Raw genomic sequence first — 118,513 nt, 5'->3', positions numbered from 1 at the left:
GCAGAGGCAACACTTTAAGGGGCAGATTGAGGCCAAGATCTATATGTTCCATTAAAAGGAGCCGTGATACAGATGTCACAAAACATGGCGGTGTCAGTCAGCAGCAGCTCGGCGTTTCTGAGGCATCACAACAGGCTGCTCTGGAGATGAATGGATTGGAGTTGGGATCCATTTGCATAACTGTGAGAGAGAAATGTTGCTGACTGCAGCTGAAATACTGAAAGATGGCTTTAATTCCATTATGTGAGCTACTGTGTATGGATGCAGTGGCAGCTGACCTGCAGCAGAGTGAGGGGCTCCTGACTGTAAAATGCAGGAGAGCTGAGGATAAAGATGACGGACACATAACCAATCGAAGCAAAGAAGTGTCACGGGTCAAGAGGTCAGCGCCGGTAGATTACATCCCTCAAGGCCGATGACCACACATTGAAATTGAGCTGAGTGGTTTGTCAGTTATATGGCTGCTATAGTCATTACATGAAGCAATTTAGCTTCAGCGTCAAGGACAGCTGGGTGTAAGCAAGGCTGAAAGGGTCATGTGTGGTACATACAGCAGAATATATTCACAGGGAGGTTGATGAGAAGAAGCTTCTCTTTTCTCTCCACAAATTTGTTTTACCTTTGACGGAAGATGTTATTGCTGTCTGGATTAGGTTCAATGCCAATCATTTTTGAGTCAGCAAGTTTTTGTGCTGCATTAAAGAATGCTATGGAGGAAGTTAGGATGAAGGTCTAAATGTCAGGGAGTATTTTGCAGCAAGACATTTCACCAAGATAAATATAATCAACCTTTGACAAAAGGTAATCCAGGCTGCAATAGGTTTAGCTTAATGTGGTCTATAATATTAGTGTTATATAAATGAACATTTTAAAGGACAGGGTTCCAAAGTTGTTAGAATTTTCTCCTCTGAATTTTGCATTCTGAGTAAATGTTCTACAAACTAAAGATCCACAACAAATGAATATGCAGAATGGGATTGGGACACACCTCAGTTCTTCGTGTGGTGTAATATGTTCATGGAGATTGTGTATGTTTTTGTTTAATTGTTGCCTCTTGTTGAACAAGGCTGGTGATGTGTCAGCCTCTGCTACATCTACAGACAAGCTGATCCGACAGACTTTTCTTACATTAAAGTAATTTAAAAACTAACACAGACACAAACACTGCCAGTTCTTCAAATCTCCAATTCATCCTGTCAAATTTCTTTGCCAGATCTAGATAAACAGAGGGATGTCTAGTTCATCTCTTTTCTAAATGTTGAATAAATATATAATCCATGTAAATATTGGGATTATTTTAACAATGTTTTGGCGGCCAAAAATTAAGCAAAATCACACGGGAGGGAAAGATTTTGTTCTAAATTATTATTATCTTCGGCATGAGGCCGCAGCTGATATTCAGTATAACATCACCACCTTGAGCGTGATACTGCTTTAATACAACAGTTACACAAGTGGCAAATAGTTGTAAGAAGTAATAATCAACAACAGATTATTTTGTGCTCCACCAACGCAACTAGTTCCACAACTTAATGAAACTGGACTTATGTTGCCAAGCAACACAAACATTCTCCTGCACTCTGTGTCTACAGGTCACCACAGACCAGCTGTTTTGAGTCTGTTATGTGATTCAGAGGTACCAGCTTGATAAATGTAGACATACACGGTTTGCTGTAATGTTAATTAAAGTGATCATCTCGAAGTTCTCAGTTTTGCTCTTTTTGGCGGAATTGCGGGCGCAAACGTCCCATTTTAACCAGACGTCTATGGTTGGCTCCGGTTGTCACTCTTGATTTTCCTCGCTGACGGTCGCTTTCCTTTTTAGACTGTTTGCCTTCATCTGAGCATCAAATTTGTTTCTTTTTCTTTGGATTTTCACTTATTTTTGAAGTTTGTATCTGTAGTCATCAATCTCTTCTTTGTTTGTTCAGCCATAGTAGATTGCTGTTTACTCGCAACACTTGCAGAGAACGGAAAAGCAGCCGCTTAGCTCCGCCTACCCTCTCTGGCAGACCAACCACTGCTGGGTGATGGAAAACGCGCCACTAACTGGGCGCTGCTTGTGATTTTCATGGACACCCAGTCCATAATAATACAACATAGGCTACTGCAAATGCAAAGGCTTTCATCAGTGGGCCACAGGCACAATCACCATTGTGTTACCTCATTCAGCGACAGATAGAGACTTAACAGACGTTTATTTACATGAAAATCTTCCAGATTATAACTTTAACAGTATTCAGAACACCTGGCTGAGGCGGAGTGATACACACAGTGAAAAGTCCAAGTGCTGTTGTACTCTATATTAGCACTCATGGAATGCCTCTTGTCCAATCAGATTACTTGGTTGGAATTAACTTTGTATAATCCAAATTCAATATTATTAATATTTTTAACCCTCCCAATGAAGAAAGAGCTGTGCTTGTTGATCAAGATGTGTCACATGTGCAGCCACTTCATGAGCTTCCATATATCGGTCTTATTTCTTCTGTGTACTTACTGCAAGAATGACATTGACCTGCAGCCTCACAGGTCATGCTCAGAAAATAATCAAAGTTTAACAGCTGAGTAGCTGAACATAAACCAAGCTAATGTACATTTGTGCTTTACATCAGATCTAACCTCGGCCCTGCTGGAGGAGAACCATCGATCCTCTCATCCGTCTTCCAGACATTTAGTGACATTGATCCAGCGTTTTGCCCTCATCTCCATTGCTCCACACCGGTCTGCCTCATAATGTCTTCATCGTCTCCCCTATCCCTAACCTGTTTTATTGTGTCCATGTAGCTGGGTTTCTAATGGGGCCTTATTAGCAGACTCGCTGCTCAGGGAGGACATTTGATCCTCGCTGAAAACCTCTAACGCTTCGTCACAGGCTAAAAGGACCCTCTGAGGACAGTGAACACACCACACTGTCAGTTTCACTCGATCCCTGATATGGACAACATGTCGATAATGAGACATTCTTTTAAGAGATCGGACACGTTAAAAGGTTTTATAAGCCAAGGTATCATTTTCCTTTTTGCCAATCAACTGATGAAATCGATCACATGGAATTCATATATTTTTAGGTTGAAGTTCCTTTTAAAAAGTTGCCCACAGAAAGTCCATCTCATCCTCCAAAATCATGTAAAAGCCTAAGATTAAAACATACAGTGTCCTTTCTGCATCTACGTATTTCTGATAATCTAATACTAAGATATCTCACCAAATGTTTCATGGATTTCCATTAAATTTTGCACGGATGTTCTTATTCCCCAGAGGATGAATCCCATTGATTTCAGTAATCCTATGGCTTTTCCTCTGGCGACACCATAACGTTGAAATTTGTGATTTTGAGTGAAATATTTCAACAAACATTGGACACATTACCATGGGATTTTGTACAGACATCAGTGTTTTCTTCAGGATGAGTTTTACAGCCTCAGCTGTGCTTTATGTCTAGAGCTAATTAGTAAAAATTAGCATGCTAACATGCCAAACTAGGAATGGTAAGCAGCGTAAACATTCATGAATATGTTGTAGCATGGTTAGCATGCTGAGGTTAGCATTTATAAGGAGTCATAGTGTAAGAGGGGGCTGAAGATTGTTCCTCTTGTTGTATTTTTTAAAGCTACTAAGGATTTAACTATGAGTATAAGTCTCTGTTTGTTTCTAATCACACTTAAACCCACATGGTTATAATAACTAGGTGTCCACTTAGTATCATGAAACCTTGGATCAAACTGAGCAGGGAAGTCTGTGGATTTTCCTCTTGCTCACAATCAGTCATGTGGAAGGTAGGAGCAGGAAGGTAAATGAGAGCTGTCACAGTCCGACCTGTCAGGGACGAGTGGGAGCCAGAAACAGGACCGTGTTGATCTCAGGGGAAAATGCCTCGCATCCCATCTCCTGAGGGCGACAGGCTACACTGCCTCTTGCTGAGGATGCTCTTTAAATGGCTGAATTATGTCACCGATCAATGCCAAATTTCACCACACCCCCGAGACCCAAGATAAGTTGGCTCTCAAGCCAATAATTTGAAAATAATAGGCCTGCAGATGCGTGTAGCAAACTGAATCAGAGAGTGTTTTAGGTTTCTATTTATCGTGGTGTTCTTTCTCGATTAGCAGATTTAGATGTTGGTGTAACAGGATAGATGATAGAGTGTTATATCGAGCATGCAACATATTAAAGTCAAGATTTAAGGAGAAGCCTGGTATCATGGCTAATTGCTGCACAAACACATTTCAGCAAAGTGTGTCCTAATAGAAACAGAAAACAAGATTTCTATTTATCTACACACAAAAATGTGTGTGAAGGAAATATCCAGCAACATCCTGAACCTCTGCCTCCACCTGCTGGATCCACACTGTCTCACACACACACTCACAATAACGACACACTCCTCCGAACAGTAGAGATTTAATAAACTTTTCAATTCACAAGTCATATTGCAGCTGACGTGATTAGTTTTTATATTACCTAAATCATTGCAAAACGCAGTATCATAAATATATGGCAATCTCATATATACTTTTTTGTACATACTCATTCAAAAAGGTCCCTTAGTTGTAAAAAATAAGTGTATAACCAACCTAAAAATCTGATGGAAATCTGCAAAGTTCAGCACAGTATTTTCCGAAGAAAAGGACTTTAAATACAAGTTCTTACTCTAAACTTACTTAAAAGGGCCGCCACTATAAAGTGAAAGATTGCTTTGATCTTAATGTCTTTTTAATTCCTGATTCTCTTATGAAACATCGCATAAACATTGAGTCCACGCAATGAAATGTATAATATTTTGACGTATATTCAATTAAATAAAGGATATAAAAAGGCAATATTGGCAGAAGCAGAAGCAAACAGTTTAAGTGCATTTACAAAAAAATAAACTTCCTCTGAGTATTTAAAAGATACAAACGTGAAGGAGTGTGAAGGTTAACAGGAAGACTTTGCTGTCTTTATTCTGCTCTCTGCCGGTCCATCTTCTCTTTGATATTTGTCTCTCAGTGCCAGTCTTCATCGTCGTCATCCTGTCCCTCAGATGAGTCCTCGTGGCTGCTGGCCTCCGCCTGCTCTGACACCCCGTTCCCGTTCCCTCTCTGCTGAGCCGCTGCTGCTGCTGCTGCGGTCGCTGCAGCCTTCCTGGCCCGAGCTTCAGCTGCCGCCTGCTCCTCCTCTTCCTTCAGACGCAGCGCTGCAGCCTTCTTCTCCTGCTCCGCATGGCTCTTCATGTGAGCGCTTCGACTCTTTACTTTGTAAAACACCCTATAAGAAGAAGAAAGCGACCTAATGTTACATACAGTAGCAGCTTTTAATAACGGGTGAATTGTAGTATTACTGCATAAAGACCCAGAACATTAAACATAAAATAAACAACTCAGGCATAAATTCAAAACATAATCATGATATTATGTTTTATACAAGCATACTTTATCTGTTATATATCCGTAAAATAGTGAAATCACCAAATAACTCAAAACAATAAACTAATGAGAACAATCATCATCATATTTCACACTGCTCCTTTCAAAATAAAAGCTTTGAAAAACATGAACCTGACAAGTTAATAAACCTCCAAATCGAGTCGTCATGATACAGCTAAAGCTGTAAATGTAAATAAGCTTAATCTCTGTGCTGACCCTAACCCTACCTGCCACATTTCTTGCATGGAAATATAGCGTCAGGATCCGGTGGGGGCTTCGCAGGCGCTCGGCTCTTCTTCGCCGCAGGCTCGGCTCGAGGCCTGTGAGGCGCTGCAGGGTGGTGAAGCTCCTGCTTCACGATGTCCTGCTCTTTGATCACCACCATAGTTCCTGCCTGGAAGACCAAAAATCTAGTTATTTTTTTATTCATGAATCAGTGGAAATAAAGATTAAAATGACAACAAAACACTTTCACACTTTTTACATTAAACAGTTCCATCTTTAAGTACAATTTTGACATATACTTTGATATCTCATATTTTTGCTATTTCATTCTTCTACTCCAAATAGTTTCCGTGAAAAATATTATGCCGTACTTAATATTATGCAGGGCATAAATTATTATATGTAATACAAGGAAATAAATCCAATTAAAGATAATCAGCTACACATTTACCATCTGCAGTATTGAAAATGTGCACCTTAAAGACCTGTGTCCACTAAGGGCATTATTTGTGCTGGCAGCACCTACAACCTCAATTAAAGAGCGCTTCTCACTGGCGCTTACTGTTGCTAGGTTACAAAAATTTAGCCACTTCCACTGCCGGTAGTTATCCCTAAGTCTGTTTTAAATTGCTGTGCATGCTTAATATTTGCTTTTATTCAAGGAAATGTGACAAAGACACATTAAAACAATGGAAATGAATCATGTCCTGGCGTTAGCAGCAGGAAATTGTTTCCTTAAAAAACCCCCCAAAAGGATTAGCTTCTCCTCTGCCATTGTTGTTGACAAAGTTGATATCTGAAGTCTCGCCCCTACTTGATTTTGATTGGTCAGTGAGAGAGAAATGATATTGACGAGAGCGGCAGTGTTCCAAAAGTTGAACTATTTTCAACTGAGAGCGCTTTTAGCGCTAAGGACGCCAAGCACTGAAAACGCTGGGGTCTGCCAGCGCAAAAAACCCTGTTAGTGGACACAGGCCCTTACCCATCGATAACCATAATTCAACAATATATAAACACATGAAATGAGCTTTTCTGCAAAACAAAATGTTCTTGCACTTTTGGTATTTATGGTGGATTTTGATGCAACTACTTTTACACTTTTACCTTTTTATGTCTCACAACACAGTATTTCTGGACAGTGGTATTGCTTCTTAAACCTTGTGAGTACTTCTTCCAGCACTGTGTACTAATATATATTATATGTAACAGTACTTACATAGTCATGAGCCTGTAGCGACTGAGCAACCCTGGCCTTATGGCTGCTCTCGTGGTCGTAAGAAACAGTTCTGGTGTCATCTCGATCGGCCTCCCCCTGAGTTAGCAGCTTAGACTGCTGTGAACTCTGCAGTCAATCACACCAGGAGAATACAAGATTAAAAAAACATTAACTCAGTGTCCCTCGTACACATGACTCATAACATGGCTCCGTAGATCAAATTACTGCTCAGCATATATTCCATAACATTACCTGTGTGATTCTAATGCTTTAACACATGGGTGTGTTACATTTGAGCAAAGTAAACTCCACTCTACCTTAACGTCCACCACGGCCTCTGTGTGCTTCTCCACTGGAGAATCTGGAGGGCCGAAGGTCAGAATCCCGTTACGTCCGATCTTCACCTGTTTCTTGTACGTGTAGTAAAACTCGACACACTGAGCCACAGTCTTGGTACGCACCTTTAAATAGATCCAAAAACAAACACAAGCAGAATTTTACTTCTTTAAAGGGGACAGTTCTAGCTCTGCAATCAATGTTCTGTTATTTTAGTGTGTTTTTGAATCACGTTGGTAAAGTTTGTTTGGTTTTAAAAATTGTATACATATTTTTATTAATTATTTTTCAGAGCCTCTCCTTCCTCCTGAAACGAACGAGCCGTTTTGCCATTCAAATGTCAGACCTTAGCCCCCACGTGGGGGAGCGGCCGCACTGCACTGTCACTCCAAAGTTGTAGAAAACATGGCCGCTCTAGGATCGGTTATTCGGCCATATATGTACGAGCCAGAATCACCAGGAGGTATCAGAATGGTAAGCTGAAATCTTGACGACTTGACTACAAGCTCGTGCAAGAAGAGATTGGTCGATTTCAGCGAAAGCAAGGTTCTACGTAGAAACCTGCAGCTGTTCTGAACCTTTTTAAACATATCATTCTGGAAAAACACAGAATTATGCAGTTTTCACTGTGAACAATAAATACCTAAACATGTGAAACCCATGCACAATATGAGAATATCTATTAAAAAGATATGGCCCCTTTAATCAAACTTCTGCTGAATGGGTTGCATCTTAAAGTACGCAATTTTAGCATCCAGTCATCTATGTACACATTATAACACCTCAGTCGTACAGAAGTGGCGCATAAGCTGTGCTGTTACTGTTTCTATAAAAGCAAGACCACATTTCCCATAAATCACTTCCTGTCACAAAGAGGATGTTTACAATGAAAGCAGAGCTGCTTTGTCCTGTTGCCAAAGGACATTTTCCATCACATCTGTTTCAGGCTTCACAGGCTTAAAATATGTCTTTTCATGTTCGTGTTTGTTAAAGCACATTGATCAATGCCTTAAAATGAATATGTTAATGATTTATTGGTGTTAAAATGCAACACAGAGCACTTTTAATCAAATTAAAATGTTCTTTTTAAAAGATTTATTGACATTGATTTGAAATGCTGCAGGGTAAAACAATCGAGCGTACCAGTTTCTGCACCATAAAGAAGTCCTTCCTGTAGGCAGAGATCCCCTTATTGAAGTAGCGCTTCTCTTCTGCAGTCCAGCAGTCGGAGCCTGTGAGTAAATCAGCACAATTTACAGTGTGTTTACACAAGAGTCTGAGGGAACATTTAAAAAGAGGTAAGAAATCAGAGAAGACGACAGGCGGAGGAAGATGAAGAGGCAACCCTCACCTGAGTAGTGATAACCTGCCAGGTGATGTCCTCTGGGGAAAAGCGGGTCCTGAAGCATCAAACGTCCCAGGGTTTCCTGTAAATCAACATGATCGATCATATTTTTTAACATGCTTATTGTTCCTACTAACAATTCTGACAATAATATATACCATGTTGCAAAAAAGATAAGTCAGAATTTGGTGGAATAATAAAATAATGTTGCTAAAAATCCGTCTAACCGAATGGCAGATAGTTGAGCTAGTCTTTACACTCACCAGGATATCACCTCCACCTTCATGTAAACAGTGTAAAACCATCTCCTGGTTGGTTCCTCCACCTTTGAGCACGCTGGAGCATGCCATGTTCATCAAATCCACCACTACAAAAAAAATAAACATGAAAATGATTATTGGAAAGATTTAGAGACAAAGAAAACAAAAACAAGAGTCAGTGTGTGGTGGATGACTTACCCCTCTCTTGATCACCAGGTTTGGGGTGTGACTCGTCCACCGGGAGCCAAACCAAGTCGGCCTTGTGCTGGTCTGACTGGGAGGAAGGTTGATCTTGCAACTCAGGAATTTCTGCCTGGTACTTTAGCCCGATGTTGATGCGCCTGAACAAGAAAAAACAGGACATAGATACAATAAATTTCTCTATAATGCGGGCTGATATGGAAGATTTAAGAGGCATGTTCAGGTGTCTGTACTCACGGTTCAAGGCTAACAGGCGTAGCATCAGTGATCAACGGCAGAACAGGAGGTGTGATTTCTGAACTTGCTGTAAATACAACAGAAACATAATTTTAGATCATCTGAGCATGCCAAATTGGTAGAAGTAGTAGTACAACACCTAAGACTTACTTGAGCGCAGCAGACTGCGTGATGCGGACTTGGGCGTAGCCGGCGGGGGCAGGATCTGGTTGCTTGCGATGTTAGTCAGGAAGGTGGAGAAATAAAGTCCCGATCCCTCGCGCACGGGAGACAGGATGGGTGGAGGCGTGTACGGGGGCAGGGTGAGCGGGTTGTCCGGCAGGCGAACTGGAGAGCGCAGGTTGCTCTGGTAGGAGGTGATGCTGGGGTAGAGGGATGGAGGGATGAAGGTGGCAGGTTTGTGCGGAGGGATGATGAGAGGCTCGGGACGAGGTCGGCGCTTAAATTTCGATTTGCCATCCTCGTCCAGCCCTTGATCGTCCCCGTCCTGGAGAGAAAGATTGAAGTGCATTTTAGGATTCTTCTTTCGCTTGATCAACCAGGCGCTAATCTTTGCTTCTAAATTACTTTGACAACCATGACACATATTGGCACCGACTAAATAAGGCTCCATTGTGAACCTACACACCCAGTTTATAAAAGCTGTTCATGTAGTCCTCCATTTTGAAGAGGTAGTGACTCACATAATCTTAAAGTCTGGCTAATAAGAAGCTACTTGAACTCAAGAAACCAGGCACACCTGCATTTCAAGGGGGTCTTGAAGTAGCTGTTCCTAATTTGTCCTGAAAAAACATCTACAACTATGATATTTGTACACGTTTTTTGATTAATGTGCAAAGTTAAATGTAGCTAAATAGAAGTACACATGTACTGTCCTAAAGTATGATTTAGGGATACTTTTGCTTTACTTAAATACTAGCGTTTTATGCTACATATACTTCTATTTCTGTAAAGGTAGCAGTGTAAGTAGCAAATATGAAGCTAGAGCTGTCAGACGGTTAGCATAGCCTAGCATAAAAACTGGAAGGAAACAGCTAGCTAGGCTGTGTCCAAAAATAAAAGCTATGCTAGCTTGGAAAGAAATAGCACACCAAATAAGCATATGAATAAAATAAACTAGGCATGAATGTGTTAATTATTGAGCTTTAGATGTGCTGACAGGCAGCTTTTGTTACCTTTGGACAGAGCCACTTGAAGAGAGAGCGCTATATGCTAGCTAAGCTAACAGGCTGCTGACTTTAGCAATTAGCTACGAGACAGATTATGTGAGTGTTATCAAACTCCTCTTCTAACTCTAACCAAGAACACAAGAAGAGGATATTTAAAAAATGTCCTTTAAAATTTAGCTTTTAAACATTCAAATCAGTTTATTATTACGACTTTAAATTCTGTCTCACATGTTAATGAAGCAGTTAAAAAGGCCTCATTAAGGCCCATTCTACTGCATACTAAGTGCTTTTGATCTGAGTATCTGTCATTCTTTCAATTAAGTGAAGTTTTAAATGCAGGACTGTTGTATTGCATGTATTGGATATATTTCTAAACCTACATCATCAAGATAACAATCAAAGCGACGCTCACAACACTTACCTGACCAAAGCTCTCGTTCATGGAGTTTCTGAGCGATCTCCGTCGAGCCACGATGACAGAAGGTTTGGGATCAGACTGTCCCGCAGGCCGCTCGAGTCGCCCCTGAACCCAACCACCCTGAGGGTCCGTTGGACTCCTGTGCACCGGCACGGACACAGGGATGACCAGAGGAACCATAGAGGCCTGTCTGCCTGAGGGAGCGTCCTCCTAGTGAGCCGGAAAAGATGAGGGGAGATGGAAAAGAGGAGGAAACGGGGAGTTTGGGGAAGGAGCAGAGGACAAAAGAGAGAAAAAGAAATGTTGAGTCTATGAGAAGCTGAAATAAAACCAGCAAATCATTATATTTTAAAGGCTTTAAAATCTGAAATCCGGCATTTGTAGATGATTAAACTATCAGTTGTTGATTATTACTGCTTAAATTGTCTGTTGATTTATTAATCAACTAATTGTTTAATTTCTTAATAACAAAATTAGAACAAATAGCTGCTAAGGAGACACAATTATTTAACCAATTATTACTTGAGAAGTGATTTGCACTCTGACAATCTTGATGCCTTTATCGACTGTAACATAACATTCTTTAAAGTAAATGCACACAGTGTTTTATTACTACATAATTCAGCAGTGTTAAGACGACTGCACACGCCTCCCTGGTATTTCTGGTCAAGCTGATAAAAGTTCCACGACTCCTCTCATAGCAGCGAAACAAATAAATCTGTTTTATGACTCCTACTTCAGGCAAAAGGTTTACAATCAGAGTAAAGACATTTGAATCTGCTCACCCAGAGATGTGCTGCTTGTTAACCACGATACAGCAGCTCTGAGCAGTGATATTAAACCTGTTTGGTGTGTGTGCTGGTAAGTTAAGGAGTGTGAGTGTGCAGGCTGACAGCTTGGCCCCTCCCTGGCTCTGCTGAATGACTGAGAAAGAGCCTGAGGAATGTGGAGGTGTGCAGACATGCAACTGCTCCAACGGTACGATCCAGCGTGCACACTACGCACAAAAACACACAACAAGCCCCATAACCCCCCGAGGGTGGAACGCAAAATATCCCTGTGCTGGAAAAAACGGAGTTTAACAAGTTTTTGTGTTTATTGTGTGTTTAACGGAGCTGCTTAAGAGTAAATAAAGAAGCTGCCTTGGAGGGTGTGACCCAAAGAATGCAAACATTTTAAATCCTGAATAGCAAGGCTCAACTTTGCTACAGTTATTAACATAAGAGGAATATTTCAAATCCAATTTGAAGGGTATTTAATAATAACAGCTGTTTGTCAGGTTGCACCAGTATCGTATGGACACTGTTCTGGGCAGACTCAGAAACTTCCTGTAGCTGAGGCTCAACAACTTCAGGAACGAAGTAAACAGACCGAGGAAAAGAGCTTTAATGAGACTCGTCTTCAATTTCACATCATTTATCTGTCTCAATCACTGCATTCTAAGTAGTGTATGATAAAATTACAAAATTTCAATATGGCAATATATCGTCGTCCTGACTCGTGCAATACAATTATTGATAGGCTGGCGCCAAATGCCGATGTTTTAATTTCCCTGCGATTTTGACTCACCGCCTCACTACTTCATGACTCCTCGCTGTGGCACTTATGCCTAGAATGAGGGTAACATGAACGGAAATTAAGTTATTGATATCGTGAAGAATCATTATATGATTCTCTTGTAATATATCAATGATCGCAGGATCACTGTATCGAGATATTAGGGCCACGTATCATATTGTGAGTTACCCTGCGATTCCCACCCCTAATTCTGACCTAACCTCCTGTATCTTTGTATTCAAGCTGAATATCTTTTTTAATTTAAAGATGAGATTTTTGATTAATGGGACTAAGAGCAGATTCTTTACTACTACAACAGCCTTTAATCGCATACTTGGTTAATCGACCTTCAATGTGACTTTGTAACTGCAACATGTCCTTTTTTTTTGAGTCTATCTTCTCACCTTTGTTTGTAATGTCATGTGTGATTTAGTGTTCCTTTGTTCGTCTAATTTCATTAGAATTTTGGCAAATAAGTGAGAGTTGATTACTATTTCACAATTTTTGTATTTGAAAAACAAAGCATTTTGTCAACCAAAGGGAAGTTCTGCAGAGAAACAGGCTTCTTCCTCTTTGTGTAGCTACTTGCCGACTCTGCCAGATGAGAAATTCTGCTGTTACGTGCACAAATTAGCTGCCATTTTTCTTACAGTAAACTGGTCCTAAAGCTGTTGTTGCTGTGAAAGTGAACTGAAATTCACTACAGTGGTAGTGTTAAGAGCTTTTTTTTTTTTTTTTTTTACCTTGGCCATCTTAGCAGGCTCCATTTCTGACGCCTTCTGGGCCAGAGTCTCCAGGTTGATCTCCTTGGAGGCCCTCCTCCTCCTGCTGGTGATCTGGATGACTCCTCCTGTTGTCACTTGGCTTTCTCCTCCTCTCACGCCGTTCTGAGACAGCTGAGCCTCTTTGGATCCTTGCATCCAGAGGTTTGTGGATGGGGGACCGAGTGGGGACTGTCCATCTCTGGAAAGGCGGCGCGAGCGGCGAGGTGCAGCCGGCGGTGCGTCTGAAGGCTCCGCAGGACTTGTGGCGAGCTTCTCGGCGCATGGATCAGACGTTGCATCATCGGTTTTAGTTTCTGGTTCCTGTGTCTCCACTGACTTCACTTCTTCCTTTTTAGGAGCAGAATCAGGAGGACGAGGCTCAGGAGGCTGAAAATTTGCAAAGTTTTGGGTTTGTTGCTGCTTTGGTTGCACCTGAAGTTGAGCCGTTTCCTGCTGTGGCACATTTTGTTGCATTTGCTGCTGCTGCATTTGCTGCATTTGTTGCTGCCGCTCCTGAATCTGCTGCTGGTGATACTGTTGCTGCATATGCTGCATTTGCTGCTGTTGCATTTGCTGCTGCTGCTGGAGTTGGTGCTGCTGCTGCATTTGTTGCTGCTGTTGCAACTGAAGTTGATGCTGTTGATGCATCTGCTGCTGTTGCTGTTGTTGCTGCTGCTGGTGATGGTGATGCATTTGTTGTTGCCGCATCTGTTGCAGCAGACGTTGCTGGGTTTTAGGCTGCTCGCCGTATGGCAGGTTTGGCGCCTTGCTGCCTGGGAACACGGGGTAGTAAGTACCTGATGGAAACTGTTGCTTGCTGGGCCTAAATGTTGCCTGAAAAGGTTGCAGCATGGACCCCTGCAGAGTGTGAGGAGCCACATGGGGCTGACTTTGCAGCTCCACACCTTTTTGGGCTTGTTGATATGCCTGCAGCTGAGCCTGGTGCATTGCAGCCGCGGCATGCTGCTCCCATTCAATCCCCCTCCCCTGAGCTGGAGCCTGGGTTGCATCCCTGTATGCTTCCACCGGCCCTGGGAGCTGATTTTCTCCCCCCATCGGCAGAGCTACACCCTCGTGGCCCCCTTTGTGGAACGCCATCTGACCCCTGGCGTTCACTCCACTCATGTATGGGCCAAAGTTATGCCCCCAGGTCGACACGGGAGCATCCTGGGACCAGCCGGGGGCCTGCACAGAGTCCTGGGGCATCCACTTTAAAGGAGCAGCCTGCTGATAGTGGGGCAGATTTTGGGGCCCTTTCTCTGGGTTATAAACACCAGAGCTGCTGGCAGTGTTACTAGACTCTAGAGCTGGAGGTCCCATGCCATAATAAACCTCCCCTGAGTGCTGCACGGGCTCTTTCATGGCTGCACCCCGATGCTTGCCGCTCTTGTCAGGATTAACTTGAGGAGGAAGACTCATAGTAATGTTATAAATGTACAAAAAACGTTGGAGTCAGAGCTCTCAATCTTGATCTCCGAGCTCAGTTATTGCTCTGTAGTGTGCCTGTAGCTGAGGAATTCTTTGTTTAGCTGTGTATACAGAGGTATTTGGGAGGAAATATAAATCCCAGAGGAAAGTGCAGGGTGGGGAGCATGCAACCCTCCTTCCAGAATCAAACATGAGCTTTTCTGTCCATTCTCCTCTTCCTCTCTTTTACAGAGCCGGACCTTGTGAGAGAATGGAGGGGTTAGACACTTTCTTTTTACTCTGAACACGAGCATACAAAGTTTCCAGTCGACTTTCACTCGTCTGCAGCAATGAGGAAACTGAGGCCTACACAGGCAAATAGCCCAGTGAGAACAGTGGAAATCAGTCAGTGACAGATTAGCGCTGGAGAAGCAAAAACTATGTTTCTATGATTACGTCCAGGTGCGTGCAGAAAGGACGTGTTTAGAAAAGAGAAGAAGTTTAGAAGCTACAGCAACAAGGAGGCGCTTACAGTGCAGCTGCCATTTGGCATAACAAGAAATACAGGAAACGGAGGGACTCGTGCAATCACCCGACCGATAGCCACTGATGTTGTGTTAAAAATCAGCAACAAGGAAGCGTTTGACGTGCAGACTACTGTTAGGCTACACGCCAGATTAGTGAGCATGACTTAAACACAGTGCATACCTGATCAATGGTGCACAGAGCTCTCCATGTCCAGCTCCATGGAGTCACTTTGGCTTCGATCAAAGTCGACTGCATGCAGCTCCATGAAGGGATTGTGCGCAGCAAATGTCATAACTCTGACAACTTTCCCTCGAGTTTCACAGCGCGCAATATGGCGAACGGGCGGGTGTACAGTCCAAAGAAAACATAATCCAGAGTCCGGACAGGCTGGAGAGGCTCATTAACACTGTGATTACAATGTTGCACGGTGGATCAGAAACACCGTGCACTTCGGGAAAACATGTCCACAACTTTCTCCCCGCATCAGCGACTAAACCACACATGAGACGGTGACTGTGTGGGAACTGCGCCGTGCAGCGGCCTGCTCTGCTGTTTTCGTAGATCTCCACACTGCGTTGCAGATTCACTCGAGTCTAATCTACTGTTTGTCGGTTTATCCAGTATACGTGAAGAGCTGCGTAACTGCGCAAACACGTAGAAAGTTGTGCGCCCCTGAACGCACCGCCTCACCCCAAAACAGCTCAACTCACATCCTGTTATCCAATCCGATCGGCTGGCCACTCCCATAGCTGTATCCGTATACGTTCGTTTTGTTTGTCACGGCTGCCCGGAGGGCGGAGTCTTAATCATCACACGGAAACTGTTTTTTGAAGTGAAAGCCAGGACCCTAGAGAGGATTTTATATGCACTGAGAATCAAGACAGCCCCTCCATCCAAGATAATTTACAAGTGACAGTAAAAGTCTTTATAAATCTTGATATCTTATTTTGTTCATTTTAGTTTGAATTGTCCATTATATCAGGGTAATAAAATATATATTTTTTCCTTTGTATTAACATCTTAAAAAAAGAGAATATAAGTTTTTATTGAAATGTCTGGGAAAGTTTTGCATTAAAAGTTTTGTTATGTTGATTAATGAAGGGCTGCACAATGGTGCAGTGGTTAGCACTGTTGCCTCACAGCTAGAAGGTTCCTACTTTGAATCCCAGTTTGGACGAAATGGGCCTTTCTGTTTGCATGTTCTCCCCGTTCATGCGTGTGTCCCCACTGGGTACTCCGGCTTCCTCCCACAGTCCAAAGACATGCTCTTTAGGTTTATTGGTGACTCTAATTGGCCCTAGGTGTGGGTGTGAGCGTGAAATGCTGTCTGCCTCTATGTGTCATTGACGGACGATCAATCCAGGGTGTACCCCACCTCTTGCCCAATGACAGCTGGGATAGGGCACTGAACAGGATAAGCGTTGTAGCTAATGGATGGATGGATGTAGCATTTACACCCCTATCTGTCGCACAACTTCACAACGCTGTTAGTCCCACCTGTGGTGCTGATTGACTGATCAATATTCCTTGCGAGGCATTTATTACATCAGTTGTTTCATTGGAGAAACTTTCACGTTATTATGCCAGATAATCCATCTTGTCAGTAGAGTTGACAGATTAAAAGGTCTAGACCCAGGCAACCTTTAAGTAAAACAACTGTCTACTTCTTCCACCAGTGTTAGGCGTTGTGTCACCTGAGGGATGAAGGGTTATCAATATTGCAATATCCTTGCTACGCCCCTGCTGATCTGATGTTTTTGCTTCAGTCAGTGTTCTGATTGAATGGTTATTGAAATTGCTGCAGTGTTCCTTACCTTTTACACTGCGCTATTTGGGCCACAGGTGGCTCTCTGTCTGTACCTGTCGCTCTGTCTTTCATATTATGTTAAATGTGGTGCTGCTTCACCCTGGCAGCAGTGATCTCTCTCTGGGATGCAGGAGTTTGCGGCGCAATCAGGAGAGACTAGCGCTGTGACGTCACCACTCCCACTGTGAGAGGGAGCGCGCGGGGCATCATCATTCCCCATCCATTAGCAGCAGGCTAGCTGGCTAACTGTAGCTAACGAAAGCTATGGTCCACTACGATTATCTCTTTCTTATATTAACAACGCCTTGGAATGACCTGGCTAACTAAGACCACTCACTGGGACTATGGGGACTGTTTGGATTTTAAACACTAACCTGGATTGCATTAGTGCAACGAAGCGAGGTAAGAGGTCAGCGGTTTGCTACCTAACGGTTATCTTAATAAACATGCTAGTTAGCTTGTTTACAGGACCACCGGAGCCGCCGCAGTGAACGCCGTCACCTAGCCAGTTTAGCCCTTTAAATGCTAATCGTCTCAGAGGGCGGTTTATGGAGATTTATGACCAGAGACTGGAGCTGCGCTAGTCATAGTAGTGTTTTGGCAACGAGTCAAACAATCCAGGCGATGCTAGCTGCTATCTTTCTGTGACCATCGAGCACTGATCAGCGTCTTTTATGAACCTTGGAGACGTGAGGTGTAGCTAACCTTTGTAGCCCTGAAACCTAAAGGCATTTTCCACATGTGTCTGTCACGCACAATCAGATTAAATCAGTCAGCCCGTTTTCATCTTGTGCAAGCTCATTAGCATGCAGTGTACAGTGTTTGCCAAAGTGGATATGGATTTTAAAATGTGCTCCCTGTTTTCAGTGAGGGGCTTGCGTCACTGATGCCAGGTGCAGGCTTGTAGCTGAGAGCACTCAGGATGAGTGGGGCTGGAGAGCACACGGACATCCTGTCAGTGGCAGACGTGGTCAGAGACAGATGGAAAGTGGTAAGTGTCAAAGAAGAAGGAGAAATCACAAAATCATATCAGAAAAAATGGCTCTATGAAGGGCAATCAGTTCACTACTATGATACTTCAGTTTGACAGTGACATTTCCCTTTCTTTTTAGGCGAGGAAGATAGGTGGAGGCGGGTTTGGGGAGATCTATGAGGTTTTGGATCAGTTGAGCCAGGCTACTGTCGCCTTAAAGGTGGAGTCTGCTCAACAACCCAAACAGGTGCTGAAGATGGAGGTGGCTGTGCTGAAGAAGCTTCAGGGTGAGTGATGCAATGCTACCACTTTTGTGACTAAAAATCTTCAGAGACTGGCCCTCAAGAAGTTTTTTAGGCAAGGACTAAACAACAAACTCCCCCAGATTATGATGCATTCATTCCCTTTAGTAAGAAGTAGCTATATATATATCTATATATATACATTTGTGATCAATAGGTATACATTTAGAGTAATTTAATCATTTGAAAAATGCAGATTTTGTCTTTTATAGGCAGCACTGCCAATAGTGCTCACTCATCTACCAACTGAAATACATTCTGACTTTCTTTTACAGGCAAAGACCACGTGTGTCGCTTTGTGGGCTGTGGCAGAAATGACCGTTTCAACTATGTTGTTATGGAACTCCAGGTAGGATATTTACTGCTAATGCCAATTAAGTAGTTTATTTGCTCTCTTCATTATAAAAGTGACAGGAAAGACTGATTTTCATCCTGTCTGAAGGGGAGGAATCTGGCAGATTTGCGCAGAACCATGGCCCGCGCCACGTTCTCCGTCTCCACAACTTTAAGACTTGGCAAACAGATTTTGGAGTCCATAGAAAGCATCCACTCTGTAGGCTTTCTGCACCGTGACATTAAACCTGTAAGTTGTAGTAAAACCCTTCATGGCATTGTATGTATGCAAACTGTGCTAAAGTGAGATGACTTAAGCACCTGTTTAACTTGCTTCTCGTGTTGTCAAAATTGTAGTCTAACTTTGCGATGGGGAGACTGGCCAGTACCTGCAGATGCTGCTACATGCTTGATTTTGGCTTGGCCCGTCAGTTTACCAACTCCAGCCAGGAAGTCCGTCCAGTAAGTACTCTCTGTTCACTTCCTTAAAGCATTGTTTAGGCTTCTTTTTTAAATTAGAGGTCCTGCAAGTTTCTTATTCACTAAGATGCTGTATAAAAGCATAGTCTGTCAACAGAGACTTTGCAGGCTAACAAAAAATAACAAAAAATGATCTGAAAGACATTAAAGTCAGATAAAAGATAAAGTAATAAATTAAGTTGAAGACCCACAAATGTTCACATTTCAGACCAAATGAATAGTTAATTCACAGACTCTGACAACTCTCGTCTGACCACTGTGTGATCTTAATGACCCTCATGTGACATTAAAGAGGGGGTGTTATGCTGTTTCACATTTTAGGACATATATATATATATACATATATATGTATATAATGTTACAATGTTGGATGTCCAGACTAAAAGTGGGTGTTTCAAATCTGTAGGTAAAAGTATGTTGGCTTCTCAGCTCAGTCTGCAGGCTGCTGCGAACGCCGGGTTTCACACATTTTTTTTTTTTTTACACGCCTCAGCGGGCTTTGGAGAGCTGGCCAATCAGAAGAAAGTGGGCATGTATGGGCGGGGTTTCTTAAAGGGACAGAGCTGACTTAGTCGTTTCAGGCAGAGGCTGTATGAGGGCCCGCACAGAGCACCAGTGTGAGAAATATAAGTTATTGTAACTGTAAATTATGCTAAGCTACTGAAGTGTAAAATTAGCCTAATACCCCCCCTTTAATGTATGACTGTCTCAAAAGGGTTTAAATGCCCAGGAATGTGATGTGCATTTAAGACTAAAACAGTAGTCCTAAAGCCTTAAACATAGTGTTTATAGTTGCATCAAAACAGGATTATAACTTCATTCACAAAGTCATTTGTTCATACCTCTGTTAAGCGTTTTTTACATGACCATTATTATATTGTATCTTTACACTCTTTCAGCCTCGTCCTGTGGCAGGTTTCAGAGGAACTGTGCGGTATGCTTCAATCAATGCTCATAAGAATAAGGTGAGCATGGCCCAAAAACATATTCTGCTGTAAAGTCTTGTTTTATTATTCCTCTTTATGTGAAATCAATAACACTTGTGTATGTTATTCTGTAGGAAATGGGCCGTCATGACGACCTGTGGTCCCTCTTCTACATGCTGGTTGAATTCACGGTTGGTCAGCTGCCCTGGAGGAAGATTAAAGACAAAGTATGTGCTTCCATTTTCTAGTCAGTATACACCCAAGCACACAGCATGTGTAGTCATTTAACTTTGATTTCCCCCCTCTCTTCTCAGGAACAAGTAGGAAATCTAAAAGAGACGTATGACCACCACCTGATGCTCAAACACCTTCCCTCAGAGTTCAGCACGTTCCTGGATCACATCCTGACCTTGGACTACTTCACTAAGCCTGACTATCAGGTTGGACGTCTCTTCTTTAGCATATTTTTGCACGCACTGTTTTTTCCGCGCTAAATGCTGATGCCTGTGTTTTCTCTGTGACAGCTCCTCATGTCGGTGTTTGAAAATGCCATGAAGAGCCACAACGTGCTGGAGAACGACCCTTACGACTGGGAGAAATGTGATTCGGAAGACATGCTGACCATCACTGCCGCAACAACCACTGCTCAGCAGCTCACCCGCCTCACACCGGCCTACTTGGGGTATAGAGAAAGCTCCCTCCTTCTTGATATACAGCCGTATATTCTTTTAACTGCTGTTAGCTTGTTGTTGCAGGTTCCTATTCAAACGTCTTCCTTCACAGTCTGTTGGACACATGCTGAAATATATAGCTGCAGCTTTATTTAGACCAGAAATCTGCACAGTCAGGCATCCCTGAGAAGTCGCTGCTTTAAATTGTGCTGTGGAAACGAGCTGCAGGGTGACCTTGCCTCTCCTCTCCTCCACAGCATGGCCAACGCTTCAGTGCTGCCGGGTGAGCTGCAGAGGGAGAACACTGAGGATGTCCTGCAAGGGGAGCGCCTCAGTGATGCTGACAACTGCCCCCCGATCCCCACGCCGACCACGCCGGGCGGAGACGTATGGGAAGAGATGGATCGCAACCGGAATCATAAACACGCCCAGCCGATGATCAGGAAGGTCGGGGGAATGTCGTTTACGCTTAACACTAATCCTATATCACTACTGCTGTGGTGTTATTCTTATGTAACTGACTCTCTCTCCTGTGCAGTGAGATGAGTAGTTGAGCTCAAAAGTCTCCCCAAGACTACACTTCACCTAACATAACAGCTAAGACCCAAACAGCCTCTATTACTTAAACCACTCCTCCTGGACTTGAGAAACCCACAAGGAGCCCACATAGTTTTTTCTGAGTGGTTTTAAGTTTCTTCTTGTCGTTCCCTCTCCTCAGGTTGTGAGTGAGGATGAACACAGTCAGAACCAGGGGAACCAGAGCCCAAACACCGGCTCCATGCAGAGTTCTCCCAGACGGGTGCGATCAGAGACCATGTTCCTGGAGCGGGCTGCACCACTCCTCCGAAGAATGAGACACAGTCAAAGCTTGGCCTTTGAAAAGAGACTAGCGCCCGAACCCAAGCCCACCATCGAACGCTTCCTTGAGGCCTAGTTAGTACACATTCAATTACTGTATATACCCTTTTAACAGCTTACATTTTCAGACACTCACTATAATGCCTAAAATGTCTTGTTTCAGTTTGGGCAAGCAGCGTCCAGTCCTCTCTCAAGTCGGCGAGAAGTCCATCCCTGAGCGGTTGCAGTCGCCGTCCTGCAACGAGGAACACTCCGGCACAGCGACCCCCGACCAAGAGGAGGGCGCAGCGAGCAGTGGCTTTGTGGCCGTGAACCTCAGTCCTGTCCCCCAGGAGGGAGACTCTCAGGAGTGGGTGATGCTGGAGCTCGAGCAAGGCAGCGGCTCCGGAGCCTCCAAGCCTCCAGTAGAGGACAAACCTGGGACGCAGATGCCGGCTGAGACTGAGAACCAGTCGTCAGAGCCGCAGGAAGGCCAGTCCTCAGCGGTGCCGAGCAGTCCCGTCCTGTCGCAGATGGCCATGCACGGCACGTGGTTGCTGGGCCACAGGAGGCTGCCGGGGATGCTGGGACAAATGCCCTCAGTCATGATGGGAAGATCTCAGATGGACCAGGTAAGGCTGACTGAACATTTTCTTGTGTATGAACTTAAAGCTGCATTGTTCACCGAAACTAATGAACTCGGTTTCATACCTCATACCTCTCTTCTCAGTCCTCCAGTTATGGCCCTCAGTCCCCCGTACAGGAGAAGAGTGATGTGATACCACTCGAGGCACCTTCTGGTAAATCAGATAGACTCTCAGAAGAAACCTCAAAAGTTGGAGAACGGTTGGAGTTAGCTCCAGTGCCAAGCCCAGCCAAAGGCCCCACTGCTCACCTGACTAACGACAGAGACCCGGAGAGTGATTCTGGTCTGCCCGATCGCTCCTCCGAGCCCAATCAGCAGCCTCAAGCCGACACAGCGGGAGGCGCCATGGAGAGCACAGTCACCGTCTCCTCCTCTCCACCGCCCGCTCTACTCAGGCATAGAGACTCCCCCATGTCCCCAAAACTGAGCCGAATCCCGGTACGAGACCCCACCGCCCCCCTTGACTCTCCGAGCAGGGACCTCAACATGGAGAGGCGTCACCGCTGGAGCAGTCCGGTCCCCGGCTCCCCCACCCACTCGCCTTCCCCGTCTCTGTCCTGTGACAACCTGCCCTGTGCTTTACCCAGAGACAGGCTGACCTCAGAACGAGGCTCCAGGTCTGAAGGTGTAGGAGAGGACCCTCTGTCTCTGTCCTCCTCGTCAGGGAGTAGAAGTAAGATCCCACGTCCTGTGAGCGCCACCTTTGTGCCCGAGCAACTCACAAGCAGGTTTCTGCCTCGACCGCCTCCTGGGAAGCCGCCCATCCGCCCGTGTGTGGACAACAGGTATGATGAATGTTTTTTAAAGGATTCAAATTCCTCAGATGATCAAGACAATTTCTCATTGTCGGATAGACAAGCAGTTTTTACTTCCTGCTATGTGCACGAATAGTGCAGTGAGTGTGTTTTTGGGAGTATTTTACAACCTGCAAATACTCCACACAGACCGAGGGTTTGTAGTAAAGTACAATCGTTAGCTGGAATAAATTAACAGATCAGATTTACAGAACTTAACATATAGTCCAGGTTTCACTCACGCAATTCATGTCCTTTTCTACTGTTATGTAAAGATATTGAAATGTAGACCTGAGACAGTATGTTTGTCCATTTCCAATCTCGGGACTCATCGGCTATCGGCTGAGACGATATCGCCTCCGGGGACAACGGTGAACATGTCGGGCGTGTGGTTTAGCCAGCGGTTAGCGATAATGACTTCCTTTTCCACCTGCTGCATTGTTAACTGTCCAGTTAGCAACTTGAGAAGCGACCGTGTGTTCAGATCAAAAGTGAAGTGAATTTCGCTCCTCTAGATATGTCAGCAAAATAAACGCTGTCATTTCTTAGTTCATTAAATCCCCCAGGAGGAGCGCCCGTTCATCTGTTTCTGTTGAGACTCACAGAGGCTGTGCTCTTGCTAACTACTGCGATATGAACCCTAAAAAGAAATAGATTTTCTTGTGATTGACTTTAATTAATGGGTCTTAAGTATTTATTTATTTTTTAAAATAATTTTCTTGCGGCTTTTGTCTGTATGCGATAGGGCAGCTGAAGAGAGACAGGAAATGTGGGGAGTAGAGAGTGGGATGACATGCACCAAAAGATCGACAGATCTGGAGTTGAACCTGCGATCACTGCATTGAGGACTGTAGCCTCTGTACATGGGGCGCCTGCTCTACCAACTGAGCCAAACCAACGCCCTAACGGGTCTTAAGTTTGCCGAAATAATATCATGATGCAGATTTGTAAAAAGTAAAAATGAAGCTTTGTCAGGTCTGTCCTCAAGAGGACAAATTGCTTGTTTGCTGAACGGAGGTTGGATCGATCATTTCTGATGCACGACACAGCTTCAAGGGAATTTATCTCAAGTTAAATTTTAGATCTAGAACAGATTGTTAGCTGTTAGCATGCAGATGTCTGTTTATAGAGATTAATAAGAAGCTAAATCCTCCTCCGATGACACTGATGGGAGCCTGGATGTCATTACGGCGCATTACGTTCCGCCTGCTTTTGCTCTCCACACGGACTGTTTTTGCTGCATATGCTGCAGCCTGCTGATACGTGATTGGTCAATATTTCTGACTACAAGCGTAGTACAAACGGAAACCAGAACACTTGCCAGCCCTAAAATCCACGTCCCTGCCTGCAGATTCTACATTTCTATGTAGAATCTGTAAATAGAGATTAGTCCATTTCTGATCCTTGATGACATCAGCAGAATTATTGATGGGCTTTCACGACACATTGCACATGAATCTTTAGCTCAAGTTGAAACTGTATGATTTTAGTTATTGTTCAAATGGTGACACCCCTGGTATTTTGTATAGGTATTGTAGGAATTTCGCTATTAACAATTAAACTACAACAGGACTTATTATAACAAAATGATTATTGATATCATAAAAAGAAAGATTTGTAGAGGAATAAAAAGTGTGCTGATGATATTTTCTTGCGTTATTCTCTACAGACGGCGGCGGCTGAGAGTGCGTGCCAGCAGCACCAGCGACGCAGACTTCCTGGCCAGTCTGACTCAGCTGATGCAGGACCGCAGCGGGATGCTCTTCAGCCCTCCTCCTCGGCCCCGCAGCTCCTCCTCCTCCCTGCAGCGCTCGCTAAGCTCCTCCCCCTCCCGCCAGGAGATGCGCGAGGGCGGGGCACTGCAGGGACGCAGCCGCTCTCCGTCCAGCTTCTCCGGCTCCCCTCCCGCCCGCTACGCTCACTCACAAGACAGAGCCGGAGTGCTGGGTCAGTGGGGTCACAGCTCCAGGGGGCGGGGCCTGATCCTCGAGGGGAAAGGCTCAGGCAAAGTGAACCGATGACTCTATTTGACACAAGTGACTGATCCGGATGGTGCAACTGTAGCCAGAGGCTGTCTCAAATCCAGCCCCTGATAGCATGTGTAAATACAGTATTTACTCAAGGGAATGTACTGTATGTAATGTAAAATGTATGATAAATTGTATGTATTTATTTATTTATTTGATGGATGTGTCTCTCAAAACTTGACAATGAGGCTTGATACGTGCAGATGAAAGAAAAAGGTTGAGACAACCTGAAGATTGCCAACTCTTTACCTCTCATTTCACTCCTCTCTTAACGCTCCATGTAGGCCTAATATGAGACCAAAAAGATCATGTTAAACATGAGGGATGTAAAAATGATGCTAATTGTAGATATGTACCATTCATGAAAATGGTATACACTAATGGAAACCATATACTCACATTAAGGACACTAAATAGTAGATGACACAAGCAGTATACCAACATCAGCATTCATGTACAGAACCAGGGCATGCAGCCCCACATGACCTCACTCCTGTAAAACAGATGAAATACTGTATGTAACAATGAACTGCTCATTTGGCATATCACAGTGTAGTAGTGTGCTTTTACTTTGCTTGAAGATATTTGTCATGCAGAAGGCGCCAGCATATTAGAATGTACATGTAAGTGCACTCATACTTAAGTATTGTAAAAGTGCATGAGATTCATCGCAATTTTTTTTTTTTTATCATTTGTACAATCCGCTAAGACATCTGTATTTTTATTGAGCTGCTTCTGAACAAAATGCATCATAATGTAGACCAGCGACGATGTGCGTTTTTGCATCAAGTAGACGGTAAGGGAGAAAAAAAGGGAGAAAAATGGAAGCTTTTCATCATGTCTGATCATTGTTGCATTTTTATTCTAATTGCAATTCAAATATAAATTGAAATAATTAAGTTGAATAAACGCCAGATCGCAAACAAATGCGGCTACAAACGCTTTAGTTATTATGATTAAAGGCTCAGTTCAACCCTTAGTTTTGTTGTGAGGTTTTGATGTTTTGGGTCCCTGACATTTCTGCCAACACCTCGCTACAACTGATTTTATTAGAACTACTTCTGCCTTAAAGTGGTAATCTTGAAGAGCTCAGTTTCATTCTCTTTGGCGACACCTATAGCGATAAACGGTAATTGGGGGAGCACACTTCCCAGATATCCAGACAGTGTTTCATGTGTGACGTCCACGGTTGGCTCCGGTTGTAACTCTTGACTTCCTTTTCAGAGTGTTTGCTTCATCTGAGCGTCGAGTTTGTTTCTTTTTCTTTGGGTTTTCACTTATGTTTGAAGTTGTATCTGTAGTCATCCATCTTTTCTTTGTTCGTTCAGCCATAGTAGATTACTGTTTACTCGCAACACTTGCAGAGAGCGGAAAAGCAGCCGCTTAGCTCCGCCTACCCTCTCTGGCAGACCAACCACTGCTGGCTGATGGAAAACACGTCACTAACTGGGCGCTGCTTGTGATTTTTTCCACCAAAGTCACTACAAACACCCAGTCTGTAATACTGCAAATGCAAAGGCTTTCATCAGTGGGCCATAGGCTCAGTCACCATTGTGCGATAGATAGGGACTTAACAGACATTTATTAAAATGAAAATCTTCGAGATTATCACTTTAAGAAATACAGTTAAAAGCACTGTCATTGATCAGATAAATGGGAAAAGTCACTTAAACCTTCACTTTATATTGCTCAAACCATAACAGATGCTCTATGATCTAATACTCTAGTTCTATTGAAGTCACACCAGCTCAAAGACCGTGTCATCCCCCTGGGAACACTGGCTTGTCAAGTTCTGTTGAAGCAGCTGTTTTCTGAGACAGACGTCACTGTAAGCACAAAGAGAGACTGCTGACGAGCCGGTGACTGAGTGGGGAGCTCCCAAATGACAGCTACCATGACATAAAGGCTCCTCCATCCGTGGAGCTAAATGTGGCCACAAGTTAAACAGCAAAAGTTGAATCAACACAGATAAGCTCTAAAAGGGCCACATTAATCATCCTTTGGGCTTTTATGCTTCACTGACAACTAAAATGTTTTATTATTTAATTATCTGTGTTTTGGTGTATTAGGGATACGTTTTGGCCATCTGCTGTTTCCAAGTACAAAACTACTTTGGGGCAAACTATTTGGCAAAAATAAAAATCTTTGAACTGTATAAGCAGATAAATACTGTATACATTTGTTTTTAAAAATCTAAACTTCAGCTGCATGATAGGGCACCTTATTTTGCCACTCGGACTTTGTGGCATCAGATATGTTGTTAAGCGGTAAAATGATGCAGACAATAAAACACTTAGTATTAAAAAAGGTTTATTGAAAGTACATTGCCAATTGATAGGCATTATATTTATTGTTTATACAGAGGAGATAAAAAGTGATGTATCTTTAACATCCAGTAGTTTAGCCAAGGACTTAAAATATGTTGCATTTAATTGAAGATGTGTATAACATTTTGAATGGATGATTAAAATCGTTTGAACCCGAAGCAAGCAGCCGATCTAAAAATGTAATCATGATCTGCTGGTCTGGTGTTGTTCGAGGTCTAGAAGAGAGGTGCAGACTGTCTGGGGTCATCTGGCAACACACTGATGGAGTCCTCTGCCTTTCCACACAGCATGCAGAGCATTGTGTACTCCTGCACAACACAGAACAGACTTAACAAACACACTAAAAGACTAGACAGCTAAATGTATCCACAAGTTTGACCCTTTTTAAAAGGCTACAGCGTAAAGATGCCTTACCTGATATTCATCGACAACGCTGAAAGTGTATTCGTGCCTGGCGATGACATGGTCACAGTTTTTACACACATCTGGAAGGACAAATGGACATTGGCGGATTAGTTTTTAAACTTACTGTGGCTGACTCTGGTAAAAATTCCTTCTTCGACAGACCCTTTGCCAAGAAGCAAGATACACAATATTGCCAAAAGAAACATACACCTTACAGGATGATTAATATCTTCATTATAAAAGGCTTCCCCTAGATTTTAGAACCTGACTACTACTACTAATTTGGTCTCATTCAACCACAAAAGCATTAGTAAAGCTGCCCACTAATGTTAGGCAACAAGGCCTGGCTTAAAGTGGACACTTAATCACAGTTAATCCTAAAAGATTTATCCTTATTATTTTCAAAGTAGTTGTTTAGTCTATTAGCAATAAAAACAAAACAATGCCCATCACAATTTCCCAAAGCCCAAATTGACATCCTCAAATTGCTTATTTTGAGTCCAATCAGTCCAAAACCAGAAGACCCTTTATTAATAACATTAATCATAAAGAAAAATTACTGTATTACTGAAACAATTCTTACGTTATCTAAATTGTTGAAAATAAATTTTCCTTCCACCGATTATTTAGACAAAATGACTGGAAGCAAATAAGAGTGACTAACGGTCATATGTGACTATCTCCTCTCCATCTTCATCCTCTGTGGCTTTATTGCTGATCAGCACAAAGTCCCTCTGATGGCAGTGGACACAGCCCAGGTAATTCATCAGGTAAGAGCCATTCTCCAGACAAGTGTTCCCCTGAGCACGAAGAAAGCACAGGAATACTTATTTCGACACCATCACATTGTTGAACTGCTCTAAGTGTACTATTAAGCATTGCACAGGCGGTTGGTAACCGCACTAAAGTTCAATACGCTTTACTTATAGCTAGCTAACAACAACTTTAGTACATGCTGGTTAACTTATAGACGTTTGTGCGTCGAAAAAAGTAATGCTAACGTTAGAGGGGTCTCCCAGATGACTCAACTTACCCGGTCCGGGTATTCTTTTTGCACACAGCCGTTGCACATTTTAACTTGAAATGTATATATTTGAGTACGTCAGTTCTTAAGAACAGACTGTAAACAGAACAAGGAAGGATTTATTTTTTTGTTAAAACTCCTCTTCCGCACAGAATGGTGGTCCCTGCATCTCATTAGAACTGTAAACACCCTCAAAACCGGAAATCAGTAGAAACATCCTCGACTCACACTTATCCGTACTTTTGTAGATCGAGGGAAACCGCCCACTCTCTAACTTCCGTTGGCGTCTTTAGCGAACGATTGGTTGACGAAGACTCAGCGTAAATGACGTAGGCAAAACATGGCGGTTCAGCAGTAGTTGAGTCTTGTACCCATGTGAAATTTTTCTGGTAAATATTATATATTTACACTTAGAACGTAATATTTTATTCGTTATGATTCGCTAGGAAAGTACCATTATTCCGTTAACTGTGACTAACGGCTTAGTTAGTTAGTTGTAACGACAAAGACCGTCAATGTGCAGCTGTTCAATACTCCTCAAACGTGTTTAGTTAACATTTCAGTGGACGCTGGCTGGTTCTGTCTTTGCATTCACGTTTTGCTGCTGTTTTAAGCAGTGTAGTATCGGTTATTACTTGTGTCAAGCATTCACCCATATGTTTATATAACGTAAGTGCCAGCAACACTCTCTATAGTCCATAATATATGGATTTAGTTTAGTGATGTTATTATGGTATTGAGACTTTGGCGTTGGGCTTTCTTTATAGTTAATGCAAGTGCAAATCTTTATTTTCTAATAGTTATCATATTTATTGTTTCACTAGAAATGGAGAAGACTCAAAAGCGCCATATAAAGGCGGGTAAACCCCCTGTGACAAAGAAGAAAAAAAACAAAGGAAAATTTCCCCGGGGGGCCAAAAATATCTACTGTGTTCTGTGTCGCAGCTCGTACGCGAAACATGTAAGTGGTTTTAACTGTATCAAAACAATCAAATTAGTAGCATGTCTTTCTAACATTCCGTTCCTAAACATGTAGCCCTTAAAAATGTTCAATATTCTTTACTATATGACTCTTAACTACAGGAAGCTCATGAGCATATGCACAGCATGCTGCATCACAGAGAGCTGGAGACAGTGCTGGGCACGTGAGTATAATTTTGTCAAGTATTTATTAAGATAACTTTTTGTGCCACCTGAATGTGTTTTAATTCAAACTATGTGTTTTTTTTCTTAAATCACAACATGCATTTACCCCAAACTCATTGCACCATTTTTTTCTCTTCAGATCTCGAGCTGAGTTGCTCGAGCTTAACGCAGATACTGACAAAAAATGTGTTTGTTTTTATGATCTTCCACAGGGGTTCATATCATGACTGTCATGTGTGCAAGGCAGTCTCACTGAGTTTAAACGAGTATGCTCAGCACATCTCTACCTCTCAACACAATGCCAAGTTGAAGAGCTTGATGTTTAAAAATGTAAAGCCCCTCCCTCTGTTAAATATTTTGGGTAAAGAGACCCTGGACCGGATCCTGGACAGGAACAAGAAACTGAAGACTCAGGAGTAAGAATATTCAGTTACTGACTCCAAATGGTGATATTAGATCCTGCATTTTATTCTCTGTAATATTAAATGGACTGTATTGTGTTGTTCTGAATCTCTGGCGTGTAAATGTCTTTTTCCAACACAGGAGGAAAGCAATGAAAAAGCACAGAAAGAGACTGAAACAGCAAGCTGGTCAGAAGCGTGTAGAGAAGCTTCAGGGAGGAAGTGGAATAAACACAGTTGTGTCCAAAACGGTACAGGAACAACGACCAAAACAAGTGAACATGAGGATACTCAAGCAGATGCAGGGAACCCACCAGCAAGGAAGCAACACCGCTGTTTTTCAAAATAAAGAGAATAAAATGTCAAGTCTGCAGAGACCTACATTTCAAAGAGAATTAACTCAGCAGAATCAAAGTGGAAGATTATCTTTTTCGCCAGAAGAGCCTGCGGGTCAAACTTGGACTCAACCAACTGTCCGGGACCAGTACACCCAATCAGTTCAGCAGATGAGGTTAAATGGCAACTTTTCTGTCGGCAATCATGGCAGCAGAGCCAAAATTGAGAGCCCCCAAACAGATAGAAGACCACACAGCACCCAAGGAGGGGCGAGTAACCAGCCAGAACAAAAAGCATACCCTGTTCACAGCCAGACTGACTATTACAATGAGCACTACACTAGTGGAACAGACAGCGACTTCACCAGCGATCATCTCCCTCAGAGTGGAGCCTTCATCTTTGATCAGAATGAGAGTCTGACATCTTCTCAGCCAGGACAAGGAGGATCACAAACAGCTAAATCTGCTTCAGCGAACAGATCTGAAAGCTCATCTCCCATACGTGACGTCGACGTTAATTCGATGCTACGGCAAATCAGAAGAGCGCTGGGCGTGAGGGAGCCGTGCAGAGCGGATCGTGAAGCCCGGAGGCAGAACAGTGAGGCGGGCAACCGGGCAGCTGATCAAGGTGGAGCTGAGAAGGAGCAGCCAACAGGTGGAACCCACATTCCCTCTGCTGCAGCTACCTCTGTACAATCCTCACATGTCAACTCCCCTTCTCCTGCATCCCGTTCTTTTCCTTCAAGTATTCCCCCTGCTAAGCCGAAGCAGATAACCGTCACAGTGACACAAGGAATGACTCAGCAATATGAGAGGAGCTCAATGGTTGCAGGTAGCTCTAATGGACCTTCAAACAGCAAGGAGAGCGACTCTCAGGTGGCCCACGACAGTCAGACTTCACTCTCATGTTCCAGCTGGGCTGCATCCTCAAAGCCAAACATGAACATCACCCGGAAGGTTCGAATTGCGCGAAAAGCAGCGGGAAATTTGCTCGGCTTATCGGGTCCTCAGAGTAAGCCGAGCTGGAGGCAGATGTACGAGGAGATGAAAAGGAAGAAGCTGGAGAGGGTGAAGGGAATGCCAAGGTAAGTGTCTTCTCTCCATAACCTTAATTTAAGCTTTTGTTTGGCACAAAGAAATTATACTTTTTCGCTTTTTTAATTCTATTCGGTAACAGGTTTGGAATTCACTTGACGAACAGGGCAGAAAAAGAGCAGTCAACACGAGCCGAGGAGAAGGACATGCCTCTTTCAGAAGGCTTCCACTGGGAGTCCTTCCCAGACAGCCCCTCAGCTGCACACTGGGCTGGACTACCTGCTCCGCTACGGGACACAACAGTCAATGACTCTCACACAGAAACACAGTCAGATTCACAAGTGCAGGAGCCTTCGAAGCAGCCCGGTGCAGCTCAGGAAAGCTGCAGCGATCAGACGGTGGAAGCTGCCCCTGTGAAGGTGGAACCAGACTTAGAGGACGACAGCAGAGATTTGGGAAGCACCAGTAGTGCCAACAAGAGGAAACCCAACATGGTAGCAGTGAGTAGTGTGCGGTGTAGGACAAAAATAAAGCATCCAGCTTGTTGATACATTTAGTGTTGGAATTTAATTATTGTTTATTCTTACAGTATGGGGGTGTTTGTGATGAGCAGCAGAGTGGAAAGAAGAAGAGAACAAAGTCACAAAAGGGTAATTCTGATATTTTGTGTGCTGTTTTTTAATAGAATTATTTATACGGCTACCAGATCCATATTGTGTATTTATTACATATGTAGTACATAGACATATACGTCCATGGTATATAGTTACACAGCTGTTTGAAAACAGCATCATTAAAAAAAGTAGCGTCACCGCACTCCCAGGGAACCAACGATTCATTGATACGAGTGTTTGTCTCAGATCAGAGCGATTGCATGTGATATAAGACTGGGGTCAAACTCTTGTCCCTCTTACATTATTCTTTCTGAGGCAGTGTGCAGGATCAGGGTGTTAATACCACTGCTGCAAAATACTTCTGCTAATGTGATTTGAAAGTCTAATGTATTGCCTCAAATGATGTCACTTGAGTCGGCATGAGTTGGGGCTGAGGAGTACAAATTTGCTGCTGCCTGCTTCTCGTTTCTGCTTAAAGCTAACGGTTAAAAGTTACTTTACAACACAACTAAATCTCAAATCCAAACTATCAACAGTCAAGCAGATTTGTGGGTAATGTAGGCGTCAAGGGGGAAAAATGCATTAGAGGAAAAAGACAATTGCATCTTCAGCATGGACTTTAAAACATAAAAAGACCTGGCTATCTTGAGTCCAACAATATAGCAGTGTTATAACATAATTGATTATGCACTTTTAAGGCATTATCTGCTCAATAGTGTTTGTAAATGGTTTCAACAAAGCATCCAATAATGTATTTTTCCATCTGCTCTGTAGACCAGGACCAGATGGACCAGCTGCTGACCGTCTCTCTGAGGGAGGAGGAGCTCAGCCACTCGTTACAGGACCTGGACAAGTCTCTGGACCGGGCTCGCATTGCCCTGCAGGCTGCGTACACAGAAGTCCAAAGACTGCTGCTGATGAGACAGCAGGTACCACCACCAGTTAAGAAAGTATCACATACGTTATTGTTTAACATTACTACAGGACCCTAACATGATCATTATTCTTTGCTGCTGTTCTAGTGTACTTCTGAGGTCAACAGTCTGAGGGCCAAGCGCATTGAGATCCTGCAGGGGATGCAAGGTACAGTAGAGTTATTCTTTGCACCTAATGACTTCATGTGCAGCAAATAATTAAGCTCTTCCTTTCTGTTTTTCAGGAGGATACTCAGGAGGGTCTAATGCAGCAGAGAAAGCTAACAGCTTCTCTGCAGGGGCTGCAGCTGCTGTGGTGCAACCACAACTCTCTCCCCTTCCTTCCCCTGGTGCTTTCCCCACCGCCTCCTTCCAGCAACCACCACCAACAAACTCAGCGTCTTCCATCATCCAACCTCATACAAGCCCCCTTAACCTGCCGGCCGTTCCATTAAAGCAAGAAATGAGCCAGCTGCCTACAGTCTCCAACCCTGATGCACCTCAGGTTCCTGTTACCCCTCCTGGGGCCCTGTTTCCCTCTAATCTGCTCCCTTCGCTGCTGCTCACATCGCCACACTTAGCTGCTCCTACATCGTCTGTTTCATCTTTCACACAGCTCAGGACAGAGTCCTCCACATCAGCGATTACCTCTCCTAAATCATCCGCCGGGCTACAGGAGCAAGTAGCAAGGGAGGGGTTAAAGGACTGCGTACAGACGGTGAGGTTAGTGAGTGAAGACGAACAGGAAGTCGATTCTGAGGAAGAAATTCTGACAGCAGTAGAAAGTGTACCAGCTGTCACGCTGGTGGAAGATGGAGGGGACGAGAGTGACGACTCTGTCGAGATGATGAAGCCCTCCAACATGGTGGTCATTGATATCGACGAGTCCGACAACGAGGAGGTCGTCTCAAAGGCTCCCGTCCACAAAGAGCCTCCTCAGAAGTCTGTCAGTGTGGAGTTCAGCTCTGCAGGCACAAAGACGAGTCAGCAGATTCATGCTGAAAGGTGAGGTCACTTCTGAAGATACTGTGGTACAGAATCCTAATCTTTAAGATGATGCTTAAATTTAACCAACTTTTCTCTCTCTCACCCACTCAGAAAAGTTCAGCCTCCAGTTAAAGAGGAGGCTCCTCTCGGTGAGTGTTATCTCTTGCGTTACTTAAATGCCTCCAGGACATTTGTAGATGCAAAGATAAGAGAGATTTAAAAATGTTAATCACTTTTTGTTTTCCAGAGTCTATTGAGGTGTTGGATGAAGAGGATCTGTACTTAGGGCCTTTCATGAATCACACCGGCGCTGTTCTCGGCCTCCAAGTTCACGAGGGACGCTTATACACGTGTTCAGGGGACAACACAGCACGGGCCTACAGTCTGATGGTAGGATGACAATGGTACACATTTTGTGCCTGCTGTCTACTGTGTCCTACCTGGGACAAAAGGCAGATATAATTTAAAAAAAATATCCCTCTGTATTAAAGGGCCGGTTTGCTGATTTTCAACCTCAGTCCTATCATGCTCTTATGGGGAGCTAATGCCATTATGGTGGGGGAAAAAATGCAATTTGGAGGATGCTATCCACTTCTCCACTGGGCCCTGGAAAACCTCCGCCAGACTACGTAAAACGTGTCACCTGGCGGAGGCCAGGGAGCTCACTAAACTACACTTCCTCAATCTAGGACGCCCGCCTTCGATGTCATGTCTCGTTCAAAATCGTCAGGTTTGAAATGTAGACTGCAGACCTGAAGATTTTTTAGACGATCCACCGGTATATTCTCATTCTATTTGGGATTCTGTACCGCTCTGAGTTATTGCCTGCAGCGATCAATGTCCTTGACTGGAAAACAGTAGTATTTCACTCCATCGTCTCACTGGGCCGTTCCTTTCAGAGGGAGGGGCGCAATGCATGCTGGGTGTTGTAGGAATGTAGAATGGGCGAAACCACGAGCTGTTTGTACAACTTTCTACACAGCTATGGTGGCAATTTCAAATATTATAGCTATTGATTACAGAGAACACCAGCTTTGACTGACAGTGGCTTTTTCCAGAGGAGAATTGCTGCTCCATGAAAAAATAAGTAAATGAAAAGTACTGATAAATACTGATCATCAAAGGAAATTGATTAATTGATGAATTAATACATACATACAATACCTCAAAATATATTCAGAAACTAAAAGTAAAAATTGCATTTGAAGGCATTAAAATTACAATGTTTTATTTAATGGGATCAGTTTGTGTCACATACAATATACAGCATGTCTCTTTATATAATAAGCTATACATACATATTTTTCTCTCTGTTTTCAGAGCAACGAGTGTCAAGCTGTGTTTGAGGGTCACACGAACAAAGTCAACTGTCTGCTGGTGGCGTCCCCGCCGAACACGCTGGCGCGCCTCTACACCGGATCCAGTGACCAGACGATCCGCTGTTACAGCATAAAGGTAAGAAAAACATGCTGAACAAAACAATCTGTCCGTGCAATTTGAATTAAAAATTGTAATCATGTAACACTTTTTGTCCCTGAAGAGATTTGCTGAACACACACTTCACTTCTGTGTCTTCTGCTAGCATACAGTGTGTTGTCCTTTTGGCTGCTGAGATTATTTACCTTCATGAATGTTTTGTTTCAGTGTGATTCCTTGTTGTTATCATTAACATGTCATTTTTATTTTTCTAACTTTAGTACTGCTCCCTACTATTGTTTTCTATTTTTTGTTTTAATTAGTTGATGTATTTTTCCTCCTGCAGACTAATAAATGTCTGGAGCAGATCTCTCTGTCAGACCGAGTGCTGTGTCTGCACGTTGCCTGGAACACTCTGTTTGCTGGACTCGCCAATGGATCAGTGGCCAGCTATGACTTAAAGGTGAGTGAAATGATAACTTGACTTCTCTGTGTTTGTTATGCTCTGACATATGATGTAACTTGAGCCAATCCTCATAACTGGCTTTATTTCAGTCAGATTATTTAAAGTGCTCTGTAGGCTTTAAAGATTGCTCTCAGTATCTGTATATGCAGCCACTCATTTTGCTGTGTCTGCCCGTAGTTATCAGCTCTCCCTCTCTCATATTCTTCCTCCACTTTGTCCTGCTTCCTGTCCTCAGACTCTAAAGCAGTTGGATGTGTTTGAGTGCCACGGCCCGCGCGGTGTGAGCTGCCTGGGCACAGCTCAGGAGGGCGCCCGCCGAGTGCTTCTGGTCGGCTCCTACGACAGCACCATCAGCGTGCGAGACGCCAAGAGCGGCCTGCTGCTGCGCTCGCTACAGGGTCACACCAAAACTGTGCTCTGCATGAAGGTGAGGATACGCATCCATCTTTAAATACTACATCTGTTTATCTTTAAAAATGTGTTTGTTCTGATAAGAAAGAGTAAACATTTGGAGATTTTATCTGTGTTTGATTTGTAAATACCAAATTCAGGCTTTAAATAGTTGTAATAAATAAAAATTCTTATATCTTTATTTAGATTTACTCCTGCAGATGCTTCTCAAACATGCTCAAGTGACTAATTACGACTTTTACATATTCCTGTGCTGTTAATTAGTTGGTTAGTTTTACAGACTTTCTCCTGAATTGCTGTATTTTGACTGAAATTTAGCTCTTCAATTAATAGATTATCGGTTATATATCAGGTGTACTGATTTGTGCCTCCTCTCTTGTCCTCAGGTGGTGAATGACCTGGTCTTCAGCGGCTCCAGTGACACATCTGTTCATGCCTACAACATCCACGTAAGTGTGAAAGCTTCCCACGAGTTTAAGTTATCCCAAAAATCATTGGACGCGTACTTACAGGCTCTTCTTATATGGTCTCTGTTTGCTCTCGCTGAAGTGGCCGATAAAGATATTATGATAATAATTAGAAGGTTACGATAATATAGATTCATTATTTTGCAAAGTATATAACATTTTATTCATGTGGAGTGCTTTTTGATTCTGATTTTTTTCCTCCCATGTTTATTCACAGACGGGGGAGCTGATTCGTATCTACAAAGGTCACGGTCACGCCGTCACAGCAATCGTCATCTTGGGGAAGGTGATGGTGACAGCCTCTCTGGATCAACTGATCCGAGTCTACGAGCTACAGGTACATTATAACTCAGTTTTTATATTTAATGTTTCGTTCCAAAAGTGGACACAACCTGTTTTAATGGCTCTATTCATTATAGAGTCTTTGCAGTGTTAGAGCTGAGGTACAATCTTGCATTAAATTTAATTGAAGCCACCATTTAAAAAGATCTTAAACTTGACTTTTTTAAACCTGCAGATATCTAGTGTAATATTTTTTAAACTTGTATTTCTTGTATATTATGAATTCTCAACCTATTAATCACTTTAACCCTGTTTCTCTTTAGTCACATGACCGCCTGCAGGTGTACGGGGGTCACAGTGACATGGTGATGTGCATGGCCGTGCACAAGAGTGTGGTACGTCGAGTGATCTAAACTTGCATGAAAGAGGATCGTCTTTTGAAAACTTCATGTTTTTAAAATTACCTTTGTTTGTCGCACTCAGATCTATACAGGCTGTTATGACGGCAGCGTTCAAGCTGTGAAGCTCAACTTGATGAAGAACTACCGCTGCTGGGTAAGAATCTAATACACACAGAGTCAATCTAACGAGATTTAGATATTTTAGAAGACAAAATTTAGATCTGTTTGATGCACTTGAAGGAAAAAAATCCAACTGTCTTCTTCTTGAATATATTTAAAGATTTTTGTTTATACCTTCTGACTGACTTCACGTCTTTGTGACCTTTGACCTCCGTCCAGTGGCAGAATTGCTCTCTGATCTTCGGCATGGCGGAGCATCTCGTTCAGCACCTGGTTAGAGATCACAGCAACCCAAATCTGCAGACGGTGAAATGTCGCTGGAGAAGCTGCAGCACGTTTTTCTCCAAACAGCAGATGGTCAGACAGGTAATGAACCAAAACTCTCTAAACAGTCTAAAAAGGAAAGCGACCGTCAGCGAGGAAAATCAAGAGTTACAGCCGGAGCCAACCGTAGACGTCTGCATATGAGGGAAGTGTACCCCCGCAATCACCATTTATGGCCATAAGGTGCCACTAGAGAGATCGAAACTGAGATCTTCCAAATTATAACTTTAAAATATATTCCAAATAACAGCTTCCTGCTTTCCTGACACCCAGCACATAACATAACAACATGAATGCAGGTTGAACATCAGCATGTGATCAGTTCATCAGTGTGGTTTGTGTTGTCCTGCAGGAGCTGCCTGAACACATGAAGAGCCACGTGGAGAAGGACAGTGAAGTGCAGCCCTGACGGCAGCGATGCAACAGATGAGGCTTTGTCCATTACAACACATCAGCTGATGTTTTTCTGGGGTTTTGAAGTTCTTTCCAGGATTCTTAGTTTCATTCTCCATTCATCTTGTTCACACTGTGTGACCTCTGTGACAGTGAGGCCACTCGTTGATCCCTGACGCTGTCATACGACAGGACTGTGACATTCAGTCTCTTTACACTTCATTTCATTGGTTTTTCATCAATTATTAGCAGTTAAATGATCCATTTCTCTATGTTCGGATCCATTGGTCAACATTTTTCTTCTTACTGTGAATACATGACATAGCTTTAGACAATATATTATACAGTAAGCCTTCATGTCATGAGCACATGTGCAGCTAAAACTACGCTGCACGTCAGAGTAGCTTTTGCACAGAAGCTCACTTCAAAACTTACTCGAGTAACATCATTGGAGGCAATTTATCAGACTTTGTGCAACTCTTTGCAGGAGCTGCAAATTGTTAGTTCGACCTTTTTCACATAAAAAACTGATGTCAAACATTTGAGAGGTTACTCTGTAAAGATGATGCCTGAAACCGCCTGAAAGCTCCTCCATTCCCACATCCTAAGACATTGAAGAACATTACTAATTGTGGTATTGATCAGGGCTTTTTCTTCTGGAGATCAGAGTCTTTAAGGATTGTCAGGAGGATCAAGTCGTTTATAAGAATTTTACATCTGAGATTGTCCTCAAAACTGTGTCAAAGGGAGATGGAATGACAGCTCATGACCCAAGTTTTTAAAATCTACAAGCTTATATTTAACAACCTGTACTTTCTGTTTAAATACAACCTGTACCTCTGCCTACCCACTGGCTTGTCATCGTACACTTACATCCTGTTTTTTGACCTGATCTCACATTATAGTAATAATTGATCCTTAATTACTTCCCGACTCAGACTGTTGTCTCCTGTCACATTTAAGAACTTAATTCCTCATGTGATGACAGTTTGATTGCAAAAATCTGTTTCCCATCATCATATGAGCCAGTCATTAATTTAACACTTTTTCACATTAACCAGAGAAACCTTCCAGCTCTTATCCCCTTCATCACTCTGAAAACATATTTTGAAACTCATCTGTCTTTCCCTGCAGTGTAAGAAAGTAGTCCAAAGTCTGTCAGGAGAGTAACTTGAAGATTGATGCCTTAAATTTTGTATGTAATATTGCACAGTGTGTATTTGATCGTGTTTAATACGTACTGTATGTGTACAGCAATAAAAACACAAGTATACTTCAGTGTTCACCTGCACTTTATTTGAAGAACATAGAGTACTTTTCTTATGTCTAACTTTGCATTACTCACCACATATGGTTCACAACGTTACAGATATGATAAAAACACAGTCACTAAAAAACAAGCTAAAATAAAGCGGACATTAAATCTAAACCAACGAAGCCTGAGCGAGGACAGACATGTAAATATCACATAAAGCAGCAGAAATCATCAAACCTTCAATTCTGACTTCAAGACTTAATTTTGTCATAAAATCTGTGCAAAAATACTCTTTAAAAAAAATAAAAGGGGCCGTCCAGAGGTTGAATCACGAATGTGAGCATCAACTGTCTGCAGCTGTGTCAGTGGAAGACTTAAGAGTACATGGTCAGCTGGAGCCACTGGAGGGAGATGTAGCAAACAAACATATTAGACACACTGTAAAGAGATAAAACACAGCAGTGTAAGTACCTCTACCTTAATTCAACTTTTTTTATTAGTTGGTGTCAGAGTCTGTTGAACATTAGGGTCATTTTTTAAGCTTTAGTTTGTGATGTTGATTTACAGCAGGAGTTCTGATCATTTTGGTCCTCTATTCATTAAAAACAAAATGTCGACGCACCAGTAAAAAGTAATCCAGCACAGCAGAAACTCACAATTGCAATCTCGGTTTTTCTTTTTCTGATTACTCAGACTGTTCTCGTGTTTTAGCCAGTTTGACGACTGTGTGCTGTGGTTAAAACTCTGGAAAAACTAGAGTATGTTGCCTTTAAGTTGGCAACCTACTACTTTCATATTTATACTGCATTACAAGCATGTCTTCATCAGAGCTGCAAAGCCTCAGTGACAAGTACGTTAAATAAAACTATTTCGATAATTTAAGTTCATTTTTTAGGAACGAAAACGTAGAAATACTCTGATTCCTTCCCCTAAACCTGAATATTTTCTGACAGTAAACTGAACCTCTCTATTAGGGACATCATGATCCACTGTTTTCAACATTTTCTGACATTAATAGACCAAACAAATAATTGAGACAATCATCAACGGTGAGGATAATCGTTAGTTCCTGCATTTGTCTCAATAGGTGTGTTACAAAAAAAGAGCAATGACATACAGACATTGATAAAAACATAGTCTAAGACACAGAATGTCATGTGAAGAATCCCCACAACTGTCTCACCTCCAGGACGTTGAGTTTGATTATTCCATCTCCGTCTTTGTCAAAGGCGTTGAAAGCCCCTGAAAGAGACACAACAGATCAGACGCAACTCAGCGATTTATGCACACCAGAATTAGTGGGATTTGGCAGTTAAATTAAGATGCATAAAAGGTGCTTAAATATTGTATATTTTCACCATCCGGTGTTTCTTTAAGAAAAAGATAACAAGCTAAAAGCATGGGGTAAAAATTGAATTGTAAATTGAATCCGTTTTTTAAGTGCAGTAGTAGTGTGACGCCATCAACAATATAGTTTACATGCATACACGTAGGTGTGATCTGTACTTACTGAACATGCCCTCTAGCCTCACAAAACAGCAGATGTAGCTGTCAAAGTCTATGTTGAGGTGTTCGTCTGCGTAGCGCATCGCTATGATGTCATATAGCTGGCTGTTGAGGTGAAAGCCTTCATGTGAAGGAGAAACAGACATCAGGTTCATGGTGGAAATTATTCTTACAAGACGGAATTTAACCATTTTATCATAATATAACGTTCTTTTTTAACTTCACTGAATGATGCTGCATCTAACATTTGGCTGTTATAAATAAATATACAGAATGAGTGGAATGCAAACAGAATCATCCATAAAGGTATTTTCTGTCACATGCTGCTCACCTGCTTCATTAACAGCGTTCCTCATCTCAAAGCTACTGATGGACCAGGATTTATCTTTGTCGTAACGTTTGAAGATCAGCTGCAAACACACGAGGAGACCGACAGATGAACGCTTGTTAAACATGATCAGGAGAAGCTTGGGAGGGTTACTGCTGTCTGTCCTACCTGCCACGCTTTGATCTTTTTCCACAGGTGTTTGAACTCCTGCAGGTTCAGTTTTCCCGTCCCGTCGGTCTGAGAGAAGGGTAGTTATGGAGACACCAACACAGCAGAAAAGCAAAGTTTAACGTGATTTTTGTTGTACTTTTTATTACCAGCTATTGGATGTGGGAGGTTTTGAATGGGTAACCAAGCGTCTGAAAGGATACATCCATGAGGGCGATCATACTCCGACACGTCTCAAGGCTGAAACCTTCTGTCTTAATTTCACTATCTGTAGAAAAGGACAGCTCTGTGTGACTGATCTGCACCTGAAAGTGACTGTAATAGTCTTAATTTAGCAGTGTCCTCACGTTTGGAGAGTACGTTCTTCATGACCGTCTTGAGTTCATTGGCACAGATCTGCATGTCCTGAAATAAAGAGGAATAATTTGTTGTATATTAACTCAAATATTACACTCAGACATCCACATGATCCTGTGTTGTTCTCTCTCTCCTCCTCTCTGTTCACTCACCTCACCAGCGATCTTTTGGTAAATGGCTCTAAACTGTTTTTCCTCCTCAGTCTCCTCCTCAGGTTCAAGTAGTTTTCGCTGAGGGACAGAAGAGCATTAATTCTTGAATAGACAGACAGCAAAAATAAAAAGTAACCACTTCGGCGACGCACGAGCCAGCTGTAACCGTCGTCGTCATCTTTCCAAACTCACTACTGACTACTAACGTTAGCAATGCTCCTACTAATTACTACATTTCAAGCTAGCTAAGTTTCAACAAGTTGCCACTAAACGATGGCAGAGACGTGTTTTGTTTTCGGCTGTAATCTTACGAAAGGAGAAATGTAAGCACATAGTGGGCGGGGACTATGTAGATTAAGGAAACTTTATGTTTATTGGGCAAAGTTAAACAAACACACATTGCAGTTAGTACAACATGTTTCTTTAAATCATACTAATTATTAAAACTTGTAGTCTGTAGCCCAGCACGAGATGTAGGAATTTTTAATGAGGGAAAAGGAGGAGATGCCTTGGGAGGATTTTTACAAGGTAATTAAACATATTTTGCATATCAGACACAATTTATTATTTCAAGCAGAGCATTTCATGTTTTAAAACATGACTGGAGCTGCTCTTTAAAGTCTTAATAGTGCGTGTTTTTGGAAGATTATCTCATGTTTGGCCTATTTATGATTGGCCTTTAGACAACATAAAGGCTATGTAATCTTGCTAGTTAGCTTAAGCTTTTGTCGTTTAGCATGACTTGTTTTTCTATTGTTTCCCCTTTTTTTGCTTCATTATGGTTCCATTTTGTTACTGCCTTATTAAAGATAAAGTGATAGAACAAACTTAATATCTGAAAACATTCAACCATAAATAGGTTTTTGAAAACAAGTTTGAAAAAGGTGCTACATTAGCTTTAGCTATGGCTAGCCTGATTGCAATCAAACAGATTTGAAGTTTGGGGGCTTCTTAAAGTTCTTGACTGTTATACGAGTTGTAAAAACTTTAATGTATGTAATTTGTAAATGTTAGCTATGACTGCGCTCCAGTTTATTGTTTATTGTATATTGTTTAAAGCAGCACAAAGGCAGACATTTGATTTATTTTAAATGAATATTGTGCAGCTACTTCTCTTTTATTATAATTTAATCATCCAACATGTTATTATATCAGGAATATTAAAACATTTTCCCCCTTCATCAACTTGTTCCTGCTGCTCTATTAATATCTCTCCTGTCAGTGATTGATTGGCTCTGGATGCATTTCCTTATAGAACCAGAGGAGAGCAGCACATTAGTGAAAGACATAAACAAGCAGGCCTGTATACGCTTATGGGAAGACAGGTGCAGCTGAGCCACTTGAGATCAGTTGGCTTCAAACTCGGTCCTTTTATGCCCGGCGATGTTATTTCACTGGCTCAGGACTGCACTTCAGAGCCGTCAGTGTACCAGTAATTAAGCCAGGGGCAAGTCACCATGAGCTCTTTTTCAAAGTGGAGTCTGTTTGTATTTTGCTCTGTCTATGACACTCCCTGTGTTCCTGCAATAAGAAGACATTACCTTTGGTTTCTTCTTCTCTCCCAGAATGCCGTCGTGCTCGATTTCTTTGTTGGCCCTCGCTCTGTCTGACACAAATACAATAGGCTGGTAGGTGGGTGATGGCAGAGGTCGGTAAGAGGAGAGATGGTTTGTAAAAGACAAAGAAAACAGAAAAGGGAGAGTTAATTTAAAGTCATGTCACAGTTTATAATCTAAATATTTAAAAATGGCACAAACTCAAACTACAAACATTGCTATCAGCTGACATATGAGGGAGAGGAGCAGAGGGGGAAGCAGGGTTTAAAAGAAAAGTCGTATTGCCACATGCATGCATTACCTTTTCTTTCCTTTTCTTGTCTTGCTGATGATCAATAAGACAAGAAGGACAGAAGGATGGAATGAGATGAAAAAGGAGGGGAAAACTTTCCTTATCAAGTTAGTTACTCTTGTGGGAAAAACAGTATGAGCTGGGAAAAGACAGACAGGTTTAAAGAACAAGGTGGATGAAACATGTTATGTTGCAAACCTGAATTTGGTCAGATCCGATCGTGTTCTCCGCCTCCCTGTGAGGAAAAACACGTTAGGATTCATGCTGGTCCCTACAGCAATCACTATATTCCCCTATTTCATTGTAAACCCCCCCCAGTCCCTCAGCTGCACCACCAAACATGGCCGCTGTCCCCTATCAGTGATCCTTACTCAGACGTGCTCTGCTTCTCAGAGAACACCCTCAGGATGAACTCTCCCTCCTGATGGGGTTCAAAGGTCGTGGGGATGATGGCATACTCTCCTGGGGGCAGACGGATGCGCTCCGTCACCTCCCGCAGGTTAATGTAGGTTTTACATTTCGCCTTGGAGGCCGTGTACAGGAAGAAGTCCTTCTGCAGATGTGCATTCTTTCCACACATCTGTGGATAGAGTTGAAATTAGAGAAAGAGTTGATGATGGAAGTTAATGTAAAAGTGAAAAGCTAAAGGAGTTGTTTCGAAGCTTTGGGCCATAAGATTATTTCCTTCGTTATTCCCGAAGTTATTGCAAGCATCTGTTTAGCCTAGCTTAGCCAGAAACAGCTAGCCTAATTTGGTCCAAAGCTAACAACATCCAGCAACCAGCTTCTTTAAAACTAAATTTACACTGACTTAATGCAGATACACAAGGACTAGAAATACATGTCAAGGCTGTGAAAGTGCTGACTTATTCAAACAACGTCCTGCTCCCAGACGGGCATACCTCCTTCGGCACCTGCAAAGACAAAGAAGTAGTTCAGTGAATGGACATGAGCTCATCACATGCTGTAGAAAATCGGAGTGATTTCGGGTCATCTTACTTCGTAGATGGAAAATCCGATGGTGAGGAATTTGGCCCCTTGATGGCGCTGCATCCTGCGACCTTTCTGCATCAAGGCCACGACGACAGTGCAGACCACTTGCCCTTCCTCGGGGTCGTCATCCTCCTCATACAGCTGCAGCCGATACTGAGGGTTGGTCCAGAAAGTGTCTGTAAAGAATAAAAAGTTAATCTTATGAGCTTGAATATAGATCTATGAGCCATGCAAAACTTAAAGACAATGAATTTGCTTTAAAAGAAGAAAAAGCAAACCTGGGAAGTTCCTGCAGCCGCCAGCAGAGCTCCCTCTCACCCAGCGACCCTCGTTGACCGACACGGTCCAGCTGTGTCTCTCGTCCCTCTGCAGCGTGTCGGGGGTCAGGTTGCACATCTCCAGCTTTGTGAAGTTCTTCTTGAAATCATCAAAAGACATCCTGGAGGGGAACATGTAGAAGAAAGACTTTCTGGGAGAATGATCCCTCCTCTGTTGCTCTTTTGGGCTCAGCTGTCATTTGAGCTGCTAATTCAGTCGGTAAGTAGGCGACTGCTATGATGCTAACATTTTAGCATGCACTCTAACGTTGAAGCTTTTGCCATTTTGCACAAGCATATGCTCTAATTTTGCTTAAAGATTACAAAATATCAAGAAACAAATAGAATGGTAACATTGTGTATAATTTTCGTTGTTTTGTTTATGATGAGAAAAAAAAAAACTAACGTAAGGATTCACGTTTAGCATGTTAGCATGCTACTGTAGCACTAAAGCTGAGGCCGAAAGTCGTGGGTTTGAGGATTCCCAGTAAACACGGTTGTTCTAACGGACATTTTGGCTTGTTAGTGGCTAACTGAATATCATGATGCAGTAGTTGTGAGGGAGGGTCATGCTGGACTAAAGTACAGAACAAGCTCAAATTACAGATGTGACATCAAAGTGGTTGAACTCACCAGAACTCACTCGCCTCTACTGTCTGTTTTTTTAGATTGTCCCTGTCTGCGATGGAAAGAGTCGACCATTCGTCTGAGCTACAGAAAGACACAATCATAATAAAACACATTAAGGGAAGTTCTACCTCAGTATTTTTGCAAACATGATAGATTTTTAAAACAGTATAAAAAGCTAAATTGAAGTCTTACTTCGGACTCCAGGGTCCCTTCCACAGCACAAAACCCCAGGGATTACGGAGGCGGATCAGACGAATTTTGGAGTTCTTTCCAACCTCGTCACACTAAACACAACAACCAACATTTGTTATTTTTATAATATTTTAAAAAGAATTCTCATAAAAAATCTGCATTTAAAGTAAGGGCTGTTTAACTGTACCTCAGCCAGGCCGATGATGGAGTAGGCATGACCCCTGACCAGCCCCTGATCAGTCCGACTCTCCAGTTCACTGGCTGAAAAAATCTGACACACACAACACGAAAAATCAATGACTGGATTCTGGTGCCAAATGTCTTTCTAAAAATATCTGAATTTATTCATTTATTTTGAATTAATTTGGTAAAATCTACTTTTCCTAGAACCAAGAAAAATGGAAGGCAGGAAGTGTGGCAGCATGGCTCATAATAAAACCATGTTTTTTTGTTGCTTCTTTGTTTGTTTGAGTTCCGTCATGTTTTCTGCACATTGACTTTTCTCTGCTTTTTTATTTCACTACTTTCATCAGCACTCACGTCTATGGAGCAGCCCATCAGAGAGCCTCTCTCCAGCGCCTTCCTCATGATGTTGTAGAGCTCTTTGGGCGCCTCGGACAGCTCGAAGAACTCGGTAACTCCTCCTGTGAAATCCTCCATGGCTTCCAAAGTGTTCCCACCTTTCAGTGCTTCATAGGAGCCGTGCAACCTGAGACAGAAGTCAATACAGGTCAATTCACCAGCTGGAATTTTTTTTAAATGCCACTAGGCTGCAAATAATTATAACACATTGATAGTAAATTTAGTTTTAAATTGGATCTAAAAACAGATTTCAATTGAAGTGCAATAAATGTTATAGAAGCAAGATAAGAGGTCAGTGGTTTAAGGTGTCAAACATCTTGTTTAACATTGTTTCCAGTAGAAGGGCGGGAAATCTGAACATACGCTGAGTGAATTGAAATCTTCAAGATCCCAATGTGGCGAGTGAATATACTGTGCTTACTTTGCGTAAGCTTTTTCCAGAAGAGCGCTCCAGAACTCATTTTTCCTGAAAGATTTGGTGAAAACCAGCTGGTTCTTGCAGGTGGGGATACGATCATCCACAACCACATCGATCCATGCGCCATAACGCCAGAACTAATTATGAGGAGATATAACAGGTTTAAAACAGGAAAGTCAGAGATGAGACAGAGGAGAAGCATTTATTACTATAGAGACAAGCACCTGTAATGTTTAGATTGTAAATTAGATTATAAATGAAATCACATTTGGTCTTAGTTTAATGTTTTAATCAATACTTTTTGTCCAAATCTGATTACACTATTGTGGCTGAAATTAAAGGAATAGTTTGACATTTGTCAAATTTGAAGTACAGCGTCATATCTGTCAAAGATGCATTTAAAAACCTGGAAGTGGAAGATGCCGGCGTAGTTCTCAGTGAAGCTCTGATCCGGGGGGATCACTCTGTACAGCAGCTTCTCGTTCACCGTCAGACAGGCGATGGCCGCCAGCAGCCAGCAGTCACCTGTCAGCAGCAGATTCATGAGCTATGAAACACTTGATCCAAGATTACCGCTTCATAGAGAAACAGAGATGTCACCGATTAAAGCAACATTATTGCACATGTCAGTCGTCAACATCACTAGGTAGCTAGGTTAAGACTAATTCTTATGGTCAGTGCAGCTGTTAAATTGATTACCCAGCTCTGGTTTCCAACCCTCATATCTTGGCTGTACTCTATGTTGTTATACATATTTTATTTTCTTAACATATCCACCAAACATGCAGCACATACAGAAGAATAAAAGTGTAACATATGACTTTTTGCACCATTATAAAGTCTCTTTCTACATTGTACATGGTCAGCAATCAATCAGCAATCCAGGCTTTAGTAGGCTAAAAAACTGTAATGTATTGTCTAAGTCTGAGGCCTACAAAAACTTGGAAAGACCAGTTATCTCATGTTAAAAACCCCAAACCATAGTACGTCAGTCAGGTCAACATTTGCATGCATTGCTGTACTTAAGTGCTTTCCAGCCACTTCGTCGAAAGCAGAAACAGTTAAAAAGTTACCCAATTCTCCCTGACAGATGTCTGTCCTGTTGGCTCCGTCTATGATGAACTGGGGGTTTTCACATATTTCCTGTCATAGGAAAAAAAAAGAGTGTTAGAAAAGTGTTATTGTTCTGAGCTTGTTGTGAAATCAGAGTTCAAATCCTCTTTCTCATTATGAATTACCTCATAAGATGAAACCCCTATTTTAAAATAAACAGGCGTTACTACAACAAGGAAAATTTAAATTCCAAGTATCTTACCATACATGCTACATAGTCAAAGCTAGCCTTGGAACCAGACCAATCTGTGTGTAGTTTGTTTTTTATTTGCTCTGGCAGATGTGTCTGGTCTCCCTCCCATCCAGACAGATTTCCATCCGACCTGATTCAAGTCCGGCCTGTCAAAAATGTTTAAAGTGCTAATCTCAAAGATCTCAGTTTCGTTCTCTTTGGCGGCACCTGTGGTGATAAACAGTAATTGCGGGAGAACACTTCCCAGATATCCAGACAGTGCTGCATGTGTGACGTCCACGGTTGGCGCCGGTTGTAACTCTTGATTTTCCTCGCTGGCGGTGGCTTTTCTTTTCAGACTGTTTGCCTTCATCTGAGCGTCCAATTTGTTTCTTGTTCTTTGGATTTTCACTTATTTTTGAGGTTGTATCTGTAGTCATCCATCTTTTCTTTGTCTGTTCAGCCATGTTTACTCGCAACACTTGCAGTGACTGGAAAAGCAGCCGCTTAGCTCCGCCTACCCTCTCTGGCAGACCAACCACTGCTGGCTGATGGAAAACACGTCACTAACTGGGCGCCACTTGAGATTTTTTCTGTGAATGTCGCCACAGACAGCCAGTCTGTAATACTGCAATACAAAGGCTTTCATCAGTGGGCCATAGCCTCAATCACCATTGTGTTACCTCACTCAGTGACAGAGAGTGACATAACAGACATTTATTTACATGAAAGTTTATTACTTTAAATAATATGGGACTTGCTAAAAAGCTGCTATGGCATTTTTTGTAAACAAACAAGCTGGCTGCACCGGATTGCGAACACATCAGCACTGACAAACTAGACGGTAGTCCATATGACTTAAAAGTGGTCAGTGTGGCTACTTTAACATATCATGTCAAACGTCTGCGATTTTGTTGAACTAGAAGCTTGAGAAATTCGATGTTAGAACTAGCTACCTAGCCTAGCTACCGACCGCTTCATCACACGTTTTGTTGTTCTCAATTTCTATATCAAATTTTAGACGTAAGTTCTATTTAGGAAAGTTTTTGTTCGACTTTTTGTATTTGGATACGATTTGAGAGCTTTGGCTTCTTTTGTTAAGTGAAATATTTTTGTTAAAGAACGAGTCATGGAGTGCAAGTTTAGCTCAGTTGGTAGAGCAGGCACAACCATGTACAGAGGCTACAGTCCTCAACGCACTGACCACAGGCTCGACTCCCGGCCTGCCAATCATTTGGTCATCCCCCACTTTCTCTTTCCAACATTTCCTGTCTCTCTTCAGCTGTCCTATAAATAAAGGCAAAGCCAAAAAATTATCTTTAAAAATATATATATATATGTAAAAGTATGTATGTAAAAGTGTAATATATGTCAAAGTAAGGTATCATCTTTGTATTGGTCAACATTTGACTCCCACAACAACATTTACAAATCTACAACTGACTTGACTGACAAGGAGAGGGCTCGACCCTGAAACTGAAAGCGAGTGGGAGAAATTTCTCTGGCTGAGTTGGACCTGCTGGGACTGTGAAACCCGCTCTGCATTGACTGCATATTTATGAGGAAGCAGCTGTTTGAGGTCCCCTGGTCATGACCTTTTAGTCCCCTCAACAAGTGATAATGTTGTGCTGAATGCAGAGGAGCACTCACCTCATACCTATGCACTGCATCGCTGACATGGCAGAGTGATTGACTGTGTGGTCCTGCTGGAAATGACCAACTTATCATCCATCATATTAATATATTAACACGGTTATTAAAGGCATTTTAACACTTAGACTGTCATCAGTGGGTGTTTGGGGATGTTTAAGCTGATACTGTGAAAATGTATTTTGGAGATAATACTGCTTCTTGTTGTGAGAGAGATTTTATATAGAAGTATTTAATGGTCTTCTAAAAGTCTTCCCCACATTGTGACTTTAAATGCTCCCAAAGGGTCACAAGATGAATCTGAGGGGGTCACAAGGAGATTAAAAGAATAGGAAGGAAATAGTGAAATATCTCTGTAAAAAAAAAAGAAATCCAGTGAAATACTGGATACTTTCACTTTATTAGGCTTCTGCAAATCCAAAAGAGAAGTAGATAGATAGAACAGAGGGTAACATCAGATAAAGGTGTCAGATATCATGTTTTAGTCCAGGGGATGCCCAGCATTGATTCTGTTCCCCTCATCATCTGATTGACTTAACGCCGTAAAAAGGCAGAGTCATGATCCCAATTTAGCTCATGCTGCACTGCTGACCCCTGGACGGGATTCATGTATCACTAATCCCAGCTGAATGTCTAAAGTTACATTTACCATCAGCAATCAAGCACAAATCAAACTTCAAACTACACTACATTTTGTCCATAAAATCCTTTACCTTACAAGTTAAAAAAGTAGCTACAGTTGGCAGCCAGTTAGCTTAGCCTAACATGAAGACTGTAAACAGCGGAAAATAGTTATTCAAGCTCTGTATATCATAATCCACCTGTCAACACTTCTAAAGCTCGGATATTACCACATATTATCTTGTTTCCCTAACTGCTAACTGTTTTCACATGCAAGGGTTTTTTGTGCTTGGCTAACCAGCTGCTAGCATCAGCTTAATATTTTGTGAAGAGATAGCCTTCTACATTTATCGGCTACTTAACTCCTCTTTTATCTGACATCTGTTTTACTGTAGATACAATTTTGATAATATGTACACAAATATTTTTAGAAAAATATGATTAACTTCCAAGTTTGTTTTGTTTAAAACTTAAACTTTACCTAAAACAATTGGGGGTCATACTTATTATCTACAGCCAGCCGCTAGTTAGCTTAGCTAGCACAAAGACTATAAACAGAGGGGAAAAGTTATCCCTGCTCTGTCCAGATTACAAACTGTACCTACCAGTGATACTTAAGATCACTAATTAACACACATTATCTTGTTTGTTTAACCCATAGGCTAGCTGCTTCCCCCTGCTACTACTCTTTGTGTTAAGCTAACCAGCTGCTAGCATTAGCTTAATATTTTGAGAGATACAAGATTTACTCCTCTACTTGTATTCGCCATTAGACATAGGCTACAGTATGTTACACTGTAGATAAATCTTATGAAAAAATCTACGAAAAATATTTGAAAAAATATGATTAACTTGCGAGAGTATACAAATTATATCTAGTTAAATAGTTAAACATTGACCTAAGCATTATCTGCAACACTTCTACCTACATCATAGGCTAATATTACTCACCATGGTCTTTCTAAAATAGAGAACTCTCATTTTGGATACCTTAATGCATTTTGCTCATAAAACTGTTATAGCTTTATTAAAGTAAAAGTTTGAATGTAGGAATTGAGTGTTGAATTGAGAATTGAAATTAGTATTTATATCTGTGTCAGGTACTTGGCAGGTACTTTGGATCTAGGAAGTTTCTCTTCATGCCAAACAAAGCTAAACTTTTCTTCACAAAAGTCCTCCTGTTAGAGCTACAAGTCAGCACAATATTGTGTTAAAGTTGGAGTGCTGGAAGGCTCTCAAACCCTCTTGAAAGTGTTTCAAATATAAAACTCTGCAACCAAAGCTGAGTAGCTACTATGCTCTGGCAGAGTGTGTCCTCCTGTGTGAGAGTCAGCTGTCTGTGATTGTAGAAGGTGACAACCCAAAGCTATGCATCCACAAACAATCTGACACTCCATCCATATGTAATGGTAGAAGTGATGAGGGATTGTAGAGTAGACATTTTATTTATTAAGTGTGAATGTAAGCCTTAAGAATATGGCACTCACCGAGGGACGTTTCCACTCAAACTTCATAGAGGGTTTGTGACTGTAGAAGAGTGAGGAGTCATTTGCAGGGAACAGAGGGTCTTCAAAGACCACTTTCTTCTTCACGTATTTGTCTCGCAGTTCCAAAAAAGTCTTAAGACGCTTGGCATCTTTGACGGCCTCATTTCTGCTCAGAATCGCAGAGTAGATGGAGTTAGTCCCAGCCAGAGGGTAATCAGCTTTGTCATCAGGCCCGAGTGATGCTTCAGTTTCAAAGAGCACCTTCGCCTTTGTATCTTCAACAACAGGAACTTTACCCTCATGTTTATCGTCCTCCATTTTCAGCCTTTGGTATTCCTGCTTCAAAGTCAGTTAAAAGTGCAAAAAAGAAACCTAGGAGTCCCTTCTTATTTGCAGAAACAGAATGAACTTGCAAAACAGCCCAAAGAAACTTCCTGTGTCCTCCCTGGTATTACTTTTAGTTCCTGTATTTGCTGGAAACTCTGTCGCTGCTCATGGGCACTCAGAAAACTGACAGCCTCTCACAGCAGCAGTCCCACAGTCACTGATGTGTCCCCGGTGCTGGCTGGACCTAAATATAGGCCTCTTTGAAGGAGGGGAGGAGGCTTCTCAAAGAGAGACCCTCACCCTGTCACAACATTTTCAGGTCACAGTGTGCTGTTCAATGAGAACTGTCCAAAATGTGTACATAATCGAAGATATGGAAATTTTATTGTAAAAATATTGCCAATGATGTTGGTAAGAGTGAGGTCATACATCCAGATTTCACCTAGCTTTAAAATGTATGTGAAGGCCTATAGGTATTAAAGCCTATCATAAGTGCTTATTATTAACAAGTATGTGAAGTTTACTGAGAATTTCTCAATAAATCAGATCAATTCATATTATTTTCATGCAAAAGATTAGCACCACCATGTTGTTGACTGGCTTTTAATTACCTCCGTTTAACCTCTATAATAACGAGCTATATTGACACCTAGAGGCAAAACAAACGCTTTGACGTTCATTTTCTTTTCAATGGCTCGTTGTGGATGACTGCGCCACCATTATTCAGTATTTGGTTGGCCTAATTCTCCGTCAATCTAACCCCATATCAAATAAGAGAAGCGAGGCTGTTGAGATGGGGGTTGCCATGTTTGAAGGAAACAAGCATTCTTGTTTCAGTATCAACTAGGATGATTGTTCAAAATCATCACTTAAGTAAAAAAAATCTGAGCTATTATGTCAAAATAAGTGAAATGTATTACTTCAGGAATTAAAATATGCACACAAGAAAAATTAATTTGCTTGACTCTATTGCAGTAATATGAAATTGGCTTTCATATTACTGCAATAGACTCAAGTTAACACAGAATTTTAATATTGGTTGGTTTGTAAACATACATTAATAAGCTGGAAAAATTTATAACTAGTTTTCTCCCAGGACAAGGCAGTGTTGTAGCACTCGAGTCGTGACCCGACTTGAACTTGAGCACTGATGACTCAGACTTGAACTTGAGCATTGACTGCAATTGGACTTGGACTTATTTATTGATAGGGACTGTTTTGATAATTTGTTTGTTTTTTGTACAAGGCCCTAATAATGTATTCTGTTTTGAGCAAGGGCTAGCACATGTGTTCACCTGCATGCACGTTCACTTGCCGTCTTGTTCAGCAACAGTTCCTGCCAGGAAGCCTAAAGAGCACTAATCGTGCGCTTTGCTTTCAAAGATTTTACTGCAAATGTAAGCAAGATCAGTGCATCATGTTTGATGTGTCAAAGAACCATTGAGGAGAAGACAGGGACAACCTCAATCTTTAACAGACATCTGTCCAGGATGCACCCAGATAAGAAAGTGAGATGCTAAAGTTACTTGGACTGTTGACGACGTTACTGTTAGCTAGCTGCTAGTTAACTCGGACTCAGGTAATGGGTACTCGACTCAGATTATTCCTTAGTGACTCGAGCTCGGAACCAGATTTGAACACTGGGGACTCGTGACTTGACTTGGACTCAAGGTTTGGTGACTAGGTATACAAGGTATAAGTATATAAATATTGACAAACTCTGGTCTTTTGGGGCACTTTGCCTGCACACTTTATGTCTAAACATAACAACTATCTGTTGTTATGCAACATGTAAAAATAATGAACATTCGTTATAACATTAGATAGATGCCACTAGAAAAGGGCGATTCGAAGGCTTCAGAAGGGGGATGGGAGAAACTGTATCTGGCAACCATACTCGGCTCTGACGTGCCGAGCTCGTAGTGCAGTGTGCATCTGGAAGTTGTCGCCATCATATCTGGCTAAATGTGAAGCTAGCCTTGAGTCAGTCAGCCGTAGTGTTCGAGGATATAAAGTTAATTACATCATTAACCTCTCTTTGTTTCTTCTATCGAGTTTCTGTCAACTGCTGTGATGTTATTAATCAGTGAACGCGTCTAGGACTGTTGCAGTATTGTGCGATTTACTCACATTAGCACTGGCTAATTTTCAGAGCACATATTAGCAGAACTGGAGTCTTCTTGAGGAGCAGCAAGGGGCGGTGGGCTGCTAACACTGTCGCTACCTAGCAGCGGCGAACGAGCTAGCTAGTTAGCTGGCTTGCAAGTAAAACATCGAGAGACATCAGAGGTTAAAGTGAATGAACGTTGTTGCATGCTCGCCGGTAGTTTCTGCTGCTATCTTATGTAATTGAGTTAGAAACGGACCGCAGCCAAGGAGCTAGTTTAGCAGTGTCGCAAAGCTAGCTGCAACTCAGCTGGGAAACAAGATTTAAAGCTAACTACATTAACGTCCGGGTTGATCAGCGGCGGTGGGACTGGAGCTGGCATCGTCACATCTCTTGTCTTTAACACGTAAGTACATGTACATTTGTGCTGTTTCTGTTCATATTTAACGCTATGATCTGGGTTATTATGGCCTTTCCTGTGGAGTGCTACATTAGCTAACTTCTGCAAAGTCTGTTATTCTTCTGCAATTGTGTTATCCTGTCAAGTGCATATCATTGTTTCAAGCTAGGTCTGAAATGTGATATAATTGCTTTGTACTTTACTTCCTGAATGCAGTGTAATGGACTATGATTGTGATCTTTTACTTGGGTATTCCTGTACATCTCACAGCCGGCTGTTGGGCCTGACAACTAAGAGGATGTCTGAGGGAGAGAACAAGCAGGCCCCGGATACTGTCCAGGACGTGAAGCCGGAGTCCATGGCATCTGCACCCACAGGTCAAGGAGTGTCATCTGTGTCTCCGCCGGTGTCCATGGTGACCCAGCCTCCAGCTACTGCTGCCACAGAGGATGAGGAAGAAGAGAGCGAGGATGAGTCAGAGATTTTGGAGGAAAGCCCGTGTGGACGCTGGCAGAAACGCAGAGAAGAGGTAGGAGATATGTCTGCAGAGGAGTCAAGTTTACTTGCACTGAGGTAAAGATGAGGTCTGATGCATTATTTTTGTTTTGCTTCTGAAGGTGAATCAGCGCAACGTTCCTGGGATCGATAATGCGTACTTGGCCATGGACACAGAGGAAGGAGTTGAGGTGGTGTGGAATGAGGTCATGTTCTCAGAAAGGAAGAATTTCAAACTACAGGAGGTGGGTGCATGGCTAGTGCAGTTAGATGTGTCTGACTCAGTTATGTGCTCTACAGTTAAATGACATGTATTATAAATATGATTTCTGGAAGTGGGTTGTGTTTGTCTGTGCTGCGTTGCTTTCTTTGCTGTGATCTTGCTAACAATGTTTAAGCCTGCTGGTTTTCATGGCTGCGTTTGGTTTAAAACACCTTAAGCAAGTGGTTGAACTTGTCCTGCCAGCACAGTAAAACATTTAAGACATTTGGAGAGGGGGAAGTAAGCGGATCAGGAAAGGTATTCAAGGTTACTTTGGGCATTTTTGGCATCAGGCTTGAAGGCTTTTGCATCATGCTTACAAGATCTCTATTTCACGGTTGCAGAAATGATAATGTACCCCTTGTAATATATTTTGTAATGCATCTTATATCTGTATGGATTAAAGCCTAAGACTGATTTAAATTTAGTTCTTATTAACACTGAAATGTGCGTTTGACCTCCGACTTACAAGACAGTCTGTCTGACAACAAGGCCAACCTGGCCATTGAAAATGAATATGTTGTTTAGACAAATGTGAGATCACTTGGGCTGAATTGTGAAACTGTTGTGTTGCATTAAAGCAGTAACATTTACAACACTTCTTATAATGATCGTAATAATTCAGTATTGATATATCCTATCAATATCCTAAGCTCCGTTTTTCCCTACAGGAAAAGGTGAAAGCAGTTTTCGACAATCTGATCCAGCTGGAGCATCTGAACATTGTGAAGTTTCACAAGTACTGGGCGGATGTTAAAGAGAACAGAGCAAGGGTAGGAGATTATCTAAAAAAAAATCAACTTTTATCAAACCATGTAATAACTGTTACGTGCGATGGTTTTTATGCTGATGTGTTTGCATTTCTTCTTGTGTCTGCAGGTGATTTTCATCACTGAATACATGTCCTCAGGAAGTCTCAAACAGTTCTTGAAAAAGACCAAGAAAAACCACAAGACCATGAATGAAAAGGTGCGAAAACTCTGCCGTAACCCAACAACAAGTTTAGACAGGAAGTAACCTGGAAATGACGCAGAAAAGTCAACATCTGTTGATGCAAAAAAGTCTTAGTCAGTTTTTAATGAACACATTTTACTTATATTTTCTGTTTGTTGTCTGACAGGCCTGGAAGCGCTGGTGCACACAAATACTGTCTGCTCTCAGGTAAGTCCGACAGAAAGGTTAACTGCTGTAAGCTCCTTAGTGTGAAAGAATAATTAGTAGTGTGGTGCATCGACCCGATTGACATTCCAAATGCTGAGATACAATTACTACAGCTGCACGCAATCAGCTGTGCTGCAGAGGCCTGTTCAGGTTAAACACTCTTCTAGAAAGAGGGCTGCAGCAGTTGAGTAAATGAATGTGTTCCCTGCTATGGTCGCATTTTTTTATACTGACTTTACCTTTCTGTTTGTCTCCAGCTACCTGCACTCGTGTGAACCTCCCATCATCCATGGCAACCTGACCTGTGACACCATCTTCATCCAGCACAACGGCCTCATCAAGATAGGCTCAGGTAGGGACCATTCAAAGCAAAAGAAAATAACAGAAGGATACTGCAGATGTGTCACTATTATTATCGGCACTAGTTTTTGCATCAGGGATTTTTATATTAAGGCCTTTTCTCTACTCTTTCAGTTGCTCCAGACACCATCAATAACCATGTGAAAACCTGTCGGGAAGAGCAGAAGAGCCTTCACTTCTTTGCTCCTGAATATGGAGGTAAGATCCCGTCAGGACACTCGGATAGCGTAACGCTGTGCTGAAGTGTTTCTGTGATACTGATCAGCTTCTTTCTACTTTCAGCTGTTGCCAATGTTACCACAGCCGTGGATATCTATTCCTTTGGAATGTGCGCCTTAGAGGTGAGAGGACGCCTTGTTCTTGTCCCGTAATCACTCATTTGGTTAAGTTATGCGCTGATGGTTTATGTTAGTTCGTTGTTAATAAAAATGTCACCCCAGCTGTGAACATGCCTAAAGGTCATGCAGATGCTGAATCTGACGATGCATGGAAAGTGTCGGCCATGTTACTCATACTGTTATTTAAGGTGCTTACGAAACATAACCTGATCACTGCCCTTATGCAAGTTATTATGACACCAAATGGAGCAATCGGTCCAAATTACAAGCGATCTGCGGCGGTCGGTTGATTTGTCCATTTCATGCAGGAAAGTTGCTGTAGTTTAGCGATACGCCTCACTGGCTAAACTAACTAGAAACTATACTAACTTCAACTGACCCTTTACCAGGTTTTATTAACTACTTGAACAGAATGGGCGAAGCAAGTCTTATGGAGCTGATTGGTTAATTATGTAACATGACCTGCCTTGCATTTGCTGGACTGAATTTTTTTTTTTCATCTTGTTTGCTGCAGCAAACCCCCCAAAACAGGCACTTTTTAAAGGGCCAGTTTGCCGATTTTCAACCTCAGTCCTATCATGCTATTATGGGGAGCTAATGCTGTTATGATTGAAAAAAAAAGCCTTTTGGCTCTGTGCCTTTGGAGGACGCTATCCGCTTCTCCAACGGGCCCTGGGAAACCTCCACCAGACTATGTAAAACGTGTCATCTGGCGGAGGCCAGGGAGCTCATTAAACTACACTTCCTCAATCTAGGACGCCCGCCTCCGATGTCATGTCTCGTTCAAAATCGTCAGGTTTGAAATGTAGACTGCAGACCTGAAGATTTTTTAGACGATCCACCGGTATATTCTCGTCGTATTTCAGATTCTGTACCGCTCTGAGCCTACAGCGAAACGGTAGTATTTCACTCCAGCGTCTCTCGCTGGGCCGTTCCTTTCAGGGAGAGGCGCAATGCATGCTGGGTGTTGTAGGAATGTATAATGGGCTAAACCACGAGCTGCCTTTACAACTTTCTCCACAGCTATGGCGCCAATTTCAAATATTATTGCTTCTATCGCTTACAGAGAACACCAGCTTTGACTGACAGCGGCTTTTTCCAGGGGCGAACTGCTCCTTTAATGATTAGGCTTGATTCTCCGATGCAATAATAAATTGGTTCATGCAAAAGATGAACATCTGAATGACTCCTTAGCATGTTTGCTTTTTACAGCCGTCACAGAAATAGAGATCAGGGTGTTGGCTATCTCAAGGTTTTGCAGGAAAGGAAATGTGGAAATACTAGACAATGGCACAATAGGTCTGCAGTGATGACCAATGCCTGCAGAATGTGTTGTGTAATCACGAGTGGCTGCTGCTGGCATAAGCTGTGTATTTGTTTTCATGAATCACCTCCAATCAACTCCCTTTTTTGTCCCACCTACTCCTCAGATGGCTGTGTTGGAAATCCAGAGTAATGGAGATTCGTCTTACGTGTCCCAAGAAGCCATAAACAGTGCCATTCAGTCCCTAGAGGACCCACTGCAACGGGTGAGCGAGGGAGAGGAAAGCATTTAAAGCCTGGATGTCTGTTTGGGAGATGAATCCACAGCCTGAAGCTTATCCTCACAATGTTTTTCAGGAGTTTATCCAGAAGTGTCTGGAGGTGGACCCCAGTAAGCGACCCACAGCGAAGGAGCTGCTGTTTCACCAGGCCTTGTTCGAGGTGCCCTTACTCAAGCTGCTGGCTGCGCACTGCATCGTCAGCCACCAGCGTGAGTCAAAACACACACTAAGAAGAGTTCAAAGTTCACAGTTACAGAAGCTGTTTCTTTTGCGTCACTTTCTGGAGCACTTGGTGGAACTTTTGGGGTCAGCTTCCAAAATGTATAGATGCAATATAACAACAATCCTTCGACTGGACATGTATCAGTTAGCAAATTCTGACTTTTATTTGCTCTTAACAACAAAAAAAGCATTAATACTTTCTTATTTGATTGTGGTCCTTTCTGTTCACCTCTAGATATGATTCCAGAAAATGCTTTAGAAGAGATGACGAAGAACATGGACCCTAACTTGGTGATCGTTGAGGCCAAGGACGGAGTTCAGATGAAGTGAGTCTGAATAACACAAAAACAAACACGATCGTAAAAAGACAATGAAAAGAAAAAACCCAGGGAGGGAAGGAAATCTGTGGAAGTGTTCCTGTGGTTTTCTGTATGCAATTCATATTACAAAACACTGACAAGATTTTCCTCTGGACTTTTGGGAATCATAATGTTAATTTGTCTCAGCTCTGCATTTTAGCCTTACTTGGCCACACTCTAAGTATTCAACTTGTGTCATCATTTTTCAGGCTTTCTCAGTTTCCTGCACTCGAATTGGACAAGTTCCTGGAAGATGTAAGGTAAGAAAACTCCCTGCTACAGGCAGCAACATACTTGGAAACAAATTAGCCATGATTTGCCTGCAATTTGAAGTTTCTGCCTTGAACCCAAAACCATCGCTTTAAAGATATACTTGAGTATTGAAACTGCACAGTACAAAATCCTTTGCAGCCGTCCTGAAATTTTGCTTCTTTTTATCTGTGTTCTTCCAGGAATGGGATCTATCCGCTGACCGCGTTTGGGATACCATGTCCACAACAACCCCAGCAGGAGGCGGTGAAGTCGCCCATAGTGCCCCCCTCAGTGAAAACCCCGACTCCTGAACCCGCAGAGCTCGAGACCAGGAAGGTAAGAACGCACATGTTGCACATCTTTTCTCTTTAAATTAAATCAACAATCCCGTCATGTTCTGGTCTTACAAGTAACTGAAAATGCCAGATGGACGCTTTAAACCAAACTCCCACAAGGTTTATTTAAAAAGTAGTCAAATATTTATGTAATATTTTTATTGCATGTTGCACTTCATCCTTTCAGATCATAGTCTAGATGTGGCCTGCTGTATATTGAGCTGTTTTCCTGCTGGTTCTCCACAGGTCCTTCAGATGCAGTGTAATATTGAGCCTGTTGATGAAGGCAGTAAGCATCATGTGAGTTTCACTTCTGTCTATGTCTCCGCTTCTAAATATTGAGTGTCATATGTTAATGTCTTTGTGTGTTGCTTGACTTTAAAATACATTATTTAATTCCCTTCCAGCTGACCCTGCTGTTGAAACTTGAGGATAAACTGAACAGGCACTTAAGCTGTGATTTGTTACCAAGTGAGTATCTTTATTCACAGTCATTCAGATATGACTTAAGAAGTAGACTACTGTCACCTTTACATTTTCTCATCACTTTGGGGGCATTTTAATCCTCTATCTGGTTGTTTAAATCAGAGGGATGATGATGACATTGGTGGAAAACTGAGGCCATGTCTACACGTACACAAGTATTTTTCAAAAGAGTTTTTCCCTCCTTCATTTCCCAAAAAACGTCCACACAAGCACGACAACAGGCGGCGATTTAACCCAGTCATGCAAAGAAGATAAAGTAAATCACGGCTAATCAAAAGTCTGAAAAAATCTATTGCAGGAAGATTACCTGGCGGGCTGCAGTGGCGCATCGAGGAACGGGGGGCGATATATCAATATAGTGGATGTGTCACTTTACATATATGTGTCAACATGTAAAAAGTCCTGTTAGCAAGGTTAGAAGCATCACTGTTTTTGTCACGTCCATTTAGCAAAAAACGCTTTTTACCTAAACTACATGTCTCCGTGCAAAAAGGGTTTCTAAAAGTCTTCTTCTTTTACAAAAGATCCGTTTTCAGTGACCTAAAACAGCGTTTGTGTGCAAACAAAAGGCCAAAACACGGGCGGAAAGCTACGTTCTGAAAAACACCCGCGTACGTGTAGACATGGTCTGAGACTTTGAGGGAGTGTAAAGATACACATTGCCACCATGTAGTATTCTGACGGTGTTGTATTTTATTCAGATGAGAACGTGCAGGAGCTGGCTGTGGAGCTCGTTCAGCTGGGATTCATCAGTGAAGTAAGTAAAGTCCATCTTTTTGACTATTGTCCGTTGGCAGTAAAACCCCATTATCCTACCTATGATATCTTTTAACCCTACTATGTCATTCTTCAGGGCGATCAGCCGCGACTTGCATCCGTTCTTGAAGAGGCCTTCTCAAAGTTCTACAGCCGGAACGGTTCTCTCAATCCGGTGACTGTTTCCTCGTAGCGGAGGACTCGCTCGGCCTTCTTTCAGCCCTCCTCGTCCTCCATGTCAGGACTAGCTTTTTGCTCCACTTCTGAGTTGCGGGAAAGCTTTGTGAGGATGGAGGAGGGAAGCCTTGGTCTGGCTGCAGATGCTGCAGCCTGTCGTCGTATGTTCTGGTGGGAAAAGCTGCCACTAAGTGGTTGTTGCTTTCTATCTTTTATTTTTTTTTTTCTCCCTCCCACCCAAAACAGCCATCTGCTTCTCTTGTGAAAGAGGAAATCCTAGTCGCATCTTTAAGGAAAATAGAAATGTTTTTCACCGTTTGGCTCATTTCTTTCAGTTTGAAAGTAGTGATGAAATGTTGGAGGTAAGCCAAATTAAAGTGGATAACAGCAGTGTTTTCCTTAAGTCAGTATTAAAACTGTATTTTAAACATTTTTACTTCAAATTGTTAAATAGTTGTCTGTATGAAAAAAACCCTTTGTCCCGGCATACTGAAGTGTCTGTATTATGGTGTTGTAAGGTTAAGTCTGGTTGTCTGGTCCTTTTAAACTTTCTCTCGAACAGCGAGTGAGGCATCTTCCTACCTAGAGACTCTTAAATGCATTGAGTGTGAAATGCAACAGATGCAACGTCACTTTTACATCCGAATCCTGTAATTATACAACATTCAGCTGCAACACAATCTGAAGAGCTAAAGCTAAAATAAAAAAAAATCAATCTATTTATTTGTGTATCTTTTCCTGAGTGTGTACAGAACTTCACTTCAGCACAAAGGCGGGTGGTTGTTTGAATGTATGCTTTTAGTTTCTCTCTCTTTAAATCAAGCTGTCGTTTTCTATGAAAAGGGGTGTCATCACTCGATTGTGGTCCAACTACGACTGTAGCTTCTGTTTTAAGAGTAGCCCATTGCAGCACTTATCAGTTAGAGCCAAGTTAGTCTTTCTTTCGATGAAGTTTGACACAAGAGAGGCTGATAAGATCCATGCGAAGATGCTTCTGAGGTGAATAACATGATATGAAAGATGTCAACATCAGTGATTGCATGTACGCTTTTCTGTGTCTAAATGGAAACTAGTGCATGCAACGAGCTTGCTTCTGGAGTTCTCATTTAGACTTCGATGGTGAAATATTCCAGTATAATCATGCAGAAGTTTTGTCCGCTGAGGCCTGTGAACATTTAGATTTTGTGGCTTCCTTCATGGCTGAGATATCCTGTGTGACACCAGAGCTAAAACTTGCCCCCTTCCACGTAGGTATTCATTTACTGGCTCTGACCACCGTTCTGTGTTAACTGTTTGGGGATCTCTCTGCTAGTTTGCACTGCTGTACACTTTTATATGCTGTTTGAAATGTCCTGTGGCCTCTGGCTCCTCCACACTAATAGGAGGAGCTTGAAATGAATTGGAAATAGCGTCATAAAAAGTCTGTGATATAGTCTCGTCTTCTCTCTATGCTGTGACTTCCTTCTGACAGGGTCTGTAGATACTGCGAGATACAAGTGTGGGACTGCCTGGCATGCTTGTAACCATCTTGTACACTGTATGCTGGACACTGTGCTCTGTTTCTGCAACGCATTTACCCCGTTTTTCACTTCCTGAAATAAAACTTTACACTATCAGCACTTCAGGTCTGTTGGTTTGTCATCTGGAAATGAATGCAAACACAGGCAAGTCACATGAAGCCTTTCAAACGTAATATCTAAAGACACTAAAAAAGGAGTTCCACAAGGATCTATGCTGGGCCTACTTGACTTTTGTAATTTACACTGTATAAGTTATAAACAGTTCACAGTTGCTTGTCAGTTATTACAGCCTGCAAACAACATGGTTTGAAAACGGTCATACTGTTCGGCTCACTAACTCGGGATGAAGAAAAAAACCCTAACCGTCTTTTCTGCTACAGAAATGTGTTATGTTTCTGCAGAGTTGCACCTCTTTGTGACTTAAAAAAAGGGGTTTAAAATACTGATAACGAGCTATCAGCCAAAAAGCTTTGAAACCAGCTGAGTGAGGGAAATGGCAGTTAAATGCAATATGACTCAACGTGCACATTAAGTACATGTTGGTGGTTTTATCTCAAAGAATACAATCTGGAATTGTTATTTACACTCAAAGCTAAAAAAAAATGTACACAGAGACGCACACTGAGACAAAACTCAATTGTTTAAATAATTTATACAAAAAAACCCATCAAGAGCATAATCTCGCCCTCAGAGCATCACTGTTTGAATTATTTGTTCCAAAATGTTAAGAAACTGTAGCCCTTGTACACAAGTATATTCATGTACATACTTAAAGTCACAATGTGTGCTCGAATAACAGTTGAATAAAACACATTTCATGCTGACAAACACATTGCCGTACAAAATTACAGCAGTATAATAAAAGTACAGCAATACTAAAAAATATTTTTGATATAAAACACCCTAGAAACACACTCTAAATAAAAAGCTACCAAAATTGGCGACATCCAGTTCATGAGTGTTTTTCAGCTGCGTGGGCATTTTAAATTCTGTACAATTGTGAGTAAAAAAAAAAAAGAAAAGAAACAAAAGAACTACAAAAACAGTACATAGCACTTCAATTCAAACACATTACTCTTTCACATTAAATTTGTGTTTTACTTCCTAGTTTGAAAGTAATGTATATAGGCACAGTAATTATATTCATGAGCCGTGTTTGGTCAACACCGTTCCACTTTAACTCATGGACGAAGTCTAATTCTGGCCAAACAGCGTGGCAACCATTCAGTTTACACTTCCTCTCTTTTCCGGGAGAGCTGCTAAACACAAATGCAGTTGTTAGCTGTCAGTTGAAACAAAGAGACATTATTGCGACTCCTTTTGCCGCATCTCCTAAACTTAATCAAGTCACTCCCTTGCTTAAATATCACCGCAGATTATTCTAGAGAAACGTCATACAAATAAGACACCTGAAATGTCTGCAACATCTGTCTTCAGCTCTAACGGGTCTCATTCCAATCTTTAAAAAGACAAAACTGTTAATTTTGTGAACCCATATGTTTCATCAGAATTTCTTAAATCACCTTTATCCACTATTTACAGGCACACACAAGAGCACCTTGATGCATACATTCCTTAGAAATTAAGACTATGTTGTCAGTTATTAAATGTATTAATGCTTTGAGAGATTTTATGCAGAATATTGTTGTGACCTAAAAATCTGCATCTTATTAAATAATGATTTGTTTAATCCAGAATCTATCTGACTAACAAGCTCTTGGAGATAATTCCATACAACCATCTCTCTATGATCATAGTGATAATTTATAATGTATTCAGATATATGTCACAGATGTGTCTTACCAAAAGATGTTGCTTGCAGTATTCCTTGTGTGCCCTCTCCAGGAAACAATGTGACATCTCAGAGTAAGACAAGAACACATGTTAATAGTACAATTAATGATGGCTGAATTCCATTTAGCTGCTTCAGTTTCAGGGTATTATGCATGCTGGCTCACTGTCATGGCTTGTTTTCGATTATGACAAGTCAAAAAGTTTACAGGCTTATTAGATCCTTCTTTTCTAATATACTCCAAAATCTTTTGACAAAAAGGAATAAACAGGATTTTAGAAATGTATCACATTAGATTGAATGCTTCAGTCAATTTCTCTTTGTTATCATACAACAGATGTGATTAAAAAGTCTGTAAAATCCTACAAATTAAAGTTGTAATCTCGAAGATTTCAGTTTCGTTCTCTTTGGCGGCACCTATGGCGATAAATGGTAATTGCGGGAGCACACTTCCCAGATATCCAGACAGTGCTGCATGTGTGACGTCCACGATTGGCTCCGGTTGTAACTCTTGATTTTCCTCGCTGACGGTCGCTTTCCTGTTTTAGACTGTTTGCTTCATCTGAGCGTCGACTTTTCTTTTTCTTTGGATTTTCACTTATTTGTGAAGTTGTATCTGTAGTCATCCATCTTTTCTTTGTTTGTTCAGCCATAGTAGATTACTGTTTACTCGCAACACTTGCAGGGACCGGAAAAGCAGCTGCTTAGCTCCGCCTACCCTCTCTGGCAGACCAACCACTGCTGCGTCACCAACTGGGATTTTTTCCGCGAAAGTCGCCACAGACACTCAGTCTGTAAAACTGCAAATGCAAAGGCTTTCATCAGTGGGCCATAGGCTCAATCACCATTGTGTTACCTCATTCGGCGATAGATAGTGACTTAGCAGACACTTATTTAAATGAAAATCTTCGAGATTATTACTTTAATAATATTGAGTTGTTAATTTTGCTTTGATGTCAGGAAGTACACTGTAGGTTGTAAAGCTTGCTGTCGGTACCTTGCTAGAGAAAGGTAGCAAGATAAATCTACTTGTACATTTTTAAACATTATGAGTCGTCTGGGTAAACTACTGGCCAACTCCTGTTCTGAGATGTGTTCAGGTGAGTTTAGGAAACACTTATTTCATTGTTTTGTCTCTTGTGTAGAAATGTACGAACAAAGCACCAAACTGAATTATAAACAGGGTCTAAATTTGAAAAGATGTTGTGCTTTTCTCTGTTGCATCCCGACTAGATGCTGTAAGGAAGAGTGTCTTATCATCAAAATCGTGCCTACAGCAGCTCTGCATATCAGATATCTTATTTTGGACTCTTCATCCCTCGATGTGGGAGGAATCAGCACATATATAATAATGTCAAGTTAGCACCATCAGTGCAGCGAAAGGCATTCAACATGTGGAGGCTCATTCTGGTTTCCCTCGTGGCTGGAAGAAGTTGACTTCAAAGTATCAGTTAGCTTTGTAATAAAATCCTTCCCCTCAGGTTTTATGAGGGAGGAGTCTGCCAAAGAGGTCTGAGGATCTGAAAAAAAAGACAATCCTTTCATTTCTTCAGGCACTGGTACATCAGTGCTCGTGGATTCAGCACGTAGCGCTCAGAGTTGAGTAACTTGGTGAGATACTGCGGCACCGGAGGTCGAGGAGCCATGTAGGAAACGCCGGGACTGACGGCCATCACCTCCGCGATCTTCTGCTTCATCTCCCTGATCTCCCGGTCCTGCTTCATCACTTTATCTGCCAGACAGACAAAGGTAAAATATGAGGAGGTGGACACTGCAGGAAGAAGTGATATTAAAAAAAAAATCACCTTTAAGGTAAGATGGGCATTAAGAGGATTAAAACTCAAAGTGGAAAAGCTGTGTCACCTGAGAAACCGGCCTGCCGCAGGTGTAGTGATACTCGATTGTTCAAGAGAGAAAATAGTGCTTGTTTATGCAGCACAATCTAAAGACCAATAGCAATCTCATAGAAAAATACTTAAATATCTGTGCAGCCTGATGTAAAACATTTGTCTTAAACAGGAAAATCAAAAGGGAAAAAAGTAGTTGTGTACCCAGTGGTGCTTCTTGGCCACATGATGGTGCTATTGTATAAAGTTATAAACCAAAAACTTCCTGGGTTCCTGGTCTACTTTCCCTCAAAGGAACGTACTAATCTGATGACACATTTTCAGGAGAGGAAGCAAATCAACAAACAACAAGGGGACATGTAAATGTGAGGAGAAAGAGAGCGTGAACCTTGAGCGATTTCCAGCTGTCTGCGGGCATCTCCCAGCGCCGAGAACAGGTCCAGCTTAATGCGAGTCTCTGCGCTCAGGTTGTACTCCAGGTGTTGAGCCTTTTCCTGCATGGCTGACAGAGTGGACAGCAGCATGTCTGTCTCTTTCTCCACACAGCGGTACTTCCCGAGAGCCTGAGGCCAGACAAAAGTAAGAACATGTGAATCAAACTTGTTATGATTATAATCACAGGAAGGTGTTTTGGTTTCCTAAGTTTTTTGTTGTTGTTTTGCCAAGTTTAATGCGTGTTTAGGATCATTTACTTAGGGAACCAAATGCACCACAGAGAAAACAACTTCCACACATTGATGATGAATTGGCCAGCCATTCAAAAAACATGAAAGCTGCACGTTATCACAGAGAAACTCAGGCGGATGATTCTTTCTGTGTTACATTGACTTTTCTTTCATTAAAGCAGTGCAATGTTTTTCGTGAAAGACCTGGCTACTGTTTCTGCATGCTTCATGGAGAGTGTACCACTAAAATTATATACAATACCACAAAATACAACAATGTACACACCTGATGTCAAACAACAAAAAACAACCACACATTACTGCATACTGATGTGATGACAAAGTGCAAATGCCTCCAAAGAAAACCATTCATTTTTTTAAAAACACACAGAATAGAAATAAAAACTCAAACAGCAAATAAGATTACATGACCATACGAAGACGACCCGACCACTTGAGACTCACAGACACTGAAACTCACAAGTTCATTCCCAAATAGTGTAAAAAAAAAGATACCTCAACATCACTCTCTAGATCTACCACACGACTGTCTTTCACTTGAAACTCCAGCTGTAGTTGTTTGTACTCTGTCTCTAGATCTTTTACTCTTTTCCTTAACATTTGGGTCTCACAGTGTTCCTGCCTGGTGTTGGAGAGCGGTGAGAGAAGAAGGGGTTCATTTAAACATTTAGACCAGTTCACACAGAAACATTTTGTTTACATTGTTCTTGTTTGTCATATCCAGGCACAAGATGGTTACACAAATACAGGAAATAGATCTATGTGTCCAACTTTTACATGTGCATTTAAGGGCTAAGTTTGACATTTGAGAAAATGTGCCCTTTCACTTTCTTGCCAAGACAACACGAGAGGATAGCCTTATCATATCTGTATGTTTAATGTGAGGCGACAGTTAAAGTTAGCTTAGCTTAGAACAAAGACTGGAAACAGTGAAATTAGAGACGTTTGCAGGCGTAAAAGGTTATGTTTTGACAGAACCAAGCTAGCCGTTTCTCCCTAATTAAAGGGCCAGTTCACCAGTTTTCAACCTCAGTCCTATCATGCTGTTATGGGGAGCTAATGCCATTATGGTAGGAAAAAAATGCAATTTCACTCTGTGCCTTTGGAGGACGCAATCCGCTGCTCCAATGGGCCCTGGAAAACCTCCATCAGACTACGTAAAGCGCGTCATCTGGCGGAGGCCAGGGAGCTCATTAAACTACACTTCCTCAATCTAGGACGCCCGCCTTCGATGTCATGTCTCGTTCAAAATCGTCAGGTTTGAAATGTAGACTGCAGACCTGAAGATTTTTTAGACGATCCATCGGTATATTCTTGTCGTATTTCTGATTCTGTACCGCTCTGAGCCGTTGCCTGCAGCGAAAACGGTAGTATTTCACTCCAGCGTCTCTCGGTAGGCCGTTCCTTTCAGAGGGAGGGGCGCAATGCATGCTGGGTGTTGTAGGAATGTAGAATGGCCGAAACCACGAGCTGTTTGAACAACTTTCTCCACAGCTATGGCTCAAATTTCAAATATTATTGCTTCTATCGATTACAGAGAACACCAGCTTTGACTGACAGTGGCTTTTTCCAGGGGCGAATTGCTCCTTTAATGTCCATTGAAGTGATATCTTCATAGTTTAGCCATACAATAACCTAAGTGTAATAACCAAAATTATGGTTTTGCTGGGGGTTTTGTCCTCGACTTTCCCTGGCTGGGCACAGAGACTAAAATAGTCCCACACAAAACCCCTCTGAAACCACAAATGGTGTTTTTTTTCTACTCTTCGGTTAGTCTACAAATGAAACAAAAAAGCTATAATGTGAGCTTTAGAGGTACTTGTACACGTTTTTTAACCTTTTGACAAAGCCAGACTAGCTGTTTTCCCTTGTTTCCAGTCTTTATGCTAAGCTAAGCTAATCAGCCTCTGGCTCAAGCCTCATCATGAACACACAGATATGGGAGTTGTATATATCATAACTCAGCATGAAAATAAAAAGCATGATTCATACTATTTATTGAGTTGTTTGGCCATACATTTACAGCAGTATTTTATTCTGTTCAGTAGCAAACTATTCCAAATCCAGCTTTTCTTTCCAGGCATAAAGCCACTTAATGAATTTTACAGGTTTGTTAGGTGTTATTTACCTGTTTGTTAGGCTCCTCGCTGTGCTGGCTGCTTCCTCCAGTTTCTGAGCCTGAAGCTCAGCCAACTGTTTCTCCACAGAGAGTCTGGCCTCCGTCTCTGCTCTGGTCTTCTTCTCCAGCATCGCGCTGCTCTGTTTGTCCCTCTGCTTGGTTTTACTCAGACACAAAATCCTGAGGAAAAAAGGGTTAAAGTAACTTTAAATCATGTAAAAAAAATGGGTCACTGCCACATTCAAGTTGTTTGAGATTAACTTCAGACAAACAGAAGATGCTAAACGTGATTCTTATCCTCTTGTAGTTGTTGAGTCAATGGAGAGCACCTTGCTTTAAAAAACTGGGACATGCCTGATCAAAACATGTTCGTCTCAAAAAAGCTGCTGGCTGGTGGATGTGGATTTGATGGGTGAATGTTTCGTGGGTTTAAATGTGATTGGGGTTTTTTTCCAGCACAGTTTTTCTTTTAGTTTTTTTTGGATGATTGTTTGTGGGCAATTGCTGGATCAACATGAGAATAATCAGCAACAATTTTATCAATGGAGTCATGTTTTTTTGTTTTTTTTTAATGCCAAAAATTCAACCATAAAAGCTCCTTAAATGTAAAAAATGTTTGCTGATATTCTTTGTCTTCTTTAAAGGTATAATCTGGACGATTTTCATGTAAATAAATGTCTATAAATCTATCGCCGAAGGAGGTAACACAATGGTGATTGAGCCTATGGCCCACTGATGAAAGCCTTTGCATTTGCAGTATTACAGACTGGCTGTCTGTGGCGACTTTCGTGGAAAAAATCACAAGCGGCGCCCAGTTAGTGACATCACCCAGCAGTGGTTGGTCTGCCAGAGAGGGTAGGCGGAGCTAAGCGGCTGCTTTTCCAGTCTGTGTGTGTCTTGCGAGTAAACAGTAATCTACTATGGCTGAACAAACAAAGAAAAGATCGACGACTACAGATACAACTTCAAAAATAAGTGAAAATCCAAAGAAAAAGAACCAAATTGGACGCTCAGATGAAGGCAAACAGTCTAAAGAAGAAAAATCAAGAGTTACAAATGTAACAAAGACAGCCAACCGTGGACGGTTAAATTAGGAAGTGTGCTCCCACAGCTACCGTTTATTGCCAAAGGTGCCGCCAAAGAGAACGCAACTGAAATCTTAGATTAGACCTTTAAGAGTAAATTAAATATATATTTATTTTATATTTATTTTTTGACTTTTTGTTGGATAAAGGAAACTAAAAATCTCTATAATGATAATAAATGAACAATGATTGTAAATCCACAACAATCACATAATATAATAAAGCATGTGCTAATGTTATTATTACCTTTATAAGTTACAATATTTAGATTGCGCTAAAGAAACCCCCCCAAATTTTACTTCATTAAAAAATGAAATGTTCTCATGTATTTAAACCCTCATGCTTTAAAGATTCAAGTACTTCATTCATTTATGGATGAGAATTGTGAGTCTCAATCCCTTGATATGAAACATGACTTCATATGATATTAATTACACCCCGGCTTAAAAAGAGATCCATCAGCCCTTCTGAGGAATAAAACATCTGCCCCAAAAAGTTTGCTTCCACAGACAACCACAGTTCCAGCAGCATTTTTCATGCAATCATCCCTCCATCCCATGAGCCCACAGAAGGAGCCAGAGATGAGCTCTCAGCAGTGGATGTAGTGGACCACTCACTTGCTCTGCAGCAGCATGTTGGACTGTCTGAGCAGGGACACCTCCGGTCTCAGGCTCCGCTCGCTGTTGGTCAGGTTGCAGATGTGACTTCTCAGCTCCTGCTCGCTCTGCCTGCTCGTCTGCAGCTCGCCCTTCAGCCTCCTCAGCTCCTGCTCCAGCCTGAGAGAGAAGAATCAGCAGAGTTACAGGGACAGAAAGAGATGGTTTAGCCCTGATTAAAACTGTATTGAGGGGGAAGATAATAGCTGCATACTTGGTCGTCTGCTCAGCGTGGTAATTCTGAGCCGCTGTGGCACTCTTGTCTGTCACGTCCCGGTTGGGGCTGACTGTTTTGGAGCTGGATCTCTGTTTCTTCTCCGTCCTCCCAGCAGGCGGTGAAGGAGTGTTTGTGCTGCCTCTGCGGGCTTTTGGTGAGGAGCTTTTCGCTGCCGGCCGCGTGGCTTTGCTTCCTTGCTCATCTTGAGGTAGATTTTCAGGGGCTGAAGTAGATTCTGGTCCTCCTCCCCCAGAGTGGGGCAGATCTCTGGACTCACCGGCTTTGATTGACGGCTGCCGCCTGTTTGATTCAGCCGACCTCACCTCCTGTGTTCCCTTCTCTGTCACTCTCTCCTCGCTGCGGATCTGGAGGCAGTCAGAGATGTGTCCCTCATCGTGGGCCACTACAGCACCGTTCTGACACTGATACTGTGTCGACTCAGGCTTCGTCTTCCATTTTGAGCCTGCAAGAAGACAAAAAAAAGTCTTCACTCTGCTGTCTTTGGCGAGAACAGCGGTTTAGAAAATACAGTTTGCTGCTTCAGTCAAAAGGATTCCTGTCTGAGCCACTTAATCAAAGCAGCATTGACTTATCTGTACTCCTTTCACATAGCTACTTTGGTATTTGACACTTGTGTTGTGGTGGCAAAAAATGGAGTCTATCTCGAGTCTTGGATGAAATAAACGTGTGTATAAATGGAAGGTGAAGACGACTCACTGCTGCTGCCATCTGTGCTGTTCTTGGGGTAAACCTGCAGGCCTGGAGGCAGCGAGTGCTGCAGGAGGTGCATGTGGAAGTCGTTCTCACTCTGCACGGCTTTCTGTATGCGCAGCTTAAAGATGTTGGTGAAATAGCAGGTGGCATAAAACCCCAGGTACACTACAGGATATCCGATGCTGAATGTGAAAACAGAGGGGGAAAGACAGAGAAGAATATGTGTGCCACATAATAAATATCTTGAATCGCAAATAATTATTATTGGGAACTTAATAGGTTTAAGCATATATTTACATCTTTTATAATATAATAGAAGTAAATTTACTCATGCACTCTTTGATCCACAAACATCAAGGCCACTTCTTTATATCACAAAGGGGTTTATCTAAGTTTTAACCTAGATAATCGTGATTCACTTTAATTCTAACTGAAATATGGATTTAAATTAAATCAACATACCAGTGTGCAGCAAACAGATGAGACAGGTTTGCTTGAGAGGTTTTAAGGTCTTTGAGTCGAAGCGAAGCCTCTGTGTACACAAGCAGAATCCACAGGGACACCGTCGATATACAGATGCCTTTCTCTGCAGGAACATGAAATAATCAGATGTAATGTTGAGAAAATCACTAGAACATAACAGAAACATAGCTTCATTTACATGTAAGGAACATAGTTCTGCATATTTGTGTGGGATGAACCACAGAAAACATACTCACCTGTGTGCCAAATGTAGTTGAATAATACATATGTGCTGGCCACAAAGAACAGCCAGTGCAAAGGAACAAAAATTAAACAAAAGATGTCCAGAGTAAAAGCAGCACAGACAAAAACTACACAAATAACCTGCAAACAAAGAACACACAAACTTCAATGAAATGCATTAGGACTGTAATCATTGGCTCACAATATGAAACTACACAGTGGGGGTTCTCACCAGTCCATGGCAGTGGAAAGTGGTGTAAACGCTGCCAAAGAAGAGCCAGCATGGCCACAGGTACTCCAGTCTGAACTCAAGGATGAAATCCGCCAGCAGCACTAGCGTCCACATCATCATGAACTTGAGGATGGTGTAGGCACTGAAAAAAGACAATCCCTTCCTGTTACTATTCTACATAAAACATCAGCAGAAGGGGGTGTGTTGATGTTGGTGAACAAGTGAAATAAATGTGATTTTCGCCTCTGATTCTTCTACAGAAAGAAGCTGAATCCATCCCTTTACACACACAAAGAAGACAAAACAGGACTTAGCATCAGATAAATGTTGCTAAACCCGTAATTTAGCAGCTGCATCTTTAAAAACACAGTCTGCCATTTAAATAGAGGCACTGACGAACAATGCCTGCTCCCTCCCTCGTTTTATTAGGCGACCACGAGACAAACAGGGGCTGTGGTTTCCTCCTTTGTTCTGCTCATCCATAGGCTGCCATCACATCAGCCCCTTCTTTGTTTGGTAACCATGGCAATATTTCATCTGGAGGAGAGAGGGAGCACCACAGCATCCCACTGCACATGGACAAAACACCCTTTCTAAAGTGTTTGAATTTATCTTGCAGGTATTTCATATCAGATACTAAATATGTAAGTAGTTTCCCAACTGAAAAACCCAATATTTTATATTTAGGAGGAAGAAGGGGGAGACAACAGTGTAGGCAAATAAATTATTCTTAGAAGTTCAAGTCTGAATTGTAATATCACTAAATGACAGTATTTTCTTTTAGCTAACAGTCATTATCATTGCTGCAAAATACTGCGAATAATTTCAAAATAAAAGCAGCAAGACATGTTTTTATTGTCTACCGTACATCTAACTGGTTTAATTTGTTTTACTTGTCTTATAGAAATAGGCCTACGATGTGAAGTAAATACAACGATATAATAATTAGTCTCTCTATCCTTCACCAATCTTTTCTGGTCTGCACTCTGTCTAGACGCTTTCAAAATTATGCTTATATGTGCAGAAAATGAGCTGCTTTCCTTTCAGCTTTATGGAACAATAATATCCCACAAGAGAAGCATAACGTGTTGACTAAATGTCAGCCTATAATTCGGCCTGAGGAAACAAAAGACAGACTTAAAAGCGGATACAGCATCCTTAAGAGAAGCAGGCCGAAGATAACTTGCACAGCTGCTAATTTGTGTCTTTCTGTAAACAATGTCGACTGAAGTAACTGGCACTACATTTCTAAGCTTCTGTCCCAGCACATTAGCCGTAATGGGGGCTATTTAAGCCCAACACTGGTTCGTATAAATCGTCGAGACATGGATGAAGTGATCGGACGTGAGGCAGACAGGTGAGTGGATGACGACGGCTGAAATTAACACAAAGACGAGCACCACAACAAAAGCAGCCTCCGCCAGGCAGGCGACGCGGCTCGCGGCGGCGCTAGCTACCTCTCAGACAGCCTTTCCGTTATTTTCATTTTTTTCATTTTCCGTAGCCTGTTCGCGTCCACATAACGTCTCTTCATCTTATGGCTTCAACTCCCTCCGTGCTGTCTGGTTTTGTTTTGTTTTTTTACACCGCAGCGGCAGTAATGAAAAAGGGTCCCTCTTTGTGGAAGAGGATGCTCAGTTCAACCTGTGATGATGTCTGGGAACAAATATAGGCTTCCGCGGTTCTGCGCATGCTCAGTAGGTGTTGTACCTACAAGTGTTCATCGCAGGAGGGGAGCAGATAAACACACTGTACTCACTGTACACTTTGTACCTAATGTCTCATGAATTATTAATATAATACTTGAACAACCAAAAGCACGTTCAAAAACACACCTAGACTTTTATCTATTTCATAGATGCTTCATCAGAATCAGAATCTGGATTTGTTGCCAAGTAGGTTTACACATACAAGGAATTTGTTTTGTTTTTTTGGTACAGAACTATTAACACAGAACTAGAATAAAAAACAAGCAAAAGACTTAAATGGAACAAGATAAAAAAATAAGGCAATAAGAATAAAAATATTAAAAACAATGCATAGAATACAAAATAGAACAACATACATGTAATTAAAAACTGTACAGATCAGAATCAGAAATCAGAATCAGAAATACTTTATTAATCCCCGGGGGGACATTCGGGATGTGCAGGATTTTGGTGAGTGCAAAAGCATACAGTATAAAATTAAAAATAGTGTAACGACAATATAAAAGTCCAGTGAGCGTTAATGTAACACATATAGTCTGATTTAGAGTCAAACATTTGTAAAATGTTAAGTGACTGAGGGGCTGGATGAGAGTCCATGCCAAGTGAGGGGGTGGGGTGGGGAAGAAACTGTTCTTGTGTCGGGAGGTTTTGGTCCTGATGGACCGCAGCCTCTTGCCAGAGGAGAGGGTCTCAAAGAGTCTGTGTCCGGGGTGAGAGGGGTCCGCCACAATGTAAATGGTAAATGGACTGTACTTATATAGCGCTTTTCTAGTCTTCCAACCACTCAAAGCTGCTTTTACACTACATGTCACATTCACACTCACATTCACACACTGATGGCAAAGGCCTAAGTGCCAATCTCCAATCAATTGGCTACAGCCAATGGGCAATGGGAAAACCATTATATCCTTTGCTGATATGATGTACCAGGTATGTGTGTAAAATCAACTCAAGCATTAATGAGTTATATAAAGTGACAATTCATGCTCAGAAAAACATTTTGTGATGAGCACTAAGCCTTTGGGATAATGAAAAATTTGAATACATTATCAGGTTGTTACCATTTTCTACATGACGCTTGCAGCAGGTTCTTCATCTCGTCTGATGCAGAGGCCTAATCGGTTCCTTAATAAACACATTTGAAACAAACAAACAACAAATGTAAGTTTGGACATGCAGGCCTATGAATTTACTAAAGCTTAAAAAAATAATCACCACGAACACTCACCCGCATTACGGTGGTTCCTGTTTAAAGAAGAGTCCACGTCTATGTGAATTAAAAACAAGAAACACAGTTTTGTGAAGCTTGAATGTGACCTTTGAACTGTAGCCGTCTGAATTTAAGTCTTTTCCCTGCTGCTTCATCTTACAAAAATATGTAAAACATAAACTAATACTCCTCCAAGAAAGCATATCACAATACATGAACTTTATACATCAAGTGATGACATACTTCACCTTACATGTCACCATAACCTGTCTGACTACTCGTTTAATAACATAATTATCCTGCAAACACAGATCCCCTCAGGGGCCAACATGCTACCAGCTTCTATTGCTCGACTTACAGTTTACATGAATATTATCCTTTAGATTTATAGTTTTGACATTTTAACACTGATTAGTAGTAGTGTTTGCAAGTTTCAAATCCTGTTCGTTCTGTTGCACCTCGTGCAGTCTGAAAGTTAACTCCCTTTCCCAGAATGTTTGAAATGATACATCATGAGACTTACTAATTATAACTAATAGCTAATTAGATAATTAACCTAAGAATCATCACACATGTTATAACATTTGACCTTAGAGAACCTTAGAGTGTTGTTTTAGTGACAAACTCGCTACAACTGTACCCACTTAATCAGAGTGCAATACAGTTACCTCACAGGAAGAATTTAATGGTTTAATGTCATATTAAAACCTGACTGAGAGTCTGTGCTCGGAGGTGATTGATTTTGCAATGACCTTTTAATTGATTGTGCGAACTTCAATGGCATTAGCCTATGTGTTATAAGCTTTAAATTATACAAGCGATTGGATTAGAGCCAATTTGTATGACAGGCAGGTTAATTTGACTAAGTACGTTTACTCTAGCAAAGTACTTAAATGCATTTTGGATGTACTTTACTTAAGCATTTTCTTTGCATGCCACTTTCTTCTACTCCACTGCAATTATTATTCACTGCAGAGAGAGATGAAATCAGATTAATTCATGCTGACAATGACAAGGACATAATGTGATCCAAGGGTGTCTGCCCTGAGCGGCAGCATGATATATCGAACGATATTATAGTGCCGGTTAGCTCCCAAAATACAGTTTAAATAAGAGAAATTAAGTTTAATAGCTAACCCAGCTGTGGCTAAAGGACAGCAATGCCTTGCTAGCACCTGAAATGTTTAAGCCAGCAATGGCTAACATTTACCTGTGATCTAAACAGCTAGCCAGCTTTGGCTAAAGGACAGCAATGCCTTGCTAGCGATGTGAAATGCTTAGGCAAGCATGGCTAACAGTTAGCTTTGACCTGAATAGCGTTGCTCCATTTGAAAGGGTTAGAAGTCCTCAGTAACCGGATTAGCTAACAAGTTGGAGTTACCATCGCTAGCATACAACAATGATACATAAAGAATAACAGGATAAGTAGAGAGGTGGATTTTAAAGGTTGGACAGTGACGTGATGATTGACTCTTTGGGGTTGTGGAAAATAAAATATGACAAGTTAAACTGACAGAGTTGAGTGTACACAGTCAAGTAATGCTATATTAAAAAGGTCTGCAATAACCAGGATGCTAAAACAAAGGTGACATTACCTTTGTCTAAACCAACACAGTTATGCATGATTGAAGAAAGAGAATGCACGTAAGACATGACATAGGCTAAATATTTAAAGTAACATTTAGTTTAGTGACTAAGCAAAATCTCCAAACTGGTCAGCAAACATGCTTTGCATGATTACTTGATGATCAGTTGTCAAACCTGACTGACAGGATTAATGCGTTTGTTTCCAATGCAATCACAGACATGCCCATTTCAGCGATGGGTAAATATCACAAGGCAGATACATGTTGTGTTTGTGAGGTATTTTGAAATGAGGACATCAATAACCAGGGAAACACTTAAACGACATCTGCTGTGACCTCGACTGGTTGACGACTGATTGTTTTAATGTTCCAGCAGTGGTCACCATTATGGTCACAAATGCGCAGAAATCTCTGTGTGAAAGTAAATGAAATAGTGAATTCATGCCGTTTCATACTTCAACCCGGATAACTCATCTTAATTGCTATTGACCTTTTCGTCAGCTGTATTAGAGCAATTCACAACTCAAACAGTACTTGTAGATGTACGAGTGTCATTAAAATGAATCAGCGGAGTAGAGTTACCGGTAAGGAAAGGTGAGATTTACTGAATTTTTTTCAACATATTCCTGAAATGTATAATGAGAAAGTCAAGTTAGTAAAAGAAGGTAGATAAAGCAGCTGTATTAATGAACGTTTTTGTGATCTTTATCCAGCCTATGCATGCGGGCACATTTTATCCAATAGCTATATAATAGCACAGGAGTAAGATGTTGGTCTCATAATGCAGTGTGAGATTGACGTGCACATGGGAGTGAAAAAATACAATGAGGCTCAATGCTTAATATAAGCGCGGGCAAAAAAATTATAGCCAATACAGAGAGAACAGGAATATAGGCCAGACCTTACAACATGGGTGGTGAGCGCCTTAAGGTAAATTAGGCTCAGGAGCTATAGCAGAATTTTCGGTAATTTCAATCGACTAAGACACTTACAAAATTAAACCAAGGTTGCGGTATACACTGCAGCGCCGTAAGATCTTAAACTGTGATTAATGTGACGAATAATACCTGAGAGAAGTGGTCTGAAAACACTGAATGAGCTGCGTTGGCTACAGGTGAGCACCTGAATGAGGCTGAAACGTCACAGCCTCCGTCCCGGTGTGTTTGTAAACAGAGAATAGGCTACCTCAGACGAGCATGAACAGGCTATATCAAATACATATCATAAACAAATTCATACTTTTTAAACAATTATCCTTCAGTATTTTGGGGTTTAAATCGGCGGTCAAAGCAGAGTTCAGTTCTGGCCTTTCTCTGAATAGACGGAGTCATTAGATACGGTAGATGTGAAAGTTACCAGGGATTAGCCGGTGGATGGTTTATTTTACCTGGGAACTGTAATGTCACCGGCTGAATTTCCTCCGGTGTTGACCTTTCATTGTGTGAAGATGTTTGCCTACAAGTGAGGCTGCAGCAGCGCAGGCCAGAGAGAGCTGCGCGGCGGCATGAGAGAGAGTGAGGCGTTGGTTGACGTGGGATCAGTGGGACGCGGAGGCTGAGGCGTTTGTCCGGGGACTGACGGCGTGCATGGATTACTTTTATGCAATTAACCAGACACCTTTTAGTGGAGATCGGTGTGACGTTAGCAGCTGGATGTCCAGGAGAAGCAGTTGAAGCTGTTTGAACAGACGCTTTTCCTCCTGGGCTGAGGAATCGAACATCACTTTGTTAATACCGACTAAAATAGGTAATGTGAAAGTTTGACACGCGCATACAATTTTCAAAATCGCCGTTAACGATGGTATGAATGAACTGGAGTCACAGAAAAGCCATATTTAAAAAGGTAGCAACAATATGATAGGCTAACAATGAGGGTGTGATGCAATGCTATTGGACAGATGTGACCAGGTGATGAAAACAGCTGATGACGGAGTGCGCATGCGTGAGGCCATAGGTGACATATACATACGTGATATGATGACAACTTGGTCAGGGAGAAGATGTTGTGAGTCCAGCTGAGGTTACTGGGGCGGCCCTGGTTCAGTGGTCGTTCGGCTTTCAAGTGAAAGGTTGGCGGTTGGATTCCCGGCTGCCTGTCTACGTATAGCCATTCAGTGAATAGCCATACGTATCAGTGTGAATGGTGAGACCCTGATTGGAGATTGGCACTTTACATAGCAGCCTCTGCCATGTGAATGTAAAGTGTTTTAAACTTGATAATATGTTTGTTTTCATATTTGGTGGAACAGTTATGAGAGGGTTTTGTGGGCTGAGAACACGCTCCAGGGGATGCTGGTGCTTAAGTGTGGTGGCCATGTTTTCTGATGTCAATGGTCCAGGGTCTCTTCTTGAGACAGTCCAGGATAAAGTTACAAAGGGAGGTTGTCAGGCAAACAGGGCCCAACTTCTTCTGTGTAGGGATGATAGTGTTGAATGCTGAGCTTAAACCAGGAAGTTCTTGTTATCCAGGTGTGACAGGGTCAGGAAGATAGTTAGGAGGAAGGTTTGGAGGGATTAGCAGTGCTTGTGGACCTGTTGGGGAGACATTCACCACAACAAAACCTGTCAAGGGAGGGGTACTGCCTTCTCGGTGTGGCTTCAAATGGTGAATAGAAGTCATTCAGTGCCTCCAAAACAGACCTGTCGCTGTCGCAGGCCTTTGAGGCAATCTCGTCAGTGAGGCGTACAAGCCCAGCCACATACAAGACCTGTGTATTGTTAGAGTACAGAGGCCTGTACTACGTGGCGAGTTCAATATACCCAGGCTATGTTTTGGTTTTCTGGCTTCAGTAACCCGAACAAAGGAGATCGCACAGACAGTCACACGACGCTGGTAATCAATCGATAAGTCAACCCAGGGTTTCTATAAGCGCTTTCACATAAAGGGAGCGGAGTTTGCAGCATGTGACCAATCACACATAGGGACAAGCCTGCTGTCAGCTGATCGTTGGCGTATTGTACAAACTCAGAGCAAACTATGATGAAATATGTTAAGAAGTTAGACGTAAAATCCACTCAACTGCAGCTTCACATGCAGGAATGACAACTGGCAAAAAAGCAGTTCAAGAAACTTAATTCAGAGCTCTGCTTAACTGTGGCTAAGCATTATCATACATTCAAAAATGTTGTCAGGAAAAGCCGGCAGACCGTGTGGATAAAACATAGCTTCAAATACTGGGTCAAAACCAGATTGATACTCGCATTATTCAAACCATTACAGCAATTAGAAACATCAATCTTTCCATTTAGGCTTTAAAATGTTAAATACCTCTGCAGCATATTCACCACGCTCTCATTAATCTTACTCGGACTAATTCTAAACTAAACACTAAAAGAAAAAAAAACATTGCAAACGGAGTTGTGAGTGACACTCCCTCACATCTATGAGTCAGCACTAAAGTTTATGAGCATGTGTGTGCTTTTGTATCCTGATTGCTCAGGAAAGGTTAGTCCTAGCTCATGTGAACGCTCCTGTTCTGCACATATTGAAAGATCACTAAACACTGTGCACCGGGAGGCTTAATAAAGCATCAGGCCAGGGCATAAAGTTAAACCGTCTTTACTTTAACTGAGAGTAATGATAGTAATTGAATGTTAATAAGAGTAAATGTAAATGTTGGTCGTGCTTTAGGAGCAGAAGTGTTTGGCGGTCCCCATAGAAATGTGTGTATGCAGGATATAAAGGTAGCAAGTAGTCAGACAGGTAATGGAGACATTAGATGAGTCGTGTCATCACATGATGAACGAGGTACATGATGTACTGCTTGTGTGGGGGTGTAAGCATCTGTTAAACATGTTCTTATTCTGTGTTTCACTGTGTTTGAGAGTTACTGTGTGTTTCATCTGACTGTAAAACAAAGCGACAAAAACAGCTTAAATTTAAAGTAGAGGAACAAGTTGTCCCTCTCCTGGTCCCAGATACAAAACAAAGAGAATCAATGACTTAAGATTTAGGAGCGCAACAACATAATAACACAATGCCTACACCTAACCACATAGCAGCTTGGTTAGGTGTACGCATCACAACTACTCGGTTGGGTTGAGGAAAAGATTTTGCTTTGGCCTAAAATGGAACATTGATTTTGGTGTAACACAGGACTGAAACTCCAGTCATCTGGGTAAACATCCAGCAATTAACCCATTCATTATTTGTGATAGTATACCGCCCTCCTGGCCCATACTCAGATTTTCTAACTGAATTCTCAGAGTTTTTATCAGATTTAGTCCTGAGTTTAGATAAAATAATTATCGTAGGGGACTTCAATATTCATGTAGATGTTGATAATGATAGTCTTAGCATGGCATTTATGTCCCTTTTGGACTCTATTGGTTTCACTCAAAGTGTAAACCAGCCTACTCACCGCTTTAACCACACCCTCGACCTTGTTCTAGCTTATGGCCTTGAAACCGAAAACTTAATTGTCTTCCCACAAAATCCTCTTTTATCAGATCACTATTTAGTAACATTCGATGTCCTATTAACTGACTACTCTCCAGTTAACAAAAATGTACACACAAGATGTTTGTCTGATAGGACTGTAGCTAAATTTAAGGAAACAATTCCAGCTGCTTTTAATTCTTTACCACATCTGTTTACTACAGAAAGCTCTTGTGCTAATGTTAGTCCCTCTCAGCTTGATCAGTTTGTTGATAGTACTGCAGGTTTGCTGAGAAGTACTCTAGACTCGATTGCCCCCTTAAAAAAGAAGATTATTAAACGACAGAGGCTAGCTCCATGGTATGACTCAGAAACTCGTAACTTGAAGCAAATGTCGCGTAAATTTGAAAGAATGTGGCGATCCACCAAAACAGAAGAGTCTCGTTTACCAAAATAGTCTTAATAAATACAGGAAGGCCCTACGGCATGCTCGAGGTGTCTACTCTTCCTCCCTCATAGAAGAACATAAAAACAATCCCAGGTACCTTTTCAGCACTGTAGCCAGGCTGACAGAGAGTCACAGCTCCACTGAGCCAAGTATTCCTATAGGCCTCAGCAGTGATGATTTCATGAGCTTCTTTAATGACAAAATCCTAAAGATTAGAGACTCTGTAACCTCCTGCCGTTAACTGGTGCAGATGTATCTTTGGAAACTGCTCAAAAACCCGATGTTTACCTTGACTGTTTCTCTACAATTGACCTTCCTGAGCTAAATTCTCTGATATCTTCGTCTAAACCATCAACCTGTCTTTTAGACCCGATTCCAACCAAGCTGCTTAAAGAAGTCTTTCCCTCAATTAGCACTTCTTTACTAGATATGATCAATATGTCTTTATCGACTGGCTATGTACCCCAGTCTTTTAAACTAGCTGTAATTAAGCCACTACTTAAAAAGCCTACCCTAGATTCAGGCACCTTAGCTAACTATAGACCTATATCTAACCTTCCTTTTATCTCAAAGATCCTTGAGAAAGCAGTCGCTAATCAATTATGTGACTTTCTTCATAACAACAGTTTATTTATTTATTTACTTGTGCGAGTTTCAAATGATCTACTTACTGCTTCAGACAGAGGACTTCTCTCTGTACTCGTCCTGTTAGATCTTAGTGCCGCTTTCGACACGATAGACCATCACATCCTGTTACAGAGATTAGAACATTTAATTGGCATTACAGGATCTGCATTAAGTTGGTTTAAATCTTATTTATCAGATCGATCTCAGTTTGTTAATGTTCATGATGTGTCCTCTATGCAAACCAAAGTTAGTCATGGAGTTCCACAAGGTTCTGTGCTCGGACCGATTCTTTTTACCTTATATATGCTTCCTCTGGGTAATATCATGAGGAAACACTCCATTAATTTTCATTGTTATGCAGATGAGACTCAATTATACTTATCTATGAAGCCAGACGAAACCAATCAGCTATCTAAACTAGAAGCATGCCTTAAGGACATAAAGATCTGGATGACTAGAAACTTTCTGCTACTTAATTCAGACAAACTCTCTAATGATATAGCTGCCCTAGATTGCATCAGCCTGGCATCCAGCACTACTGTTAGAAATCTGGGAGTTCTATTTGATCAGGATATGTCCTTCATCTCCCACATAAAACAAATATCAAGGACAGCCTTCTTTCATCTTCGCAACATAGCAAAAATCAGACACATCTTGTCTCAAAACGATGCAGAAAAACTAGTCCATGCATTCGTTACTTCCAGGTTGGATTATTGTAACTCGTTACTATCAGGCTGCCCTAATAAGTCACTAAAAACTCTGCAGCTGGTACAAAATGCTGCAGCACGTGTGCTGACAAGAACTAGGAAGAGAGAGCACATCTCTCCTGTATTAGCCTCTCTGCACTGGCTTCCTGTAAAATATAGAATAGAATTTAAAATCCTTCTTCTTACTTACAAAGCTCTTAATGGTCAGGCACCATCATATCTTAAAGAGCTCATAGTGCCATATTACCCCTCTAGAACATTGCACTCCCAGGATGCAGGCCTGCTTGTGGTACCTAAAGTCTATCAGAGTAGTGTTGGAGGTAGAGCCTTCAATTACCAGGCCCCCCTCCCCTGGAACAATCTACCAGTCAAGGTCCGGTAGGCAGACACCCTCTCTTCTTTTAAGAGTAGACTTAAAACTTTCCTCTTTGATAAAGCTTATAGTTAGGGCTGGCTCAGGCTTTGACCAGCCCATAGTTATGCTGCTGTAGGTTTAGACTGCCGGGGGATCTGACACACCAAGCTCCTCTCTCTCTCTCTGTCTGTGTGTGTGTTTATCTGTCTCTCTCTGTGTTTCTCTGTGTGTCTCTCTCTCTCTCTCTCTCTCTCCCTATCTCTCTCCCTCTCCCTCTCTCTCTCTCTCTCTCTGTCTCTCTGTCTCTCTCCCTCTCTCTCTCTGTCATATTAATGCAGCTCATTAACTCTGTATCTTCTGGTCCCATTAACATTACTAACCACATATCTTCCCGGGAGTTCTCGTGCTCCCTTGTCTTGAAGGTTCCAGGGGATCGTTGCTGCAGACCACCTGCTGCTGTGGACCTGCTCGACTGCAACAACTACTAACATCAGCCTTCCCCATAGTATCATTATTGTTGCTGCTAATGCTAATAGTAGACCTGTTGACTTTAACTGTTACAATTACCTCAGCCTTTATCATTACTCTGCTTCTCTCACTAATGTATTGATTTATTTATTTTGCTAATCTTCACCCTAGTCCACCACTATTATTGGCATCGTAACCATAAGTATGTGTCTGTTGTTGATGTAACAAGAACATATGTTGTTGTTGCTCTCTTTGCCTGTCTCTATCCTGCATCTCCTTCTATCCCATTTTCGGCCCATCCAGTCGAGGCAAATGGCTGTTCAACATGAGTCTGGTTCTGCTCGAGGTTTCTGCCTGTTAAAGGGAAGTTTTCCTCGCCAATGTGCCGAATATTGCTAAGTGCTACTCATGGTGATTCATGTTGGGCCTCTTTAAATAACATGACAAAGAGTCCGTCTAGACCTGTTCTTTTTGTAAAGTGTCTCGAGATAACTCTAGTAATGATTTGGCGCTATACAAATAAAATTTGATTTGATGATTTGATTTGATTCACCCCAAACTATTCCCTGCATGGACTGCCACTCTTTTTTTTACGACCGCACACATAACAAACACCATGCACTTTGAGGAAATGTGTGCAAATGTTTCGAGAGTTTTGAAATCTAAGAGAACCGTCTACATCCCGGAAAGTCAAAGCAGGAATGATGCACGTCTTGAGTTGAATCACTGTGCAGAGACATACCGGAGAAGATGAAATGCTGTTGATGGTAAGAAGCTTTCTTTTATTCATATTGTTGCTGCTGTCCGTGTAGACTGACCTAGATTAGTTATATAGCACAGCTAACCCTGATAGCAAGTCAGTAACGCTGATGAGCTTTCCTTTGCTCTTTTTTGTCATGCAAATACTGGAAACAGAAACCGACGTGTCGTTAAAACGCCCTGAGCGATAAAGTTTAACACATCTTCTGTTCAGATTAAGCCTTTAAGACTTTAATCTCATGAACACACAAACGCCTGCAGCTGAAGGTTATTTAGATATTTGTATAGCCAAGATATGTATATAGTGAGGTGCAAGTAGTACTTATATGGTGAGCAGTACAATGAAGTGTGATATATGCTTGTATGAGGGGTTTAAGCCCATGTTTATATACTTTTATCTCACGTTTTATGTATTTTAAGTTAAATATTTAACACGTTTTTAGTTTCACATGGCTGCAAAACAAATTTCACCTCAATGACACTATGTTTAAGTTACATGGTCAAAATTATAAACACTATTGGCATGTGAGGGCGTAACAGGCGACAGGGACTGGACCCAACTTCAGGCAGCCCAGCCCTCGGCTACAGTTCAGGGATTAACTGAAGAAGAAGAGATGTATCAGCATGTAGTTGGTAGAACATATACATACAATGTAAACACCTGCAGCTTTCCATACATCATCGAGGATCTTTCACAAATTCTATATACTCAGGCTTTTCTGTGAACACAATGGTGCCCTTTAGACTGTTAAGTCTGTTTGGTTTCTGTTACCTGTCCGTACAGTCCAGCCTATATAAACTTCACCTGGGGCTCTCAGAGGATGAAAGTCCTGGATTCCACCATGCTCAGCTTAACCTTCGTTTGTGCCTTCGGCGTCTTCGCTGCTCTTCAGGTGCCTGGCACCTCTGCAAAGTTCTTTGTAAGTGAAACTAAATGTCCTCGCTGTGGTGACATTCATTTTTTTTTGCCTGTTCTGTCTAATAAACTAACCAATATTTCTCTCTCATCTCTGGAATCCAAACCTGATGAAGAGTAAGTGTTTGTAATTATTATAATCATACCATTTGGTGTCATCGGACACATTCAAGCTTCATAGAACTGTGTTTCTTCTTTTTAATTCACACAGACGTGGAGTCACACAGGGTCCGCAAAGCAGGTCAGTGTGTCATCATTATTATTGCAAGATTTAGGTCATTCATAGACATTCAAATTCACAAAATATGTATTTTATTGTTTATTGTTTTTATTCAGACAACAACCAGGTCACTGCGGCAGAGGAGGTGGAGATTGTGGAGAAGCATAACAGCCTGAGGAGAGATGTTCAGCCTACTGCCAGCAACATGTTGAAAATGGTAACAACCTAATAATGTATTCAAATGTTTTATTATCTCAAAATGTAATGCTCATTTAGCAGGAATTCTCACTTCATACCGCTCCTAGAGATTAAGTGATTTGTCAGACAAGCACTTGTGGATTTCCGCGTGTACAAACTGTAGCGATCTACATCTGTCCTCTGCTCCCCACAGAGCTGGAACAGCGAGGCCGCAGCCAACGCTCAAAAATGGGCCGACACCTGCTCCTTGCACCACAGCGTCTCCAGCTCTAGAAAGACCAGCAGTAAGTAATTTAACCCTCTTCTGCACACGTGACTTTCAGTCAGATAACTCACGTTGTTTTAGTTTGAACTGTTTATTGCAGCAGAACATAGCTTGTGTTTGGCGTCTAGGCTCCGACCTCGTCACTCCTCGCTGATTTATTTTACATGCAGAAATTGAGGAGTGATGAGATAATATCTTAAACCCCCCTATTCGGATCCTGCCTGTGGATGCTGGGATGGTGGTGGGGTGGTGGGGTGGGGTAGTCCTGTTGCAGGACAGCGATGGCAATGACAGAGCAGAGGGAGAGACTGGAACTCTTGCAGCTTAAATAGACCGCCAATTGGGAGGAAGTGTTTGTCAGTTAATGTGGAAGAGACGTATATCATTTATTAAATCAGTGCAGCTCGAGTTGTCTGCCTGAACTAGCTAGCAGGCGTCGCCCCATTTGTTTTTAATGATCGTAGTTTTGGGAGATTGAGGCTTTAATGAAAGTTGTCACATACTAAATTCCCTGAGCTTTCACCAAGACAGTGCGCTTGTGATCCTGACTAAAAGATACTTAAAGTTATAATCTCAAAGTTCTCAGTTCTATTTGGCAGCATATAATGGCGATAAAAGGCAATTGTGGGTGCATACGTCCCACATAACCAGACATCTTCGGTTGGCTCCCTTTTTTACGGTTGTAACTCTTGATTTTCCTCGCTGACGGTCGCTTGTGACGCCCAGACAGTAATAATACTATATATAGCAAATGCAAAGGCTTTCATCAGTTGGCCATAGGCTCAATCACCATTGTGTTACCTCATTACGGTTACGGCGATAGATAGTGACTTAAAAGACATTTATTTACATGAAGATCTTCCAGATTATATCTTTAAAGCAGCTATGAAGAACTTTCATTTTGTGTCCATCTTGGTGCCTCCTGTGGACGAAGCGCTACCTCTTATGTGTTTGCTGATTCTGTCCTGTACATGCGCTTGTAGTATTCTGTACTGAGAAAGAAAAAAAACTCCCACTGTGAATTTTTAATGTGGACAATGCAAATAAAGGCACTTCCTGTCTGCGCGCTGTAACTCGATTTGTCACAGACTTGGCGGCAGCGAGAACAGCCGTTAAATGTTACTATTTCTGTAACTAACTGCTCGCTGATGGTCTCGTTTGCCTTTGTAGGTCGTTTAGAGACATCAGTATTAATTGCAATCATTTTCATAATAAACTAAAACCTCCTCACAGGAGTTTTAAGTATCCCTATTTCCTCTTGTTTGGCTGAAGGTAGCGGCTGTGGAGAGAATCTGTACATGAGCAGCAACAAGGACAGCTGGAGCAGCGCCATCCAGGCCTGGTACAACGAGGTGACTGACTTCAGGTACGGAACAGGATCCATCAACGGAGGAGTGGTCGGACACTTTACAGAGGTGATTATACATATTATCATTGGACTTGGTTGCATTAAAAAACAATAAAATACAGCACAGAAGATGATTTGTGTTTTATCTCTTGTTACTTTTCTGTGTACAGGTCGTTTGGTACAGGTCTAACCAAGTTGGCTGCGGCATGGCATACTGTCCGGACGCTGAGTATGAGTACTTCTACGTCTGCCACTACTGCCCAGCGTAAGCACATATCACCTTTTCTCTTTACACTGTGAAGTCTGACATATTTTCTTATGAAAACTAAGTGCAACAACACGATGAGGTTCTTTAGCATCGAGGAGATCTAATTCCTCCCTCCCTTGCTAGGAAGTAGACAAATAGTCATTAAAAATGACTTTCCCGTCTTATATCCTATCCGTGTGACATGTTCGGGCTGTGTGAGACTTAATGGTTAAATTGAAAACAAATTTTTATGGCATACATTACAGTGGAAACAGCCAGTTTGCTTTACCCTACAAGAAAGGACCCTCCTGCGGTGACTGCCCCAACGCCTGCGACAACAAACTGTGCAGTAAGTGGCAGATTTAGCAATGTGCAATAGATTTAATGTCAGGATGAGCTAAAATATCTGAAGATTGATGCAATAAAACATTGAGACTACTACAAAAAAATATCATCATCATCATCTGCGAAATCAAACAGAAACAAGTCAAATATAAGATTACAGAGAGGTTATAAGTAGATGAGTAGAGACTCAGTGACTGGAACACACAAAGATGCTTTATAGTAAGACTCATTCATGATCTTTTGTTTTAATTTCTCAATCCAATAATTTTCTCCTTCTCTCCGTCTCTTCCAGCCAACCCCTGTCCCTACGCTAACAAGTACAGTAACTGTCCTAGCCTGAAGGAGCAGTATGGCTGCAGTAACAGGGATGTGGCCTCTTGGTGTCCCGCCTCCTGCAAGTGCACACATGAGATCATTTAAAAGCCACATGTCCACATGGGCTCTGACTTATGAGTCAGATTAATAAATATATGCACCATTAAAGCTTCTGTCCTTATGACTGATACGTCATCACTCACATATATATTCTGTTGCTTTCGATGAACCAACTGTTAAAGCACCTTGGCCCATTGTAGAAATACTTTATCTCTTGGTGCCGTTCAGCATATTTGATGAAGTTGATGTACTTGCATGAGTCTTGTAATCCTTGGGCTGTAACCACATGGTTGAAAGCACTTCCTGTATTCCCATTTGATTTTGGAAAACCTTAAAATGTCTCAAAATAAACTTTACTGACTAAAATAATGACTTTTACAAGTTTCCAATTCTTTTTCTATCAGTTGGCTAATCATTTCAGTCGAATAGCAAACTGTTTCAAGTTCAAGAAAGGATGGAGTCAATGCAGACAGTCGAGATAACAATGGTCGGGTATGGTTTGGGAGGCAAGGAATGATTCAAGGAATCAAGGAATATAAGATTAAATACACACAATTATGGACGGCAAGGTGGTGTGGGGGAAAGATAAAGTTGTGTAGAGTGCACGTTCTCCCCGCGCATGTGTGGGTACTCCAGCTTCCTCCCGCAATCCAAAGACATGCTCGTTGGGTTAATAGGTGATGCTAAAATCGCCCATAGGTGTGACTACGAGCATGAAAGGTTGTCTGTCTCTGTGTTTGCCCTGTGTTTAACTGGCGATCAGTCCAGGGTGTACCCCACCTCTCGCCCAATGACAGCTGGGATAGGCTCCAGCCCCCCTGCGACCCCAAACAGGATAAGCGGTAGAGATAATGGACGGATTTACAATTATTCATGTTAATACCTGCACCTCCAGAAAGTAATACTTCTGCTGTGCAAATTTTGAATGTGCCTTTTTGGGGAATATTCCTTTGGGAAATATGGGGAAAACAACACAACTCCAACAGGAAAGAAGAGAACAACAGACGCCGCAGCATTGTTATTCCCTACCTGTCTGGAGTACCTGAGGATTTTCAACAAACACAATATTCCGGTACATTTCAAACCATCGAACACTCTCAGACAGAAGCTTGTCCACCCAAAGGACAAAACACCCAGACATAAACAGAGTAATGTAGTGTATGCAGCACAATGCAATGAGGAATGCAGGGATCTGTACATCTGGGAAACCAGACAACATCCTACACAAGCGCATGGCCCAGCGTAGGAGAGCCACCTCGTCAGGTCAGGACTCAGCTGTCCACCTACATTTAAAGGACAAAGGACACTCCTTTGAAGATAGCAAGGTTCACATCCTGGCCAGAGAAGACTGTTGGTTCGAAAGAGGTGTCAAGGATGCCATCTATGTTAAGCTGGAAAAACCATCCCTGAACTACCCACTTACAATGCAGTGTTGAATTCTCTGCCCAAACAGCTGAGATCACACTCACACTCTCAGTGATACACGGTCAACAGCTCAGGTTGACGACTCCCCCTTGATTACACATTATTATCATACTAATGACCTACAGAGGCTGGACTTCAACCAAGTCCAGCTGCCTTTTAGATGAAGCCTAGAATCTGAAAACATTGTCACTCAATGAGGGCGATGGTCCCCAGAAAGCGGAAGAACTCTACAGTGTCGACACAGGCTGATGCGGCCTAGCTGGGCTGGGTTCTTTCTGTAAGCCACTACCAGGATGCTTCCTGGGCACATCCCTGTGGAGGTTTTTCGGACACGTCCAACTGGGAGCAGACCCCGGGGGTAGACCCAGAGCCCACTGGAGGGACTTTATATCCCACCTGGCCTGGGAACGCCTCAGGATCCTACAGGAGGAGCTGGAAAACGTTGCTAGATATAGGGACGTCTGGGCTAACTTGCTAAGCCTGCTGCCACCGCGACCCGACCCCAGATAAGCGGAAGAAAATGCATGGATGGATGGATGGACTACTATCCCCCCTACCTTAACTGACCTGAGCTCTAAGTTCCTAGAAAGCAGAGATAAAATAGACAAAAAATGTATCTGGCAAAAGCTTGGAATGAGTCCAGGTGATTGAGGATGAAGTGAAGGACCTTGTTTAAAGGTTGAATTGTCTGCAGGTCTGTTGCCTCTGTACGTAACCAAAAATAAGTTTAAGTTTGAACCCTAAAACGCTCAATCAGAGAGTTAAACGTACCGACAGCAGGATAATAGACCCTCTACTAATAACACACCATTTTTCTCTGTGTGCACATGTCATATTGTCATCGTGCAGTTCTTATTTAGGCAGAACTGCTCTGGTGCTGTAAATCTTATTGTATTTATTATCCTTCCACTCATTTGTGAACTATCCAACCTAGATGCACCTCATGAACCTGACAGAAGAAAATACGCACGTTGGAAGACCTGTTTGTTCCAAGTGTTCGTGTAACCTCTTAATTATCAAAGGTTTAATGAAGACACCATGTTGTGTTTGAAAATCCACTCATATCCATGTCAAAGTTATAGTGTGTACAATGTAAACACGGACCATACCACATCAAGGACGTTTCACTAATGCCACGTTGACAAAATGCTATCTTCAGTTTGGTTGTTAAATTGATGATGCACTCGAGTTTGTGTGTTCATTTGTCACGTGTTCGTATCGTCCTGTATATATAAATCAAACCTGTGGCTCCTTGAGGCTACAATCCTGGGTTGAACCATGTTCACTTTCAGCTTCCTGTGTGCCTTGGCCCTCTTTGCTGCTCTCCAGGTGGAAGTAAGTGAAACTATTGACTTCTAATAGGTAATTATATGTGTGTGTGTGTGTGTGTGTTTATTTTGGATTCTAATGTTTAATAACTATTATTTTCTCTCTCCTCCCTGAAACCAAACCAATAGGGTAAGTGTTATTGGTAATTATTACTCACAAACTGATCTACAAGATCAGACCCATTTAACCTTCACTAAATATATATTTTTCTTTGTTTTAATTGTGTTTATTTAGTTACCAGCAATGTCTCTACTGACGAACAGCAAGAAATTTTGGACGTCCATAACAATCTGAGAAGACATATTAAACCTACACCTACCAACATGCTGAAAATGGTAACAACCAGATGACGCATTCTGATTCTTTTGTGATCTTCCATATTAGTGCTTGTTTGGATACCACACCCACTCCCATGTGCAGGGCAACAAGGGAGCAGGGACCAGAACAGAGAACATGGGCATTGTTAGTGTGTATGCTGTGCTTATGGCTGATTTGTCCTCTGCTCCCCACAGGAGTGGCACTCTGAAGCGGCTGCGAAGGCTAAGGAGTGGGCTGAGAAATGCTCCATGCTTCACAGCACTTACAATCAAAGAAAGATCAGCAGTGAGTTCATTTCATCACCACTGTAAACCCTACAAAACAAGAGCACAGATTAGAAATAACTGCCGTGTTGCATAACGAGTTTAACAAGTGTTTAATGCCTCATCTGAAACACCATCATGTGACATTGATGCAGAGAAATTAGCAGTTGATTCCACTTTCAAAATAAACCACGCCATGGGAAGTTTTATTTAGCAGTTAAATATGATATTTTGTCGCTAAGTTGAATAAAATCTACATCTACCATGTTTGGTTTTAGTGAGGATGAGCAGACAGGTCCTTTCAGAGTGGAAGAGTCCAAATATGCAGCCATTTGTAAAATGTTTAGATTTAATGCACACCAATAAAGATAGTAAGAGAGTGGAAAGAGCAAAAGCAAGCACTGCAAAGGTCAGGATTCAGTAATATATAAAATAGAATTTTAGGTCATTAAGATGCATTACAATTATAATTTTATGTTGTACGGGTCAAGGAGGAGCCTCGCTTATATGAGCCGAAGACCAAAGGCTCCGATTATAGATTAATGTGTGAACAATCATTTTATAATGTCATGGATCAAAAAGCAGGTATTTTAAAGTAATAATCTCTATAAAGTAAATAAAAAACTTTTGGTGCCCCCTGTGGACAAAGCCGTGCCTCTTATCTGTGCTGATGCCTAAGTGGTGGTTTTTAACAAAAAGTCACATGTATCTCTCACATAAAATTTTTGTCCTGGAAAATGTAAACAAAGGCAGCGTGAAGTTAACCGCCTCATCTGACACCTACCCCCCCGCCAGCAGTTTCAGACAATAAAAATAACTATAATATATATAATAACTATAATATAGAAATAATCAATGTTGTCACTGATGGTCTGGTTTGCTATTGTAGGTCATATAGAGTCATCAGAATTAATTTCAGTCTGTTTCATAACCAGCAAAAAACAGCTCCTCACAGGAGCTTTAAATAAATGTCTGTTAAGTAACACAATGGTGATTGAGCCTGTGGCCCACTGATGAAAGCCTTTGCATTTGCAGTGTTACAGACTGGGTGTCTGTGGCAACTTTCGCGGAAAAATTCACAAGCAGCACCCAGTTAGTGACGCGTTTTCCATCAGCCAGCAGCTGTTGGTCTGCCAGAGAGGGTAGGCGGAGCTAAGCGGCTGCTTTTCCGGTCTCTGCAAGTGTTGCGAGTAAACAGTAATCTACTATGCGACCCTCAGCGAGGAAAATCAAGAGTTACAACCGGAGCCAACCGTGGACGTCACACATGCAACACTTTAATGTCAGATCAACATCTTTTCCTTAACTAAGAGCTACATAAACGCTGAATACAGGGAACAATGGAAAGAAGACGGATAAACAATACAGGTCTTTGAACTTGAGAGTTGGAGCTGCTCAGGTGTTAGTTTGCTGGCCTTCACATGGACACTTTGCAAAAAATACTTTCTAATCTCTCTTTTCTGTTGTTTATCTGTAGCTTCCGGTTGCGGAGAGAACCTGTACATGTCCAGCCACAAGCAAACCTGGACCCATGCTGTCAATGCCTGGTACGCAGAGGTGAAGAACTGGAATTACACAATAGGATCCACCAACGGACTGGCGGTTGGACACTTCACACAGGTGCGCTTATACTTTTTTACAGTTTCTGCAGCATGTAGATTCTGACTAACTTGCATACAAATGAGACACCACTTGTTTTTTTTTAATGATCTCACAAAACAAATCACAGGTCATTTGGTACCGGTCAAACTACATCGGTTGCGGTTTTGCAGTCTGTCCCAATTCTGAATACAAGTACCACTACGTCTGCCACTACTGCCCACCGTGAGTCAATGGAAAGTCTTCCATGTGTTCTCAATTCAAGTTATATTTACATTCAATTCCAATAAGTCACATGGTTTCAAGATAAAGTTCCAGTTTGTAAAATTACATTTTTTAGGACTTAGATCAGGAAGAAAGATAAGGAAATAAGTTATTATTAACATTTGTTTTGATCAGAACAATTTAAACTTCTCAGATCATATTTGTGCCATGTTTTGGGCTGTGGAAGTCTGATCTTTGATGCTTTGGCTACATTACAGTGGTAACTACCTTGATGAGCAACCCTACAATACTGGTGCCCCCTGTGCTTCCTGCCCCAATCACTGCAAAGACAACTTGTGCAGTAAGTGGTCAAAACAGTTTAACAATAAGTGAATAAATCAATGAGTCAATATGAAGAAAAGACATTTCTTACTTGTTGTATAATTGTTTCAGTTATTTATCTAGCAATAATGAGCTCTCTTTGAGCTTGCACCCAACTAGACAGATTATTTTTGCCTTCAGAACATCCTTAAGAAGAAGTTGTAGGTCTTCCAATATGTGTTTTGTTTTTTATTTATATATGCATTAATTCACTCCTTTTCTCCGTCTCTTTCAGCCAACCCCTGTGACCACTATGACTGGTACTCGAACTGTCAAAGGATAGTGGCTATGTTTGGTTGCAAATATTTCGTCCCCCGTGTGTGTGGGGCCACCTGCAATTGCAGAGATAAGATCGTTTGAATGCCACATGTCCACATGAGCACTGACTCATCAGTTGGTTTAAATAAATTTCAGCATCATTAAAGCTTGTGTCTCAATGATTAATGCTTCAAGCTGTTTAACTGTTCAGTTATCAGCCGATAATAAAAAGAACATTTACTTTGGCGTGATATTTTATGGCCAAACACTGCTTGCTTGCAGAGCCAGGTGCCCTTTGACTTTATGTAAGGTGTACACTCACGGAAAGGAAGGACAGGGTGGATTTGGCAGGAGTGGGGAGGGAAAATTAATTCCACAGAGACTTCCTAAAGCTGAGCCAAGAAACAACCACAGTTTAAGACCAAACCGGCTTGCTCTGGCTCAAAATAAAGACTAACGAATACATCCCGGTTTCAAGCAGCCTCAGGCTTTATGCATCACCAGTTTATTATGTAAGTTATTAATGCTGTAGACCAGTGAGAAAAACATTTTTTCTATCATGATCCCCTGATAACGATGTCAAGTAAATTTGTGGAGGGCTTCCTGTGGAATCAAGGAAGCTAAAAAGGTAATTTCCTGTTACATAAGAAGTCAACCACAACCTTTTAACACTTTGCCTTCCTTTTTAAAGGAAGTTCAGGGCTACTGTATGTGACACATTCCAAGTGGAGGAATGCAAGACGTAGATACAGTCAAGTATTTCCATATAAACTGACCTCCGAAGCAAATATTGTAATTATTTTGTCATTGACCCTTCCTCCTATCAAGTCATTTTAGTCTAAAATGCAGTTCTGAACTTTTATGGTTTAACAAAAAGTGAAAAGCAACATTTCAACAGGTTTCAGAACCTTAAAGAACAAACACATGAATGCATTAGTGATAAAAAAAATCCTGTGATATATATAAAAGTATAAGGGCTAAAATAAAAGAACTTCTCATGGAGTACGTGTTAAAACTTTACAGCGTAACTATTAATCAGAGAAAGCTTATAAATAGAATATTTATACTGTACCGAGACAAATATGTAAGTAGAAGGGCAGAAGACAAGAGGTTATGGAAGAAGGGGTTAAAAACCTTCCTGTGTTTAAGTCACGTCAAACTTTATATATATAGTACATTTTATACACATGTGCGTCATACTTGTACACAATTTCATTACTTGAGTCAAAGTATAAATCCTCACAGTCAAACATTACTCCAGTACCAATCTCGGATCCCATGGGCTACAGTCTGAGACGATATAGCCTCTGCCGACACCGGTGAACGTGCCGGGTGGTAAGCAATAATCGACTTCCCATCAAGACTTTTCTTTTCCGCGTGCTGCATCGTTACAGAAAGAGAACCCGTTCTCTTGTGATTGACTTGTTATTAACAGGTCTGACCTTTGCCCAAATTTCAACATCATGATGCAGATTAGTAAGAAGTAAAAATTCAAACTTTGTCAGGTGTGTCCTCAAGAGGAGAAGAAAACTTTTAAAATCTCGTTCGCTGAACGGAGGTCGGATCGATCTGATGCATTCGAGGAAGTCGGGAAATCTGAATGCTGAACGGCTTTCGAGACACAGCATTAAGGGAATTCATCGCAAGTTAAATTTTAGATCTAGAACAGATTGTTAGCTGTTAGCATGCAGATGTCTGTTTAATTAGATGAATAAGAAGCTGAATCATCAGCAGATCACGCTGATGAGAGCCAGGATGTCATTACGGCGGATTCCGCCTGCTTTTGCTCTCCTCACACACTGTTTTTCCTGCATACGCCGCAGCCTGCTGATACGTGATTACTCAATATTACTCGGACTAGTCAAAGTTGCTCAGTCAAATTATTAATTGAGTTAAAGTACTGGAGTACTTGCTTTTAAAAATATTTAAGTATTCAAACTACTTATTAAAATATCTCAAAACGTTGTATTTTCATAAAGCACGAGTGCAGTCAAGAACACAATGGTGTACATTCTGCTATGCTATGTTTATTTAGAAAACATTATTTACATTTTTACACTCTTGCTTCAGATTTCCAGATTTGCATCTCCAAAATAAAAAGAACAATAATTAGGAACAACCAAAAACACCTGATGACCAGGGAAAATGTCAGCCCTAGCCATCATGACCACCACAAAATGAACCGCCTGACAGATGTGTGATTTCATACGTCTTCTAAGCTACTGGATGCCTAAATTTCCCTCGGGATCAATAAAGTATTCATCTATCTAGAGACACACGAGGCACAGGTACGGCAACACCACTTAGACAAACCACACGCAGAACTACACGAACACAGTTTATTGTCTTTCGGATTTTAGAAAAGAAAAGAAAATTCATCAGCTGACTTCAGAGCAAAAGTAGCGAGCAAAGAGAACATTCATGGAAATGTAGTGGAGTCAAAGGTACGATATATGTCTTTCAAATGTAGTCCACTAAGGTAGCCGACAAGGGCAAATTAATCATTAGCATGTTAATGTATTTGTTTTGGCCTTTGCAGCATGTTCTTTCATTTGCAGCAGATTTGTTTTGGACTTTTGCATGTATTTCTGAATTTACATCGCTTCTGAATTTGCAGCACGTTTCTTCTAATGGAAATTGTTTGGGCTGTTGCAGTGCGTTTGCCCGTGTCGGCCCCTGTAGTCCACAGCTGAAAGTAGTTATACAAAATTCAGAGCAGAAAAAATAAATAGATAATACAAATATCAAAATATATATAACCTGCACACCCATACTTAGTCATGTCAAGCTGCACTTTGTCTGCTCATTTGAGACGAAATTCTCCCTCTAACCAACCTCTGAGGCTGGGAGAGCGTGCCTCTCTTCAGGGGTCAACCACACGTCTTCTGGCGGCTCAGCAGGCTCCAGGTTCAAATGAGGAGGTGTTTGTGTGAGTTAGGCTCCTGCAGGGCACATTTGAGAAGCACAGATAGATCGACAGGCTCAGCTGGGTGGACTTATCAAGACAGGATCTGCTGAGGTTTCTGTTTCCTCTCCGCACTTACAAAGTTGTTTCCATTTGGGCTCATGAAATAATTGGCTGTAAGTTCAACATTAGATTTCCTATTGCTACATTGTGACACGCACAGCCATTGTGTTCAAATCTGCACTCTTTCATGTGATAACAAACTTCTCTCATTGAAAATAAACACTCTGTAATCTTGTCTGCTTTCCAAAAGAGCCTCACTCTTCATTCCACAGCATGGAGGAGTCGAACAAATGTCCTGGCCTCTTGTTTCTGCTTCGTCACTGCAACCCCCATGAGGTTAACTTAGGAGACACATGAGAGCACCACCTAAAGTGAGCAGACAGGGGAGCTAGAAGGAGTTATTCCCCCAGTCGAGGGGAGATAAGGGGATGAGTTTTTCCTCTGCCAGTGGGTCCAGCGATAGCAGAGCTACTCTGGTTTGGCCCGGCTCGATAAGGCCGGCTGTGCCATCCTGTGGGGCTTATCAACTCCACCAGCGAGCCTCAGCAGTCAGTCCCGGGGCCAGAAAATGTTTATGACTTATGGCGTCAGTTTGTCTTCCTGGAGTGTAGATTGTGTAATATGGGGAAAATAACAACTTTGTTAATTTTCAGTATTTTGAAGGTGTTGATTTAGATGCAGCTAAAGGAGTTTCTGCATCATCATTGCCTTATGCTGTCAAGTTACCTAATCTTAAGCTATTGAGGTCGAGTTAAAGTCAGGAAATACGTGTTAACACTTAATTCAGCTCTGCCAGACAGCTCCCTGCATGTCTAATGACAGAGTAAGGTATCGGGTGCAGAAGATTAATTTTCCTTGCTATTTCTTTAAATGAAAAGAAAATGAGTGTGGGGACAAAGAAAGAAAACAAGAGAAAGAGGGAAGAAAGTCAGCAGAAACACAAAAAGACAGTTTCATCCGGCAGGAAGACACTCAGAGATCAGTAACATCAGTCTGTCCAGACTGAAGACAGTTCATTTAGTCTGTGCTGTTATCTTGCAGCATCACAGTCCCTCTGGATTAGAAACAGGATGCTGAAAAGAAAATAGAGCTCAATCCATTTTAAACCGACCAAAGATGAAAAGAAAACTGTGTTTAATTTACTTTCTTCAACTGGCTTTTAAACCAAGAGACTGGGTCAACAAGTCTAAAGAAAGTAATTCAGTATGATTTAAACTGTCTGGGGAACAAGATAGTTGAGTTTTACACTGTACCAGGACCAATCAGAATGTGTTTCAATGTCCCTTCTGATGGGCAAACCCTCATTTCACATCTCTCACTGTGTGTAAACACATCTGGCACATATGTTAAACTATGGAGAGCATCCATCCATCATCCACTTATCCTGTGCAGGGTTACGGTATGGAGTGCACACAATACAAATTATTGCTAAACTTGCTTACTGTCAATAAAATGAGGCAGTGGGTTCTTAAGTGTGAAGTTATTGTTCTTTTTATATAATTGCAGTCCTTAATCTGAACAATTTATGTTGTTTGTGGTTGTGATTGGTACGTGCTATCATATCATATCGTAACTTATCGTATCATATCATATCGTAACTTATCGTATCATAGCGTATCGTAACTTATCGTATCATAGTGTATCATAACTTATCATAGCGTATTGTATCGTAACTTATATCATAGAGCATCGTATCATAGCATATCGTAATTTATTGTATCTTAACGTATCGTATCGTAACTTATCATATCATTGAGTATCATATCATAGCTTATTGTATCATAGCGTATCGTATTGTAACTTATCATATCATAGAGTATCGTATCATAGCATATCATAGCTTATCGTATCATAGCGTATCGTATTGTAACTTATCGTATCATAGCTTATCGTATTGTAACTTATCGTATCATAGTGTATCATAACTTATCATAACTTATAGCGTATTGTATCGTAACTTATATCATAGCTTATCGTATCATAGCATATCGTATCGTAACTTATCATATCATAGAGTATCGTATCATAGGTTATCGTATCATAACGTATCGTATCGTAACTTATCATATCATAGAGTATCGTATCATAGGTTATCGTATCATAACGTATCGTATCGTAACTTATCATATCATAGAGTATCGTATCATAATGTATCGTATCGTAACTTATCATATCATAGCGTATTGTATCATAGAATATCGTATCATAGCTTATCGTATCGTAATTTATCATATCATAGAGTATCATATCATAGCGTATCGTATCATAGCTTATCGTATCATAGCTTATGGTATCATAGCTTATCGTATCATAGCTTATGGTATCATAGCTTATCGTATCATAGCATATCGTATCATAGCATATCGTATCATAGCATATCGTATCATAGAGTATCGTATCATAATGTATCGTATCGTAACTTATCATATCATAGAGTATCGTATCATAGCATATCCTAACTTATTGTATCATACCGTATCCTATTGTAACTTATCATATCATAGAGTATCGTATCATAGCATATCCTAACTTATTGTATCATACCGTATCCTATTGTAACTTATCATATCATAGCTTATCGTATCATAGCGTATCCTAAGTTATCGTATCATAACTTATCATATCATAGAGTATCGTATCATAGGTTATCGTATCATAACGTATCGTATCGTAACTTATCATATCATAGAGTATCGTATCATAATGTATCCTATTGTAACTTATCATATCATAGCTTATCGTATCATAGCGTATCGTAAGTTATCGTATCATAACTTATCATATCATAGCATATCGTAACTTATCGTATCATAGAGTATCGTATCGTAACTTATCATATCATAGCATATCGTAACTTATCGTATCATAGAGTATCATATCGTAACTTATCATATCATAGAGTATCGTATCATAGCATATCGTAACTTATCGTATCATAACTTATCATATCATAGCATATCATAGCTTATCGTATCATAGCTTATCGTATCATAGCATATTGTATCATAGCGTATCGTATCGTAATTAATCATATCATAGAGTATCGTATCATAGCGTATCGTATCGTAATTAATCATATCATAGAGTATCGTATCATAGCTTATCGTATCGTAATTAATCATATCATAGCGTATCGTATCATAGCGTATTGTATCATAGAATATCGTATCATAGCTTATCGTATCGTAATTTATCATATCATAGAGTATCATATCATAGCGTATCGTATCATAGCTTATCGTATCATAGCATATCGTATCATAGCTTATCGTATCATAGCATATCGTATCATAGCATATCGTATCATAGCTTATCGTATCGTAACTTATCATATCATAGCGTGTCCTTTCGTAACTTATCGTATTGCAATTTATCGTATCATAGCGTATCGTATCATAGCTTATCATTTCGTAACTCATCATATCATAGCGTATCGTATCATAGCATATCGTATCATAGCATATCGTATCATAGCGTATCGTATCATAGCGTATCCTATCGTAAAAAATCATATCATAGCGTATCGTATTATAGCTTATTGTATCGTAAGTTATCTACACCAAACAAATACAATTAAAGAAAAAAGTCTCAAATTCTTTAACCTTATCAAAAATATGGGCATTTTTTATATCAAAATAATTTGACTTTGATTCAAGGAAAGCCTTAACATGGCTGTTGGAAAAGGCAACTGCAACATTTCTGTCACTCAGGCATTAATTAAATTACTTGCAGATTAGTTGTTGATGTTCTTGTCTGGAGCTGGGGTTAAATTTAAATGAGTCTCATTTTTATAGCTAACAACACAGAGTCAGGAAGTGAGGAAGAACTCCTGTCTCCACTTTCAGTTGACATGGTTTATGTTGTCGGTAATTGTTCCCCTGAGTTTAAAACAAGATTGTCTACTTTCAGGTAGGTGTGTATTGACAACACTTCGCCCAGAACTAATTCTATGACAACGCCTGAGTAACTAAAATGTTATTAGAACTGTTTGCCTTCCGGGGTCCTTAATGCATTATATTCTATGTATTATACTGTCTCAGATCGATGCTTTAGGCCACACTCAGCCACTCAACACTATTCTAAAGAAGTGTCACCTGTGGGAAGTGAGCTCCTGTCTACTGAGTGCTACAGAAACATCCAGACTTCCAGCTAATGAAAGAAGACCTGTGTAGCTGTGCAGCTTCCTTCCTTTCATTGAGTGCTCTGAGATGCAGCACAACAAAAAACTGCCAACAAGCTCCTCTTAAGCTTTCATCGCAAGTACAGGAAGACCCTCAAACCAAAGCCTGCTGACAACAGATCTCCTCTGTCACACCCCAAAGCACTGACAGATCACTTTCATCAATAAAGACCTGAAGGACGGAGGACTGTCGCCATGGCAAACACGTTATTTCTAGTCAGTGGGTGGTAGCTGGTTCTATAGTAACCACATACTTCCCTATATTGTCCTGAGGAGCTCAGAACTTATAGACTGGGTGCTCTGAAGGGGGCTTTTATGTGCCCTTTGCTTCCTTCAGACTGTGGTTATTGTTTCATGATTGAGCATGATGGCTACGAGTTCAACCAGTGGCCAATCACTGAGCTCTCCCAGCGTTCCCGGCTTAATAAAACAGGCCTGCTTCATGTCAGCCATTAGCACACGGGTGTTTTTTTTCCTCCTCCGAGCCGCTGCCCGTTTGATAGCTTTTGTCACTCAATGGCCCTACAGCAAACGTACATTAAACAAACATTTAGAGAGGGGTCCCAAGCCAGCAGTGGAGGAAATGGTTAAAGTGGGTGTAGGCGTATTCCCAAACACAATGTAGCGCAAACCATTCATTTATGCACCACAACAACTGTGTAAGACATACAATGAAGAGTGAGGACGAACGTAGGAATGTGAGGGATAGTTTAAAGCAGCATTAAATCTTTTTAGGAGGACAGAGTTCTGATTGTAGATGAGTAAGGTACACTCATGATGTTACCAACTTAGATGGAAAACAACCCGAATATCACATTTCTTTACATGTAAAAGTACTACTTTTAAATAAAAGACATTAATAGTAGTTCTTTAAAGGGGATAACTGAGTAAATAAAATGTATGTGTCCGCTTAGGGCTTCCGTACAATTGCCCTGCTTTTACTGATTCTTTTTTCTACTTCCTGCTTTTGCTGATTTGGTTTTATTCATGTTTTTCATCATTTTCTATCTTTCTGGATAGTTATGTTTCTATGTGAGTTTGTTTGTTGTCATCTGTGATTAACTTGAATTCTTACTATTATTATTGTGTGAGTACATCTGGTTTACATCCACAGGGTGTGTGTGAAACAAAAGATAACTATGTTTCTAAGTATATTCTTATGCTACTTAAGTTGTTGATCATTGGGGAAAATTATCAACCCTTAGTTATGCTGCTATAGGCTTAGACTGACGTGGGACCCTACACACCAAGCTCCTGTCTCTTTCTCTCTCGATCTGTATGCATTGATGTTATATTACTGCATGTTACTAACTTTAAATCTTCATGTACCATTAACCTTGCTAACTCCTTGTTGGAGTTTTTGAGCTTCCTTTTCGTAGGTTCCTGTGGTGTGTTGCTGTGGACCACCCGCTGCCATGAGCCTGACTCCAACTGCTACAACTATTATTATTGCAGTCATCGTAGCCATAAATCTGTTTTATCTGTTGTTGTTGTTGCTTTCTTCGTTTGTCTCCATCCATTTTTCTATTTCTGCATCTCCCTTTTAGCCCAACACAGTCGAGACAGACGGCTGTTCAACGTGAGCCTGGCTCCACTCGAGGTTTCTGCCTGTTAACAGGACACTTTTTTTTTTGCTGCTGTTGCCAAATATTGTGTTTGCTCATGGTGGATGCTTCGTGTTGCGTCTCTGTAAATAATAAAACAAAGAGTACGGTCTATCTGCTCTTTATGTGAAGTATCTCGAGATAACATTTGTTATTAATTAGTGCAATAAAAATGTAAATTGATTGAAACTGATTGATTGATTGATTGAAAAAAGAACAAATTGGTTTACCAGGTCGTGATGGATCTCTCTGGCTTGTGACTTTTTTGACTCTTGTGACTTTTAATAAAGGCTTAGTACTGGTTTATATTATTGAATTCTGGGTCAGATCCTTTGCAGTCATCCAGGTCATGGCAAGGCTAAGTGTAATCCCAAATGCAAGTGGAAGTTCTTGAAGACGTTTCACCATCTCAGTTAAAGGGGTTGTATGTTTTTTCTTTTCAAAACAGTTCTACAACACTTTCTTCACCATTCATAAAGCCATTAGTCACTACTTATTAAACCTCATACAGTGTGTTATACTGAGGAGTGGCACCAAAAGAAGCTTTTCAATCAGCTTGCAGTGCAACATGTATGTATCTGCGTCCAACTGACTGCAAGTTGAAGATAAATATGTCTAGACAAGAGTGTCTTTATTAAGATAATGAGCCAATATAAACATAGGTTGAATAATGATTTCCAAACACCTCCCAGCCTTAAAACCACCAATAGTTCAAGGTGTTAACAGAGGACATTTAACGTCTCCTTCTGGTATTTACTGAATGCAAACAAACATTGGGAGTCCATTGTTTCCCACAAACAGGCTGCTGCCACAGGTATCCACTTATATGACTGATCGCTGATGGCCTCATTCTTTCTGATGGATAAAAAAAGACAAAAAATATATTAAAGGCTGGTGGAAAATACACCTGTTGACACCCTTTGTGTGGTAAGCAATGGAGTCAGAAATGATGATTAAGGTTTTTAAGCTTCTTTGTCAGAACCAGATCGACTGCTTGATTAACTTTGTTATCCCATTGGGAATACATAAGCAGAGTCGTCAAAAAAAGAAGAAAATAAAAGGATTATGCACAACGAAAACAAGACGTGGACACAACCAACACATAAGAGTGTAACACCAAATAGTGGTGCCAACATGCAAATACACCAAACCATGTGGTGCAGCAGAAAACGACACAGCAACAACAGTCGCAACCCAGCGCAGCACTTCCCTGCAGTGTTTATACTTATAGTTCCATCTGTAGTAGGAATAAGAGTACTACAAGTGCAAACTAAAGCTGTCAGAAATGCATGTGGGCACCAGTGACTGATGTGTGTGTTTTATTAAGTGCAATACCAGATGGGATGAAAGAGTAACAGGAAGCTCTGTTACAGGAAAAGCTGGGCCCCAAAGACATTTTGATGAAGGGCCCGGACCTCACTGAACATGCTCATAATTTTTCTCAAGTATTTCAATGTCAATTAAGCCATATTCACAAAAACCTGAAACTGAAAATATTTGCCGGATGAAATATGAGTCTTCAGATTGTTGTTCCACCATGAAAAAGCAGTTTGAACTGGTTTGAACTACTGCTAACAGGCTCCGATCATTTCTCAGACTGTCCCTAAAGATCCTGCAAATAGCATGCACAGGATTTTTAAAATAGTAGAGTGGTTAGCGCTGTCGCCTCACAACTAGAAGGTTCCTGGTTCAAACCCCGGTTCTGATGAAGGGGGCCTTTCTGTGTGGAGTTTGCGTGTTCTCCCCGTGCATGTGTGGGATCTCTCCAGCTTCCTCCCACAGTGCAAAGACATGCTCGTTAGGTGACTCTAAAATAAAAGGTGTGACTGTGAGTGTGAATGGTTGTCTGTCACTGTGTGTCAGCCCTGTGATTGACTGATTGACTGCGGATCAGTCCAGGGTGTACCCCGCCTCTCGCCCAAAGACAGCTGGGATCGGCTCCAGCCCTGAACAGGATGAGCGCTATACTGTAGGTAATGAATGGATGGATACTGTTACTGTAGGGTGTGTCTCATTCTTCAACATACAGCAACATCAAGGCGACCATATCTGTAACTGTTTGCATATGCACGTATTCTCGTACATTCAAAGCTTGGCTTCTCTGCCCTATGCAAAGCTCCTTGACAACTTTCATACTGCATATTTCCATAAATATATTTCTGAATGAAATTGATGCCTGGTAAAAATTCAAGAACCGTATATGCTGGTGTATTATCATACGAGGGAGGCCTACCGCCTTGACAATTATTGCATGAGAGCGAGTTATTTTCTCCAGACACTGCTCTCACTGCATTTCTCTGGCTATTTTCTTCACTCTGGGCCTTAATAATAAATAAGCCCCACGGGTCTTTACATCTGCTTATCGCTGCTGCCACAGTAATCTGACACAGACGTTCGCGGGGGCCTGACATTTACACAGAAGACGGGGAGCACATTCCTTTTTCTCATCCTGGTAAATCTGTTAGCCATTAGCCTGTGTCAGACAGATGCAGGGACCAAATCCATAAGCTTCACTCAGGAATGGCTTGGTCATGCAAGGGTCAATCACTCACGGGTCATTATTGCAGCGGCAGGCGATGCAATGCATTCCTTGTTCGGCAGTTATGTGACGTGAGAGGAGTTAGTTTCAAAGGTCAAGTCCTCCTGGAAAGAAGTTCAGGACTGGGTTCAACCAGCAGCTTGTAAATCCTTTACTAATTCCTAAATTCCTACTAATTAATAGTCTTTAATAAGTTCTTAGAGATTGTACTAACTAGCTCCAAACTTCTGATTTAAGAAAAGTCCTAGATAGCAAGTCAAAAGCTATCAACTGTGTAAACAGGAAGTTACTGCAGCATTAAAGCTCTAATATAACTTATAATCATTACATTTTAGTAAGCATCATGTTTTTTTTTACTTAGCTGCCACTCCCTGATAAAGTTGGGTATATAATTTATACATACATTCACATAGAAATCAGTGTTTGGGTGATTCCGACTGAGCTAACTGAGCTAACTAACTTTCTAGCTAGCTAACTTTCCATTCTTTAGTAGCCTAATGTGTTGTAATTTAACTGGGTTTTTTCTATAATGTCATTTAAATAATTCTCAAATTACATCATTATTAGATTTTTTTTTTGAAGTGTTAGGTCAGATTTTTTCAATCAAGCACCTTTAATCCGTCTGAAAAAGGTCACTGCATGCTAACGTCAGCTCTGTTGGTTAGCTAATTCAGTTAGCTGTCAGTACCACTTATATCCTTAGAGTTAGTACATTTGATTTAGGAGTAGTGTTGGAAATGTATTACAATTCATGTTTTTCAGTTTTATTGCTCAATTGCAGTTTAGCCTAATTCAGGTTTTACTTCACAGATTACATTGGAGTCGGTTTTGAACGCCGTGCCTCGAGCTCCTCCAGCTAAAGAGCTAAATAGATTTCTTTAATTTGCTCATTTAACTCCACTTTCTTATGAAAACAATTCCTCATATGTTTTGTATTATGTTCTATATGGAGACACATCTGCATCTAGCTGAGGGAGACTATATTTCTTGTCTGTGACATGCCGATCTTTCATACAGCATATACATGCCTGAGCATGTGGGAATTCATAGTGGGTAATTATATCCATATTTGCGTAATCTTAGGTCCCAGTTCACTGCTGACTGTTATACAGTCATCAAACAACAGGAAGCAATAACCTTGATAAACAGTTGTTAACTGTCACGCTGAACTTCTTATTTACTATTCTGTCATAAAGCACACAAGCTGTTATACGTATTTCACCGCAGACACGTGAAGACTTTTAACTCTATAGCTGACACCTTACAATGGTTGGTTTTCTCATCCATCTCTCCTAAGTTCTGCCCATGCAGGCTGTTTTAGTTTAATTTGATAAAATATAAATGAAATATTTTCAAACCATGCTAAATACATTAAAGGGAAGTCACGTACTGCATCACAATCATCTTTAGAATGGACAGATGTGAAATCTTTAGATATAGATGTAATTCTTAGGGATACTTTCCTGACAATTGTCCACTGAAGGTCAACTGAATATCTCTTAATTATTTCGCTTGTTTCTAGACCTTCTGGCAAATAGGAATTGACCAAGTGTCTACTCACGACCCAGGTACACACTTCCTGTCAAAACATTGATTGGAAAGGTGTTAAAGTTACCAACCCCCGAGTCAGTGGAAAGACAAAATACGATGTAGGAAGCCGTTCATATCTGAAAGAATATGAAAGAGTCAAAAGCATTGGAAATTACAAGTATTTAAAAAAAGACATTGGTTTCGAAGGTAAAGAGTGAACCTTAATGGTCAAGATTAGGGTTTTTTTTAATTAAATTCTGCAAGCATTAAAAAAGCTGAACGGCGTTAGCAGTCCATATTGATATGTCATGAACATCCAGTGTACAAACTGTAAAGACGTGAGCTGTAAGCTAGCAAGAAACGGGCGCACTAACTGTATCTGTGTCCCAATCCAGGGGCTGCATCCTTCGAAGGCCGTATTTTAAAAGCTGTCCAATTTCAAAGGCTTCTTCAGATGCGGCCGAAAAATGCGTCCTCCTTTTCCCAGGCCACTACGGATCCATCAGGTGCATCCTTCACAGCCTGACTTGATTTTCCTCGCTGACGGTCGCTTTCCTTTTTAGACTGTTTTCCTTCATCTGAGCATCAAATTTGTTTCTTTTTTTGTATTTTCACTTATTTTTGAAGTTGTATCTGTAGTCATCGATCTTTTCTTTGTTTGTTCAGCCATAGTAGATTATTGTTTACTCGCAACACTTGCAGAGAGCGGGAGTGGAACTGTTCGAGGTACAGTAGATGACGGTCAGCACGGCCCCTGTTTGGAGAACCCGGCTGGAGTACCAACACGTAAACTATGCTACGTACTGCTGTACACGGGGTCACGAGCGCCACATGCTTTAGCCACTTTAAGTCCTACATATAAGAAATACTTCAGTGTAAGCGCATGCTGTAGTTTCAATTATTTTCACCGCTTCACTTTGACGTCAGACAGCCCTTTCCTCTGGTACCATACTATCCCTTTAAACATTGCATGCACACACATATACAAACGCATACCTCGTTAAAGAATTGCAAATACTACCTCCCTATATCACTCTATACATCAAACTGTTTGGACAACCCAAGCACGGCTCGTAACATTTGAAGTTAACCATGTCTTGGTGTTTCTGACCCTGATTTGGTCCCAGGTGTCAGACGTTCATGAGAAAAGCTCTCCCATATACAGTCAAAGGGCTCTATATGTGTACATCTGAGTGGCTCTTATGTAATTAACATTCCTCCTGTAATAGCTACCATGTGGGGAAACATTTAATCAGCTGGATCATCACACGAACGACACACTCAGCATATTTTATATTTCGTGTGGCTGCTGGAAATTCTTCTTTATGATCACTTAATTACTTTAAGACAATATTTCTAAAGCAATTTTATGACACCACAGAATCCTACGTGACTGGTCTTTGTTTCGACTGGTTGCCAACCACTCATCCAGCGTGTAAAAGTTTTGTAGTGTAACTTTAACGAGACTCGTTAATGTGATCATGTACACAGAGCTCCTCCCGGGCGTGTGGTCTGCTCTCTCGCTTGCGTGACAAGTAATTTTCTATTTCCTACCTCGCCGACATGCCTCCAACCACCAATCTCTCTACATCCTGTGCATTGAGAGCCCACTCCTCATGTCGTTTAAGTCAGGATGTTTTTGGTTGCTTTTTTTTCTTTTTTGCGCAACAACCCCCCCCCCCCCCCCCCCCCCCTTCGCCCGTCTTCCTATTTCTATGGGAAGTCCTGGGTTGTGGTCCAATCATTTAAGTTTTTATTAAGATGTGGTGATAACGTGGCAGGTTGATTGCTGCATGAGGAAAGGGTGCGGCGAAGGCCCTCAATTAGGCGTCATTTAAAGGGAGCCTCTGCGTAGATAAAGCAATTATAACATCACTGCAGGGGGACTCTGTGCTTAAAAAATGCAGCATGACATCAGGATGAAGTACAGAGGAAGCTGCAGCACTGCCTATCAAAGGCACTCATCCAACAATAATATGACAGCGGTTCCTTTCAGGCTGGGCGGATTTAAAGTAACACAGATAAAGACTGTGAGAAATCAAACGTGTAGAGGCTTCATGTGTCCTTTAACGCATCTCCACTCATGCTGTCATTGTACTATGCGTGTAATTAGCGTGACATTTAACACTGTAAAAAAAACAACGACATTATGCATTCAATTTGAAGCTCTTGATTAGTCATTCGTCGTTTCTTGTCCCTTTCTCCACCTAAAGACGCATCAGAATGAAAACTGAATAGAGTGTTAGCGTGCACTTTGTACTCGCAGCGGCATGGGACCACGGCTTGCTTGTGTTATCTTTGTAATTGCGGAAACTAGAAAGGAAAGCAAAGATTTATCTCTATGTGTGAGCAAATAGAAGGAGTCCCATGACACCTCAATGTAACAAAACCAGCCCGCCCCCACCCCTCGAATAGTCCGCATACTGTCACTGTAAACAGCAAGCATGGGTTGAAATGTAGTTACAGAATAGGTCTTCATGGAGCCAAACTTACACAGGAAACCAGTTAATGCTATTAAAGTATTATGCAATTCTAAATACCACACAGTTAATCTTTGCTCTTTAAATGTTTCGTAAAAGCAGAAAGTTGATTTTATTTTAAGCTACTTTCAGTTGGTGTCGATTTTGGCGCCCCCTGTGGACAAAGCTGTACCTCTTATCTCTTTGCTGTCTTCACCCTGTACATGCTTAAGTGGTGGTTTTTAAAAGACAACTTTTTCCTGCTTTCTTTAACAGCCACATGTATCACTCACTTTACATTTTTGCCGTGGAAAATGTAAACAAAGGCAGCGTGCAGTTAATCGCTTGGTCTGACACCTACCCCCCCACCAGTGGTTTCAGGCATTAAAAATAACAACATAGGAATCATCAATCTTGTCGCTGATCCTCTGGTTTGCTTTTGTGCGTCATATAGAGTAATCACAATTAAAATCAGTCTCTTTCGTAACCATTGAAAAACTCCTCACAGGAGCTTTAAATCTCAAACCTTCCAGAATTAAACTCTCCTGAAAAAGCATGAGCAGGCCTCACAGGGCCTCTCGCTCTACGTCTTCCTGCTGTCACGGAAAAGCACATAACTGCATTTTCTCTGTATCACGTTTTGCACATGTGGTTTTGGTCCCACGGCGTTCGCACTGTACTCACGCTCCTCTGTCTGCACTCTTTTGACTGATGCCTGTTGCACATCCCACGGTAAAGCGATAGGCACGGCACTAAATCCTCCACACACACACCTGTTAAACATCGGAGGGCTCTCAGCCTGCGCTGCCTGTCAGCATCTGCTGTTATGTGCAAAGCCTTTTAAGCACATGTGTGATGGTGTAAGAAAAAATGTTCCTGTAATGAAGATGCTATGTTTGACCAACAGAAAGGCATTCTCTTATCTAAACTCTATCTTTTTTTGGCCTCTACTTGTTGCCGTACTTTCATGCCGGAAATTGAAATGCTTCCATTTGTGTGTCTTCCTTAAGCCTGTGATCTGAAACACTATAGGATGCTGTGTAATTGCCCTGCACTTAAATAGCATAAAGGGGCCACCGCAACGTAAACATGATGAGAGCTCGTGATTGTTCTTGATTGCTTGAAACTAACATGCTGATTAGCCGCCTGCACAGGCTTCCCTCTGAGCGGGCTTATCAGGGTGTGCAACTGTTCCACTCAGCCGCAGCTACAGGAAACCAGGGTGGGGTACGTTCAGGGGGGTGTGGTGAGAGCGCAGCCTGGGGATGTAAAGGAGGAGTGTCTATGCTCTCTCATCCTCTGCAATTCACCCCGCCATTGTGCATCAGGTGGTCTGAGTAATCGTCGATTTATGATCCCATCCCGAACTGACCCAAGCCTCGACCTCTGAGGTTGAGTCGTATCCTGGTTCCAGAGTTCTGTTCTGCAGTTCAAGTCATGTGTTGGGTTCTCTGCTGTTTACCAAATAAACGTTCCAAATTCCGGGCAGTCAGAGCATTAAAGGTTGGATTTTGAACAGGTACGTCATCTGTCTACGTAACTAGCTAGCAACAGACGCAAAAACAACAGAGAAATTGTGACGAGCACAGTTGATATTGACACAGCTTCATGAGCTGTACATCAACTTACAGAAACAACAACACTTAAATTGGTTTCTATTTCCCCTAATGTGGAAAGCATAAAGTTGCTGTCCCTAGAACGCTTGTTGCTGAATGATATTCTGAATGAAGTGACACAGGATTTGTTGATTTTACGCTCGATGACTGCAAATCATTTTGGTGACCACTTAACCGTTTGTGGAGTAGACTCGTCAAGTCAACAGGTATCCCTCCCTCACCTTTCTCCTAGCATTTCAACCATTTACAGGAAAGAACCATTTTGTTGGCAGATCGGTGTGAAACTTCATTCAACTGAGAACTTCATGCTCGTCACAGAATTATCCATCCATCATCTATACTGGTTACCCTTTTCAGGGTCATGGGGTCATTGGGCGAGAGGCGGGGTACACCCTGGACTGATCGCCAGTCAATCACAGGGCTGACAGTCAACCTTTCACGTTCACATACACACCTACGTGCAATTTAGAGTCACCAATGAACCTGGTCTTTGGGGAGAATGCAGGCATGCACGGGGAGAACATGCGAACTCCTCACAGACAGGCCCACTTCGTCTCGCACCAGGACTCGCACTCGAAATTGTGTGACGGATTTTTGCACCAAGGAGAATTAACCTTTCTGATTCCAGCGAGGGTGTGGCTCTTCCTCTCAAGCCATGCTGAGGAAAACTCGTCTTGTATGAAGCGCTAAGATTAGAAATACATTTTTTAGATGTTTTTTGTACTTTAAAAATGTGCCAAAGTGTCAGTGTGTTAAAACAAATACAACATTACAAAACCATCATTAAATCGTAGCAATATTCAAACGCTATCTCTCTCTGTAAACAAGTGTAGGAAGATGAGCTAATGCCATCTGTGCGGCACACAACTCAGACTTCCTCTGCTCCTGTTTGTCATCGGAGATCCTTTTCTCCTCGCCGCTGTGCTTCTCATCTTCAGCTTCAGTAACTGCCCCCCCGCTGAGAGTCTGAAGTGGACTACCACTCGGACTCACGCAGGGACACTGACCTCTGCTCTTGCTGTCACATTACACCAGGCTTAAAAGGCTGCAGTTGCACATAGCGATAACGACATGTGGAAGGCTGAAAGAAGACGACTTGATATACAAAGTAAACAACGAAGAGCTAAATGGGTTTGGGCACCTGCTGCTGGTTCAAAGAACACAAGAATTCTGCAGCTGGAAATGTGAAATATGTACCGCACATATGACTACAACCCAGTCCATGTCCGATCCCAACATGTGTATTCACTTACAAGAGATTCCTGCTGGATTGTGAGGCAGATGGTATCTTCTGTACTCATATATGAGACACTAGAGAAACTGTGAGTCGCTAGAGCGGAGCTGGAAGCAGTTTCACAACCAGAGCCGACAAGTACACCTGTCAAGTGTCTGAACATTTATCGATGACCCAACCTGGCCCTGACCTCTGTGGTTACATGCACACAGTATTTCAACAATGTCACAGAGGGATGTAAAGAAATGGCAGCTCAGGCCATGAGTCCTAAACATAATCGATCAAGCTTTCCAGGTAAAATTCGTCACCTTTAGAGCCTAAATAATTTGCCACAAACTCACAGCTACGTCTCTAAAGACTCTGGGTTCTTTCACACAGAAACCTGCCACATATCATTCAAACATGCAGTATTTTTAACTTCCAGCTTCGTCTGGTATTCTGAGCTCCACAGGCATGACAGACCTGCAGCTCTGCTCTGACCCTGCAGCAAACTGGAAACAGAAACAGAACAACAACAAAAGGATTCCCAGTGGATGCACCGGCTTCATAACACACTTCAAAGTATCCCACTCTGAGGGGAGGTCAGTATTCACTCGAGGAACTCTCCTCCGTTTATTTAACTCATAAATCAAGCTGGATTACTATTTCTCGTGCATAACTCTGTAGAGCTCACGCACCTTTACTCGACCCAACGAATCAGCTTTACAGTCCTGATTAATGAGGAGAAAAGACCTGGGTTTTGTCTGTCACACAGACCGGCCTCTGTTTCTACTCAGCCATATACACATATCTCCACATGGAGGAATCCTCCAAACGGAGGAATGCGGCGTTGATCCCCTGAGAATCCGAAAAGAGGCGTGTTCGTGTAGCTTCACACGAGAGCAGAGGTCTGCATCACGCAGTGTGACGGAAAGAATCCTCATGAGGACGTGCTGGTCTTCATTACAAGTGATAAGACGTTAATGCTTTAGAGTTGGGGCACCCAGTGATGATGTGTGTGGAGTTGACCTTTGCATGAGAAAGAGCTGAAAAAACAGCAACAAGAAGGAATGTCCGCAAAAAATATCAGCCTCTAGGTCGTCCCCTCGATTTACGAGTCAAGAGTCAAAAGGCCGAGTGAACTGAGCTACTGAGAAAAATGTACCTCAATGCGCTTAAATACCAAAATACGTTTTTACTGGGCCTGCACGACATTAAATAAAGCTGCAATGTGCGATTACATTGTTCAATAGTGCGATGATGATATAAGGTGCCATATATATATTAAAAGCTGCTTATTAACTATAACTTTCTATAACAACTTCTGTCAATCTGCTGCTCTGCATTTTTTACACAATACCTGTGTCCAACACGTCCGTCCTGAATCTAAAATAAGAGTCGCAAGGTGCCTTTGAGATCCAAGTTTTGTGCTCTTAAAGTGTGTATTTATTGCTGTGCATATAAAGAGGCTATAGTCCTCAATGTGGCAGCCCCGGGTTCAACTCCTGCCCTCAGCCCTTTGCCGCGTGTCATCCCTTTCTCCCTTCCTCCCTCTCTAAACCCCCTTTTTCTGACTCTATCCACTGTCCTTTCTTCAAATAGGCATGAAAAGCCAAAAAAATAATCTAAACACACAATTAATTTACCAAAAAAAACCACCACAGATCCCACACGTCTTTGTGTTGGTCTGAAGCAGACGTTCACAGATATGTAAACTTCAATGACTGTAGTGATTGTTTTACTTACGTCTCGTCTCACCGTTCCTGCTCTGGTCTGCTAATCCAGAAAAGATCGGCTGCAGGAGCCGTATTTGTCAACCGAGCTGTCAATCATCCTTTTTACAGCATCACATTAAAATAAACTTGTCAGAAAAAATGAATTCTTGGACTTAATGCAGCGTGATAAGAACTAACTATAATGACAGAAACCACGTTTCAGAAAAATGTTTTTGGCGTGTATTTAGATTTTATAGTTTGACTCATGTCCCATCTGTTAACATGGAGGAGGCGGGCTTTATGAGCTATACTGCAGCCAGTCAGCAGGGGGCGATAGAGAGGGTTTGGCTTCACTTTTAGGGAGCTGTCATGTCGTCTATCTTTTTATACAGTCTATGGTAGAGAGTGGAGCAGGCGAGAGGAGAGGACCCATAGCTCTTTTGCGATGTGTTTGTTGTGCATGCCAATATCTTGTTGTGATGCTATCATTTTTACCACACCCATGTGCCACCACAAGCTTTCATATTTTCTTTGTGTGCCTAGTGTGTGTGTGAAAAACAAAAAACTAAACTAAATAAATGACAGAATCGATGAATGTCACATTTCCATCGCTTGTATGATTTTTCAGTCATAAAAGCAGACTTCTCTGCAAGTCGACCCATCTAGATGAAAGCAAATGTTTTCAGAATGTGGTTCAGAGCTATCACTAAAAGTAGAGTATATGAAGCAATGAATCTCTGAACCTCTGTTTGACCTCTACATGTGGCAGACAAAGGCCTGTTCAGGAATGTCCCGACACAGAAAACTGAAGCTATCTAAAGCAGTCGTCTATCATCCAACGCCTTCTTTCTTTGATCCCTTACTCTCACAGAGTCGACTTTCCGTTTCAGCGAGTCTCAGGTCTGTGACAGATGGACGAAGTGAGCAGAGGATCAACTGTACGGTCAGTGTGGTTTCAAAGCAGCGCCGGACATCAGAAGGGTCAGTGTAGTCATATTTGTTGCGTAACGGCACGTGGGGAGGCCGTTACAGTCGGAGACAAAGGATGTAGCACATTTGCGCCTGATGGCTTGTTTATTTTCCACAAATCTGCTCTTTACGGTGGGGTTGTGAGTGAGCAGAGATAAATCGCTTAATGGTTTTCCTGGAATGTGAAGTTCACAGGGAGGCTAGATTAAAACTGATACAATAATTAGTTGTTTAGTTTCGCTGTTTTTTTTCTCTGCTTTGTTGCTTTAATGTTCAAACTTTCTCAGATTCTGCCAGCTTAAACAAGCCGACACATTTATTTCCAGCAGCAATAAAAGAGTTTGTTTGAGATTGCAAAACTATTACGTATAAGATTAACAGAGTTTATAACAAAACGGAAAAGGAGTTTGATGTAATACAACATCACAGGCTCAGTGGAACTGTAGTAGTCTTTATGACAAATTATTTGCTGCGTGCACAACAACGAGAACAGAGACAAACACAGTCTAAAAAGGCAAGCACCTTTTCTGTAAACTCTCATGGCTAGATCCTGAACGTTTTTAACTGTAAAGCTAACAACTTACATGCTAGCAAGCTAGGAATATGCTACTGTTTGTCACAATAGCAATAGCTACTTAAGCATAGCGGTTTAAGTATCTTTTAATTTTTACTATTTACCTCTCCCAGCATTTTGTTGTCAGAATTGTACACAGCTTTATCCAGTATATAGAAATTAAAAATGGGTGGTAGCTTTCCAAGCTAGCTAGCTTGATAACTGTCAGTTAACTACATTAGCTGTGTCCCAATCCAGGGGCTGCTGCCATTCATGGCCCGCGTAGACCGTTAAAGCTGAACTGAAATAAGACGGTCTGGTCTACAGAGGATTTCCTGTTTACATCACCAGCAGTTCCCGCCCTTACCCTTGCGTCACAAAACGCGGCTCCTGACGCTTAGCAACAGGTAGGTAGTGGCCTAACTAGGTAGCATAACTGACATCACATAGCTTAACCTATTATTTTAGAGCTAATTTGTTTCAAGGCCCGGTTTTTTTTTTTGAACGTGTATCACTAGCTATTCGACTGAGTTTACATTTAAAGTGTATCCTTCGGTCACGTAAGACTCCGCCATCTTGTTTGAATTGGCTAGCAATGAATCTCGGGATATGTTGGGCCACGAAGGATGCCCCCGCTGGAGGATGCATTTGTCGGCTACATCTGAAGGAGACTTCAAATTGGGACAGCCTTCGACGCACCGCTGTGGCACAATCAGCCTTCAATTACGGCCTTTGAAGTCTGCAGCCCCTGAATTGGGAGTCAGCTATCAGATTAGCTGCCAGCAAGGAAACTAATTGGACACTAAGAGAAAATTTCAAAACACAGTTAATTAAAAGTAATATTCATCATTAACCTCTGTCTCGTAATGGTCTTATTTGGAGAACTTAATACTGAAAGAGAAAAGTTATAGATTACAGTAAACAGAGCAATCCAGCTAATAAGCTAGCTTCCTTCATTTTGAATTCTCCAGCTTTCTGTTCCCTCTAAAATCAGCATTGTCAGGATGACTTACTATTGGTCAACAATGAAAATTTCGTGTTTAGGTTCACAGAACTTTCTCTGAACTAAACGGCTCAACGTTGGATCCTGTGCACTCGAGGTTTGAGAAAACAATGTTGATAATGGAAACGAGCTAAGAGCCCTGATACCTCTGGGATACCCCGCTGTGAAATGTGAGACTCTGAGCGTTTACTGTTATTGAACAGTCGTGACTATACAAACAGTTCTTGTGCTGTCTGTCAAAACGCAGCTGAGCAGAGAAAATTAGATCCACTGAACTCAAGATTCAGAAACTATAGACATAATAATGCGTTGGATAATTGCAGTTTCACCATTATACAAACATTTCTCAGGATTGGAGCTACTAGAGGCAAACTGACAGAAGATCTGTGACCGCCATGAATGAATGACTCTGACAGTTAGACCACAAACCCCCCGTGCTGCTCAGGTTTGTCAGTTAGCTCACTTCTGCGGCTCCACCCTTTAAAAAGCCTCCACTATCAGAGAAATAGTAAGAGCACACTCTGCAGTGTGACAGAATAATAAGTGAGCGGGAGAAGGTTAGTTCGAGCAGTGCGGCAGAGTTTTTGATATCTCTCAACATTTGGAAGTAATTTCCCAAAGGGTCTGGGAAAACACTCAGTGCGCTCAGCTCCAAGACAAACAGAGATGTGTCGCTGGCTGTGATTAACTACTTCTGCTCATTCATAAAGCTCTTGGCCTATAATAAAAGGACCTCTGGCCTAAAGTAATTTGGTGAGAGGCATCAGATCGACACCACACTCACTGTGGGAGCCACTTACTGGATCAGAACTTGCAGGCCATCAGAGCGGGCAGATTGGATAGTTTCCAGTGGGAAAGGAAGCACATGCATGTACTGTATGTACGGGTTGATAGTAAAGGACCTGAACTATGACGTAACCTGATCACAGTTACATACAGTCTCTGTAGG

At 41.6% G+C, this 118,513-nt stretch overlaps 9 protein-coding genes across 11 annotated transcripts; 5 read left to right on the top strand and 4 right to left on the bottom strand.

The window, feature by feature from the left end:
• Window positions 1-4,394: 4,394 nt before the first annotated feature.
• Window positions 4,395-15,546, bottom strand: mideasa (mitotic deacetylase associated SANT domain protein a). Its single transcript, XM_069657626.1, has 13 exons — window positions 15,252-15,546; window positions 13,116-14,803; window positions 10,819-11,025; window positions 9,379-9,715; window positions 9,229-9,295; window positions 8,989-9,131; window positions 8,794-8,897; window positions 8,537-8,612; window positions 8,329-8,417; window positions 7,167-7,310; window positions 6,850-6,975; window positions 5,636-5,802; window positions 4,395-5,250 (listed from the first exon to the last, which is right to left on the bottom strand). The coding sequence occupies exons 2-13, from the start codon at window positions 14,553-14,555 to the stop codon at window positions 4,989-4,991; spliced, it is 3,162 nt and encodes a 1,053-aa protein (XP_069513727.1). The 5' UTR covers window positions 14,556-14,803; window positions 15,252-15,546; the 3' UTR covers window positions 4,395-4,988.
• A 1,534-nt stretch (window positions 15,547-17,080) lies between these two features.
• On the top strand, window positions 17,081-26,122 carry ttbk2b (tau tubulin kinase 2b). 2 transcript variants are annotated; one of them, XM_069657702.1, is made up of 15 exons: window positions 17,081-17,280; window positions 17,746-17,869; window positions 17,991-18,138; window positions 18,429-18,502; window positions 18,596-18,736; window positions 18,844-18,948; window positions 19,866-19,931; window positions 20,027-20,119; window positions 20,207-20,332; window positions 20,417-20,574; window positions 20,821-21,010; window positions 21,282-21,496; window positions 21,585-22,032; window positions 22,131-22,831; window positions 24,510-26,122. In XM_069657702.1, the coding sequence occupies exons 2-15, from the start codon at window positions 17,801-17,803 to the stop codon at window positions 24,859-24,861; spliced, it is 2,886 nt and encodes a 961-aa protein (XP_069513803.1). In that variant the 5' UTR covers window positions 17,081-17,280; window positions 17,746-17,800; the 3' UTR covers window positions 24,862-26,122. The 2 variants fall into 2 exon arrangements, with proteins under 2 accessions (XP_069513803.1, XP_069513804.1); XM_069657703.1 differs by having other exon boundaries at window positions 17,261-17,287.
• A 1,038-nt stretch (window positions 26,123-27,160) lies between these two features.
• Window positions 27,161-28,799, bottom strand: churc1 (churchill domain containing 1). The gene is made up of 4 exons (XM_069657486.1): window positions 28,633-28,799; window positions 28,264-28,399; window positions 27,609-27,679; window positions 27,161-27,502 (listed from the first exon to the last, which is right to left on the bottom strand). Exons 1-4 carry the CDS (start codon window positions 28,669-28,671, stop codon window positions 27,410-27,412), a joined length of 339 nt encoding a protein of 112 aa, XP_069513587.1. The 5' UTR covers window positions 28,672-28,799; the 3' UTR covers window positions 27,161-27,409.
• Window positions 28,800-28,931: 132 nt separating this feature from the next.
• znf106b (zinc finger protein 106b) lies at window positions 28,932-39,558 on the top strand. 2 transcript variants are annotated; one of them, XM_069656351.1, is made up of 21 exons: window positions 28,932-29,012; window positions 29,448-29,584; window positions 29,707-29,768; window positions 29,982-30,185; window positions 30,313-31,590; window positions 31,683-32,034; window positions 32,130-32,190; window positions 32,929-33,083; window positions 33,177-33,237; window positions 33,314-34,073; window positions 34,167-34,204; window positions 34,303-34,445; window positions 35,376-35,510; window positions 35,818-35,934; window positions 36,173-36,364; window positions 36,735-36,797; window positions 37,033-37,152; window positions 37,421-37,492; window positions 37,581-37,652; window positions 37,838-37,984; window positions 38,295-39,558. In XM_069656351.1, the coding sequence occupies exons 2-21, from the start codon at window positions 29,450-29,452 to the stop codon at window positions 38,349-38,351; spliced, it is 4,224 nt and encodes a 1,407-aa protein (XP_069512452.1). In that variant the 5' UTR covers window positions 28,932-29,012; window positions 29,448-29,449; the 3' UTR covers window positions 38,352-39,558. The 2 variants fall into 2 exon arrangements, with proteins under 2 accessions (XP_069512452.1, XP_069512444.1); XM_069656343.1 differs by having other exon boundaries at window positions 31,683-32,040.
• Window positions 39,559-39,626: 68 nt separating this feature from the next.
• Window positions 39,627-52,549, bottom strand: capn3b (calpain 3b). Its single transcript, XM_069657789.1, has 22 exons — window positions 52,125-52,549; window positions 48,155-48,224; window positions 47,488-47,606; window positions 47,085-47,218; window positions 46,622-46,790; window positions 46,269-46,352; window positions 46,082-46,173; window positions 45,893-45,970; window positions 45,221-45,381; window positions 44,949-45,118; window positions 44,852-44,863; window positions 44,321-44,529; window positions 44,148-44,184; window positions 43,643-43,726; window positions 42,102-42,179; window positions 41,940-41,997; window positions 41,796-41,860; window positions 41,593-41,661; window positions 41,428-41,506; window positions 41,101-41,217; window positions 40,774-40,832; window positions 39,627-39,991 (listed from the first exon to the last, which is right to left on the bottom strand). The coding sequence occupies exons 1-22, from the start codon at window positions 52,440-52,442 to the stop codon at window positions 39,965-39,967; spliced, it is 2,289 nt and encodes a 762-aa protein (XP_069513890.1). The 5' UTR covers window positions 52,443-52,549; the 3' UTR covers window positions 39,627-39,964.
• A 1,849-nt stretch (window positions 52,550-54,398) lies between these two features.
• nrbp1 (nuclear receptor binding protein 1) lies at window positions 54,399-63,324 on the top strand. The gene is made up of 18 exons (XM_069657287.1): window positions 54,399-54,964; window positions 55,229-55,487; window positions 55,576-55,698; window positions 56,387-56,488; window positions 56,595-56,684; window positions 56,836-56,876; window positions 57,134-57,228; window positions 57,351-57,434; window positions 57,519-57,577; window positions 59,005-59,103; window positions 59,195-59,327; window positions 59,576-59,666; window positions 59,909-59,959; window positions 60,152-60,287; window positions 60,533-60,586; window positions 60,694-60,757; window positions 61,474-61,529; window positions 61,626-63,324. Exons 2-18 carry the CDS (start codon window positions 55,257-55,259, stop codon window positions 61,719-61,721), a joined length of 1,605 nt encoding a protein of 534 aa, XP_069513388.1. The 5' UTR covers window positions 54,399-54,964; window positions 55,229-55,256; the 3' UTR covers window positions 61,722-63,324.
• A 534-nt stretch (window positions 63,325-63,858) lies between these two features.
• Window positions 63,859-74,906, bottom strand: LOC138583536 (macoilin). Its single transcript, XM_069655401.1, is given in 9 exon segments — window positions 63,859-66,749; window positions 67,253-67,427; window positions 68,046-68,156; window positions 69,657-69,849; window positions 71,372-71,530; window positions 72,804-72,927; window positions 73,061-73,187; window positions 73,279-73,420; window positions 74,736-74,906. Coding segments are annotated over 9 exon segments (1,299 nt in total). The 5' UTR covers window positions 74,813-74,906; the 3' UTR covers window positions 63,859-66,558.
• An 11,460-nt stretch (window positions 74,907-86,366) lies between these two features.
• LOC138585191 (cysteine-rich venom protein-like) lies at window positions 86,367-89,563 on the top strand. Its single transcript, XM_069657473.1, has 7 exons — window positions 86,367-86,460; window positions 86,777-86,877; window positions 87,052-87,142; window positions 88,396-88,538; window positions 88,642-88,736; window positions 88,985-89,067; window positions 89,356-89,563. The coding sequence occupies exons 1-7, from the start codon at window positions 86,367-86,369 to the stop codon at window positions 89,481-89,483; spliced, it is 735 nt and encodes a 244-aa protein (XP_069513574.1). The 3' UTR covers window positions 89,484-89,563.
• Window positions 89,564-92,515: 2,952 nt separating this feature from the next.
• On the top strand, window positions 92,516-95,317 carry LOC138585279 (cysteine-rich secretory protein 2-like). The gene is made up of 6 exons (XM_069657566.1): window positions 92,516-92,527; window positions 92,705-92,795; window positions 94,251-94,393; window positions 94,503-94,597; window positions 94,855-94,937; window positions 95,193-95,317. Exons 1-6 carry the CDS (start codon window positions 92,516-92,518, stop codon window positions 95,315-95,317), a joined length of 549 nt encoding a protein of 182 aa, XP_069513667.1.
• Window positions 95,318-118,513: the final 23,196 nt, after the last annotated feature.

This window comes from Semicossyphus pulcher, unplaced genomic scaffold (genome assembly GCF_022749685.1).
Source record: "Semicossyphus pulcher isolate SPU_LCO1_2020_fin unplaced genomic scaffold, fSemPul1.0.p SCAF_11, whole genome shotgun sequence".
Classification (NCBI taxonomy): domain Eukaryota; kingdom Metazoa; phylum Chordata; class Actinopteri; order Labriformes; family Labridae; genus Semicossyphus; species Semicossyphus pulcher.
The sequence above is the reverse complement of the archived record's forward strand: the minus strand, read 5'-3'. Positions and strand labels throughout refer to the sequence as shown.

What these genes read in the sequence shown, in the direction of transcription:
- mideasa (XM_069657626.1), bottom strand. Translation starts at nt 14,555, where the DNA reads ATGAGTCTTCCTCCTCAAGTTAATCCTGACAAGAGCGGCAAGCATCGG. An exon ending in AAGGTGGAGGTGATATCCTG is followed by an intron (nt 8,613 to 8,793) that starts GTGAGTGTAAAG and finishes GTTGATTTACAG; the next exon opens with GAAACCCTGGGACGTTTGAT. An exon ending in GGCAGGTTATCACTACTCAG is followed by an intron (nt 8,418 to 8,536) that starts GTGAGGGTTGCC and finishes ATTTACTCACAG; the next exon opens with GCTCCGACTGCTGGACTGCA.
- LOC138585279 (XM_069657566.1), top strand. An exon ending in CGGTTGGACACTTCACACAG is followed by an intron (nt 94,394 to 94,502) that starts GTGCGCTTATAC and finishes AACAAATCACAG; the next exon opens with GTCATTTGGTACCGGTCAAA. An exon ending in CTGCAAAGACAACTTGTGCA is followed by an intron (nt 94,938 to 95,192) that starts GTAAGTGGTCAA and finishes CGTCTCTTTCAG; the next exon opens with CCAACCCCTGTGACCACTAT.
- nrbp1 (XM_069657287.1), top strand. Translation starts at nt 55,257, where the DNA reads ATGTCTGAGGGAGAGAACAAGCAGGCCCCGGATACTGTCCAGGACGTG. An exon ending in CCTCATCAAGATAGGCTCAG is followed by an intron (nt 57,229 to 57,350) that starts GTAGGGACCATT and finishes CTACTCTTTCAG; the next exon opens with TTGCTCCAGACACCATCAAT. An exon ending in AAGTTCCTGGAAGATGTAAG is followed by an intron (nt 59,960 to 60,151) that starts GTAAGAAAACTC and finishes GTGTTCTTCCAG; the next exon opens with GAATGGGATCTATCCGCTGA.
- capn3b (XM_069657789.1), bottom strand. Translation starts at nt 52,442, where the DNA reads ATGGAGGACGATAAACATGAGGGTAAAGTTCCTGTTGTTGAAGATACA. An exon ending in CCATCATCGGCCTGGCTGAG is followed by an intron (nt 46,174 to 46,268) that starts GTACAGTTAAAC and finishes TGTTGTGTTTAG; the next exon opens with TGTGACGAGGTTGGAAAGAA. An exon ending in GAACGCTGTTAATGAAGCAG is followed by an intron (nt 41,218 to 41,427) that starts GTGAGCAGCATG and finishes CTTCACATGAAG; the next exon opens with GCTTTCACCTCAACAGCCAG.
- znf106b (XM_069656343.1), top strand. Translation starts at nt 29,450, where the DNA reads ATGGAGAAGACTCAAAAGCGCCATATAAAGGCGGGTAAACCCCCTGTG. An exon ending in TCCGCTGTTACAGCATAAAG is followed by an intron (nt 35,511 to 35,817) that starts GTAAGAAAAACA and finishes TTCCTCCTGCAG; the next exon opens with ACTAATAAATGTCTGGAGCA. An exon ending in TGGCCAGCTATGACTTAAAG is followed by an intron (nt 35,935 to 36,172) that starts GTGAGTGAAATG and finishes TCCTGTCCTCAG; the next exon opens with ACTCTAAAGCAGTTGGATGT.
- LOC138585191 (XM_069657473.1), top strand. Translation starts at nt 86,367, where the DNA reads ATGCTCAGCTTAACCTTCGTTTGTGCCTTCGGCGTCTTCGCTGCTCTT. An exon ending in CAGCTCTAGAAAGACCAGCA is followed by an intron (nt 87,143 to 88,395) that starts GTAAGTAATTTA and finishes GTTTGGCTGAAG; the next exon opens with GTAGCGGCTGTGGAGAGAAT. An exon ending in CTGCGACAACAAACTGTGCA is followed by an intron (nt 89,068 to 89,355) that starts GTAAGTGGCAGA and finishes CGTCTCTTCCAG; the next exon opens with CCAACCCCTGTCCCTACGCT.
- ttbk2b (XM_069657702.1), top strand. Translation starts at nt 17,801, where the DNA reads ATGAGTGGGGCTGGAGAGCACACGGACATCCTGTCAGTGGCAGACGTG. An exon ending in GGAGGAAGATTAAAGACAAA is followed by an intron (nt 20,120 to 20,206) that starts GTATGTGCTTCC and finishes CTCTCTTCTCAG; the next exon opens with GAACAAGTAGGAAATCTAAA. An exon ending in GAACGCTTCCTTGAGGCCTA is followed by an intron (nt 21,497 to 21,584) that starts GTTAGTACACAT and finishes GTCTTGTTTCAG; the next exon opens with TTTGGGCAAGCAGCGTCCAG.
- churc1 (XM_069657486.1), bottom strand. Translation starts at nt 28,671, where the DNA reads ATGTGCAACGGCTGTGTGCAAAAAGAATACCCGGACCGG. An exon ending in AAAAAGAATACCCGGACCGG is followed by an intron (nt 28,400 to 28,632) that starts GTAAGTTGAGTC and finishes CTTCGTGCTCAG; the next exon opens with GGGAACACTTGTCTGGAGAA. An exon ending in GGAGATAGTCACATATGACC is followed by an intron (nt 27,680 to 28,263) that starts GTTAGTCACTCT and finishes TTGTCCTTCCAG; the next exon opens with ATGTGTGTAAAAACTGTGAC.